This window comes from Stegodyphus dumicola, chromosome 11 (assembly GCF_044657685.1).
Source record: "Stegodyphus dumicola isolate Sdum_Otavi_A_Nest chromosome 11, ASM4465768v1".
Classification (NCBI taxonomy): Eukaryota; Metazoa; Arthropoda; class Arachnida; order Araneae; family Eresidae; genus Stegodyphus; species Stegodyphus dumicola.
This window is the reverse complement of record NC_140778.1, coordinates 46,318,499-46,462,677: the sequence shown is the minus strand read 5'-3', so window position 1 is coordinate 46,462,677 and position 144,179 is coordinate 46,318,499. Positions and strand designations below refer to the sequence as shown.

Here is a 144,179-nt window from a genome sequence, read left to right as displayed (position 1 = left end):
GACTTTGCTGACGAAGCAAATCTTGTTAATGGTCTCCTTTTATATGAAATTATAAAATACATTTCTTAAATATCAGTATACCGCTATGAATTGCATTGAATACGGATTGCTTAGCCAAACACTATTTACGCATTATAAAGTTTTATCTATTACATTAACATGATTAAACAATTTATATAAAAAGTGCCGACATTTTCTTATACTGTTAGGTTCCTTTTAATTGCAAATATTCTGTTACATTGCACAAATTCACATTAACACAGCAAAGAACCAAATCCAAAGTAGTTATAAGTTCCCCTTGACATAACTCAAACGAAACAGATAATGGAATCTTTTCAGCCTGACGTCATAAACGGCAACCAATAAGAACAGGGGTGGTGGCTGGGGCCAGGCGCTTGTATTAATCTTCGGTCTTCGGCTGAACTGAATGAGAAAGGATGTATGTTCAAGTCAAATTTATTTATCTTTTATTTTTTGTATGTTTTAAAATAACAGTAGTGGTTCCGCTGAGTTTCTGATTAGTTAATATTTTTTAATTAATCGGTTTTTGGTAAGATATTGAATATGATTTTAGTTTGATAACGTCTTTTATTCTACAGTTCGAGTTGCTAACGTATTTTGTTCTACAGTTCTATTTGCTAACGTATTTTGCTCTACAGTTGGAAAATGTTACTTTTCGATTATGATGTGCAGTGCTCTGCATTGCGAATATTTAAACACGAAATTTTTTCGGAAGTTAGAACTGGAAGAAAAGCTTGCTGTAATTGGGCAGTAGATGCCGGATCGCTGCCGAATTTTAAAAATCGCGCCACCGTATTTTTATTTGGGATTTGGAAGGAATGTGGAGTGCTGTTAAGCGTGGGATGAAGGGGACGAAAAAGGTAAGCGAAGAGTTTGACTCTTATTTGATGGAATATACGTATGTGGCGGCGCCTGAAAAATAATAAATCGTCATCCGAAAAAATGAAAAACTTCATATTTGCAATAAAAGCAATATATCCGCCACTCGAGTTTGAGGGCCATGGCTTTTGAGTTATGATATAGACCCTAAAACATATGTGACACTGAGCCATGGTATTTAATTTATTATATTTGATATGTGAATGTTTTGTATTTGTTGCGATGCATGTTGAAAATTATATTTTTATTTGTTATAAAGTCTGTTAAAAATTATTTTCAATTTCTAAATGCTTGCTTTTTTTCATGTGTCTCACCGTATGCTTAGGATTTATTAACTTATGATAATCATTTTGTTTACTTTTTTTGCCAACTAAAACTTGTGGTGACGCTTTACTTTGGGGTTGCCAAAAATTTGGCGACAAACGTAAACGCATCATTTTGGTGTTGGCGACAATTTTAAAAATCGCGCCAAGACCGCACCGTATACTAGGATTTTACCGAAGAAATGCTGATAGTTAATTTACAACTGAAACTGCTTATTCAGCACTTCATGACACGAATTATTGCTGATCACGGAGTATAAACAAAGATTTGGTATAAAGTCATTACACTTCGTGTTATAATGCAATCGGACTCGTTGCGGAAAATAGGAGGAATTTCGAGATTTTATGGGTTGCATGAAGATGTACTGTTTCGCCAGGTTATTTGACTTGTATTTCTACAGTAGATCACTAGGGTAATTGAAAACATAGGCGAAAATTTTAATAAAAAGAGAAACAGTAGCTGCTATTTTCACAGATTTCTAGAAAGCGTTCGATAAAGGGCTTTCCTTTTGTGGGCAGAAAGACTTAGTGGTTGCAAAATAAAACTTGTATGTCATGTGTTGATATTAAAGAACTTTGCATTTGTGGCATAGTTGCGTGCCTTCATATCTAGCATGTATATATCGTATATGAAATCAAATTTACGAGAAATATAATAAATGAATTATTAATGAAGTGTTCTTGGAAATCCAGGCATGCACATATGGCACATCAGATAAGTGTCGTGCAGAATATGTAATGATATTTTCGTGAAGATAATAGCATGTATTAGTGAAAGACAGCGAAAACTAGAGTTAAGAATTTAAGAACTGCTTTGCGGAAAGTTTCTGATAAACATTTTACATCCATTCAGGATATGAACATTATCGTGAGGTATGTAGGAAGTTACATAATACCAAGACTGTCAGTTATGTAATATAGTGTATGTACATAGGAGATATGTAACTAATCTTTTGGGAAAAAGAAACCAAATTTGTCTGAAGTATGTAAAAAGTCATTTGGTCTAAAGTGTAATTTAATTCTGTGTATGCTCATTCACACAGGAGAAAAACCTCATATGTGTGAAATACGTAAGAAGAAATTTTGTCAAAAGGATCATTTAAGCAGGCACAAGCTTATTCACACAGGAGAGAAACCTTATCTGTGCGAAGTATGTGAAACATCATTTAGTCAAAAGTGTAGTTTATTTACATGGGAGAGAACACCTATATGTGTGAAGTTTGTAAACTCAATCAATCTTAGCTCAATTTGTTTATTCGCACAGGATATTAACCTTATATGTGTGAAGTATATAAGATGTTACTTACTCAAAGGAAAACCTTAAATATGCATACGCTTATTCACACAGAAGAGAAACCTCATATGTGCGAAGTATGTAACACATCATTTAGTCGAAAACAAAGTTTAGACAGGCATATGCTTATTCACACAGGTGAGAAACCTTATATATGTGAAGTATGTGAAAAATCGTTTATTCATAAATTTAATTTAAAGAAGCATATTCTTATTCACAGAGAGAAACCTTATATGTGTGAAGTATGTAAAAAGTCATTTGATCTTAAGGATAGTTTAAAGGAGCATATGCTTATTCATACTAAAGAGAAACCTTATATGTGTGAAATATGTAAGAAATCATTTTATCATAAGGAAAACTTAAGAAGGCACATGCTTATTCACTCAGGAGCAAAACCTCATGTGTGCGAATTATGCAAGACATCATTTAGACAGAAGTGTATTTTAAACAGGCACATGCTTATTCACACTGGAGAGAAACTCCATACGTGTGAAGTATGTAAAAAGTCATTTAATCTTAAGAGTAATTTAAAAGAGCATATGTTAATTCACACAGGAGAGAAACCTTATGCATGTGAAGTATGCAAGAAGTTATTTAATCACAAGAAAAGCTTAAATGTGCATATGCTTATTCACACAGGAAAGAAACCTCATATGTGCGAAGTATGTAAGGCATCATTTAGTCAGAAATGTAGTTTAAACAGGCATCTGCTTATTCACACAGGTGAGAAACCTTTTGTGTGTGAAGTATGCGAAAAGTCATTTCTTCATAAATTTAATTTAAAGAAGCATAGTCTTATTCACACATGAAAGTAACCTGAGTATGTATAAAGTATGTAAGACATTTTGTTTATAAACTTAGTTTAAACAAATGTATTCATTTTCATACAGCAGAGCAAGCATGTATATGATATATTTGGAAAGTCGTTTGAATTAAACATGCATAGGAACGTAAAACAAATCTCATGAGTTACGGGTGTAAAAAAAAATCATTTGGACCGAAAAATTTAGAGAAACCTATTTGTGTACACAGAGGAGAAATTGTTTTCTTTGAGATGGTTATTATATTACAGTCAAAAGTCATTAATCCGGACTCGTCGGGACTTCGGCGATTCCGGATTATCGATTTTTACGGATTATAGATCATCAGTTTAAATCTCGTAAGATGGCATGCAGAAATTCTAAAATTAAAAATATGAAACCGTAATTTATGAAATAAAGAACAATTATGATCTAAAGGGTATCAAAATTTGCAAAAAGAAAAAGCTTAATATTTATTTGTTTACTTTATTAAACATTTCTTTCAATGTAAGTTGTTTAAGTTTTGCTTCGTTTCATGTGATAATACTTTCTCTTTAATTCTATTAAATAGACATAATTTCTTGTTCAGTTACAAAGTTCCGCTGTTCAAGTCCTATAATTGCTGTGTCGAGAACACCGACTAATTTGTCAATCGAAATTTTTTCGTTTTCAATAACCTCTGTCACTTTCTTCGCTATCGGAAGCGAATTATAATGACGAGGAACTTGTTTTAAATCATATCAAAGACGGAGCATATCGAGATGAAATACTACATTTGGTAAGGAATTATAAGCCAAATAAAATAAAAACAACTTCGCTGAAGATAAGGATAGTGCTGACAGATCAACTTCCAATTCATTACGCGCCTGCCGCGGCGTTCCCCCCGCCGAGCAGCGTGAAATTGATAAACAGATTTCGGATTTCAAAACGTAGTTCCGCTTTAGATCCTTTACATATTAACAAATACATATCGGAAATTCTATTTGATATAATTGAAAATTTAAGCTTACTTTTATAAAATTGCTCTTACGGTCTGCAAAAAATAATAAGCTGGATCCAATTCGAAAATTAAGGAACAACGCAATCATCAACATTAACTGAAATAGATAATTAGATAATTTTAGCTTATACGTCCATTATACATAAAACGCACGCGCGAAAACGTATTCTGCACTTGTGCACACTCGTATGCGCAGTCGTAAAAGGTCTTACGCGCACGCGTAAACGCCTATGCGCATGTGTCAACGCGGCGCATGCGCAGAAAGTTTTTAGTTTTGAGGTCCGGATTATAGATCATTCCGAATTATGGGTGTCCGAATTAACGACTTTTGACTGTATTCCTTACACCAGCAGTGGTTTGCTAATTTTGATGACCATTGTGATGCATCAAACTATTCTGTCATCTTAGATAATCAATAATATTTTTTTATTTCAATTTAATCATCTATTTATGTCACACCTACCATCCTCTGAAAGGTTATTGTTAGGAAAACATTAACAATATATTAACTTGTTAAAATTTTACGTCATAAAAATTGATTTATTCTCATAATTTTAGATGACAATAACCAATAATAAAAATAAAAGCATTACTTAATTATTTAAAATGCACATGCACATTTTTTCGGCCTACGGAAACAAATTATGGGTTTTCTTCCGCAAAGGATCTGTTGGCGCTTCCGCAGCGGATCCGTTGGCGCCGTTGCGTATTTATTCGCCAAGCTCACCAATGGCTAATCGGCTATGATTTTAGTGGTGTATAGTTAGTTGCGTTGCAAGATATTTAACATATGGAATCGATGATTTGAGCGGTGTACAGTCAAGTTATAAGATATATAGCATATAGAAGTAAAATAAGTAGGTTAACCATGACATTTAGTGGTATATCGTTAACCCGGGAGGACACGTGCGCTGTATTATTATGTAACACGAGAACGCGCATCGCAATTAAACGACATACAAATGTAATAATGTAAAATAATGCATTCTATATTAATTATAACATTTATTATATAAAATTGCTTAAAAATAAGGTTACTTTTAAAATTAATGACAAATAAATCAAAAGTACTTACGTTTTCTTCATATGACTAGGAACCATTGATTTCTATGAGAAATTTGTGTTTTTTATTTTTGAATGCAATTATAATCCAAATTATGCAGAATTTTTACATGGACAATGAGTTATATAATTAATTTTCAAATCAATTAGGCTCAATAAGAATTATAGATATTTTGTAGTTTGAATGAAGCTTCTATTTCACAGTGTTCTTGACATAGTATTTTTTTTTACACTTCACACATATAGTTTTTGATTTTCTGTCTTTTTCTCTTAAGCGCATGTAACATCTCCAGTAACATAGTTTTCTTTTCTTTGTTTGCGAATCTTCAAGAGAATCTTCCTTGTATTCCTTCTGTTTCTGTCATGATTTTAAATGAGGATCTAAAAGTGCAAATACGAAATCAGAAGTGCCTCCTATTCTTGAACTTCTCTGGTGGAGTTTTAGTAGATAAAAGCAAGATCTTTGAATTTATGCTGGCAATATTCAGTAACCAAAAAAAAAAAAAAAAAAATATGCCCATAGGCCATTGGTTTGATACTCTCGCCACAGAGTAAGTGCCACCCATTTCGTCCACTATATCAACTGCTCCTTTTTTCATGGGGTCCACCAGCAGCTGAGCGGTAAAGTCGCTGAACATTGGTAGTTCGGTCCGAGGTTCAAATCCCGCAAACAGTCTCGCTGCATGGGCGTTTTCGTGGTTTTCCCCATGTGTAACGTGTATACAAGCCATTTTCCCTTAGAAAGTCCTCCACGAAGACATCCCTCCCTTTAGGCAGATAGCTCTAGTGTACTTTGCCATAATCTCAATAAACCAAACCTTTTGTCATGTTATAAAACGTAATTATTTCAGATTTTTTCAAATCTCCCGTGCTTTCATAAATATGGTCATCATTGTGCATAGTTGACAAAGGTTGACACATTTGTTCTTTTTAGCCATATAAGAAAGTAGCATTATATCCTTTTGAAACCCGAAGAGGGTTGAATGCTGTTCTCTATTCTTATTCAACACAAATTCAGGTGGGATAATCTTCTCATCCCTGCATATTGTTCCAACGATAGTAATTTTATTTTCCTGTAAGAAATTGGCCAATTTATAAACTGGTATACCAACTGTCTGTGGTAACGTTTCTTCCTGAATTGTAAAATGGAGTTAGGATGCGCTTTGCCTTTTCACAAGAACTGTTGACTTTCTTGTATGGCCCATCTGGCTACTGACCTGAGTAAATTTCCATGTTGAAAGTATAGAAGGTTCTAAAATCAACCACAGTAAATATCTTTATACCATATCTTACAGGTTTCTTAGGCATATACTTAAGAAAGGAGCATCGTCCTTGAAAAGGTTCTAGCTTTTCGTCCTAAGTCATGTATTCCCCTACATGATATAATTTCTGACAAAATTTTCAAACAAATCTATTATTGGAGCTAATTTATCACTCTTTCTTCTGCCATCCCGTGTTCCGATATCATCAAATCATAAGGCACGAATGAAAAGAAAACGCTTATAGGTCATTGTTTTATGAAAAATATTCAATCCTGTTCCATCAGTCACCCATAATTCTCTAACATTTACATGGGAGGATAGATAATGGAAATGGGATTTACATAAGTCCTAAAAAAGCAAGAAACACTTCTTTCTCCATCGGTTTTGCATCTCTTTAAAATTTCCCGAAATATTTTTTACATAAATATTAGAGCATTTCACAATCATTTCAATCATTGTGTCATCAAATATTAGCTTCCATGCATCGATGGGTGAAGCCACATCTTTAGATATATGTGTATTGCCAGGCAATTTTTTGGCTAATCTTTGGAATATGGTAACAGGTAGTTTGGCGACATTTTGGTAAGGCGATAAAGGTTGCTAGCTAGGACTTTAGCAGTGTACATGGATAAAGTCAAGAGTTTGCACAATGCCATTTTTGTGCAATTCTGGGATGTTTTTTTAAGTGAAAATAGGTCGATGTGTACATGGATAATACCGTGTATGTGCAATTCTTAAAAACGCGGCAAGCACTGGGCGATTCTGCACTTTCTCCCAATTTCGCACCTAATATTCGTCATGAATAAGCACTTTTGTTCCATAAAAGTTCTAGCATAAGCGTAATTCGGCTAGCAGATTGTTGGAAAAAAAAATGTTGAGTAAAAAAAAAATGCCTTTATTTCGTGAAAACAAAATGGCGTCCAAAACAAAACAATCAGGTTGCTGTAGCAGGGTTGGTCGCCAAAAAATCGCCAAGTTACCATAATCTAAAGATTAACCAATTTTTTTATGATATTATGGAACGCCATGCATCTTTGAATTCGAAAGGGTTCTTTCTTTCATTTTGTTATTTTATCTTTTCCTCTAAAATAGTCACTTTGATCACAAGGAATGTCTTCTGAAGAGTCGCACTGTTTTTCAAATTCAGACTGATGATCACTAAATATATTTTCATCATCTAAATCTTGTAAGAAAGTCCGTTTCTGAAAAGATGTTTGGAAACTTATAAGAAATGATGTTCCACAAATTTACCTTAAAATGGACATAATTCAATGCTGTATACATTAGTGCAATTTAGAATATCCAAAGTGAGAATGGAAAAAGCAATATTCTTATTTTCATTTATGAAATAACCAATGCTGTTGACAAATTAATATGTACCCTAGGATAATTGCAGTTCTAGGATATGATTGAAATAATTTCTTCTTATAACAGATGTAGGAAAAATCAGCAGTTCCAGTATTTTAGACTTATTAAAAACCAGCAGTTCCAGTATTTTAGACTTATTAAAAACCAGCAGTTCCAGTATTTTATTCTGCATCAGGCCTAATGAAATTAAACATGACAACATCATTTTCTTCTGAATGATGCAGCCATACAGAAAAAGGTATAGATGAAACACTTCTCAAAATGTTGTATCTGAAATGAGTCGTAAATGCTTTGCGTGAAAAGTTCATGAATTGTTGCCAGACGTTGACAAACCTATTTGTGTTCTAAGAAAGATCTTTTTAAATCTCTTTTATAGTGAGAGTCTTTGGAGAGACTGCAGCTGATATATTAATTTTGACAAAGTGGGTAACATGGTCAAGTGAGATTGTTATTATGCCAAGCAGTACTAACTTTAGGGGGCATGACAGTGTGATGGCCCAAGATACTGAAGATTCAAACTACCAATATTCAGAATTGTATTGCTCAACTGCTTATGAACTTGAACAAAAGTATGAATATCTTGTTAGTTAAACCCATTATATAAGAAAATCAGGAAAATTTATAGTTTTCAAGATTAAAACATGGTCGATTTTGTTATGAATCCCATGATTCTGACATTTTTTAAATACACTCCTGCTACACTGATAGAGGCGGAATGATCATTGTCCTGCTTACAACAGATACATCATGTCAATGTAGAATCTGAAGGAAAGTTTAGGTTATTCGAATATGGCAATGAATACCGGCTATGGACCTGAAGAAAAATGCCGTTTTGAACAACTTTCTAAGGGAAACTGGCTTGTATTTGCATTACATATGAGGAAAACTAGAAAAAATCAACCATGCAGCCTGCACTTTAAACATGATATGAAACCAGATCAAACTACCAGTATTCAATATCAGTTGTAGGAAAAATCTGAAGAAAGTGCTTGCAGTATCATGTAATCAGAAATTAACTATGTGTTGCATAGTAGGATTACTTTTGCAAGTGTCGAGGTAAAGAATACTACTATTTTTATTTATTTATTTTTTTATTTCTTTTTCTTTATATAGGTATTTGGCCACGGTATTCATTACATATATTCTCTGTCATTCATACAGAATACTAATATTTTTAGTAAAAAGTGTCTTTTTCATTACGTGCTTTTGCTTGTCGATATTCTCAAAATTATGTTTAATAATTAGTGCTACTGTACATTTAATAGATTAATGGATTCATTACTAAATAATACATTTAAAACATTCATTTCACACAAGCAAGTTTTCAAAGTTGTTTTTTGAATTTACTTGCTGATAGCTTAATATTTTATTTTGAAACAACTGTCTTTTTCATTATAAATTTGACAATGCCAAGTATCTTCAATAATATTCAAATCATTTAAAGTAGCATTGTAAATAAAACTAGAATAAACATTATACATCTTGTTATCTTTCAAGATTCATTCAAACTTTGATTAATTACTCAAAGCAGTGGTTTACTAACTTTGATGACCCTGGGAATACATAAAAGTATTTTGTCATCTCAGAGAACCAATAATTTTTTTTTCATTCTAATCATCTATTGTATATAAACACCTACCATCCTCTAAAAAGTAATTTTTAAAAATGCATTAAAAATATATCAAATTTTTAAGCATGAAAAATGATTTAATTCTTATTATTTTAGGTAAAAATAACAGTAATAAAAATAAAAACTTAATTTAAATTTAACCCACGTTAATCATAATATTTTAGGAGCCCTGTGGTTTTGCGTGTTTAAAGTCTTTTAAAAATTACGTAAGAACACAGCCATACTATTCTAAAAAGTCATATTATATTCCCCCCCCCACCTCCGGCGATTTTCACCACCTAACCCGGTACTGACACACCGCTAGCCAGCGGCAAAACGAAGCCCCGAACACTCGGCAAATATTCTCTTTCTAAAAGCCAACCGGGTTGCCAATTCGCCAGATTACCAGCTTTGAACATTTATTGCCATTTTTGGCAATATTTACATTTAACGGTTCCTTTGCGGAAGTGCTTCCCAAAATATTTTAGAGGTTGGAAACGTCATGGTTCTTAGAGTTGTTAATAATTAAGAACACAACGTGAACAGCCATGTTACAAATTAGCATTCACCCCTCCCGCCGTATTTTCTTCCTTTCATCCCGAACCGAGAACTGGCCTCTATCTACGAAAATATTTTTATCTATTCGTTGTTAAAAAATTTAGAAAAAATAATAATAAATAAGAGAAGAAGGTTGATCTTTAGATTATGGTAACTTGGCGATTTTTTGGCGACCAACTCTCCTACAGCAACCCTCTATTTTTTTTTTCCCGCCACCATTTTGTCTTCACTAAGTAAAGACATGTTTCTTTTCTTTTTATCTACTGAACACTTCTTCCAACAATCTACTAGCCGAATTACACTTATGCTAGAAATTTTATCTAACAAAGCTGCTTAGTCATGACAAATATTCACTGCAAAATTGGGAAAAAGTGCTCAATACCATACTCCTTACGTGTTTTTCAAAATAACACATACGCATAAACCATGTACACGTCGACTTATTAAAAAAACATCCCAGAATTACACAAAAATGGCATTGCGCATTCTCTTCACTATATCCATGTACACTGCTTTTTTCTCATAAATTAGAAAAATTTCACGAAAATGCATAAAAATTTTGTGAATCTTTAAATTCGGTAAAAAGGATATATATGAAATTACCTGATTGCGAAAAAGTATATACCCTTTCCAAGGATGAACATTTCCACGTATAAAATAAATAAAATATCCAAAAACTTTTACCTCTAAATTATCTATTATATTATAAACGTCACCAACGAATTCATACCGCAGACATTACAAATACTTAGTGTCAATTATTTAAATTATTTCCATGCACGTTTACTTCAACTAAAACGTATACCAAATTCCTACAAACATAAAATTCACAAAATAACTATCATTTAATTAAAATATAATTAAATTCAAAAACACTACTTTAAATAAGCACATACATTAAATTAATAAAAATTAGCTTACAATCCTAATTACTTTAAACTAAATCATTGCTAATAACAATTTTCCCAATAATACGAAATTACTTTACTTCCACCTTACATTTAGAACAATGCATAAAAATAATATCCTCAAATAATTAAAAATACTAACTTACCTAATCTTCTTCAGAATCTTGATTACGTGTCCGATAAACTTTTCTTATTTCTGTTTCAGGATCTTTAAAATCATACTTATAGTTCACAGCAAGGTACCAGGTAAAATAAATAACTTAATAAAACATCTTTACTTGTATCTCGCACAACCTTGAAGAAACACTTATTACTACCCCTTTCAATCCCACTAAATACCCATTTCGAATTCACTTTAGTTAGGGCCATGGAATCCAAAAATTAACGAACACTGTTTCACACAACACAGAATAAAGCCAAATACAAAATTTCCAGATTTTTTCCCGATTTCCCCCCTTTTCCGATTAAAGAACCGTAATTCGTCCATTAATATCACATGACATATCCCATGATCTCTCATTTCCTTCACACAAAATAATGCGTAATCAGAACTGAGTACTGCTCACATTATTACCAAAGTCCCAGGTAGTAACCTTTATCGCTTCCAAAATGTCGCCAAACTACCAGTTACCATATTCTAAAGATCAGCTGAGAAGAATAATATAAATCTGCAAATGCGAACAACGACAGTGATAATTCAACAAAATGAACGCAAGAGGAATGGTTGCAAACTTCGAACAAGCAAATACGATAAGTCTGCTGGGTTACCAGGTTTGAACTATTATCGCCAAAGTTGGCAATGTTTACATTTACCGGGTTCTCTGCGGAAGTGCTTCCAAAATTGTTTAAATTTCTTCGAGATTGTTTTGATGAGCCTCATTGAAAGTGCATTAACTTATATCTATTAAATTAGGATGGCATGTAGGACATGTTTCAACATTTATAACCTAGATGTTATTAAGACTATGAAATATTATCTATTCTAATTAAAGGGAAAAGTGTGTGAAATGTTTGGATCAGAAATTCTTTTCAGTAACCTATTGATAAAAATTTTGGTAAAATCCTAGTATACAGTGCAGCCTTGGCGTGATTTTGAAAATTATTGCCAACACCAAAAATGATCCAAAGAACGTCTATATATATACTATACACTATATACTATATGTGTATATACATAGTATATACACTATATATAACCTTTGAATGACTTGTTTACTACTCATCATATGTGTCGTGTTTTTACTGCTCATCATAAAGTCGCCAAATCCTGTGTGCACCGGATACTAGGATTAAACCAAAATTTTAGAAATACTTTATTGAATAACTAGATGGCTTATCAAAATGTCTTGCATTCCATGAACCATTCACCTCCTGCTAGCAGAACTTTATCATCAACATTTGTTACGTATGCATAATTCAGATTATTATCTAGTGCTGTAACAGTTAATTGGAAATTTGTCTGTATTAAAATATTGTGATGAAATTCCAGTTGTTAGCTATTGTTGTGATTAAATTTCAGTTGTTAGCTATGTGAAATATAAACACATTAATTTCCAGGACATTTCTGAAAGGCAGACTAAATGCAGCAATTATTTTTTTTTTTTTAATTTTGAGAAACAAAAAAGGTAAGCTACTTTGCAGAATGATGCAAGATACAGAATAGTGTTTAATAAATTAAAAAACAACATAACATTTTGCTTCCACAATGAAACTGTTTGGAAATATGTATGTATATTGCATTAATATTCTGAATTTTTTTAGTTATGTTTTATTTTAATTGCATTGTAGTTTTCAGGATTTTTGAAGTGGGTTGCAGTAAGCAGCTTGTATTATCGTCTAGCAAAACTAGAACTTCTTGAGCAAATAATGCTTTCTGGTACTTTACTGTTATCAGTACCAGAATGAAAAATATATGCATGTGTGTGTATACACACATACAAATTGTACAACATATTTGCATGTGTACATGTACACAAGCATACATTTCTAAATCTGCTTATGATAACAGAAATCTACCTGTTTTCCTTTCTAGTAGTTGTATGTTAATAGTTTTTAAGATGTTTTTACATGAATTTTCACTCATAAGTGTTTGATGTTTACATCTGATAACTTTCAAAATGTGCTATGTGGATCATATGCATGCTACCACTTCAAAAAATACTTCTAAGACTGAAATTCTGAAGCATGGCTAAATGTTTCATAATCATATGCAAATTGTGATTAATGATTAGAGTATGTTCATCATGCTCATCATTAAATTATGTATTAGATCATCATCATCAATTAATGTATTTGAAACTTCCATTGACTAAATACTGAAGATCATGGCTATCAAGCATGTTTATAAAGCTCAGTACAAAGTTAACATATTTGATATTGGGAAAGAGAAATAGAGGCATTCTCAATTAACTTGTTTATGTTCCCATACTGCAAGATAACCTCATGTATGTTAAGTATCTAAGAAAGCTTCCAGAAAAAAAGGATTCACTTAAGAGACCTTCAGTTCTAAGCAGGTAAGTTCATCAGTGGCATAGCAAAGTCTAGTGGCACCTCGTGTAGAATGTTAACTTATCACCCCCATGTCAACCAAAATATAAAGTAAAATTAATTGAGGAAGTCTTTTTTTTTTATTCATTAAGTAAAGAAGGTAGAATAAATAGAAAGTTAATTAATTTGTAGACAATTTTTTTGTGAAAGAAAAAACCAAGTAAAGTGCCTTTTTATTAATAAAGCCAATTTAATGTACAAAGTAGGAAAGCCTTTGTCATAGTGACAGTACCTAGTGCATCACTTTATTACTATTAATTTAGTGAAAGCTGAACTGTTTACATGTTTCTCCAACAAACTGTATTTCAACATGATTTTTAAAATTCCTTCTTTCAAAATATTTTTCTGCAAATTTTAAAATTACATCATCAAATTTGATACCTTTTGCTACACTATTTTCGATTGACAAAAGGGCTTATCTATAGAGTCGTGCTTGGTTAACAGTAGATTTGAGGTAATTCTAAATTATTGGTAAGTTTTGAGCATTTTTTTGTAACTTTGAAACTTTATTCAGAGAAATTGGAAGGATGTATTTTATTTAAAGTGTTGTCCATCGTTAGCTATGATTTTTCCCCATCTTTCAGGTAGCATACAGATGCTGTGTTTAAAAAATTCCTTACCTATTGAGGCGATTCAAGAACCAACCCAATTTTTGGCTTCTTCATATGAAGTGAAGTTCTGCTCGGCCAAGTCATGATTCATCAATTGGCACAAGTGGAAATCAGAAGGAGCAATGTCTGGTGAATACGGCGGGTGGGGTAGGACATCCCATTGAAGCACCTCCAAAGTTTCCTTGACAACTTTTGCAACATGTGGTTTCAGCGTTGGTGTGCTGAATGATCACTTTGTCATGTCTTTTGGCATATTGGGGCATTTGAGCTTCAATGCTTGACTTAGTTGCATCATCTATTGTTTGTAACGTTCCCCAGTGATGGTTTTGTAAGGGTGGAGTAGCTCATAAAACATCACTCCGAGCTGATCTCGCCAGATGCACAGCATTAACTTCTTGCCATGAATATTCGGTTTGGCCGTTTAAGTTGAAGCATGGCTGGGCTTACTCCATGATTTTCTGCACTTTGGGCTGTCGTAGAAGATTCATTTTTTGTCCCCCATCATGATTCTATGCAAAAAACCTTTTCGAGCAGTTGTTCGCTTGTTAAAAAAACAGCATTCATTGTCTCTCGGCTTGAGTTCATATGGAAGCCAATTTCCTTGTTTTTGCACCTTACCCTTGGCCTTGAGTTGCTTTGAAATCCCTTGTTGAGTCATTCCCAAGGTTTTGGTTCAATAATCCTTCCAACTCAGCATTTTCAAACTTTACTGGCCTTATGTGTTTTTTATGATGCAGCATGTTGCCCATATGCTTCACACAGCAATTGATGTCCATCAACTGCACTTTTCTTCAAATTAAAACAAAAAGAAGTGCTTCTCACAAATTTTGTTTTGTTGGTACAAAGGTTGACATGGGTTGAGCACAAAGAAAGTTTGTTGTTTACATTTCAGTGAAATGGAACAGACCGATATTTATATAGAAATGCTGGCACTTTAGCATGAATATAGTTAGAAGATTGTCGGATAGGATTTAATACCAGTAACGCCATCTTATGTAAATCCCTCAAAACTTGTCTGCACACCCAATAGTTTAAGTTTCAGAAAACTTCTCTCACTTGATGTAAGACAAATTAAGAAAAATCTTAATGCTGAAGTGCAAAGTAAAAAGAATTATATTCAACTACAAATCCTGAAAATCTTGAGGAAGTCCAACCAAGAGACTTTTTCTTTTTTTTCCTTTGCCAGCTTTTAGAAATCATTTTAGGCATACAGTTCCTGTAAGGAACATCTGCAGAAAGCTCATTGTAATTTTCAACCAACAAATGTAAAAACTTAAGTTTAATATCCGATGTTTGGTTTTGGTCTAGGCTTTAAGTCTGTTTAAGTTTGCAAAACGATTCGATATACATTCCATGCTTTTGCAACGTCTACTGATTTCTAGTTGAAATGCACTCTAACATTCACCTTTTCAGTTCTTGGTCCATAGTCAGAGGTTTGTCTGCAGCCTTCTCTCTGGGCATAATTTGCTTCTTGACAGTTCTACTACAGGAATACTCATTTCTTTGTATGTGTCTTTTGCAAATTGCAGTGCTTCCTCAACAACAACAACAACAACAAAAAAAAAAAAAAAAAAAAAAAAAAAATTAAAGAGACATTAGGTTTTTCATCTTGATAACAGACTTCTTGAAGCTCATTCCAAGAATCTGTAAATACTTTTGAATGTGGTTGACTTCTTAGACATTATTCCATAAATATAAAACAAAACATTCAGTAGAAATCACACTTTGCAGGCAACAGGATTTGAATTACTCCTGTGGTTTCATTCATAAACACAGGATTAACATTTCGTAATGAGTACACCATCTAATATCCAAAAGTTGCTTAATTGTAATTTTAACATTTGTCAGAAGGATAATCCTTCTATTTGTAGAAGCTGAAAAAAAAATGTACAAACTTTCTAAGGTCCCCAAAATAGCCACATGTATTCAAACTGTGCTAAAAGAGTTTTCTCCACCCAGATTAAGAGAGTGGCTTGTACAGGGTTTGTATAATGCTTTTAGAACCGAGTTCACAAATCCTTGCTTGAACTTCTGAATGCACTCTAGCCATTGTAGAAGAGTTGTATCTTTGTCCTTGGCTCAATGTTATACATCTAGACCATCCCATTCAATAACCTTTAAAATGCCTTCCATTATGTAAACATCTTTTTTCCCAGTTAGATGACATTTTTGTTCTCTATGTGAACGTAACGAATGATTTTACTCATTTGATATATATGTGAGATGTTGGGTGTATTGGCAAAGACTGAAATATTTTGCAGTTTTAATATCGGTCAAAATCTTTCCCTTAACAGTTCTACCCAAGAAGTGAGATAAATTCATTTTGTGTGGTGAGAGATGAATAGCTTGTTAATATCTTGCCTAATAATTATTGAATTGACTGTTCTAGCTTGAATAAGTGCTCTCTTAGTACAGGATTATATTTTGAGGAACAGCTTGAGTATAGGACCCCATTGGCGATATGGTAACGACAAGCCATTAAAATTGAAAACACAAGTTAGAAAGCACGTTTTAACCAGAAAAAATTTTAGAATATATGTTTAAACAGCGAATTTGAAGGTACATAAGTAAGTAGGGAAACATTTTATGTAGTAATATTGAAAATACAAGTTTAGCTTTGTAAAACCAGTTAAAATTGAAAATAGATGTTAGAATGCACATTTTATTTTAATAACAAAAATTTAAATACAAATTTAGAATATATATTTAAACAGTGAAACTGAAAATAAATAAATGACGGCATATTTTTAGCAGTCGTACTGAAACTACAAATTACAAGATATAAAATTGAAAATAGGTGCTCAGAATACATGTTTAAATTAAAAATATGAAAATAGGTGTTAAGAATGCATGTTTAAATTAAAAGTAAAGAAAAGTTTGAAAATACACAAGTACATGGAGGCATATTTTAAGCAGCAATATTGAAAATGCAAGTTTTAAGTTATAAAACTGAAAACAGGAGTTCAGAATACATGTTTAAATTAAAAATAAAAGAAATGCTGGAAATTAAGTGAAGTTTACAAAACCATGGTAAATTTACAAAGAAATCCTATACTCTGCCCAATTTATGTCCCTTACAATTTCGAGAAATTTGTTGAATGCATCAATATTTTGCTCCTTCGAAGAAAATGACACTTTCCAGTTTAAAACACGCTCGAATGCGACAGGGATGCCGAAGTGGAGTATTCTAGAATTTGCTGGGTTACCAGAAAAACAACCGTCTGAAAAGTGCGCCAAGCCAAAAGTTGCCAATGGGGTCCTATACTCAAGCTGTACCTATTTTGATAAAAGTTCAGTCAGCTGTAGAAAATTTTGTTTGTTCTTCACCATCGAGGTAGGTAGTAAGAAGGGAAGGCTCTAAGTGTCTTTCCTGTATACTGCTTTGAAGCACTAGCGATCACATTGTGGTGACCAAAACATTCAGTGACTTGCCATTAAGATCAGTGGGTTTTTGACACGATCGGATGTAAATATTTTGTAATTATGTCGTAAATATACATATAAATGTATATCATTTCTTTTCCTACGATATTTCAGAGTCCTAAGTATGTGAAAAGAATACATTTTTAAACAACATTTCATTCTGAACGGAATTAAATGCTATACTTTTCACAGAATGGTTTAATTTGAATAAAATATTTTCACAAGTTTTCGTTAATTACATTTAAAAAAAAATTTAAGGTAATTTATTCGGTTAAGGATTACAAAAATTAAGATCAAAGTTTATTGTATTATTAATATTAAAATTCTGCATTATTTCTTTTCTTTTTTTAGAGTTTCTTTTTCTCAAATATAACATAATATTTTTAGCTTCTGAGGCATCTTTTAAATAGAAAAAATCTCGGTCAATTTATAATTAATGGTTCATTTCAAATTAGAGGACCTTTTTATTTAATAGTGAAATATGTTAAATATTGGTGCTCATTTCCATGTACTTAACTTTCTCTGAATATTTCTGAAAAGGAATTAAAAAAAAGATTTAAAAAAATATTATTTAAAACTCGTAATGGAGTTATTATAAAATGTAAGGGAATAATTCTTTTAATTATACTTGTCAGATTTTTTTACCCTTAATTTCAACAATACATAGTCTAAATCTCTGAGTTTAGGAATAAATAAATCCTTCATTTCAAATACATTTTGTTTTTTAATTAACTCAGATAAGTAATTAACCCAAATAAGTAAAAGTGATTAATTTTCAGTTATATAAAAATAAAACAATGAGTTTAAAATGAGCAACAATAAAGTCTCTCCTCTAAAAAATTTTAAAAAATATGTTACAATAATATGTGGATGACAAAAAAATTTATATTATTTAAAACATTTTAGCATTTGGAACATAAAATAAAAGTAGCAAATAGTCTATCAAGGGCATCAAAAAACGTAAACAATCTTAAAGGTTCGTAAGGTGTTTTTCATTTTTTAAGCATAACATTTTTGCTAAAATTTATATTTTTGTAGTTAATAGTCTAGAATTTTATAAAATGTATTCATAATCAAAATCGCTGTTGTTAGTTATAAAAAAATTACCAAGATGTGATTTTTGCGTAAATGTCACTAAACTATAAAAATTGCTATTATCCATCACACAATGAATGTTTCTGTTATACAGAGGTGTCCTGTTTTTCGATTTGTATGGAACTTGTGTCAAAATACTATCAGAGCGCTGTCAAGGGAGCTTCTGAATGTAAACAACAAATGGCCCATCTGGAGACCGAAGTCTCAGAGCAGTGCTTCACTCTTAGTGTGGGGTTGATTACGAGTGAAGTACCTTCTTCCTTTTTTTACCTCCATGTTCTTTACCAACATGACCTTTCTATGGCTGCAGGATGGGGACTTTGTTTAGCCATAAACAATGTGACATCTAGGGGTCTTTTTAAAAGATCTCTCCCATTTCCTTTTTTTCTGTTTCAACAGATAAGATTTTCTATTGGCAATTAGATTTGCTCTTAAAATTTTCAGGGTTCTAGCTGGGAAATGGGGGAAAAGTTAAGAAATTCAAAAATTGACTAAAAACTTGCACAATAAAAATTAAAACCCCCCTTTTTTTTATATAATCTATTCCACCACAAAAATGTTACATACATTTATAGTGGTATTAAATCATATGTTTGTGATAAAACATTAACTAGCATATGTCCATTTCAAAGTAATTATCAAACTTTTAAAATGGATTGGGGGGAGAACTTGCAATATTTTTGTTGTTTTCAGCAAGAGAAATACTTCATCGAAATATTAACGAGGAAAATTCCAGTGAAAGTATGTGAAGGTGTGATGATTTAAAACCTACTTTTTTTTTTTACACAGATAGTCTCAAATCGTTCTCCTATGGTTACTATGGAAAAATCAGAAATGTTGAAATTATTTATACAACTTATTTTGTTTTTAAATCTGAATTTGTAAATATATTAAAACTGAGCAAGGAAATTAAAATGAATTATTAATACAAAATATTAAAACTGAAAATTTTGCTTTTATTTTTAAGATATTAAAAATCTTTTGATCCTTTTTAAACATCCAATAGCCCCCAAATTGAATTATTCATAATTAAATTATTTTACAAAATCAGTTTCTAATTTCAGTTAATTTGTATTAAAAATTGAATAATAAAATTACCAATTTAATAATCTTTACATAAATGAATCATCTTTCTTTAAAACATGTAAGGAATTTATAGTGTTTTGATGACACTGTTGGAAAATTATTAAAAGGAATAAATTGTATTTTTAAAACTGAATCAATTCCTAGCCTCAGATTAAATAAATATGTTTTCGTAACATGAGAATGCTGCAGGCTTTTTTATATATTTAATATTTAGTTGTAAAAATTTGACATTATGTTAACAATTCTTTATATCATTCAAAAGGTAACTCAAGCTCTTCTAAAATTCTATCTTTCTGCTCACACAATTAAAAAAAAAATCTGAAAGGCCTCAGATTTTAGCAGTCACTCAAAGAGGCTAAAAGTTTATGAATGCATAGATTATCAATACAGACGGGGCAGTGGAAATAGCAAAACATTTTATAAGATACTGACAACAGAAAGTTATATATCTTCTATATATTTGAAAAATGAAGAAATATATCATGTAATTATGTAGAAATATTAAAATGTTTTCAATTAGATATATCATGAATTAAATGCATTTTAAATCAATCAGATTAAAAATTAAAAAAAGCATTGTTAAGAACTGTGTGTAATGCTTTTGAATAGCTTGGCTTGTTAGTCAATAATATATTAGATTTTAAAGGTAAATATGTTAAATTTTGCCAAATGGCAAGACTTGAATGAAAAGCGAAACAAGTTTACGACTGATGATATGAAGTCACATTTCAAAACTAATAGCCCTTTTAGATTAAAAAAAAAAGTTCTGAAAATAATTTGCAATGGTTCATTGGTATTATTTTACGCAAAATTCAGTAAAATGAAATTTACCCGTTGAAATCAGCACCAAATTAAACTTTGTAAATTCTAGCGCATGTTAAAGGTTATCTCATCCAGAATTTTATTACTAACCATTCATTTCAGAGCAAAATAAAACAGTAATTGCCATTTATATGACAATCAATATAAAAAATTTAAATCTGCATTTTACGCAACATAGAAAAACTTCAAAAGATCTACTGTTTACCATGCAATTAAGGCATTTTATTCTGCTATCAACTCTACCAATTATTAATTCCATTAAGTATATTCAGTTTCTTTCTGCTCAATATATGCAATGTAAAATTTTCCATAAATTTATTAATTCATTTTATTTTGAGGTGAGCTTTTATTCAACTCTCAATGTCAACGAGAATGTTTAGTTCATTTTTTATTCAGTCTCAAAAGAGAAATCAAAATACGTGGATTTATGTACGTGTATTTATGAATCGAAATACATGAGAAATCACAGTGAGAAAAGCACTGCTACCTTAAACTGTGATTATATATAACAAATGCAGTGAATTATAGTTAAAAAATAGTGAAAATATATTTCTGAACTATTTCATATATAACATTTTCAGTTTTGCATATGTGGCAATTTAAGAACTTTTTTACGTATACCAATTTTTTGAAATATCTGCAAATTTTTGTATCTTCAAGCAAAGCTTATTCTTTCACCTTTAGTATATAAGTAATGGTAATTTACCAGATAAAATTACTTAATGGGGAATACAGAAAAATATCTAACCACTTACCTTTGTGACTTCATCTGCAAAGAGACTAAAAAAGTAGTTCAGCTAAATCTGCTATAATAAATATTTATAATAATGCTAAATTATGCAATATCTATTAATATGACAAATTTTTGTAAAGCTATTTATTTGGATGAAAAATAAACATTCAGAAATTTATGGCACTATATTATGATTAACAGAGGAAAAACACTTTTCAAAATTCAAAATGGTTTTTATTAATCCAACTTATCACATTTTATTTGAATTCATAGAAAACAATCTTATATTCATGTATTCTTATGTATATAAGAACTTTTGATAAACTGGATCTCTGTCATTGCCTTTCACAGCACCTAAAATAAAAAAACACTCCCAATTACTATATGTGAATATAATTCATAATTAAATTTAAACAAATGACTATTAGAATGCAAATTAAAGAAAGCATTTAAAATATTTTAACATTTAGTACCTATAAACAGAGTAGCAATTATTTGATTTTTCGATTATAGTAAAATAAACATGGGGGATGCCTTCTAAAATTTTTTATGTCAGAAAATAAACTCAAACCACCAGCTGAACATATGAGCAGTTTTATCAATCAGCCACTGGTAGGTAACCTGGATACTGAATCAACATATAAAGTTGCCAAGATAAAGAGAGAAACAAAATTATGATAATCACATCTTACCTATTCATAAAACTATTTTAAATTTAATGTGTAGGCAAGTCCAAAAAGAGTGAGAATGAATTTATTTTGCAACACAAAGTAAAGTCTTGCAGGAGCAAAAAAAACCTGTCTCATGAGATTGGCAAGTAAAAAATAATTAACTGCATCTGGTAACATTTATCTGACAACACATATGTAATTGTTAGCTACGTGCAGAAAATAAAATCTGATCAGGGGCGTAGCTAGAGGGGGGCAAGGGGGTGCATCTGTCCCCGGGTGCAGAATCCAAGGGGCGCCAAACTGCTGTTAAAACATTTTAGAATTAAATGTTTTCCCATCCTTGGCAAGCAGTAGGGGGTGCGAAATCTTCAGTTGTCCCTGAGCGCTGAAAACCCTAGCTATGACTCTGAATCTGATCATGTTAATGCAATTTTAAACTTTTGAATTTAACCGCAGAAATTTACCAAAGAAGTACTTGTAACAGTAGTAAATGAAGATGTGGCTAATCTTTACTGTATGGTACACCTTGGTTTCTGTCTGAAAAAAAGTCGCAAAGTGGTATTGGTTGTTTGTGAAATGTGGACGCCCATTGCGTCAAATAAGTTTTTCGGTAACCCTAATGTTGATAATGTTGGCAAAAGTAGCCTTTGGGGGGGGGGGAACTTTTTTTTTGTCAATAAAAAATAGTTATTTCTGCAAATATTGCCAACGTGCTGTGATAAATTTAGTTTTGGGCTACTTTTTTTAATAGTAAACCTTTTGTACGGTCCCAGGTTTTTGGTTCTTACCATTCTTTTCAATTGCTGTGTTTGGTTGCACGGAAGTGGTATGGTCTTGTATTTTGAACATGCTATTTATTATTTTGGTGTGGGTACCATCGTTTGAGTATGTCTGAGGTGACTAAGAGGCGAAAAATTTAATTGAATTGCTTACCTGGAGGATGGTGGTGGGAAGCCTAAACATATGAATGTGAAAAAAAAGGTATGTTAAAAAAATGACGTTTCATTTATTTTTTTCTCTCTGTGTGTTAATTTTTGTTAGAAGATTTGTTGTTTAATGTTTTTATGTTAGGAAATATGTATTTTTGGTAACTTATTCCTCTCTGTTTGTGTATTTTTGGTTATCTATGTGTTAAGACAGTGGCGAATTTTTTCTGGTAACTATGATATTTTTAACTTTCTGATTTTCTTAAAGTGAAAATAGATCAATGTGTACATGGACAAAGTTAAGGCAGTGCACAATGCCCAGTTTGTGCAGTTCTCTGTTTTAATAGGTCGATGTGTACATGGACACAGAGTTTGTGTATGTCTTTGACTTCTTATTTTGGTTTTGTGTAGCGGCCACCTTGAAATTGGTGCCGATTCTCTCAGGTGACGATCTTGATAAAAAAAAAAAAAAGAAACGATTCACCAAGGGTTACAGTAGAGTAAATTTTTACCAAAGATGTTCTACCATAATCACCATTTCAATGGTTTAAACACTAGTGGAGCAGTATGCAGAGATGAAGATTTGAGTTTTGTTTACACAGCAACATGGTTTAGGCACTCCAGCCATTACAGTGAACAAAATTATAATAAACATAGCCACAATAATTGTCTATAAATATTGATGTATAACACTGCATTAACTAATATATTTCTTATGCTAGTATATACAGAATCCTTAATCGAAGGGAAAATCAGAAGACTGTGCATGCATTTTCCTTTAACCGAAACATGGATTTGACCATACAAATCTCAAAAAAAAAAAAAAAAAAATGCGGACATGCCACACTATGCAGATAGACAGTAAAAAGTTCTTGTGTTGTTTTTATTTGTTAGAGGTATGAAATAAATATACTTCTAGATTTTAATTTTTTCTTTTCTTGTTTTACATTTGGATTACCTATCAAAAAGTAAGGAATTTTGATATTATTACAATATCGGAGTTAAAATAACAATTATTGGACATGTTAAAGTAATGAAAATTTTAAATTAGGTTAAAAAGTAACCCTTAATGTGGCATATTTTTGAATTAAACTCTATCGACGTTAAAAACAACAAAACATCCCTCTTTATTAAGGACTTTAATTAACTAATTTTAAAAACGGAGCCATGAATGAATTTTTTCCCTTCCATGTTATAATAACTGAAACAAAGTTACTCTGATACAGTCAAAATTCCTAAATGCAAGTACATAAAATTTACTTTAGCAATTTAAAGAGATGAGACACACTGAACACATGAATAAATTTCTATCAAAGAATAATTTATTAAATTTTGCCCGTTCCATAATAAACTTTAACCATTAGATTACATTATTACACCATGTTATCAGTTTGGAAAGCAAGTCATATGCCAGATCTTGGATGTAAAAGAAATGCACAAAATAATATACAGATTATTGAAAAATGATGTATACCAATGTTTATAGATATGATTAAATGTAACAGAAAATTTACTGTCACAACCACATTTTTAAGTGAAATGTATTATTTTAACATTTTACAATATTTAAGATATGGTATTAAATGCAACATTATGTGCCTGGATATAAGTTAGTAAATTTCAAAAAAAATAATAATAATCAAAGAATGAATGTCATGAAAAATTTCAAAAACAAGCAGAATTTAATTTAGAAGACCTTTAGACACTTATGATAAATAAATTTGAGAATTCTTCACCCAAAATTAAATTATAATTAACTAAAACCAGTTTGACTGACCTACAAAATCCTTCAGCTGTAATTTTTTCTAGCTTGAAAACCAAATCCTTCTCCACGTGGTAATAACATCTTAACCAGTTGAAATTCCTGCAGAAAGTTTGATAACACAGTAATAGAATTAATAGAATAGAAAAATTAACACAAAAGTATAGAACATCATTTAAACTTAACATTATTACAAATTTTGGTGCTTTCTGACTATCTATTGAGAAATGCATATAAGCTGTGAAAATTGGCAAAATGGTTAGTTTATGGTTCATATCTACTGCTCTGTTCACAAGTAGTAATTCAAATAAGCACTTTATAAGAAACAAGAAATTTTAGGATGCACACACACACAAAAATATATACATTGGGTCAATATTCACATATTTTTCATCCAATGGAATACTATTCAGAAATAAAGATTAAATATAAAGCATGTAAATACATGTGTGTGGTATGCATATTCATAGTTTGCTATTATCATGTGCATACTCTTGCTGTTTTAGCATAAGTTGAAGCTGTGAGGGCAGATGATAAGAACGTATCAGAATTTTTCATGTATAAGAAAAGATTGCTCTGACAATAGTATCTCAATTGTTTAGCACTGACATTTACATAGCGCATTAGAAATATATAGTAATATATGTATAATAAAAAGATAATTGCATATTATTAATTCATTTTTTTAAATGCCAAACTTTAACAATTCTTTCACATATAATTAAACAGAATTCTTTCACATGAACATCTAAAATCTATTCTTAACTAAAGAATAAATAATAAAACCATGTAAATTTCTTATCAAGCCCATCATTTCCGAAATGTCTACTTCTGAAAGTTCCCAGCATTTCTCAATATATTATTAAATTACTAAACTAAGCATCAATGATCGTCATGTTCGCTAATGTGGCAATATCTTTCACACTTCTTTGTTACCACAAGTAACAAGTAGGCTTCAATAAATCTTTAACTGTTACATGCTACTTTTGTCTAAAATTTGTACAAATAATAAAATTAAATGAGCTCTTTATTATAATATGCTCAAAGAAATAATTTTGTATGTTGTATATTGGCCTGATTAATGATTCAGGAAATAATTCGGGTTTTCAAAGTGCTTCCAATAATTCAAATTTCAGCTTGTGTCAAAATAAAATCTATAACACAAAGATAAGCAAATTTCCTTATGAACAATGCATTTTAACATTATTCAATCACACAGTACTGATTGCTTCAATAAACATTACTGTAACTGTGTTATTTAAAAGACTGTAATGTTTTAATTATTTCCTTAATTAAAACATTACAGTCTTTTCCTCCTTCTAACACCAAAAGAAAGCCCAGATAATATAAAAATATCATTAAAAATAAAAATTATATTATTGAATGACACTTTACATTAATTACACTTATGCATATATTATTTTATTATAAATTATTTCAAAATCAAAGAAGAGAAAGGGGAGAAACTTTAATATTGACATTTCTAAAATGATATAAACATTAATCATTTAGTACAGTTTGTTATTTCAGGCAAAAAGAATTCACTTTTCTGGATAGCATTTATATTTCCATCTCACTTTCAATGAAACAATATGAGAAATGCATATTATTTAAACACCAGTTTATTTTATTTATCAGACAGATTATGTCAACTCGAAAAAACCTATCAGTAAAATTCGGTAGTAATAATTCTGAATGTTAGGCAACTTGCAAGATTCAACAAAAATTATCAATACTTTTATTATAATGACAATACTACAGTAACATGAACATAAAATTAAACTGCATATAACTATAAAATAAGCCAGCACATAATAATGGTGCATTGGTTTCTAAAACAATGGGCTCGATGAAAAAATACATGTATTATGGTAGCTATTCATATTCTTCAGCTTTCCTAATATTCTCATGTTCACTTTACATAACTAAAGTATCTAAAATACAATAAAAATGCAAACAATAAAAATGAGAAAATGTTAAAAGCAATCATAAGCATTTGATTGAATGACCATATTTTGTCTTCCTGCAAGTCGAATCTTAAAATGATATGCAGTTTGAAAAATGCTTAATCCTTTTATAAAATATTCAAAAAAGATTAAAAAAAGGTACTGTTCTGTTATCAGGACCGGGTTCAGAATTGTATTTATGTATGCTTGTATATTTGTATGTCTACATATACACATCTATGCACATACTTACGAACACAGGTTCATACATTTCCGATTCTGGTCCCAATAACAGAACAGTACCCCTAAAAAAACTTGAATTACAAACTAGATTAAGATAATGTTTCAACCATACATATTTTGGACAAAACAATGCAAACTCTTATTTTTATACAATTGTTCAAACTATTTAACATAAATTTATTGCTGCAATAAAATAATAAGCAATCTGATCACACATATTATTTTGAAACTGAATGCATAAACTAGACTAAAAAAAATTCAGTCATAAACATTTGGATAGCAGGGCAAATTAGATATTTGAAAAGACAGCCAGCCATTGAGATACACGTAATTCACGACAGAATGGTAACAATTCATAAAGCTGTGAAACATTTAACTGTCAAAATGACATAAATTCGAAAAGCAAAAAAAAGTAAACATACAAGTATTGCAACTGAACTTACCTTTCATGCAACAAAAAATATCCACACAAGTTAACCTCATGGCGCAGCCATTTTGGATTTCGTTTCAAATCAGACAAATGTTTACGGATTTGCGGAAGAATACGAGGAACTAGTAGTTTGCCGGATACAATGTGCAATGACGCGAAAGAATATAGTTCTGTAGAACTTCCTACATTATTCCATAATAAACAGTACTATTTCCTAATTTTTTCTTTATCTAATTAATTAATTAATAGGGAAATAGTTAAATAATGCCGAATTCATTTTTAATGAAATGTAAAATTTTGCAAGTATGGGACGACCACCTTCCATCCAATATTTCTGAGAATATAAACAAATTTTGGAATCTGAGAGTATCAGTAAATAAATATATAGAATATCGCCTCTCAAACGAGCACTTCTGAAAGTGCCCAATAGTTCTGAAATTATAAATAAATATTGATATTACGCATTATTTCTATAAGACGACCATCTCTATATAAGACCAAAGTTTCTAGAATCTTGGATAGTCATCGGAGATGTATCTTTACTGCGAAATTATCGCACGACTGTAATTCAATATCAATAACAGATCGCGCGATTGAAAAACATTTTCTGTCCTGTAATTAGAGGGAAAAAATTTTCCTTATGAGGTATTTCTCCCGCTTTCCTAGCGTGCCTTCGTGGTGTAATAGTTCTGCACGCTGGGCCGGTATTTCAGAGGTCCGTGGTTCGATTCACGGCGAAGGCGGTTGCTAATTTTTCATCTCTACGGCTTCCCAAAAAAATCCTAATGTCTCTACAGTGGCGCCCGAATTAAAAAGGTGTTGGATGAGGTATATCCACACCCAGGATTTAGTGATTGGATCCCCTTAAAAAAAAAGTCGGCCTTTAAAAAGAAAAGTAATATAAGGTATTTCTCCCGCTTTCCTAGCGTGTCTTCGGCCCACCAGCGGCCGAGCGGTAAAGTCGCTGAACCCTGGTAGTGCGATCCGAGGTTCGAATCTCGCGAACGGGCTGGCTGCATGGGTGTTTTCGTGGTTTTCCCCACGTGTAACGTGTATACGAGCCAGTTTCCCTTAGAAAGTCCTCTACGAAGACATCCCTCCCCTTAGGCAGATAGCCCTAGTGTGCTTTGCCATAATTAAATACACCACCACCACACCTAGCGTGTCTTCGTGGTGTAGTGGTTCTGCACACTGGGCAGGTATTCCAGAGGTCCGTCCTTCGATTCCCGGCGAAGGCAGTTGCTAATTTTTCATGTTTCCTGCTTCCAAAAAAAAATACCTAATGTCTCTATACCCAAATTTAAAAAAAAATTCGTTTCCGTAATTAAATATATATATATATATATATAATTTTACCTATATTTGTAGTAGGGTTTGTAATCTGTAAGTAATTATACATGGAATTTATACATTTTTTATAAAAATAATATATGTTATTTAGAATTTTGCAAATATTCTAGAAAATGCTAATCCATTGAAAAAAATCTTTTCCATGACTAAATAAATTTTTAAAAACGTCAGAAAAAATAGCAGTTAAAATTAATAACAAAATAACAAGAATAAATCATCAATCATATCAATATTTTTAATGTACAGCATTTAGAAACAACTTAGTAAAATACATATGAAAAATAAAATAATGTGCAAGTTTCAGATGTGCAATGTCAAAAAATTAAAACTGGTAAATTTGAGAACAAATATCATCAAAATGTTTGACAACGAAAGTCCTCCGGACAATGCAGAATGAATGTCCTCAGGATGTGAAATTGGTGAACTCCTCAGGACATCTGAAAATCAACATCTTCAGGACATCCTGTCATATCCCGGGACATAGCGACTTAAATAAGACATCCTCAGGATGTTAAATTACGATCTCCTCAGGACATCTGAGAATCAACATCCTTAGGACATCCTAAGTATGTCCCGGGATATTGCGACTTAAATAGGACATCCTGAGGATGTTTTGTGCTATGGGGGATATTTACTGATCTTAGAAACATTATTAATTTTCAGAGACAATCATCTTCAGGAGGTTGTTGTCCTAATGATTTTACTGTAATTATTAAAAATAAGTAAGTAGTAAAACAAAACAAAAAAAAAAAAAAAAAAAAAAAAAAAAAAAACTTCTGCACATTTAACAAACCACTGCATTTAATAATTGTTATTGACAACTTAAGTCAGCACATAGTGATAAAATAGCACGTTTACTTATATAAATAATAAAACATAAGAGTTATATTAAATGTAGTGAAATCTCTGCAAGATGACCATCTATGATTCCAGGTGATTTTTCAATTTCTGTAACTTTTAGACTGCTCAACCAAGAGAATGTTACTAATGCTAAATACTAAAGCTTATTTATGTTCTCAGAATTACTTGTCACCATGTTGCCATGACTGTTTTACCAAAGATTTTGTACAATAATAAAATTTCATACATGTTATACATTAACTGCTGTTATAATAATTATAATTAATGTAGATATTGTATTAATCATAATAAAATGACAGATTAATTTTTCAAATTGCAGATTGATATTTCTGCTTTCATTGAAAACATTAAAATAGATATATGTGTAAATTTTGAATTTGTTTGGCAAGGTGAAACCCCAATAGCATGTGAATTTGTGCCTTTATGCAAATAAAAGCAAGCTGCTATGATACCACCAGTTTTCTCCATGCTTGTGAAAAGACCTACTGTGAATTTATTTACATTAAATATAATTTTTCATTTTTTGTGAAGCGTCTATATGAATGTGTATTTTCAATGATGTATGTGAATAGACTAAGTGATGCTTTTTATGTGAGAAACGCACATTTTTTCATCTGTAGAAATGGCTATAGGGTAAAAGTTTAATCATGGATAAAAGGATATTTAAAGGCCCAAACTATTTGATGTTTCTTGGTTTGGCAGAGTATAAAAACTACATTGCTGTTATTTTGGTTGATGAATGTTTCGAAGCCGATTACTGAATGGTTAGACATACACTGTAATTGTTTGTGAAAGGAGAAAAATCCTGAGACAGTTCTAAAACCAGCAGAAAAATTTATTCAAGATATTATTCTCCCAAATATCTTACGTGTTACCATAAGATATCTGAAATGTCATTCACATAAATTATAATTCTTTATAAAATACCCGAGGGGAATGTGTGATAGAATAGCATGGCATTGCAAAACATTTACTTCTAAAATAGGACTTTGGTATATCTTGTAAAGCCTACGCATCTCGCCAAACTCTTAAAACCTTGATTATATCAAAGAAAAGTGCATATATAACTGACAAGTAGTCGAATTAGAATTTGGGTCTAAACCTATATTGATGCAAGGTAATGATGGCAGTACAAAGTCCGAGATCCGGACTCCCAATATCCGGAATGATCTAAAATCCGGACCTCAAAAAAAACTTCTGCACATTTCACAAACCACTGCATTTAATAATTGTTATTGACAACTTACGTCAGCACATAGTGATAAAATAACACGTTTACTTATATAAATAATAAAACATAAGAGTTATATTAAATGTATTGAAATCTCCGCAAGATGACCATCTATGATTCCGACTTTTTAATTTTTTTAAAATTTATTTATTTTTGTGTACGTGTTTTACGCATGCGCATTTGATTCCCCCCCCCGTGCATAATAAAACATGTTTAGAGTCTCGATTTTTTATTTCACTTTTTTCGGCACTAAATGAAATACCTCGTTATTGAAGAAACAATAATTTTAGTATAAATTTTTATGATCAATTATTTCGCTCCGTAGCTGCGTATCTGCTTGACATACTAAAGCTCAAACAGAAACATTCTACATAGAAACATTGTTATACATACATAGAAACATTGTTAATATTCGATATCCCTGACGAATCATTATTTATTACATTTTGCTATCATCCCCGCATGTTTATCAACACATGACAACTTGAGTAAAGACTCATGTGACGACGCCTAAGCAATTTTTTTTATATTAGTAATTGAATAACAAAGAGTATGTTAACCTTTTATGTTGACATTACGCTTGGTGATGATTACAGATCTAAATTAAATGCGCTAAAAAATGTAAATTGATATGAAAAATATCCTTCCATAGGCTAAAAACAGATTTTGTTAATGAGACTCGTGGGCCAAAAGATTACATCTAGGGTTATTTGAATAAAGAATAACTGATTTTTTTATTCGCATAAAACCAGAAATAGCGCCAGAGCTTGTATGGCCGCATTGAGTGGCAGAATTTAGGGAAGACAAAGGGAGGCGCTTCGTAGCAAAATTTAGGACCCCCAGAGACTGCATCAGGCGGTGAGATTTCTAGTATATCTCAATAAACCTTAAGTATATGTGTGAATTTATTTATTCAGAACTCCGATAAGCATGTTCAAGGAATAGGCGTAAGTGTAATAAACAACTAATATTTTTTTTTTTTTTTTTTTACAGGCTTAATTGTCTCAGTGCGTGATAGAAGCAAGATGTAATTTAGCGGAACAACTTGTCTTTAGTAGCCAGTCTCATGATACATAGCCAAATATGTGTAGTGAACGGAATTAGTTCTGTTTCCGCGATTCCTCTTTCCGCGTTTTTCAAAATTCTTCCTGTTCCCTCGAAATCGGAGAGTACAGTCTCCTTCCCACAGCCCCTCAGGGATGTCACGATCATGGACCTTATAAGAGATAGACTAACCCAGTGAGCGGGGCGCGCGTCACCGACATGTCCGCAAGGTAGAGTAGGGACGATCTGGTTTACTTTAATACAACCTATGGCGTTTGTATCATATAACTCTTTTTTCAATTATTAAATGTGATACGTTGTATAGTAATGAGATTGTGAAAGTCACAGTTTTTTTCAAATAGGATTTAATACATCTCATTAAAGCACTTTTTACTGCATTTCGCGCATTTTTTTCACACTTAATTCTTGTACAAACATCTTTACTTTGATAAAACAGTAAAAACTCTAAGCACAAAATTTATGAACTTAATTGTGCGTAAAAATAAAGTAAAATTAAATAAGATTGATAGTACGTGATGTTTTTAAATAAATAAGATAAAATTAAACAAGATCGGATAATTTTTTTTTTCTTTTTTAATTTAATGAACATTTTCAGGCAGTTATTTTCAAAACTATCATAACATTACAGAACGATTATTTATTTGATTATATCATCATAAAATTATTAACATTAAAGTGGATTATTTATTTTAGTAATTTATAAAATTTGAAGCATAAAATTTTCTGAGTGTAATGAAGGGGGAAAAAAAGATAAAATAAAATCTAGAAGCACTCAGGTTTTATATTACGGCCGAAAGGAACTTTTTTTTTAACGCTTTGTGTGTTACCTATATTTATTGAATATCATGTTCTTCGCCCGTAACATTTGAAAACAGCATATCTTTAGAATTTCTGCACTGGAGATAAAAATGTTATTTTTTATGCAGTGTTGCCATTGCTCGCTTTAAAATCGTTGAAATTGTTAATCAAAAATCCGTTAAAGTTTTACAAAATATGAAATAGATAATAAAACAAATTCGAAATTCGGCCGTCCAGATGCTCATGTTCGGGTGGAGGATTACATTATTCAAAATTAGAAGATACCGTCGTTTTTGCCACAGTACGAGAAACATACATGTATTCATGCAGATTCTTTATTATTTAATTTCTTTAAATATAATACAGAGCGATAATATTTGGTAACAACAATTTGCAAGGAGACACGGACATTTATAGTGAAACAGCGCAATGTCGCTTCGAGCTAATAAATTAAATTAACCGTAAATAAAAAAAATTTATACAGAACTAAAAATAAATTTAAAAAATTATCACTGTAAAATACAAGCAAAATTAATTATTACGGTTAAATGCAATTTTAATATTAGAATTAGGTGTATAAAAATTAAGGAGTCAAAAGCGTTTATCACTATGATGTATTATGAAATATAATTGAAATAAAATTCCTTTATAGAAATTGTGCTATAATACTCATCTATAATTTTAAAAAAGCAGCACAATTTAGAATTTTAAACAAAACTTTCAAAAGTTCGTTTTTAAATATTTTAGTATTTTTTACTTATTTACACCAATAAAAAGCATAAAAATTGCAAGAAAAAATTGCTTGTTTGAAATTTTTATTAGTTCAGATTAAAAACATTATTTTCTAAAAGAAGTAGTAACAAATTTCCTTACAGCATAGGAAAAGCTAAAAAAATATCCAGCCCTGAAAGCATGCAATAGCTCTATAATTATTGGGAATGCTAATTGTGCTTGATAAATATGCTAAATTTTTAAAAATCAATCTCAGTTTCAAAAATAAAAATATGGGGAAATTCTAATTTGTGAAATGAGACGCTACAACCAGCTTTTTCTTGACAAATATACACACTGCAATAGGCAACCACTGTTAAATTTCTGCAAGTCCTCCCTACTCCTCCGGATGTGATCATGGTGACAGCCGGCAACGCCTGAGACGAGGGAGAAAACCCGTTTGGGTTAGTCTATTTCTTATAAGGTCCATGGTCACGACAAGTCATTAAGAGCAGACAAAAGTGCTAAGAAGAGTTGGACAGTTTTTCTGTGAATAAATTAAGTCTTCATTTAACAAGGTTAGACATTGTCTGTTAGTTTAGGCTCCTCCAGATCACTAGTTTCATTTTGTTTATAATTCTGTGACAATATTAGCTGTATTTTCTCATCTTATCTTAATCAATAGAGATGCTTTAGACATTATTGAACCTAAATTGAAAAAACATTTAGCCCTTTATAAAGGTTATCAATATCGAATTCCGATTCGGAATTTCTGCAAAAGATTATTTTTTACTTTAGGAAACGATCTTCTATAGTTCATTGCCAAAATCATACCAAAGCTTGAACATCTCTCTCTTTCCTTTTAAATACAGTATTATCTGAGATCGTAAATATTTTTCGATTATTTCTTTTAAAAATTATTTTTTAAAAACTAAAAATGTTTTTGCTTTCCTACATTTCGGAAGAGTCCAATGTCCAGTCAGCTCCCTACTATGTAACCTTTTTAGGAAGGGGGTGATGAGGATTGAAGATTCCGCGGAACGGTTTTGACAACCGCGGAAACAGGGAGACACCAGTGAACGATAGTTAATTTTATGATGGTAGCGACAAATTTAAAGGGTTTCGGATATCACAAACCTAAGGTGAAATATTTCGAATTAACGAATTTTGTAAAGAAATGTGGAGAAGCGGTGATAAATGAAGACGAGTTTTAATCCTAGTATGCGGTACGTGTTACGGCCGTGGAGCTCGGTGTTCCATCTCAAGGCACTGACTTGTCAGGTCAACTCTTTAGAGCCAGTTTGGATACAACATCCTTACATGTCTCATTAATTTCTGTAGACGACTTATTTTCAAAGATAAAGCAGTTTTATGTATTAGAAGTATTAAGAGCATGGATATTATAACTATTTTTCTTAGCAGTGTTTTGCTTTCCGACAAAGCCGCTAATGTTAAAAGAATAATGTGGGTTGAAATAATGGAATACGATAACACTTGAAATAAACGTTTCAGATTGTAGACCACATTATTCGTTGTAGATATCTTCTTAGCGTTAAATGCTCCATTGATGTCAAAGAACACGAATACACATTTATACGGAGACTTCATTTTCCGTTTCTTAATTTTGTCATTTATTGTATTTCCTTCTGCAGGGCAAAGTTACTAATTAAGTCCTTGTCAATGTTCACGTGCTTTCTGTTTCCAGATATCTGCTAAAATAGTTTAACCCTTTGCGGCACAGTGTGTCTGGTCTGGACACACCTAAAAATTTCCTTCTGTACGCACAGAAAAATTGAATGAAAAAGGATTTATAGGTTACTCTGAACCTTATTTATAGTAGATGATACACAAACCTACATGGCTAAAATATATGGACTCAACACAAACCAGTCCATATATTTTAGCCATGTGTAGTTTTTTAAGACCCTCATTTTTCAAAGAAATCTTCCATATTTTTTTAGGGTATAAAAGGAATTGTTTGAAAAGAAATTTCTATGTTATTTTTTTTGGCTGTATGCTAATCTCCTTATTCTATATTAGTTTTAAATTTTTACCTTGAAATCTTGAATAAAATCAAACGGCGAACCCTAGGTGTGCCTGAACCGGGCTCACCGATAATCTAGGACAACTGAGAGTCTGTATTTTGGTTTCTCCGCATCTCATCGGTCAGTTCATTGACAGCAATGTTCGTTTCAGCACTCGTTTCGAAGATCTATTCAATCAGTGTGCCACTTTAGGCACACCCACAGAATTAAAACGATAAGTGCTATCTTCACAAAATTTTACTTGTGTACTCCTCTAGGCCTAATTAGACTGCCTACCTTTTTTTTTTTTTTTTTTTTTTTTTTTTTTTATCAAAACTCCGACTTTAAAAGGTAGTGTGCCGAAAAGGGTTAACCATTAAATACATGAATTTTTATTTTTATTTTTAAAGTCAAAAATACGTTAGAATTGATATCAAATAAAATAGGAAAATTACTAAAAAAATGTAAACTAAGTTTTTATTCCAATATTTGAAAAAATACTATCAATTTTTACAAAACAAATATATCCCCCCCCCCCAACGGGAGATTTTGAATAGTTAAAATTTTGTAACAAAGTCCATTAATCTATAGGAAAATTACTAAAACAAAATGCAAACTATGTTTTTATTCCAATATTTGAAAAAAAAAATAACTATCAACTTTTACAAAACAAATATATATATATATTTTCCCCAATGGCAGATTTTGAACAGTTACAGTTTTTTAACAGAGTCCATTAATCTATACTAAGTCCAGATGTGGTGGTCTCTTTATTATGGAGGCGCCTAATTATTATGGGGCCACCATTCCCTCGTATGAAGGAACGGCCAGTTACAACCACGCCTTCTCCGGGGTTCGAACTCAGACCCTTCGGTATCGCAGTCAGGCTCCCTAACCACTATACCGTCTGAGCGGCTTACAAAACAAATATAATGGGCAAACGTGAAATAACAATTTTATGTAATATTATATACCTTGTTCAAATAATTTTAAAACTTTGAATACATCAAAATAGAAGCAAACACAAAATCAAAAATTCGTAAACATAAATGATATCCACACTTTACACATCAACTCACAATAATGACCACAACACCGCTAGTGGGGCTACCACACTAAAACTTTCAAAACTGTATGCGTAAACAGCGCGTATCCAATTGCTTGCACTATGCAGTAAGCTAAAATTTACGTTTTGCTTTGATTTATATTACTAAATATTAGTATCTCGCCAAATGGCAACTACATGCATTTAAAGGTATGTAATATGCTGGTATAAAGGGTTAAAATGCAATATGCTGAGAATTTCAAATATGCATTCAAATATTTTTTATACAGATTATTAGTGAAATTGCATTTGCGTCATTATGTTTCCTAATCATAACTTTTAGTTTCTTCAGTCTTCCGATTGATTATTTTTTTTGTCGTTGATTGTTCAGTATATTACTTTTACGCTTTCATCCTGTTAAGAGGCTGCTTCAATCATCTATGTTCGCTTTTTATCGCTATAGTATCAAAATTGTTCTGGAAATAGGCACGATTGGACTGCCAAGTGAATTGTGACCACAAATATGAATTTAAATAAAAGCAAAAGGAATTTAACCCGGCTCGACTTGTTCCTCTTCAAATATGGGTCAACACTTTAAGCATTAAGTATCTACGCTATCAGCATTTCTGCGCATCTACGTCTCAGTGTTCTTACACCAGTGCTTCCACAAATGTGTTATCATTACAGACACGCACACACGCATATATGTGTGTAAGAAAAATGAAGAATATGTAAAAGATTAAATTAGCAACGTAAATTAATTTCCCTTCTCTATTCTAAAAATAGCAACATCTATTTGCACTGAGTCATTTCGAGAAAAATCTATGTCATATGACTCTTACGTGATTCTAGTGATGTAAACTGAACTAAAGCAGCCAATAATAATTTTACAGCAATATTAACTACCCAATCAAAAGGCTTTGAGAACCACAACTAATTCAGTTTGACTTAAGATTTCATCCTGAACATAACGCACTTGCTTTCAACACTTTGGCCTAGCTGGACTGCTGTCTATCTGCTGCTTCTTTCTTGCTACAAAGTTATAAAAAATGTAAGCCTTTTGGAACAGTCACATTTAGTGTGCCGACTTGTGTGTAGCCGCAGCATGTTGCTGAAAATAAAACTGAAGATTTAAACTGCCTTCGCCTCCAGTTTCATAGTCATTATGGATCAACACTTCTAAGTCATCAAAATTCCTTCTCCAGAATATATTACATATATATATGTGTTTGTGAGTGTGTAAGATAAAAAAAACATAAATGCAAACTTCTGATTTTAATTGGCTATGACCTCTTTTATTTTTCATTTAATTCTCACCCTATCTTAAAAATAGCGCTATATGTCTGAACTGCATCATTCAAATTAATCAAGCTATCCTATGTAACGCTTAATGAAAATACCTCTTGTCCAATCACTAAATAATTGTAAACCAAAACTTTTTCAACTCGAACTGAAAATTTTTGAATCCCTCCCTTCTTCCTCCGAATTGCTGCGACACTTTCGCTTACGCTTTCCTCCTGGCAAGACGCTTTTCGGCTACCTTCTTTGTTCACTGAATATGTGCTGAGCTTACAAGAGCGCATAAGACGCCCACGTATGTGAACGCATGTGCAGCAATATGGCGAATCCAGAATTGCTTTCCTCAATAATAAAATTATCTTGAGTTCGGCTACGTCTGCCTTGCCAAGTTTCTTCGCTAGGCATCTATTACGCCACCACCAAGTTCCAAATCATTCATATCATGTCATATATATATTTCCTGGATTATTGAAAAACGTACAGACAGTTATAATTCTAATAAACTGTAACCGAAACAAAAATCTGCTCTGAGATAATGAGTTTCTCTTCGACTGTAACTTACGAAAGCTTCAACCACGTTAAACAGTGGCTTCACAGGAGTTCTTTGTCTGGGCGTTGGTCGATGTATACCACAATATAATCCCAGCCCTAATTTTTCGCATAAGTTGCTAGTTTTCTTTTCCTTTCCTTTTTTTTTTTTTTTTTTTTTTTTTTTTTTTTTTTTAAGTTTATTTCAGGATTCAGTTCCTCAGTGTTCTTGAGTTGTAGACGACATATTCATCAGGTGATCGCTGCTAGGATTATTTTATTCGAAATTATAGTCACCTCATAGGACAACAACAAGACTTACAGGTTCCTGATTGCTGCAATACAAAGCGCTGAAACAGCTTCAACGACTCAGAAACCAGTCATACTAAATTATCCTTCAAACGACGAGCGGGGATCTCAAAATGAAAAACAGTTTGTATACGTATATACCGGTAAGGTTTTCTTTATATTAGCATGTCTTGTCTTCCCAGTAATGCTCAAAATTATATGATATATTATAAAACTAAACAAACTAAATCTCCTTTATCCTTTTAACTGTCATGCCCGAGATAATCTCGGGCACAGCACTGGTGTTCGAAAATGTCACGCCCGAGTATTACTCGGGGTAATTTTTTTTTTTGAGTGCATCGTATTGTTATATCCGAATATATATCGGGAGACGTTTATTTCGGCTTCTACTCTTTGTCAAACCCGACTGTATTTCGGGAAAAGTTAATGTGCGCTCAGTTCAAATCATCAAAATAACTTGACAGTTAAAGGGTTATATGCTCATTTACAAAATTATGCTAGGGTATCTATATATACCAAATTTATGTTAAATTTGTTTACTTCACATTACATTCCTAATCAGAGATTGTTTTATTTAAAAATTTTTTATATATATATTTTATTATTTTTTTATTTATTTTTTTGCGGTTTATGACGCATCCATACACACACACACACCAATGGACGCTATAACATATCATGATATCTTCTACTTCTCTTCCTTTTCCTCTCGAGGCCCATCTTTTTTTTTTTAATCCTTTCCTTTCTCCTCTAAACTACTATGGGCCATTTATTTTTAAATTTATTTTGTTCCAATTTTTCTTCCAGGCCTTTTGAACTCGTATAAAACAATACGAAGTTCTTTTTACTCTCCTCTCTGGAGACCAAAATTGCCCACTTTCTATATACTACCTTTCCTTCGCATCTAAGCTTGATTTTTCGCCCATCGGTGCAGAAAGACTTAGCGGGTGCAAAACAAGACATCTGTTTGTCTACAGTGGCTTCACCCGTGACCGCTTATTGGAAACCGTTACACAGCAAGTACTGACATTGCTACTAAAAAACCATTACATGATTAAAAAGGCATAATTGCCATATAGCATCACATCTCGTTCCTGCCATTTTCTGGATAATAAAGCTAATAGCTTCCCTTTTCAATTTCCCTGTTTCTAGGAAAAGAAAATTGCACTCCTTTAAACAGTTATTTATTTACTTATTTAAATTTCCTATGTTTCTTTTGTGAATAGTCCGTTGTGATGATAATGATCGATTATTTTTTTAATGCAGTTGCTAAGGGTTTCCAGCTTCAATCATTATAACCAAATTTATGCTAACTAAAATCAATGTGTTATACCATACTTTTGCATTTACTGTTTACTTTTAAACGAAGTCTGAAAAATCTTTGTCATTTGATTTAATTACTCGCTAATTACATCGGCACATAGACATTTCTATTATTAGTCCAAAGGAGCGTTAGACACAAAAAGGGCTATTAGTCTCAGAACGACATTTTGATTTTAACCAATTAATCGTATCCAGTTTTTAATCTAATACTTTTATGTGTGCATATTTAATTCAAATAGCCAATAGTCTAAACAAATGGCAAAATATTTTTTAGCCCAAAGGGTGTTAGTCTAGAAGGGCTGTTAATTTCGAAGCGGCATTTTGCTTTGATTCATTTTTTAAATTGTTGCCACCAAATATTATCACCATCTATTATATTTAAAGAAACTAAATAATGAAGAATCTGTATGAATGCATGGATGTTTCCCGCATTGTGAAAAAGCAATGTTACCTAGAGCAATCCAGTTTTGAATAATGTAGTCCTTCGATCGAACATGGGCATTTGGAAGCTCGAATTTTGAATTTCGAATTAGTTTTATTATCTATTTCAAATTTCGTAAAACTTTAACTAATTTTTTTATTAACCAAATACACGATTTTAAAGTAAGCTGTGGCAACAGTGGACGGTAGAAAAAAAAACATTTTTATCTCCAAAGCGCGAGAATGTGTATCGGAAATTCTGAAGATATGCTGTTTTTAAATATTTTGTGATATTGCTGTTGAATTGATTTTTTTGTGGTTTAATTGCGAAGGACATGATATTTAATAAATAAAGGTAACACACGAGTTGTTAAAAAGACGGCCTTTTATGCGTAATATAAAATCTGAAGGCCTTCAGATTTGCTTTTCTTTTATTATTATTTAATTTATTATAGTATTTAAAAACTTTATATTCTATAGCTCGTTCTTCGTTTATTTATGCATTTGTTTTGAAATTTATACATATATACACTATTGCAAAATATATATTCACTAAATACATTTTAAATTTTCCTAAATAAATATTTTTAAAAAACATACATAAACTACAAAATAATATCATAAATTGATATTTTTTTGCTTACATATTGTAATTCAAATGTATTGACAGCAAAATATTAAGAAAGCTAAGATTTTATATTATGCCCAAAAGGGAGCTCTCTCTCTCTCTCGTTTTTTTTTTTTTTTTTTTTTTTTTTTTTTTTTTTTTTTTTATGTTTTGTGTGTTACCTTTATTAAATATCACTTAAACTATAAATTCAATTCAACAGCAATATAACAAAATAACTTAAAAAGAGCATATCTTTTAAAATTTCCGATACACAGTCTCGCACGATGAAGATAAAAAATGTTCCCCCCCCCCCGTACAGTGTTGCGATTGCTCGCTTGGAAATTATTGAGTTTGTTAATCAAAAATTCGTTAGAATTTTAAAAAATATAAAAAAGATAATAAAATAAATTTCAAAATCGCCATCTACGCTTCCGGATACCTATATTTTGGATGGAGGATTACGTTATTAAAAATTTAATGTTTCTAGATACCGTTGTTTTTTCACAGTGCTAGAAATATACATTCATGCAGACTCTAATTTATTTCATTTCTTTAAATATAATGCAGGGAGATAATATTTGGTGACAACAATTTTAAAAGTGACACGCCGTTTACAGTGAACCAACGCAAAATGCTAAAACGAAATTAATAGCTCTTCTGTCCACTCGGGCTTAAATTAACGCCCATTTAGGCTGAAAAGAACGGTTTGTTACGGTTAGCTGTAAAACAACAAGCTTACCCGTCAAAATGGCGGGTATCCATACACAGGTATACATTGTACAGAACTCGGAAATTAAATGATTGAAGAGGAAATAAAGTAGGGTATGCATTCGTCCCTATTACATAGATAATTGTTAGCATAAATTAGAGGGTTAAGGTTATTCAGTTATGGCAAAGCCCACGAAGGCTATCTGCCTAAAGGGAGGGATGCCTTCATGGAGGACTTTCTAAGGGAAACTGGCTCGTATACACGTTACACATGGGGAAAATCACGAAAACGCCCATTCAGCCAGCCCGTTTGCGGGATTCGAACCTCGGACCGAACTACCAGTGTTCAGCGTCTTTACTGATCGGCCGCTGATGGGATAGCATAAGTTAGAAAAGTATAAGAATAATGGCTTTTGTAAATTTGCTCATGAAGTCCGAAATCGGTGAAAATGAAGGGTCCCGTAAATGTAGTGTTAAAATATAAGTAGTTAACCTCAACAGAAGATAAATTTGGAATATTACTTTTAAAGACAGGAACAAAACTCTTGCTGTTGTGTTTACATTCTGAGATGGAGCTTCATACCCGGTAAGTTAAAAATTAAGAACTTTGTTCAATTTCTGCGATGTCCAGCAAACAGAAGAGTAAAGCAGTCTTTTTCATACGTGATTTCAAAGGTTTGTATAGAATGCAATTAAAAGATTATCGGTTACGTTACATTTGTAAAATTAGCCTACATATTTCACAATATATATTATAAACTAAAAGAAGTTTCCAATGCCAGTAAAGTTAGACCGAGAGTAATGCATCTAACAACAGAGAGAACGATATCGATGTAATCCTTCTCTAATAACGATGCAAAAAATACGATTCATAGTCATACATATTTCAGTCTGGTGCGATATGGAACCCACATAAAAATTTAGAGAGAAAAATAAACTAATTCTCTCGCATTACCTCAGCAACAATGCCAAGCACGTTTTCGTCTTTCTACTCAAATGGTTATAAAAGTTCAAGTTCCATCCAATATTTCAACTATATTCAATTTAAGTCCATTAAATGTGGTGAAAAGTTGAGCGTAACTGATCAGACAGAAATAAGTAAAGCGAACGAACAAACCAACACACAAACAAGCATTCTTCTTTATATGTATATATATATATAGTATATATATATACTAAATATATATATTTACTTAGTGCGAAATCAAGTTATTTTACTTCTTGCGCAATAGCTGCAAAGTAAGTTGATAATAATTTATTTACTAAAGAAATATTGATTATATTATCTCCTTACATTAATTTTAGTACAATTATCTAAAAAGACTGAATCCATAGTTAGTAAGTTTAATTCCGAAAATTGTTTTAAAGTAACTTGAATGTAAATTGTTAAAAATGTTTAACGGAAGACTTGAATTAAATCACGAATAACAAAATTTTGAATTGTAAAAAGAAATTAAATTAAAAGCAAGTAATCATTGCCATTGATCGGAAATTAGTTCAATTTTCTAGGGGAACAAACCAACTCACGTTCAATGAACAATAATTAAGAAATAAATACGAAGGTGTTTCGTCCTTTACTCAAGTAATAAGGCGATGCCAAACTGGCAATTTAAGTTAGGCCAAATATTTCCGTGAATTGAAGGGACCAAGAACCAATGCAGAGCACCAAAGAACTCATTCTGATTAAGCATTTTCGCTAATTCAATTTTGAGTGAAAAGCAATTTATGCATTAAAATTGATAAATTATTTGAGTAATTGTCCCCCTACACCCTCGTGTTTATGCATTTTAATTCAAAACTATTTGTAAAAAATTAAACATTGGAAATTGGCATTATGAAAATAGAACTCAATTGAAATAAACATTAGAAAATTACGAAATATAATGCAATCTTTGCAAAAACAAATTAAAAAATAAAAATTTAAATTTAAAATATATGTAATAAGAAAAGGGAATGTACATGAAGATATAAAAGGCCAGAAAAAGCATTAATTAACTTACGTTCTTTCTAGTGGGAAGTGGGCAAAGTGTTTTCTTCGCGTCATATATATATATATATATATATAGATTTTGTAATACTTACAAATTTTTCATTAACAAACTACGATTTGAAACCGAGCAGTGGCAACACTTTTCGAAATGAAGCATTTCTAACTGCAATGCGCGAGACTGTTGCCATTTGGAAAAATGAGTGCGAAAATTAGTGTTTTCAGAGTTTTTAATTAATATCTCGGCTGATTCAAGTCGCACAAAGATGGGAACAGTCGAAATGGTTCCACACGAATTTTTGGAATCGGGAATAATATATTTAATGTTTGGAAATGATATTTTTATTTCAATGTAAAACTTAGAAATTTTTTATTAACAGACTCTAGAATTTGAAAGCGAGCAGTGGCAACACATTTTGAAATAAAGCGGATTTTTATCTCCATCGTGCTAGACTGTTGCCACTCGGAAAAGTGAGGGCGAAAATTAGCGTTTTCCGAGTTTTTAATTAATATCTCTGATTTTAGCTACTTTTTTTTGGAAAAAAGTGGTTGTCGACCTTTTCCAGGACTTAGAAAAGAACTATAGAAAGTTTGGTGACGATAGCTTTAGTAGTGACTGAGTTATTAACGGACAACCAAATACACAGACTTACTTCCTACATATATAAATTGAAGTAAATAATAATTATTATGTTATACTGATCGTGTTATTGTGTTTGAATTGAGTAACAGCTGTTGTGATGGCGTGACGTAACCATTTATCTCTAAACCTCGGACAGACAATAATTTAAAATATATAAATGTATGTAAACAGAAGCATGGGACAGTGGTTTAGATATTGTAATTTAGTTAAAAGGAGCACTTAAATCAGTAAAGCATAATTTGTGTTTTCACTCTGCGAAATTAAAATTATTCACAGGCGTGGCGCAAACAGCAACAATTACCAGTTACCTAATAGGATGAAATACAGCCACATTAATTGGAAAATATTTACAATTCCAGGAAAGATTATAATTTATTTCTAATTAAATTATATATTTCGAAAGGACGCTTAATTGGCCGTTGTCGTGCGGAAAAGTGATCTGTACGGGTCTAAAGTAAGGTTGGCAAAGGTAAATTCTCTATCAATTTAATGAGGCACAGAGATATTTGTTTCACATTTTGAACTACCAACAGTTACTATGATAATTATCCATAAGTCGTCATAGTATCTAGATGGACCGACCGAAATAGTAACTGTTCTTAATACGTAATCAAATAAGAAGATATCAAAGCAGATTTCGTTTTCAATGGACATTTAGTAGAAACGCAATCCTTGCCGTCCATCATATTTTGCGATATTTTATTGAGGGGCCATTGCAGTAAACATTTGACAGTTATTTTACTTCTTAATACTGGAGGTGCAACATTTTTGTATGTCACAGCTGCAATAGTGATCTCAAACAGCTGCAACAGTGATCTCAAACAGCTGCAACAGTGATCTCAAAAGTTAGTTAAAGGAACTGTACAAACATTTTCGGAGAGCCAAAGCGAAGACCTTAAGCAATTTTTGGAAGCAGGAAAAAGAAGTGTATCTGCGAACATCTAACCGTTACAGACGAGTACAAGATTAAAAATTATAATGAGCTGGGAAATTAAACTCAAGTATAAGGAAAATAATCTACCTTACAGAATTGTAATTATGCTATTTTATATTAGTGGAATATTTAATGCGAAGATGATTTCCAAAGATGGTAGAGTGTTTCTGCTCAAGCGTTTGTTTCAAGTGATAGCTTTTCTGTCGAACATAATTCACATTCTTGTCCTAATATCTGCTGCAGTGAAATGGGGAAAATTTCCATGGGCCTATTGTATTCATGCGTTTCAGATTATCGTAGTAATCACGAATAAAATTTCTTTATTCCTCAAAATTAACCGACTGGAAAAACTTCTGTATAACTTAACACAATTAAGTTCCAAACAGAACAGCAGAGTCGTGTATTTTATATATACCTGGATTACCTTAAATATTTTGATGCAAATTACTGAAATGATCACTACATATCGCAGATTCAAAGGTTACGATTTCTTTTTGTCGACTATATTCATGTTACCGAAAGAGAGTTTTATGGCTAAATTTCTAAAACTGGTGATAGTAATAGCAATAAATCTTTTCTCACATTGGCCGATTTATGCAGTCTCCATATACTACGGCCTAGTTTGTTATAAACTGGCTACAGCATTTCGAAACTTGGCCAGATCTATGAGACAAGAAGAGGGTGTTATTAATGAATGGATAATACGCTCTTATAATTCATTGAAAAAATCATCGGAGCGAGTTGACAATGAACTTTGTTTCAATGTTTTCTTAGTAGTGCTTTATAGCGCCTCTGCGATGTTTTTTCAAATATCACCTAAAGTGTACCAACACATAGAATGGACTATTCTATTTTCGGTGCAATTTATAGAAAGTATTTTATGTTTTCTTATAATAACCATTTCTGGATCCTATGTTTACGAAGCCTCTCTCGATGTCCGTTCTGCAGCGCAGGAACTTCTTCAAGATAGCACATGGCCTTGTGGAGCGATGCAAAAATTTCGGGCATGCATTGAATGTGATATTGCACTAACGGTGTGGAAAATAGTTCTGATTAAAAGGAGTCTCATTCTGGCTGCTATGGGAACAATGTTTACATACGCTGTGCTAATTTACAGTTTCCCATCCTAGGAGGTATAAATTTCGGCAAAAATCTTTGCTTAATAAGAGCATGAAAACTCACAAAACTTAGTCGTTACACTGAACTACCAGCACTGCTGAGACTTAGTGCTCTGCCCTGCTTTAATGTTTCCAGGAAAATATTCCACTTTCTGCACGTAGTCCTCCAATTCTTGGATTCTCGATTTGGATGTGCTTAGTGTCGGTCCATATTAGCACGACTGGTTTTGCGGAAGGGAAATAGAAATGTTTTCAGCCAAATGATTGTACTTATACACGCTGGTCCAAGATAAAACGAAATGGACATGACGGAGATGAAACCGAAAAGCGTTAGTATATTCGAAGACACGACAACACACGCCTGCTTGGATGCAAGGCACTCAATTTTCACACCTGACACGACTGTCTCGAAGAATGCGGTTACCTTCTATTGCTGCCTAATGTAGCTGGTTGTTATTTTTACTTCCATTGCAATCTGAAGGACAAGGATTATCGAAACAATCCACGGACACTTGACGCACTGGAACTGAAAATATACACTGCCATCACTATCATCCAACCAGACGAGTTACAACAAGTCACACAAAATGATATTTATCGGAACAAACTATGCCTGAGTCGTGACGATCAGAATTTGCATCAGTATCTATAGAGACACAGGAACTCAGTAAATAGGCTTTTGTCTTTTTGTATATCACCTCTTAAGGTACTTTTTCCATCCTTTCTGCTTGACACCTTCGTCGTGCAGGCTTTCTGCATACCTTCGTTTAACACGTATTCGAATTCCAGAAAGGACATTGCACATTTTTCTCGTCTCCAGAATCATAAAACCTAATGACTCTACAGTGGCGTTCGAACTAAAAAGTGATGAACGATAATGTCCCAACCACCAAGGGATGAGTGTACCCAGCCACCATGATTTCGCAATTGGGGACCCTTATCACCAGTCACCTTTTAAAGGCGGTAATATATAAGGTATTTTCCCTTCTTTTCTGCAAGCCTTCTATGTATCTGGAAGCACATTCGACGCGTATTCTGAAGGTCTGAAGTTCGAATCCCGGGGAGGGCAATGCACATTTTTCTCGTCTTCAACTTCAGGAAAAAAAAACCTAATGACTCTACATTCTTAAAACTCATGTGTATTCTTCATTTGCTTTGGGTTCTGTCTATCTTCGGCCATCCTGCAGTAGCCGTGTTACGCAGAACTCTCTTACCCTTACATTCACCACAACTACCGTGGAGTACCATTGCAATTTTTCAGTAGTTTAAGTTCATCATTAGAAGAACAATTAGAATCGGTGCTCATTCTGGCTGATATGGGAACAATGTTTGCATATGTTATGCTGTTCTACAATTTCTAATCCCAGAAGGGCATGAGAATATATTACATCCTCAATCTCCGTTACTGACAAGAGTTAAAATGTTATTTTCCTCAATAATGACATTTAGAACAAAGTTCCGTTTACTATTTAAATTTTTACCTCATTTTTAATGCAAAATTTCATACATTTATATGATAATTATGTTACTGTGAAAGACCGAAATCTGGAGAATGTCAGCATTCATCGAGTCGCTTAATGGTTTATGTCCGAAATATTTGCTAAATATAATTTTTTCTCCGTTACACCGGCAAATGTCGACATTCACCATGCATTGATTATGAATGCTGAATAAAAATATTTTTGTTATGTTTTTAAATCATGCTTTATTATTAAACATATTGCGATATATGCCAAAATAGGAAAATAAGTAACACGTAAGTAACAGCACATGTAAATAAATTGTTGAACGTAAAACGAATGAGAAAAGATAATAAATAAACTTTCTTAATTAAGTGATTGACGTGATACACTCTTACTCATTGCAACAACAACCGGTGATGGTCCGAATTTATAATAATGTAACCAAATATTCGGTCTTTCACCGACGCATTTGGAGAATGTCGACATAACTGATTTCTGTCTTTCACGGTTCTCATCATTTCATCAACTACACTACACAACATTGATCTGCGCACTTTAGTTATTATACGTCAATTTCTTAACATACGAAGATCAATTTTTCTTGACAAATTTCTTTTTACATATTACCATTTTCGGTTAACTCTATATTTCCATTGTGTGTATTATCTTCTTTATTTGAGGAAATCAATTTCCAAGTGCCAGTCATAGTGTTCACGACAAAGACTTTAGAAGAAGAAAAATGCATTCCTTTATTTTTTAGAAAACAATGAGCTAAAATCCATTAGCAACATTAAAATTTCACATAAAAATTTCTCATTATATTTCATAGAAAATGAAGCAAAATGAAACGTTTTCACAAAATAATGAATGGATGGGTATTAAAATTAAAACGTCATTCGCAAACATTGTGAATTTCATTAACATTAATGAAGATTGCGAAAAAAAAGCCATAAACGCATTTGCAAATCAAGTAAAAATATAAGAATGCAGTATAAAGAATTGATTTCCGAAACTGTCTAAGCATTTAATGAATTAAAAATTTTTTTTACCATGCGCAAACTATTGATTTTGATTGAATGCCTAGATAAAGTCAGTGTTAGAAGTCTAGATAAAGTTAGAACTAGAAGGTTTTGCAATACCAGCTGGGACGTTAAATTTATATTCATTAACAGGGTTATTAAAATTTAAAGTTTCGCAAGCGCAAATTTTGCAATGAAATATTCCTGTGAATAATTCCTGTGAATTCAGAAAGCGATTCCTGTGAATAATGACTTGTTTTCTTGTTTAGTGCACTTGGCGCATTATTTCAAGGGTATACTCTGTTTTTACGTTTGATGAACAAGGACTAAAACTGGAAACTATTTACTATTTCTCGAGGACACGAGACTCCAATGTTGAAAGAATAGTGAAATTTTATTATTAGTCCAAAGGGATTTGAATCCCGAAGGACTATTAGTTTCGTTTTGGCATTTTGCGTCGGACTCATAAATGTCGGTTCACTTTTCAAACTGTTGCCACAAAATGTTAGAGTCCTGCATTATATTTGAAGAAATTAAATAATGAAAAATCTGCATAAATTGTATGTATATTTCTCGTATTGTGATAAAACAACGGTACATAGAGTCATCGAATTTTGAATAACGTAATCCTCCAACGAATATGAGCATGTGGAAGACCAAATTTGAAATTTGAAATTTGTTTTATGATCGATTTCCTATTTTTTAAAACTTTGACGAATTTTTGATTAACAAACTCAAGGATTTCAAAGCGAGCAATGGCAACGTTGTGCAGAAAAAACATTTTTACCTCCAGCGCGTGAGTCTCTGTATCGGAAATTCTAAAGATATGCTCGTTTTAAAACTATTTTGCGATATTGCTGTTGCACTGGATCTTATGGTTTAAGTGCGAGGAACATGATATTTAATAAAGAAAGGTAACACACAAAATGTTAAAAAAACGCCCCTTTGGACGTAATTTAAAATCTGAAACATTTCAGATTTTTTTTTTTTTTTTTTTTTTTTTTTTTTTATCCAAAAGGGACAACTTCTCAGAAGAGCTATTAATTTCATTTTCGCATTTTACGTTGGTTCAATATAAACGGCATTTCACTTTTCAAATTGTTGAAAATTAATAATGTAGTTGAAAATTAATAATGCATTAAAAAAATTAAATAATGAAGAATATGCATGAAATTACATATGTTTCTCGCAGTGTGAGAAAACAACGGTGCCTAGAGACATCAAATTTTGAATAACGTAGTCCTTCACTCGAATAGGGGCATCTGGAAGCCCAGATTTGGAATTTGTTTTAGTATCTATTTCATATTTTGTAAAGCATTCACGAGTTTTTGATTAAGAAACTCAACGATTTCAAAGGGAACAATGGCAAAACTGTAAGAAAATAAAAGCATTTTTATCTCCAGCGTGAGAGAATGTGTATCGGAAATTCTAAAGATATGCTGTTTTTAAATTTTGCTGTTGAATTCAATTTTATGGTTTACGTGTTAAGAACATGATCTTTAATAAATAAAGGTAGCATAGAAAACGTTAAAAAAAAACGCCCCTTTGGGAGTAATACAAAATATATTTTTGGCTATCCAGTTGTTGCATTTTCTACTAGAGTTTATAAAAACTAGTGCTAACGTTAGCAAAAATAAATAAATAAATAAATAAAAATAAAAAAAAGTAAAACAAAATAAACCTTATTGTACGTATATATTTGCAATTTTGAAAATATCTTTCATAAACCTTACTTAATATTTCCATTAAATATCTCGAGCACTTAATATTTCCATTAAATACCTCGAGCACTTAATATTTCCATTAAATATCTCGAGCACTTAACATTTCCATTAAATATCTCGATCACTTAATATTTCCATTATATATCCCGAGCATTTAATATTTCCATTAAATATCTCGAGCACTTAATATTTCCATTAAATATCTCGAGCACTGTAAAATTTATCACATCAGTTGTATTTTGAAATTTAAGAAAAAAACGAAAATAAAAATTATGTCAGACATGAGATCTCCATACAAGGAGATATTTATGTTCTTTTATCTGAGTGGAATGATTAATATGAAAGCAAGTACCAGGGAGCAAAAAGTGGTAAGAATCTCCAGGTATACATTACATTTATTTCTGGGTCTGTTTACTTTTCTGAATATTTACTTCACAATTTGGCTTTCGATGCAATTCGGAAAAAATGCAGTTACATTATTGGACGTTATCGTTGTTTCGGGGGCTCATCTGCATAGAGCCAATATGTGTTTCAAAATCAACAACTTGCAGGAAATTGCAAGAAAGGTCTCCCAACTTAACTCTAAATCCAATACTGGCCTCAAATATATGATACGTATATTTGCTATATTCATTATCTTGATGGGTGCAGTAGGAACTGTTGCTTCATGTTTTGCTTTGAGAGATTTTCAGCAACTATTTACGTCAATGTTCAGATTTTCCATTAGTAAGACCATAATTGCCGAAATAATAAAAGCACTTTTTTTCTCAACATATGCACTATTTTGCAGGTTACCAATCGAGTTTTTCGGCTTATTCTATGTGCTAATCTGTTATCAACTGAAAACAGAAATTCGAATGGTAGCGCAATCGATAAGGAAAGCAAACACATTTGACAACGAACGGCATTTCTGCCGTTACAACCATCTCAGAAGACTAGCAGAACAGTTTGACAATCAGCTCTCATTTAATGTTTTTCTGGTTTTGCTTTATAATACAGGCTTGTTATACTACGAAATATCAGTTATGCTGTTTCCTACACGAGAATACAAACTAGCGGATTTTCTTATGTATTCAGTGCATTTTATATCCATCCTGTTACCGTTTTTCGCCATTACTATATCAGCTTCTCTCTTATTCGAAGCTTCTGTGGACGTCGGTTCCGAAATAAAGGAACTTCTCGAGAAAAGGTGGTTTTCGTGTGGAACTCAACAGACCATACGTGCTTTTGCACAAAAAGAAATTGTATTAACAGTGTGGAAAATAGTTCCAATAAAAAGAAGCTTCATTTTAACGACGATAGGTACAGTTTTTACATATGTCATTCTCATATGTAATCTTCTGTATGCAGAAAAATAAATTAATTTGTATTTAGAAAATAAAGATAACGCTAAGAGATATGTCAAGCATAGTTATCGCTGCCCTTTCATCATCGCAGAAAAAAGATATGGTACATATGCCCATGGCCGTTTGTTCATGATTGTTGAGCTAGTCCTATATTTGTATGAAAGAAAATCAGTCTGAACCTTCATATAATTTAAATTGAAATATATACTGAATTATAACTAGGTTACTTGAAATTTCAGTAATCAGACTAAATTTTAATCATTTCTAAGTATTTCGGGCTACTAATATAAATCAATGGATTTTATAGAATCAATTCAGAATAATGATGTAATAACGACTATGAAAACAGGCGCATTAATTAAATATGTGATTTTACACTCAAGTAAAAACTTAAAGTTTCAGTGACCTTAGGTTATTTAGAAGCAGCAGACATGAAAAATGAGCGATGCGAGACTCGAACCTCTCGAATACGCGCCGAGCGTGCTGACCATTACACCACGAAGGCATGCTAAGAAGCCTCGAGAAATACCATATAAAGTATGAAAAAAGGTGCTTTATTATTGGTTTTGTGCACATTTTAACTAAAGCCTCACATTTTAAGCGCGTTATATAATTTGGATCGGTCTTATGTACTCACATACATAAACTGACAACACGTTGGCTGAGTTGATTGCAGGAGTGGTGTAAATTGCCATATAGCTAATATTATTGATATGTTCTCTACTATTCAGGTAAATTTTGATTACTGCGTTCTAGAGCATCAGGGATAATGGAGATGGAAAAAGTGAAAAAATGGTTTGAAAAATAGGAGGTGAACAAAATATGCTTGACACATAACACGCTAAATAGGAAAACTTAAGCCATTCTTTCTAGGTAGCAGTTAAGACAGAGAAATTATCTCTTCACTTAGGACAGAGGTCGACGGCCCTATCAGAGGACCATTTCGTAGCTTCAGTTGGAAAGAAGCACAAGTGAATGCGAGAAAATCAGGCTTCTCTGATTGACAAGGACCCAATCAGCGACATTTTCTCTATGTATCAAGGCTGCACGAAAAACACGTAGCTTGTTTTCATCTCATTTTAAACACACGCTGCTGTTCTTTCAAGTTAAGTAATAATACGCATTTATCATTTTATTATACAGGGGTTGGACAAAAATATGGAAGCACCTTTAAAAAAACATGTTTCTTTGCTTAATATGGTGTAGGAAACCCGTTGGCATCCAAAACAGCTTGCAGTCTTCTCGGAATGGATAAATACAGTTCCTGTATGTTTGCCAAGGGAATATTATACCATTCTTCCTGCAAAACGGTGGCAAGTTCAGATAACGATGTTGGCCGTGGATAACGAGAACGCACTTTCTGTTCCAATGTAGACCACAAAGGTTCGATAATATTTAGGTCTGGTGACTGTGGTGGCCAGGGAAGATGGGACAAATCATCCTCGTGCTCAGAAAACCAGTCCTGGACAATGCGAGTTGTGTGAACAGGGGCTTTGTCCTCTTGAAAGACACCATCACCATCGGGGAACAAAGTTTGTACCATGGGATGAACTTGATCGGCCAAAATGTTCACTTAAGTCTTGGCAGTGATATGCCCTGACACAGTTATCATGGGGCTAGCAGAGAACCACGATATTGCTGCCCAAACCATAACAGAACCCCCGCCATGTTTCACTCTTGGCAACAAGCAGTCTGTATTATAGGCTTGAGATGGCGTCCTCCAGACGTAAACTCGGCCAGAAGTGGGAAACAATGGGAAAGAAGACTCGTCAGACCATATTACTCGCTTCCACTGCTCTATAGTCCAGGCTTTATGACTTAAACACCACCTTTTCCTGTTGCGGGCATTAGCATCACTGACGAGTGGCTTCTCAATTGCAGCACGGCCAGCAATTCCCTGTTTATGAAGCTCCCTTCTAATTGTTTTGGTACTCATAGGGTTCGGTACCACAACATTCATTTCAGCAGTAAGATTTGCAGCTGTGGTCTTCTTATTTTTCGTCACAATTGCCCTTAATGATCGTCTGTCTTTCTGCTTTTCAAACATGCGGAATAAATCTTTGATACAGTACCTCTTGAAACACTAAACACCTCGGCTACCTTGCTTATGGAAGCACCTATCATACGTGCTCCAACAATTTGCGCACGTTCGAAGTCTGTTAACTCTGACATAATGCAATGACAATCTCACATAACAGTACTCCGACAACAACTGAACTGTTTAGCACATTTACGAAGTTGTATAGGTGGCGTCAGTAGTCAAAAATGCCAGCGCCACCTACATATTTCATTAAAATCAATCTTTCTTTTCAAATATGCATTTCACAAGGTGTTTCCATATTTTTGTCCATCCACTGTATATATTGCTAGTTATTACCAATGTACTGTCATACATGTAAGTGCGAAAAGTTTATAAGGTATTTCTCACGCCTTCTTGGCATGCCTTCGTGGTGTAATGGTCAGCACACTGAGCGCGTATTTCGAGAGATTGGAGATTCGAGTCCCTGCAAGGGCATTGCTTATTTCTCACTTTCCTGCTTCAAAAAAACCTAATGTCTCTACAGTGGCGTCCCAATTAAAAAAAAAAAAAAAAAAATTGATTCTTCACCAACAGGATTTGGTGATTGTATCCCCTAATCCCCATTCGCCTTTTAAAAGGGGGAGTACATAAGGTATTTCTCCCTCCTTCTTAGTATGCCTTCATGGTGTAATGGTCAGGACGCTCGGCCCGTATTCGAGAGGTCCGAGGTTTGAGTCCCCGCGAAGGCATTGCTTATTTCTTCAGTTTCTGGCTGTCAAAAATTCCTAATGTCTGTAGAAATTAAGATACGATTATGATAAAGATATTTTTTTATGCATGAGAAACTTTGGTACTTTCTGATTATTTGCACTCGCAGCTTCAAATTTCACTAAATAGCAAGCCAAGCATATGCATATAACACACATGTATGTACACGTTTTATATTAAAATTTTAATGGACTATTATATTCACACATATCCAAAGAGATAAATCTAAGCGAAAAACAATTAAAATTTACTCTTCCCCACCCCCGGTGATTTTCAACAGAAACTTTAAGCAAATAAAAACCTAACCTGCTTTTGAACAAATATTTAGCCACTCAATGGACTTCAACGCGTTTTGTTTCTGATTGTGAGAATTCCTAAACAGGATCGACAGATGTTTATCAGAAGAGATACTACCTATGTCTAAACTGAAATCTAACATAACTACGCGACGTTTTGTATAACCACTCATTAGACTGTCTATACGCTCATTACACTGTCTATACGCTCGTTACACTGTCTATACGCCACTCATTACACTGTCTATAGGCATTCATGAAGAAAATAGGCATACCAAACACTGATAGAAGTGAAAAATATTTTGATTTTTTTAACTTATTTTTGTGCTTTTCAAGCACTAAAATTCCACTTTGGTTGCAAAAAAAAGCGAAACATTTTTTTCCTTCTGAAATATTTTTTCTTGTCCTGAGTAGCCTACACATGAAATTTCACAGAAGCACTTTGAGTAAAATGACTATGAACAAAGCCATTTTAAATGCAATCATTCTATGGAAAACTATGTATGTATATCAAATCATAGTTTAATTAAACTTCGCTTTTAATGTGAAATGATTATTACACTAAATACAAGTTCGCTAAAGAATATTAACACCACATAAGAAATAGAGAGCGGCGAAGTTGCTGAAATACTTCTAGACCTTGCCAATTTCGTGAAACCATCCATAAGTGGTGTCGTGAATCAGTTACTCCTTCGTATTAATAGTATTAATAGCGGTGATTGCAACAGAGGGCACGTATGAAGGTCACTGTGTAGAGACATTATAATATTTTGAAATAGGAGACATTAAAAATTAGCTATGCCCTCGCTGAGACTCGAACCTGGACCTCTGGAATACGTGCCGAGTGTGCTAACCATTACACCACGAAGACATGCCAGAATGAGGGAGAAAATACCAAATGGGTCGGGCTGCGCCCACTTCTGCTACCTTACATACTACCCCTTTTAAAGGGGGGCTGGGGATTAGAGGACCCAATCGCCAAATCCTGGTGATAAAGAATAATCATCCATTACCTTAGTTCGGGCACCAATGCATTTTTTTAAAGGATTTTTTTAAAGTGAAAATAAGCAATGGCCTTGCCGGGACTCGGACCTGGATCTCTCCAATATGCGCCGAGTGTTTGTTCCGGCGCCACTGTAGAGTCAATAGATTATTTTGAAGCAGGAGACTTGAAGAATGAGCAATGCCATCGCCGCGACTCGAACCTTGGACCTCTCGAATATGTGCCGGACGTGCTGGTCATTACACCACGAAGGCATGCTAAGAAGGCCGGAGAAATACATCACAAAGTGGGATAAACAAAGTGCTTTATTATTTTAACTAAAGTTTGACATTTTAAGCCTTTTATATAATTTGGATCCGTTCTTGTACTCACATACATTTTGAAAGTTAAACCGATCGAGTCAAAAACAAACGAGCGGTTTTAAGCGATATCTCTCTTGGCCTGCGCTCTCAGCGTACGCAAAAGAATATCCTCACCCTGTTCTAAATATGGTACACATTGCACACTCATTTTTACTTCCTTGTACGAAGTAAAAAGGAAGTATTGTAATCGCGAAAAGTTTCAGGCAGCATATTTCAACGAAAATATCCATTTTGACCGCTATCGAATGCAATTTAACGATGTTTTTTGTGATATCTGTACGCAAGGACAGAATAAAAGACTCGTTTCCTCCAAAAAAATTATAAAACTGCTTTAAAATCAATTCTGAAGAAAATTTTTCGTGGCGTCTCTACGTACGTACTATCTCGCATAACTCAAAAATGAGTAGCCTCAGAACGTTGAAATTTTGTATATAGGACTGCTATAACGTGTAGATGTGCACCTAGTATTTTGGTTGCAATCGGCCGCACCAAACGTATATAAATATATTTATATATATATATCCACTCTGTTACCCGGCTCAGTGATTTCAGTTTCTTTACTCGTATATGTTTGTAAATTGTACATTTTTTGCTTTAAAAATGATTGAATTATGTAGTTTTTATCTTCCGGTTAAGGTTTTTATGCCTTTAGTAAATCTGTATGCAATATTTTTAGAATTATCAACAATTTTAAAGTTGTTTAAGTGCCGCTAAGCCTTTTTTTTATGGCGGCCATTGATTGTTTACATTTGAAACAGCAGACTAGTGGATTTGCTGCCAATGTAGAGAATCTTCGCTTCCCAACAACAAAGGCAACGCCTTCATTTATTATTGCCAATTAAATCATGTTTAATCCTTTCTGGGATTTTTTCGAGGAAATAAGTGTTTCAGATTTAGTTCGTAATTCTTAATATAGATATTTTAAGTTTTTATGTATTTTTGCCTTCTCGCGAAGTGAGAACTGAATTAATTGAATGAGAAATACTGAATCGTCTGTGAAAAACTGTTTCTTTTTTGTTTTGTTTGCTTAATTTCTTATATATATCATTCTAGCTTTATTATAGTATTTGAATATAACATGTGGCAACGATTAGGTAATTCTATTCTTTAAATGATATAAATTTTGTGCATTATGAATTATAATATGAACGAAATATAATACTGTTAAGTGAATCTAGCGCCAGAGTGTCGCTATGGTAAACAAATACTAGAGTGAATTTTAAAGAAAGTAGATTTAATTCAATCCAATAAGTTTAAATGAAATGCAAGAAAAAATGTGCATAATTTAATATTCCGTACAAGGAAGTCATGTGGTTTACACATCAGATTTTTTCATAGATTTTCACACACTAAAATTACTTTATAACACTGCAAAGTTTGTGGCAACGAAGTTTCTTTCCGTAAGTATGTTATTTATTTTCCCTTTAGTTTTGAAACACTTTTGAATCGCCATATATATGAGTTAAATACATGGGACGTAATTCTGCATGTAACACAAAACTGTTCGTAAATTTTGAAAATGAAATGCAAAACCACTTTATTAACAAATTTTTTCAGCATAGGAGAGATTTATGTATGGTACAGAGTTTGTTTTAATTATTTCATAAATTAAATTTCGTAAAAATCTCCGTAAGAAAAATTATACACGTTCAAAGCATACTCTGATGTTCTTACAGTCCAATTCATTTTACTTTCAAAACTCGCTGTGCGGAACGGAATGTTTCTGAATAAACCTGAAATATTAAAACATTTATTAAAATCATACATCCGCATTTAATGTAGTAAATATCTTAACATGGTGAAGATGTATAAGCAGAAGAATTAGCTGTTAGCTTTGGGGAAATAAAATGAATATTATAAACATGCTAAAGTTCTAAATTTTTAATGTGATTTTTAAAGCAAAAATTACAGAAAACCCCAGAAATATTGCAAAAATATACGGGAATTATTGAAGAGCAGTTAAGGGAAAAAATAGTCGAAGAATGCCCTAATGAAATCAAACTTTCACAATTTTATATGCCGCACCCGCTCTAATTCCCGATTCTGAGACTACTATAAGCATCGAAAACTAAAATCCGTGTAGTTTCCGATGATTGTGTTCTTCGAAAACCGGAAACTTCAAATCTTTAAACGAAAGCCTAAAAACCGGTCCAAATTTGAATCCGAATGTTCTCGACGTGATCCTGAGGTTTCGTGAACCTGAAATAGCATTTTGTGGGGACATAGAAAAGGCATTTTTAATGATTAGCACTGCAGAAGAAGATAGGGATTACTTAAGATTTCTTTGGTTTGGGAATTATGAGAAATCATGTAATATTATGCGCATATGTCGGGTTCCGTTCCGAACAGCGGTTAGTCCTTTTCTATTGGCTGCCACAATAAAATATCACATTAAAGGGTATAAAGAGGGGCATCCCGAGAGTTTTAAAATGCTTAATTCTTCTATTTACATTGATGACTTATTTTATGGAGGTAAAGATGCATAACGATTATCTGTAGATGCTGTAAATATTTTTCGGGATGCGGGTATAAATTTGAAATCGAATTCAGATGAATTCAATACATTATGAATGAAGTCAAATATTAAAGAGGCAGATGATTTCAATAAAGAAACAAAATTTTGGGGCATGATTTGGAATCCTAGTAACGATGTAATAAAAATAAATACCAAACCAGTTCAGGAGTCAATTGGAAATGGTGAAGGCGACACAGAAAGACTGATATTGAAAACTATCACCAATAAACGTCACTTCCGCAGGAATCTCCACTTTATTTTCCGCCGACGGAATTTGAAGGGGTCAGACTCGCTCTCCCGTTTGCTGTAGAGTGGAAAGAGAATCCCGACTGGTTTTCCGATATCGATTTCGACAGGCCTCCAGACTAGACCCCCTATCGGATATTTGCAACCATTTATTCTAGTTCGGGTTTAGATTATATTACAAGATCTTTGTCTTCTGAGTTTAGAGTGGGATGCTGCACTTCCCACTGATATCCGGAAAAGGCGAATGTGAGGTATTTTATATTTTATGTACAACTTGCACAAAAAAAAAAAAAAAAAAAAAAAAAAAAAAGTGACAGTTCTATATCTCCTGTTCTACTGGACCGATTGTCGAAATTTAACTTGCGTTTTCCATGCCTCGAGAGCACGACTTAAGATATACACTGCTCGACATTGAAAATGCAACACCAAGAAGGAGTGGTCAGAAAGTGATGAAATTTGGAAAAAAGACAGAGACAGCAAGCAGCAATAAGTGATCTTTATTTCAAAATGATAGTCAGAAAACAAGCGAGAACTCAGTCGGTCCTACTGAGCGGCGTCGGCTCAGTAGGATGTAGGACCACCGCGGATAGAGATGCACGAAGAAACACGTCTAGGCATAAAGTCAATAAGAGTGCGAATGGTATCCTGAGGGATGGCTCTCCATTCCCTTTCAACCATTTGCCACAGTTTGTCTTCTGAACGAGGCAGGGGCAGAGTCTGCAAACGGCGTCCAATCACATCCCACACATGTTCGGTTGGTGACACTTCAGGAGAGTACGGTGGCCAGGGAAGCATCTGTATACCTTGCAGAGCATGTTGGCAGATGCATGCGAGCACTGTGCGGTCGGGCGTTATCCTGCTGAAAAATTGCATTAGGCAGCCCCTGAAGGTAGGGGATTGCCACCGGCATCAGTACATTATCCAAGTATCGTTGGGCCGTCATAGAGCCCTGAATACGAACTAGAGGTGACCTGGAATCGTAGGAAATAGCGCCCCAAACCATTATGCCACGTTGTCGCGCGGTGGGGCATTCCACATTTACTGCCGGATTAGATCTGTCTTCACTTCGACGCCACACACGTATGCGGCTACTGTCAGTGGATAAACAGAAGCGTGTCTCATCCGAGAACACGACGTTTCGCCATTCTGTCATCCATATCGCTCCAATCCGGCACCATTCTAAGCGTTGGCGTCTATGCTGTGGGGTCAATGGCAGTCTTAACGGACGCCGTGAGTGCAGGCCACGTTCAACCAATGACGGAAAATGGTTCTGGTGGACACGCAAACATCCAGGGTATCTTGCGCATGCTGCAGAATCGCTGTACAAGTGACTTGCGGGACCGCCACAGCTTGTCGGCGGATGCGTCGATCCACGCGTGCTGACGTCACACTGGCTGCACCTGCACCCCTTCTTCTTCCCACATTTCCTTGTTCAAACCATGTTCGCCATAGCCGATACACCGTGCTCGCATACACATGGGTATGAGCTGCGATTTGACGTAAGGACCAACCCGCCCTTCTCAGTCCGATCACCATACCCCTCGTAAAATCGTCTATCTGCTGGAAGTGCCTTCGTTGACAGCGGCCTGGCATTCTCTCCTATTACACGTATCCTCCGGGACAAAAACCAACTTTCTTCGATAATTCGTCTGGCAGAAGTAACGACACGAATATTCCCCATTCTGCACGTTCCTTCCTTTATATCTTACTTCACGTGCGTCGGAGAGCTGCGCATTTCACATCATTCGCATAACTGAGTGACGTGCGTCTACTCTAAAATTTGCATAAATTTCTGACCACTCCTTCTTGGTGTTGCAGTTTCACTGTCGAGCAGTGTATATATTATATTTATATATAGCGCACACTTTTAAAATAATTCTACTTTAATTAAACTTAGGAGATAATATAATCAATTAATCAATACTGTTTAGGAAATAAATTATTATTAACTAACTTTGCAGCAATTGCGCAAGTAATAATAACTTGTATTCGCACTAAATGGATTTAAGCTCATACAACATTGTTTTAACATAGGTATTTTGACACCAAAGCGGACTTTTTCTGAAATGGCACACGATTTTTATTTCATATTTCGATTTTGCGATTCAAGTTATGCCCAGGTATAAAATTTTGTAATTTTTGGTGATAAATTTGTGAAGAAATATAAAAATCTATCTTGGTTCATTTTTTTTTTTTTTTTTTTTTTTCAGTTTTGAGCCAAGAATAATTCAATCGTCGAACTTTAATTTATAGCAACCTATTTCCCTTCCCCCTTTTTTTCGTTGCACACGAACAGAAAGAAGTCATCTTTCGTACTTTCAAATAATTTTAACGAAGTGTATAAACCACATTTGGCAGTATTTTCGCTTATAACATACATGCCAAATTTCAAAACGCGCCAATATGTAAATTTATGTATATATCAGAAAATTTTGAACATAAAACATTGCAGGTGTGTCTAGAAATACATCTACTTTAAGATGGTGGTAAAAATTTTGTGTTATAAAATATTTTTCGAAAAATTTAAAAAAAATATCTAAAAATGCAAATTTAAAAAACAAATCATAAAAAACGAGCGAATTAAATTTAGATTAAGCACAAATTTCGAATTCTGGAAGAAGGAATCAAGTAATTTTAATAAAAAAGAGATATTAATAAATTTATATCAAATTCAATTAACATTGAGGAGCTAGAATTTTGCCAGCTAATTTTTTAAAAACTACTCGTGCGATTTTTACAAAACTTAACCGTTTTTCATAATTCAGTCCTATAGTCGAAACATGGAAACAGATTGGCATGTCATTTCAGAAAAAGCCCGATTTTGTGTCAAAATACCTATATTAGAACAACGCTATATATAAATCTAATACATATCCTAAGTCGCGCATTCGAGACATGAAAAACGCAATTTGAATTTCGTCAATTGTTTCAGTAGAACGGAAGACATAGAAATGTCCCATATTTTTTCTTTTTTCTTTTTTTTTTTTGCTCAGTGTAAATATACAATAATTTAGAATTCATATCAAGCGATAATGCAGTGTTTTCTATGGCTTTACTGTGTAAGCAGTACTATATAAAGTAATTACAGAGTTCGTTACTGAGCGCTGCCTGAGATAACCACAGACCTTGCTTTTGCTGTAAAAGTTTTACAGTGTTAATGGTCATCCTGGCAGGGATTATTTCTTCCGTATAAAAATATAAATATTACATGGGCATACAAGGCCTGTGTATAAGCATAAATATATTAATTACAAACATTGTCTTATACAAGTTATATGCGATAGTTACATAAAATCATGACAGTTATGTGCACATTTAAACATTATCTGAATTCATATTTACAATAGTTTAACTGAGATAATCAAATGAAACTTGTAATTCATTTACACATTGACTGGATTTTCTGTGTCATTTTTAACTGCTTTACAACATTTTTTCAACAAGTACATGCAAAATGAATAATAATAAGCTTCCATTACAATAGTTTTTGCTCTTACAGTCCTGTTACTATTCTACCAGGTGAGCTATTTTTCTAATGTTGATTTTCAGTTGTTGTAGCACTATCTAGCTTAAACTGCGCTGGGAGTTATGTGACTAAATTTTTTGGTACTTTAGCTGAATTGCTTGGAAAAGTTGCAACTGCTATTAAAGTTGTAGTATCTATCAAGGGAGTATCTTTGTTACTGTTCAATTACTTGGATATTACTGTAAGAGTCAACTACAATAATCTGCTGCTCCGGTAACTACGAGTTGTCAGCTCGATGTACTCCACTTTTGTAAGGCCTCTACCCAATACTTTGATTTGCTATTGAAAGCAAATCGAAGTTCCTTACTCAGTGAGGAACACAGCTAGAGTTCCTCACTGAGCCATAGAATGAACGACACATGAAATAGGAAGTCTTGGATTGTGAGAAGAATAGAACAGAGCTTTGCCTCTGTAGCAGCTAGAGTCGTCACGCGTCTGGCGACATCTATGTGGAGAAAATCTAGGTAGGTAGCTTTGGAAGATGAATGTTCCCAACTTGGGAGTAGCGTCAGCTTCCAGATTACAGTGTCCAACCGAGGTAATACGCGAGAAAGGAAAATATATTCTCTGACAGGCAAGGCCTTATATATAAGGCCTGGCATATTTTTTTGTGATGTCTGTAGGAACGTATATATACGTGCATCTTGAAATATGCATAAGAAATTAACCCTTTGACTACGAATTAAAAAAAATTACCCTGTTTTCTACCCGAGTGAACAAAATATGTCATAAATAAGGTAAATTAAGCATTGGTTTTTGTTTTCGGCAAACGGTTTTCAAGCCGGGACACGTATGTCCCAGACGTAGTTAATGGTGGGATACATACAGTGGATGGACAAAAATATGGAAACACCTTGTGAAATGCATGTTTGAAAAGAAAGATTGATTTTAATGAAATATGTAGTTGGCGCTGGCGTTTTTGACTACGGACGCCACCTATACAACTTCGTAAATGTGCTAAACAGTTCAGTTGTTGTCGGAGTACTGTTATGTGAGGTTGTCATTGCATTATGTCAGAGTTAACAGACTTCGAACGTGGGCAAATTGTTGGAGCACGTATGGTAGGTGCTTCCGTAAGCAAGGTAGCCGAGGTGTTTAGTGTTTCAAGAGGTACTGTATCGAAGATTTATTCCGCATATTTGAAAAGCGGAAAAACATCATCTGCTAAATCACAGCGCGGACGAAAGTGTGTCCTGAGTGATCGTGACAGACGATCATTAAGGGCAATTGTGACGAAAAATAAGAAGACTACAGCTGCAAAAGTTACTGCTGAAATGAATGTTGTGTTACCGAACCCTATGAGTACCAAAACAATTAGAAGGGAGCTTCATAAACAGGGAATTGCTGGCCGTGCTGAAATTGAGAAGCCACTCATCAGTGATGCTAATGCCCGTAACAGGAAAAGGTGGTATTTAAGTCATAAAGGCCTGCACTATAGAGCAGTGGAAGCGAGTAATATGGTCTGACGAGTGTTCTTTCACATAGTTTCCCACTTCTGGCCGAGTTTACGTCTGGAGAACGCCATCTCAAGCCTATAATACAGATTGCTTGTTGCCAAGAGTGAAACATGGTGATGGTTCTGTTATGGTTTCGGCAGCCATATCGTGGTTCTCTGCTAGCCCCATGATAACTGTGTCAGGGCCCATGACTGCCAAGACTCATGTGAACATTTTGGCCGATCAAGTTCATCCCATGGTACAAACTTTGTTCCCCGATGGTGATGGTGTCTTCCAAGACGACAAAGCCCCTGTTCACACAGCTCACATTGTCCAGGACTGGTTTTCTGAGCACCAGGATGAGTTTTCCCATCTCCCCTGGCCACCACAGTCACCAGACCTGAATATTATCGAACCTTTGTGGTCTACCTTGGAACGGAAAGTGCGTTCTCGTTATCCACCGCCAACATCGTTATCTGAACTTGCCACCGTTTTTCAGGAAGAATGGTATAATATTCCCTTGGCAAACATACAGGAACTGTATTTATCCATTCCGAGAAGACTGCAAGCTGTTTTGGATGCCAACGGGTTTCCTACACCATATTAAGCAAAGAAACATATTTTTTTAAAGGTGTTTCCATATTTTTGTCCAACCCCTGTATGTCTCACACGTAGTGATCGACTTACCATAAGCACACCTATTATTCTGGGAAACTTTATTATATGAAACAGATTTTACATGGTATGTTACAGGAAAAAGCATTCTGTGTATAATCCAACATTACGATTGTGTAACTTCTATTTATTCTTTTCTCTATGTTCATTTGCGTACAACCAGGACAGCGGCGTCTTGATTGTCCAACTATTGGAAGATGATCGCCAACATTCAGGAGATTCTAAGTACTTTTTAACTCAGCAATAATTCACTCCACCCGCAATGCACCCTTCTTCCATCACTGCACTATCGTCTCGTCCAGCATTTGTTTGCACTGTCTTCAGCACTCGTCTTGAGCACAATATGTATATATAAGTGTGTTATGTTGATCTAGTTATTTCCATCAGCCGGATTACCTGGCCGATATGCTAACTACCCAGTGGACCAGCTGCCTTGCTGTCGGTGGAAAGAAAAAGAAAAGCACTTTATGTGGGACATATATGGCCGTTAGTAGTCAAAGGGTGAAGACCTGGTCAAGCGCCGGCGAAAGTGACATCTGTTCCCTACAATCAAAACAAGGTACAGGAAGAAACATTCTGTGTATAATCCAATATTACAATTAGAGCAACTCATATTTATTCTTTTCTCTATGTTCATTTGCGTACAACGAGGACAGCGGCGTCTTGATTGTGCAACAATTGGAAGATGATCCCCAACATTCAGGAAATTCTAAGTACTTTGTAACTCAACAGTAATTCACTCAGCACTTTATGTGAGACATATGTGGGATATATGGCCGTTAGTAGTCAAAGGGTAAGACCTGGGCAAGCGCCTGCGAAAGTGACATCTGTGCCCTACAATCAAAACAAGATTTCTCAGGATAATCATCTGAGCTCCATACAACGTGAGAAATAAAAATCTGCATGCTGACCTGAAAGTGGAACTTATTTCTGATTTTCTGCACAGAATAAATACTAAATTTTATGATAAAGCTACGCAGAACACGTTCTCCGGCTTTGCAGATATTTTCGCTTGCGAAATACTTGAAGAAGACAGGAATAATAGGCCATTTGCAGCTTTTCTCTTATATAGCGCAAACACGCAGAGACAAGATCAACATGTGTAACCTTTATATTAGTTTTATAGCAAATTTCGGACTTAAAAACTTTCAGAATGCTGAGCAGGAGTCACAGGACTGCCGCCACACCTCTGATAGTACAATGCTAGTCTTCTGTCATCGCATCGTCACCCGCCAGTGAGATTTTACAGACAATGTGTCTCAATGTTTTCTTATTTTTATCGCATTTTATTTTAAGGTACACACTTTTATGGTAGACCAATGAGCTCTTATGTGAGAGGCCCTTTGTGGGATTCTCTGATAAGCTCTGGTAAAAGCGAAATTAATTCCCGCTGTAAACCAGAATATGCAACCAAAACATCAAAGCATCAAGGGGTTAACGCAATATATTGAAAGTACACAAATCCAGGTATAAAATGCCTTGAGCATTTTGGCATTAAATAAAAAATACCTCTTTCTCATTAGCAGTTTTCGGAAATTTGGACTTTCTGAGTGAAAGATCAGAGGATTAAGAATTTACATCATGAAGCGGAAAGGAAGGGTGAAACCGCATGTCACATGTCAAATCTTTCTTGCCGCTGAAGATGTCCAATATACCGCAGAATGAAAAAAAGTCCACTGAGATTACATAAATTAGAAGTGCAGCACAATTTGCAGTAGTACTGGCTGCTGCCCCTTGTTGTGGATATACATACAATAAAATCCCGCAAAGTCGACTCCCGATATCTCGACATTCTATATAACTCAAACGTTTTAGAAACTTTTTTAAGATATCTCCAAGCCAAACACATCAAAACAAAAAAAAAAAAAAAAAAAAAAAAAAAAAAAAAACACAGTATATATAATTCTTATTTATGCGTCTGCCTTTTCTGGTCTGTTTAAAGATTTCAGTATTCTTTTTCTGTAATTTTTGCCGTTTTCGCGTTATTGGATTAATTCTTGGAACTGCCTCACAAATTTCAAGATATGTTGTATTACTTGGCAACGCTGTTTGCTTCTTTCGAGGATATGAAGAAAGTCAGGCTGGTTCACATTCTGGCCGCTGGTTCACATTCCTTTCTACCCACCAGCGGCCGAGCAATAAAGACGCTGAACACTGGTAGTTTAGTCCGAGGTTCGAATCCCGCGAACGGGCTGGCTACTGCAAATTTATATTTTTTTAATAAATTGCAATAATGTTAAAACTTGAAAAATATTAGTATTTTTTTCGAAAGAAATGAAAATATAACTCTGTAACATAAAATGTCATTGAATACTGAATGAATATGTGAGTGTATCTGAAAATATCTTAAGCAGAAGAAGAATAGAAAAATATCTTAAGCAGAGGAAAGAGAGGTGAAACGTAAATACACATGACGGCCTTCTAAATATCTTCCTTTTCAAACCTGTATCAAATAAAATACTGGACCGAAAATCTTCTCTATTTCAAATCTATTACGAAATTATTAAAAACTATCTAAAAAGTCGTACAGAGAGCGATTTTTTTTTAAATTGTGTAATTCTTTTGAAAAAATATTTTTTATTTTGCGAATGTAATAAATATTTTCTAGATAATTATTCAGAAGTGTTTTTTATATCTTGCATTTTCGTTTTGTTTCTAAAACTAGCACTTTATGTAAGCATGTTAGGCGAATTTACTCAGGCAAAGATGCAGTTTTATTGTTCTAGATGCACGGTGGAACAAGCGGTATCCCACCACTTCATGAATTAACTTAAAGGTTAATTTTTTTTTTTAACATGAAATAACATTGTATTAGGGGCTAATTATCTATGTGTATTTTTTCAAAAAAAAAAAAAAAAAAAAAAAAATATGCACCGAACCTTAAAGGGTTAAACAGCTTGGACAAAGGGAAAAGTGAAAACAAAATTCCCATGGATTTAGGTGTTGGACGTCAAAGGGTTAAATATTAAGACTTCTAAAAAACCTACCCCTTATTCCGTAAAACTCGAATTTTTGGAAACTTGACAGTCTTTCAGTCCGCATTATGTCGAGTTTGCGGGACTGTATTGTTTCAGAGGGTTTTAGTATTTGTACTGTTTTTATTGTAATTGCACTTGGGATAAGATTTTAGTTTGTAGAATCCACTTGATTCAGTCCTGTGTGAAAACTGTAAGCGTAGTAACTGCATAGAAGAAGGGCTAAAAGTATCCTTTATTAACTCTTTAACATTTATAATGCGTCAACTTCACGTTAACAAACTACGCCTTTGCTTGGGCGGTAACTGAAATCAAAGAACTAACTAAAGATTTGAAGATATGTACCAGTCTACAGGATTCAGAAACCCCCGTCGAAAAGCAGTGGCAACAAGTAAATGCAAGAACTGCCACGGAAAACAGCAATAACATTGGGAGCAGATGGTTAAGCAGCAGAGGTGGCAGCAATAGCCTATATCTCTCTCTTTCTTACTAAACCTCGGTTTTTTACATCTTTCTTCAAGGTAGAATTTGCATTCCTTCACGCGCACTACCAAATTTAAATATTCTGGCATTGACAATTAAGAGAATGAAGGCTTATAGGAAAGAATAACAAATTAAATAAAATTGGTGATTTAAAATAAATATAAATCCTAGAAATTTATAAATAAATAAAATTATACATTATTTAGCATATATTTACGAAAATGAATTGATAAAATTAACATCACTTTACAAAATTGTGTAAATACACATTAATTGTGTAATAGCTACATTTGTTTATTACCTAGTGTTTGTGACTGTTCACGGCTTAAATCCACATTTATTCATCTCTTGAAGAAGAGATTCATGCCTCAAGACATAGTTGAACATTTCCGTGCTGTCGAAGGGCCCTGCCTTACCACCTAGCTCGTTGGGAAGGATTTCAGCAGGAATGAACTTGTGGAGGCCTTCAAGCTTTCTTCCATGCAGGAAAATCTAAGTGAAAAAATTTAAGACGAAAATGCTTGAATTGTATTCTTAACCATTATCATTGCATGTCTGAGGGGGAGAAAAAAATATGTTTAACAGTGTAACTTTAATTGAAGTTAATGGATTAAGATTAAACGAAAACATTAGGAACATACGTTGAAATCAAATACCACATTGACCGGGTTATAAGATGATGTATACTGCGCAAAAAAAGAGGGGACAATTATATATCTCTTCTACTGGGCTGGTTGACGAAATTCAAATTGCGGTTTTCACGTCTCAAAAGCGCGACTTAGGATATGTATTAGATTTATATATAGAGTTGTTCTAATATAGGTATTTTGACACAAAATCGGACTTTTTCTGGAACGAGATTCCAATTTTTTTTTCATATTTCGATTCTATGGCCCAAATTATGACAGACTGCTTAGTTTTGTAAAAATCGCACGAGTAGTTGTTAAAAGATTAGCTGTCAAAATTTTAGCTCCTCCATGTTAATTGAATCTTGTAGATACTTATTCTTATCTCTATTTTATTAAATTTATTTGATTCTTCCTTTTACATTCCGAAATTTAGGTTTATTCCAAATAAAATTTACCCATGTTTAATAATTTATCTTTAAATTTATACTTTTGAATAATTTTTTTTTATAATTTTTTCCAAAAACATTTTGAATTATAACCTATCAAATATTTGCCAACATCTTAAAGTCGATATATTTCTAAGCATATCTGCAAAAAAATCGAGTTTTTTATTTAAAATTTCCTAAGATATGCGTGAATTTACGTATTAGCGCATTTTGAAGTTTGGCATATTTTGTATAAGCGGATATAACGCCAAATGTGGTTTACGCACTTTGTTAAAATTATTTGAAAGTATGAACGATGACTTTTCTCCCGCTAATCTACAGTTAAGAAAAGAAAAGGAAAACAAACTGCTATAAATTAAGAAGTTCTTTAAGTTAAGAAGTTCGTTATTCTTGGCGCAAACTGAAAAAAATGGGCGAAGATAAATTTTTAGATTTCTCCATAAATTTCGTAAATGTCCAATTTTGTGTCAAAATACCTATATTAGAACAATGCTATATATAAATCTAATATATATCCTATGTCGCGCTTTCAAAACATAGAAAACGCAGTTTGAATTTGGTCAATCGGCCCGGTAGAACGGGACATATAGAAATGTTCCACTTTGTTTTTCGCGCAGTGTAGTACAGCTGCTCCGAAATGACGTTTTGGACGTTTAACAACTAAGACTATTTAAGTTGGCACTGCTGTTAGGGAAATTTGATTATGCTAGTAAACATCGATCTGGTTCAAAAATGTTACATGCGATTTTTTATCAAAAATTTAGGTTAAATAGCATTATTTACCTCATACGTTTCCCACGTTTTCTACTAATTTTAACACTACCGTCTGAAGCGCAACCCTGGTTGGCATTCTGCCAAAACACATAGACTCGTCCAAAAGGGGCGGTATTACTTGTTGCGATGTGAAAGGTCTTCTCTTCTCCGGAAAGAACTATGCTGGAAGGAAAGAAAGTCCCCATCCTTCCACCCTATTTTGAGAATAATTCGGTCCGAATGGAGCATGCGTGTTTGCGCTCATGGTCGCGGATGAAACGGTCGAACTATACCAGTGTCCCTTATCTGACAATGGTCAGCTAAAGCCCTCGATATTCATCGTGGCGAGGAGTGAAATGCGCATGTCGTTGGCAAGAGTCCTGAGCACCATATAGGTGACAGCCCGACTTTAGCTGAGTACCGCCCCAATTTTGAGAGACACCAACTTGCGAGGATGGGTCCGGTGGTCTCCTAGCCTTGTTCTCCTACCAACAACCTCTCAAGAAGACTTGATAATTTCGTGAATATTTATCAAATTATACAATACGTAATATCTTCTCGGAGCATATTCAGAAAGTGTCCGACATCCCGCCTAGATACCATACATTTACAGAATCGTTAAAATGTTTACTATGAACTGTAAACAAGTTAACTAATGCTGATTTGAATCTTAAAAAAGGTGAAAAAGCATTATATGCACAATCGGTACTCTTCTGTTTTGAGGGCTGTAAAAAATTGCAGCGAAAATGTATGCGCAAAAGCGCCAAATCTAGCAAACATGCCCATTTAACAGCGCGCCAAATCGAGCGTAAGCGCTGGTTTCAGATAGCGTAAGTTTATATATTTCTATATTTCTTAAGACGCCATTGAAATACTAGTTTTATTTTTAAATCCTTTTTTGATATCCTATGGATTTAACAATTTGGGAATTGCCCATGACGAAAACTCGGCAATAGAATTTTGGGTAAAGTGCAGAATCGCCCACTGCATGACGCGTTTTTAAGAATTGCACATACTCGGTATCCATATATTCACTTGAAAGTTATTCACCTAAAAAAAATCCTAGAATTGCACAAAAATGGCACTGCGCACACCCTTGACTTTATCTATATACACATCGACCTATTTTCACTTAAAAAGTAAAAGAAAATTGACAAAAATCCAATTGTTTTTACCCTTGTAAAAAGCGGCAAACAAATAAGTGAGCGATTCTGCACTTTACCGAGAATATTTTCAAAGAAAAGGCATCATTAATTATATAAAATTACGTTTGAATAACCAACGAGATGAAATGATGCTTTAGCGATAACTCGGTAGCAAAATAGCGATGCAGGCATCCATTCAGTTATGTTTAGCAATTTTTATATAAATTATAATAATGATCTGAAATACTTATTGACTCTTATGCTTCCATTCAGTCATGTTTAGCCTTTTTCATATAAATTATTATAATAAAAAAGTATTATATGAAATGAACCTTTCATCTTAATTAAAACATCAATCTTAGATAGTTATTTACTATTATACTTCCTTTCTTGCCGCAATTATTAGGGTTGCCGCAATTATTTTTGGCAGCATTGGCATTAGCAATAGTTTGGCGATTTTTTACGGTCGTGGAAACCGAATAGTACCGCACAATCTTTATCCAACGCGCTGCAAAATTCTTCGTGAGAAATATTTATCAGGACAAAAATGGAAAACGTTGTTACAATAGATGAATCTTGGATGTATTTAAATGACTGCAATAAAATGAGATCTATTTATTATTATCAAAGAGGAGAAAAAAGTCTTAAAACATGGCTCAAAGAATATAAAGAAAGCTTTTCAAAGGCATTTATGGATGATGCTTTTTTTTTTTTTTTTTCATATAATGGCAAACGAAAAATAAAGAGAGTGTGAAAAAAAGTTAAGATCGACTCCATATATCAGGAACATATCTGATAGCCAGCTTTCAAATATGAAATCTTTACCCACAATGCCATCAACCAGAACTGCATAAAGGAAAAGCAGGCAGCCGCGCGTCAAAATCCATTATTAATCTCCTGGAAAAAAGGGAACAAGAAATGGGTATCAAGGCCGTATACCCTTCACTATATCTCTAATAAATCTCCTGATGGCCATAGATTTTTGCGCTTGTAGTCTTTTAAAAAGCGGATTGCTCAAACGTCGATCTATAACCCTCCTTGAACTTTGGAAAGCTGTTGAAGTGGAATGGGATAAAATAATCTCTCCCGATGCAACAAAAGCTTTATTGTCTTGGAAATTGCGCTGTCGGAAAATAGTAAAGGGCTATCAAAGAGAATATTTAAAACACAAAAATGTTACGTAAAATATTTCTGTAAATACAATGAAAATCGTCTAACAGATAAGTCTAACTATAAGCCTCTGTACATGTTACTTAATCATATAAATTGGTTTCATTTTTATTACTATAATTAAATTACGAAAAAGAGACAATTTAAATAAATTACTTACCCTTTCTCTTAGCTTTTTCGGCAAAGCAACTTTTACAATTTCGAAAAATATTTGGAAGAAGTAGGGCTCATTTATTAAGTGCATTCCCTTGATTCGTAAAGGAAAACAGTTCTGAAATAAACAAATGGAAGCTGTAATTAAATATAATTTGTTTAGTTCTCTTTTACAAAGAAAAAGTGACTTAGAATACAAGCGTAACATATTGAACCGTATTTTGAGTTGTTCAGCGACATTTGGCAGAGCACATTTTAGTAAAAGCAGTTATGTCGCCTATGGAAACTTTTCATTTAATATTGTTACGAAATGCACAGCTGCGGTAAGTTTTGTCAGAAAGCGACAAAGAAAGACATGCTTGGCAGGCGCATTTGGCGACAAAATTGGCGATGTGTCATAGACAGAGCGAGAACACTCTAGAACGAATTCTTACCGGTTTTCCCGAGAATGTTCTCAAAGGCAGGTCAAAAGCTATAAATTCCCTACCTGTACGCGGAGCAGCAGAGTGTCGTGAATGAATATCTTGAATATAGAGAGTACGTTGCGTTCGGTAGCAGTGTCTTGAACGCCGAGAGCGATTGACCGAGTCGGGAGCTGTACGTTAGTGCTTTGCCGTGAAGCTGTCTTCAACGTTATGGTAGCGGAAAGTAGCGTCATATGTGTTGCTGATCGTTTCAGCGCATTTATCTTAGATTTTCGACTGCTGTAAACGTGCTTTTAGAACTCTTCTGTGGAATACTGACGAATAAAGTGTGTTTTTGATTCTTCATCAAGTGTTCTCATCAATCATTCTAAATCCGCGAACCTGTAGAAAGCGAAAAAAGTACACCAAATTCAATTTCCATTGAGGAGCTAAATTTCTGAGGGCTAAATTTTAAAAACTACTCTTGCCATTGTTACAAACTTTGGCGCTTTAGCATAATTTCAGTCGTAGGATGGAATTTGAGTATGTTCTCAAAGGAAGGTCCAAAGCTATGGAGTAAAGTACCGTATTTATGCGAATCTAATGCGCCATCGAATCTAATGCACATCCCCATTTTAAAACTTTAAATAATAAAAAAAATTGTTTGTCGGCGAATGTAATGCGCATCAATGATATAAGGAATTTATTGAATCTTATTTTATACAACAATGGATTTGTATATAAACTATCAATTAATGGTATGATAATTTTATTTAAATTTAGATACCATATTTTATACAACAATGGATTTATACATAAAGTAGCAGAACATAGAATTAACCTATTAGTGGGCTATTGTCATGTGAAACAATCATTGTTAATTAGCATTACCGTATATACGGTACCTATCGTAAAATATGAACATGAAATAAATCGTAACATTTCTATCTAGCTAACAGTTTCTACAATCAGTGATTAATAGTAAACGTCTTTATTCACTAATGTTTTTATCACAATGTTGTACGGCGTTTTAAAGATAAACCCATCCGCTTCATAAACCGATCCACCCATCCACGGCTAGCCTTAAAACTCTTGTTTCGGTATTCCAAGAACTTCAGCCTCCTCTTTTGCTTTATTTCTTATGGTGTCACTAGCCACAGGTTGTCCATTCTTCCTCCTTTCACGTACAAATTCCAAAACTTTTTCTTCAATTTTAGGCTGTCTTCCTTTGCGAGGGCCAGTTAATTTCTTTCTACTAGCTTTAGTTGCAAACAGTGCCAATTTCTGTTGCCGCCACAAGCGAACATTGCTCTCAGCTACGTTGAACTCTCTCCCTGTCTTTCTATTGCCATTTTTTTTTCAGCATAAAGAATTACTTTACGTTTGAAAGTAGCGTCATATGACATTCTTCTCTGTTTGCCCTCCATTTCGTGACTACGTACTCTGCAGTTTGTATCCTCTATGCAATAATGTATCAACGATAAATGTAACAGTAAACGTAGTCGAGAAATTTTGTTGACGTCATCGGCGAACTTTGCACTCGAATCTAATGCGCACCCCAATTTTGAATACTACATTTGGCCAAAAACGATGCGCATTAGATTCGCGTAAATACGGTATTTTGTAGTATGTAGAGTAGAGTATTGAGTAAAGTATGTAGAGTTCAGTAGTAGTGTCTTGAGTTCAGAGAATAACTCGAGAGCGATCGACCACGTTGGAAGCTGTATTTTAGTGTTTTGCCGTGAAGCTGTCTTAACCGTTATAGCCTGATAGCCTGTTTCTGATTCTTTCAGCGTTTTTATCGTAGTTTTTCGACGACTGTAAACATGTCTTTGGAATTAAGACACAATAACACGCCGAACAAATACTAATTCAGAAGTCAAACAACAATCAGCGTTATATTTTCAAATTTTCACAGGACTAGTTTCGATGATTTTACCGAACCACTATCGTCAGCTGCAAAAGCGCAAATGAACAAGATAGGATATAATGATCAGATAAGATAAGAAAGCCTGGACAGAAAATAAGCTAGTGGCGCCATCTGTTGATGAAACCAGAACTAAAATATAATTTCTTTAAAGGCCGAAGGCAAAGATGGATTGGAATTAGGATCGTTAACTAGAAAAGAAAGATTGTTGGTCCGAAAATCACACTTTCAATTTTTCTGCTGCTACAATTATCCAAAAAAACGTCTTCCATTGGAGAACTGGACTTTCTAGAGGAATTTCACATTTTAAAAAAAATCTTTCTGTTCTAGTTAACGACCCTAATTCCAATCCATCTTTGCCTTCAGCCTTCAAGGAAATTATGTTTTAGTTCTGGTTTCATCAACAGATGGCGCCACTAGCTTATTTTCTGTCCAGGCTTTATCTTATCTGGTTATTATATCCTATCTCGTTCATTTGCGCTTTTACAGCTGACGATGGTGGTTCGGTAAAACTATCGAAACTAGTCCTGTGAAAATTTGAAAATACAACACTGATTTTTGTTGTTTGACTTCTGAATGTCTTTGGAACTCTTCTGTGTAATACTGACGAATAAACTGTGTTTTTATTCTTCACCAAGTGTTCTCATAAGTCACTCCAAATCCACGAACCCATAGAACGCAACAACATTTCAAGTCCATAAAAATAGTTTCTGTATTCGAAGAGAAAAATAACTTCCAGAAGAAATAATTATTATTGTGGTGCAGAATCAATGCGCATACTATTTCATTTATCTAGTATTCAAGTTAGATAAATATTTTGGAAATTTTCTCAAATTTTCATTTAAGCAAGATATTATTGTAAGGAGAATAAATCATAAAAAGTACGCAAAAAAAATTGCAACATTTAATTTTATTATCTAGCAACATGGTAAATCTTCTTGTCGCTCATAATAACTAAGCTATCTGTTTCGGTTATTTCATACGGGCCCACCAGCGGCCGAGCGGTAAAGTCGCTGAACACTGGTAGTTCGGTCCGAGGTTCGAATCCCGCGAACGGGCTGGCTGCATGGGCGTTTTCGTGGTTTTCCCCATGTGTAACGTGTATACGAGCCAGTTTCCCTTAGAAAGTCCTCCACGAAGGCATCCCTCCTCTTAGGCAGATAGTCCTAGTGTGCTTTGCCATAATTAAATACACACACACTCGGTTATTTCATAAAATTTCATACTTGAAAGCTGCCATCGCAAATATTCTCTCTTTAAATTTATCACAATTTTCAGTTCAGCAATATTTTATTGCAAGGAGAATAAATCATAACAAGTAAGGAAAAAAATTATAGCATTTACTTTTATTTTCTAGCGAGATTGTTAATCTTTTGGCGTCTCATAATAACTAAGCTATCTGTTTCGGTTATTTCATTAAATTTCATACTTGAAAGCTGCCTTTGTTTATTCAAATGCAAATATTCTTTAAGTTTTTATGATTAAGAAATATAAACGTAGATAAATTTTCGGGTCTAGGACTGTAAGAAGACAATGTAAATGAGAAATATCAAAATATCTGAAAATTAGAAATTTTGAAGTGGTAGCTACGAAAGACGCGGTAATCTATTTAAGTGTGCACAAGGTTACCGATGAGGAACTTTTCAAAACGATTTATGAAAAAGCGATAACATCAGAGTTATCCACAAATAACTTCCGTCAAAACTGAAAATTTTATGTTTGCAATTTTACTCGAGACGCAGGAAAAGAAACATGGATTAGTAAGATTAAAAACGAGGAAAAGATTAAAAAAACAAGGATACTTATGTAACCATTCCGAAGCGAAATGTGCAATACTTCAAGAAATATTCACTTAACTTTCTAACTTGTTTATAATTACTTCCTCGTACGAACTAAAGTATTGTAATTGCCAAAAATTCCGGCTCTCATATTTCAACGAAAATTTCCATTTTGACAGCCACTGAATGTTCTTTAACGATGTTTTTGCGTGACATCTGTACGTAAGGACAGAATAAAGGACGCTTTTCCACCAAACTATAAAACTGATTTAAATGGATTCAGAAGAAATATTTTCGTGGTGTCTGTACGTACGCACATATATATGTATCTCGCATAACTCAAAAATAAGTAGCCTCAGAACGTTGAAATTCTGTATATAGGACTACTATAACATGTAGTTGTGCACTTCCCTTTTTGGTTGTAATTGGCTAAACCAAACGTATATACAAGGTGTACCGTAAATGTTGCGACAAACTTCTAGGGGAGGTAGGGCACAATATAAGGTTTAAGAATTGCATAGGAACCCATGCCCGGAAATGTCAGGGGTAAGTGGTAGCAGAGGTAGAGAATGGGAAAAGAAACAAGAGAGTGAATTATTTGAAATATTTATTGGACATAAATACAAATGGTCTAAGCCAACTTCAATGTTACAACAGATGCTCGAAGTTTGCACCATCAGACACCAAACGTGCCTGACACCGATGGACCTTTGATTGCCGGACATGTCCAAACACACCGAGAGTTTCTTTGATTGTAGCAGCTGCGCAGGCGAGTCTTGCCACGAGATTTATTTCAGACACAACAGGATCGTGATATGCGACACTTTTGATGGCTTCCCACAAAAAGAAATCAAGGCTGAATAAAATCCAGTGAGCGTGAATGCCAGGAAATCGATTCACCTCGCCCAATCCATCGATGTGGGAATGATCTGCTCAAATGGCGACAAACATTTAATCCAAAATGAGCAGGGGCTCCATCATGTTGGAAACACATGTTGCGCCTCACATTTGATGGAACATCGTTAAGAAAATTGGGAAGAACCTGCTTCAGGAAGATCAAATAATTCACGGCATTCAAATGGTCCGTCGATGTCAGGCGTGTTTGGCGTCTGATGGGACAAACTTCGAGCACCTGTTGTAACATTCAAGCTGCCGTAGACCATTCAAGCTGCCGTAGCCATATTTATGTCCAATAAATGTTTCAAATTAATCCCTCTTGCTTCTTTTCCCATCTTCTACCTCTGCTACCACTTACCCCTCACATTTCCGGGTAGCATATTTCACAAGTGCACATCAACGTAGCCACTGAGGGAGGGGTTTCGAAAATGGAGCAATGAGCTGCTATTGCTCTTGTGACGCTACATCTTCGTGCATGTGAGCGTATATTGTTTACGTTTTAATTTGCATTTGTTTCGCAGTTATGAATATATGGCGTAATAGTAGAAAATCTCGTAGTGCTTTCATTTTCTGAGTTTAATTAATCGCTGACATTTCACTTTCGCAGTTTTTATCACACATAATATTAGGATTGATGTTCACGGCATATTATGTGGACTAAGAGAATTCAAGTGTATATTTTTTTAATTGAGCTGAGAATGACTGAAAAGTGTTACAATGAAGCTAGTGTTTTCTTATTTCAGTGTTTGCATTCCTTTGATTTTTAAAGTGTAAGATTCAGAATACATATAATCTGATTATATCCATTGTTACCATTAAAATTCTGCATTGGTTATTATTATAGAACATCTGTTTCATATAGACTGCAATAAAAAAGTGCTGACTTCTATTTACATTTATAATTGGTGTAAAAATTTTTCTCATCCGCATAGTTTTATGTAAAGATTGCATTTGAGCTCAGATATTTATCACATATTTCTTTCTTCATCTTATTTACCACTTATTAAGTAATATTTCACATCGATATTTTTGCGAAGTATCCAACATGTATTAGTCAAACTTCGCAATGAAAAGTTTCATAAGTAATCGACGATACTTTAATTAATTATAGTACAGAAAATTGCGTGGCAGAATATTTTCAACCATCTTGCTTAAATCTTAAAGCACGCGAAAGGTCATGTGACATGACAGAAATATTACTGGATGCTCATTGGTTCATACTAGAAGCCACTCCCTCGGTGGCTAGACAGATGTGCACTTGTGAAATATGCTTCCGGGTATAGGTTCCCATGCAATTCTAAATCTTTAACTGTCCAGTCGCCTCATCCCTTTTAGAGACATCTGCTGTGCCATCAAGGGGAAGATCCGAAAAAATGGCAGCAAATTTGAGACGTTCAGCATTACAACAAATTGAGAAATGTAAAGCCTAGGATTGAGCATTGGGATTTTGCTGGAAATCTTAAGGAGGAAGTTCTTTTGACTCTCCTCAGAATTGGTCACAGTAGAGTGACACACAACTACCTTTTGAAAGCTGAGAATGAGCCTGTTTGTTCAAATTGTAATGTTTGCCTATCTGTCCGTCATATTTTAGTTGAGTGCCCATATTTTAATAGTCTTCGTAAGAAATATTTTAATAGCTGTAACTTACCTCTCGACCGTTTAATCGGAAGAGAGCTCAATTGTAATTTATTTTATTATTTAAAAGAGACTGGATTTTATCACCTAATGTAATTTGTTTTGAAGATTATGTCTTGGATTTTAATGTGTGCATTTAACTTGTTTTTATATGACTTCATCCTCTGCATTTGGTATATTTGTCCGCTTGTTTTTATTTATTGTATTTTAATTTTATTAATTGTAATCATCCCATCTCGTGTTTGGCGCGCTATAATCAATCATCTTTGGTTTTGCGCCATAACCTCTCACTCACTCACTCTTAATCTTTATGATGCACCCAAGTGCACTTGTGAAATATGCGTACCGTTAAGCATATTTCCCAAGTACACATCAGAGTAGCCACCTAGGGAGGGGTTTCGAAAATGGACTAATGAGCTTCTATTACTCTTGTGACGCTAACTCTTCGTGCTTGTGAGCGTTTACGTTTTAATTTGCGTTTGCTTCGCAGTTATAAATGTATGGCGTAATAACAGAAAATCCCTTAGTGCTTTCGTTTTATGATTTTAATTAATCGCTGACATTTCACTTTCGCGATTTTTATCACGCATTAATATTTGGATTAATGTTCACGGCATAATATCGCTCTTTACATCCAGGAAAAGACTCAAGCTACAGTTAGCCTTGAATATTATGCATTTACTAACAGCTGTGGATGAAGAGAATTCATGTGTATAGTTTTTTTTTTTTTTTTTTTTTTTTTTTTTTTTTTTTTTTTGAGCTGAGGAGGACTGGAAGTGTTACAATAAATTTAGTGTTTTCTTATTTCAGTGCTTGCATTCTTTTGATTTTGAAAGTGGAAGACGCAGAATACATATTCTGTATAACAGGATTACATCCATTGTTAGTATTAAATGTTATATCAGAATTAATTGAATATATTCGTTGTGAATAAGATAAATTCATTCTGTTTGATGAGCATTGCTTGTGTAAACAATACAATTAAGAATGGTTTGGTTTGGTTTATTAAATTACGGCAAAGCACTCGAGGGCTATCTGCCTTAAAGGAGGGATGCCTTCGTGGTGGACTTTTTAAGGGAAACTGGCTCGTATGAGGAAACACACACACGTTACACATGGGAAAAACCACGGAAACACCCATGCAGCCAGCCCGTTCGCGGGATTCGAACCTCGGACCGAACTATTAGTGTTCAGCGACGTTACCGCTCGGCCGCTGGTGGGCCAATTAAGAATGAGCTGTTATTAAATGTGAAATTTAACACACTAAATATATACGAATGCAAATTTGTAAATTTTACTTTGAATAAAATTCTGCGTTGGCTATTATTATCAATCAATCAATCAGACAAATTATTGCTGGGATAGCGCGCGAAGCGCGCTGTTTCCAGCTCATGAAGAGTTGCGTATAAGCACATGACTTTAAAAAATTCTGAAGTTGTAGCTGGACTACTGAAGTGATGAAAAAGAAGGCCTAAAGCATGGCAGGCGTAGAGGGAGGTGTCAGTCACGAGAAGTAGGCGTGTCTACTAACCAGAGCAGGAACGCAGAGTCCGGAGGGCGGTGCTATCCCCTGAAGCCCGAGCAAAATCGAAATTAAGCAAAGTTAACATCAAATTCATCATCAAAAGAATAATAGAAAATTTACAAGTCCATTTTTATCATCTGTTCAACCGTCCCCAGGGCAAGTAATACTTTGTCCTGCGGCGAATAAATTTTCTTACATTTTTCAACAAATTCTAGGAATTTGATTGCAATCTTCTGAAGGTTTTTATCCATCGCGAAATCCACTTCAGCTGGAGTACTAGCATCTGAGTGGGAGTCTGATGGCATACTATTTTCTTTCTGTAATGGTATTTCAGTCAACGGAGACATATTCATAGACTGCGACTTCCGCGCTGAAATCCTTTTCATCCTGTCAGAGACAACACGAATTTTTGGTTTAAATTCGCATAACTTCGAAGTAGCAATATGATCCTTTTTACAGTTCGCGCAAGTAGGATTCAGTTCTTTGGCTAATTTGCATGTGTAGGTCAGGTGTTCTATTATTATAGAACATCTTTTTCATATAGACTGCAATAAAAAGGGCTGACTTCTATTTACATAATATATAATTAGTGCAAATATTTTTCTTGTATGCACAGTTTTATGTAAAGATAGCATTTGGGCTCAGATGTTTATCACATATTTCTTTCTTCGTGTTATTTCCCACTTATTAAGTAATACTTCACATGGATATTTTTGCGAGGTGTCCAAGATTTATTTCAAATTCTTTCAACCAGGTAGTGAAATCTTCACAACTGCTTACATTTCATCGAACTTCGAAATGAAAATTTTCAAAAGAAATCGACGAAGCTTTCATTATCTTGTACAGAAAATTACGTGGCAGAATATTTTAAACCATATTAAAGCACGCGAAAGGTCATGTGACATGACAAAAATGTTACTGGATACTCATTGGTCCATCCTAGAAGCCACTCCCTCGGTGGCTACACAGATGTGCACTTGTGACGGTACACCCTCCATACATATATACCCACTCTGTTACTCAGCTCAGTCAGTTCAGTTTTTACTTCCTTGTGCGATGTAAAAAGGAAGTATCGTAATCGCGAAAAATTTCGGGTATCATATTTCAACGAAAATATCCATTTTGACCGCTATCGAATACAACTTAACGATGCTTTTGCGTGACATTGTACATAAGGAAAAAATAAAAGACTCTTTTCCCCCAAAAAAAATTATAAAACTGGTTTTAAATGAATTCTGAAGAAAATTTTTCGTCGCATCTGTGCATACGTACGTACGTAACTACATACGTATGTATGTTTCTCGCATAACTCAAAAACGAGTAGCTTCAGAACGTTGAAATTTTGTATAAAGGATTGCTATAACATGTAGATGTGCACTTCCTATTTTGTTACAATTGGACGCACCAACCGTATATGAATATATGTGTATACATATATGTGATGTACCAGCTTTTGTCCGGAATAAATAGATTTGTGAAGATGTAGTCGTAGCTTAAATTATCAGACGATAAGTTTAAAAAACAGGATCCATTTATTATTGGTCAGGAGAAATAGCAGTTACAAAATTGATATCTCCGGAGTAAATAAAAAAGAATTACTAATAACTTTTTGTATGAAGTTTACTGCATTGTTACATTAAAGAAAAGCCCCCGATATTCTTTTGCGAGTCCTTTTATAGCCTCTGGAAAGGCGGAGCTTCCAAGAAATGACGTCAGCTTCGTCAGCCAATTCAGTTCGCTTTAAATATTTCCAGAACATTCTATAACTGCACGTGTAGAAAAGGCGGGAAAAACAACTTGACTACGGGGCTGTGGATTTAATACTACGTACTTTCAAATAAGAGAACGTCGCCATTAAAAATGAAAAGAACATACAGTTAGAATTTTAAGTGTATTCTTGACTATGGAATTTTATTATTACAAATATATCCACTCTATTACTCGGCTCAGTGATCTCAGTTCCTTTACTCTTAAATGTCTGTAAACTGTGTATTTTTTGCTTTAAAAATGATTAAATTATGTTGTTCTTATCTTCCGGTTAAGGTTTTTATGGTTTTAGTAAATCTGCATACAATATTTGTAGAAATATCAACAATTTCAAAGTTGTTTAAGTGCGGCTAAGCCTAACATTATTTTTACCATAGCAGCCATATTTGTTTAGATTTGAAACTTAGCAGAATAGTGGATTTGTTGCCAATCTTGAGAAACTACAAGAAAGATAACTCCTTGTTTTATTATTGGGAATTAAATCATGCTTAATCCATTATTCGAGGAAATATGAGTTAAAGATTTACTTCGTAAATTTTAATATAGATACTTTGAGTTTTTAATGTATTTTTACCTTGTCGCGAAGTGAGAATTGAATGAATTGAATGAGAAATACTGAATCGTTTGTGAAAAACTGTTTCTTTTTCGTTTTTCTTTTCTTTTCTTTTTTTTTCTTTTTTTAATTTCTTTTATACATCGTTTTAGATTTATTATAGTATTTGAATAGAACATGTGGCAACAATTAGATAATTCTTCAGATGATATAAATTTTGCCCATTCTGAGTTATAAAATGATCGCCATCTTCTTTCCGCCCTCCTGGACTTACTGTGCTGCGCTCATTCTACTTGAAGCACCCTTCTATGGAACACGAAGTTCTGACAGGCGGAACACAGTATGAACTTTTCATGCTAATCTCGTCAGGCAGCGAAAGTTGGAGTTATAAAATGAATGAGATGTAATGCTGTGAAGTGAACCTAGCGCCAGAGTGCCGCTATGGTAAACAAATATAGTAAATTTTAAAGAGTGCATTTATTCTATTGTGGTTTATGCGCTATCGGCGAAGTATATTTAACTCAATCGAATAAGTTTAAATGAAATGCAAGAAAAAATGCGTATAATTTAATTAAGTACAAGGAAGTCATGTGGTGTGACATCAGATTTTTTTTTATCCTTATATGTTGGTAAGTTGTACATTTTTTTCTTTAAAAATAATTGAATTAAATTGTTCTTATCTTCCGGTTACGATTTTTATGTCTTATCTTCCGGTTACGATTTTTATGTCTTTAGTTAATCTGAATGCAGTAGTTGTAGAAGTATCAACAATTTAAAAGTTAAGTGCGGCTAAGCATAATTCTTTTTACCATAGCAACCGTATTTGTTTACATTTGAAACTTTTCAGAATAGTGAATTAAGTCAGTTTCTGCACCTTCAGTGTATTTTTGCCGAGTGAAACCAAAAGGAAACTTTTAGTCTTTTTGCACCGAAAAATCTGCTTTCTTGCCTGCTGACTGAAATGCTTGTTTTTGCGTAGAAACTATAATTTTATTTTATGCTATTCTGTATTCGGTGTTTTATGCTATTCTGTACCTTTCAACTTTTAATGAAGATGTTTTGAGGTTTTAGGTATCTTTGCCGCGAAGTCAGAAGTGTATTATGGAATGAGAAATCTATCGCTAATGAAATTCGAGGAAGAACGTTTAAGTGAAATGGAGCAAAACTGCGTATAATTTAATATGGTGTCCGCATCACATTTTTTCGTTAGGTCACTGTAGATAGCATATGTGAGATAACGAAATGCATTCTTATGCGAAAAATAACAGAAATTCACTACTTGTCAATGAAACAAATTTCATTGGAAATGAAAGGGTGTGAAAGGTAGAAAAATACACCTACAATTGAATACATTAATGACTTAACTTAGAGTCGATGCAGTCCTTGAATAAGTCAGAGTCAATGGAGTCCTAGAGCCCGAAGCAAATGGTAATTGAATACTACGTTTCAAAGGTTAGTTCGAAGTGAAAAGTCAGTCATCTTTAAAATTAAATTTTACATATTTTTCAAGTAATATTTATCTAATTGTATAACAACGGGAACATAACTATGTTCCTGTTATTAACCATGTTCCCGTTAACGCAGATTAAACGCGTGATAACTTTGTTAATTATTCCAGCTGAATCTAGAAGATACTCAATTTCTGTTTTCAGTGCTTACAGGGGAAAACATCCTATACGAAAGAATTACACAGAAAACAATGCAAGGAGGAAACATCGTCGGTGAAAAGAAAAGAAAGCTATAATATCGCAATTCTAAAATACCGTGTTGTAGACGTTACTTTAAGTTTAAACATGCTTTACTGTCTGGTCTCGTTTCCCATCTACTATTCCCTACCAGAATGAGTTTTTATTATCGCCCCGTATGCAAGTGAGTTAGAAGGAGTATTTAAGGACTGTTCAGCTTACTTCGAGACAGAGAGAGAGCGTACTTAGAAGTCATCAGCGGCGCGTATTCGAGAGGTCCAGGTTCGAGTCTCGGCGAGGATGTTTCTCATTTTTCATGTACTCCTGCTTCAAAAATAAGTAATGGCTCTACAGTGGCGCCCGAACTAAAAGTGATGGATGATGATTCTTCACTACCAGAATTTAGCAGTTGGGTCTACAATCACCCTTTAAAAAAGGAGGAGTATATAAGGTATTTTCTGCCTCCTTTCTTCATTCTTTCATGGTGTAACGCCAGTGCACTTGGAGCGTATTCGAGAGATCCAGGCTCGAGTCCCGGCGAGGGGATTGCTCATTTTTCATGTATCCTGCTTCAAAAGTTCTAATGATTCTACGGTGTTATAAAACGTCATCATAGGGAATAAAGCGGTTCAAAAGAAAAGCTTTAAAACATCACTGTAAAAAATACCGCAGTGAAATATAAAGAACCTATAAATCACCACGAAGGTGTGTTACAGACTTTAAAAATTTTAAGCGCATATTTACATGATTATTTGTGAGCCCAAGAAAGAATTAGGAATATTTTTACCGCTATATTTCATGTTTTTGAATTTGTTTATTAATTTCTACTGAAAATACAAGAAGGAAATTTCTACGTATAAACACTTAACAGAATTTTAAACTGATGTATTTAACAATCAAATCTCATTATTTAACTGTCATCATGCGAGGATTTATACTTGTTTCATAGAAATATTTTAATAGCTGTGACTTACCTCTCGACCGTTTAATCGGAAGAGAGGTCAATTGTAATTTATTTTATTACTTAAAAGAGACTGGCTTTTATTACTTAATGTAATCTGTTCTGCAGATTGTGTATTGTATTTTAATGTGTGCTTTTACCTGGTTTTTTACACGACTTCATCCTCCGGATTTGGTACATGTATCCTTTTTTAATTTTTTGTTAATAAGTATTTGATTTCATTAAATTGGGTCATCCCACCTTTTGTTTGGCGCATCATAATCATCTTTGGTTTTTGCGCTAAAAAACTCACTCACTCATTTATACTTGTTTTATTTTTTACCTCGACGTTTTAAAACTGCAAAATTTTCCACGACAATGTTTTTTACTATGAAGTGCTGGAAATGCAATGTTGTCTCCTTATTACTGTTTCTACGACAATATCTTATTTATACGACGATATTGTTCTCTTGCATTGGCTTCTCAGCGACGATTTCTTCCGCGATGTTTCGGATGGACGCCATTTTCAACCATTTATCAACTTCTTTAATATGCAACATATTAATTCGACTTCAATTAACTTTTAGTATTATCTTGTACTTACCTGTAAGCACCTGATGATGAAGATCAGATATTTTGGCGTTACGTATTTAAATAACATTTGCAAGGTAAAGTCCTTAAGATCGAAGACAATCACACATCCACACACAGAGGTTGCTTCTAGTCGATTAATAATGTGTGCGATTGTGAAAACTGTTGCCGTCAGATCTTCGATTGTAGCTTCCTTCCAGTTGAACTGACCTGTAAGGATAAACAGATAGATTATTTATAAAGTAGACACTGAAACACTTTATACCCGACTGTCCGCGTGCGAATTATCAGTGTTTCGTTACAGAGAAAACACCATGCCAAGTAAGATTATAACGGTCAGATTGTACTCCGACTATACAGCCCATTACAATAAATAAATAAATAAATAAATAAAATCTGAAAGTTTTCAGATTTTGCATTACGTCCAAAGGCGTTAAGAAAACGCCCAGGCGTTTTCTTAACGCCCCTTTGGGCGTAATGTGTGTGTGTGATTATGGCAAAGCCTCGAGGGCTATCTGTCAAAGGGGAGGGATGCCTTCGGGGTGGACTTCTAAGGGAAACTGGCTCGTATACACGTTACACATGGGGAAAACCATGAAAACGCCCATGCAGCCAACCCGTTCGCGGGATTCAAACCTCGGACCGAACTACCAGTGTTCAGCGACTTTACCGCTCGGCCACTGGTGGGCCCTTTGGGCGTAATAAAATCTTTAATATGCAAGTTTTATCAGAATGGATTGAAAAATAAAAAAATAATTCTTAAATTATCCTAACAAAAAAAAAAAGTGTACTCATTACTTTTAAATACTTATAATTAAAACACATATACTCTAACATATATATTTTGCAATTTAATTTCGTCTGCCCAGGATAGCTAAAGCTTAAAATTTCAATTCAACAAGGGAAGCGATTTTTCCATTGTATAACATGAATGGAAGTTAATTTACTTAAAAGGTCCTCCATGAAGGCATCCCTTCCCTGTGTGTTACCTTTATTTACTAAATATCATGTTCTTCGCACTTGAACCGTAACATTCGATTCAACAGCAATATCACAAAATATTTGAAAAGAGCATATCTTTGGAATTTCCGATACACAGTCTCGCGCGCTGCAGATAAAAATGTTTTTTTTTAGCCCTATAGGTATCAACATAGAAGGGCTCTTAATTTCGTTTGGGTATTTTGCGTTGATAGCTAGATTAGAACATTGCTATATATAAATCTAAAACATATCCTAAATCGCGCTTTCGAGACACGATAAACGCAACTTGAATTTCGTTAATCGGCCCAGTAGAACGGGAGATATAGAACTTTCTCATTTTATTTATGTTATATATAACATATTACAGTTTTTTATTAGCCGTTTAGTTACATATATTAAATCCATATGATAATGGTTTTGAATCAAGGAGGTTAGAATAGAAGGAGGGAAGGTTCAACTCAAACGGTGAAGCTTGGCGGCCATCTTCCTGTTATCACCGTGACTTGTGCAAGGAAGTCTGTCATTGCAGCATTTTTTTCTTTTCTTTTTGAAGCATGTCAGCTTGTATTGCATATGGTATGGATGCACAAATAGATTCTCGAAAAAAATTCCGGGCATTATTTTTCACACGTAAGTATTAATTTTCTTTTTTTATGTAATATGACAACTATGTCAAAAAATATCACAATGTCATGTGGTTTTCTTTCCAGATGTGAAAAAAAAGGACTTAAAATACGTTATTTAATATAACTATAATCAAAATATATTAAATACATTTTAATGTTTCTGTTTATAGCCGGTATCTTCGTTCCTTAATATACAATGCTATATGGTAGGATTTAAATTGTATAGTTTGAACGTTTTAGTTAATTCGTTTTATAACTTTCATGAAAAGTAAGAAATCAATTGTTACTATTTTTATTAATTGTAATGGTGTTAAATAAAGCAATGCTTTTCTTCATATATTAATTATTATTCATTTTTTTAAGTTAAGATAAACTGTTCTGTTGTTAAAAATGTTTTGCATAAACTTACAAATTTCTGGGCAGTATAGTGATAAAATTAAGTAAAATATTTACACAATTGAACATGTGGAAAGATGTAACCAAAAACTTATATAGGTGTATTTCTGTAATTCAACTTAATTAAAGGCAGTTTCTTTGAGATTAATAAATATGAAATGCGCATAAACTGAAATCAATGAATTCACATAAATCTGTTTTATTTTATTAAGATTTATTTTCTAACCTAAGCAAATTCGTGAAATATGCAGAAACATCATTTTTTAAAGGCTTTAATGTTATGCGCATGCATTTAGATTTCGAACTATTTCTTAATAATTTGCTGTACATAGTAAATTATGGATATCATCTTTATTACTTTAAAACAAAAATTCAACAATAGCGAGGGATTTCATTATAAATTTAACATATTTTTACTGGAAAATAAATGCACAGAACAGATTAGAAACACGTACATATCACTGCCGTAATGCAATGTTTTGAAGTCACAAACATGGACGCCGCTTGTTCGGCGGAGTTTCATTCCCCGATAGTGGAGGAAACTGCGAACCCTCCCTCCTTCTATTCTAACCTCCTTGTTTTGAATATATAGTTTCAGTTCTAAATTCAAAGAACAGAGCTTCACTAAATGCTGCAAGAATAAACTTAACAAAACGAAATAACTTACCTACTCGTACAATTACCACTGCAGAACCGTTGCAGTCCCTGGAAAGCAAAATTGTAAAACATTTCATATCCATTATTGTTTTAAACTCAGAAGGTAGAAAATTGCTAATGATTCGGGAGTGCTTTTCCTTAAAGATGTAAAAGTTCCGCAGAGCGTCGAAAGCTTTCTGGATGTCGTGTTTTTTACAACGGAGGAACATCAGTAGGAATTGGTCGTCCATGAAAGGATGGAAATTCGGTTCATCTGCAAAAGGAACCAAACGAATTGTAGGAATTAATAAATGTTTTCTTTGCTAGTAATAAAAGTGAAACAGTAGAAGTAAAACTTATTAGACAGCATTGTGATAATTAAGATACAATAACACGCCGAACAAATATTAATTTAGAAGTCAAACAACAAATGATCCTGCTGTTTCGTTCACTTTTGAACTTGAGACTTGCAATTCTCTTCCGTTTCTCGACATTCTGGTCACGCGTAACACATTCAACTTCAGTACTACCGTTTACAGTAAACCTTCATCGGCTTGCCTTCCACCACATTTCAAATCATGTCATCCGACTAAAAAGTTAGCTTCATTTTATTCCTATGTTTTCCGTGCTCTTCAAGTTTGCTTCTCCAAACTCCTTGATGAAGAACGAAATTATTTAAAAACTATTGACAGGGGCTTTTCACCCAACATTATTAATCAAGCAGTTAAAAAATTCTCATCTCAACACACCAAAAGGCACACACTTGTTTTAGGAGATTATAAAAATTCTGTTGTCATTCCCTTCTTTCCATCAATTAGCTATAAAGTTGCACGTATTTTGCAGAAATTTAACTTTCGGGTCGTTTATTCTACCATCAATAAAATTCCGAGTTCCATACTCAAGGACCCCATTCCGGATATGAATTCCTGGGGTATTTACAGGATCCCTTGCCAGTGTGGTTTAATTACATTGTAATGTAATAATTTACATTACAAACTAAGAGAGCCTTGAAATTTCGCGTTAAGGAACATGAAGCATATGTTATAAAAAAGGAAACACAGAAGTCTTCTGTTGTCCAACATTGTTGGTTCGAAAATCACACTTTCAATTTTTCTTCTGAAAAAATTATTCAAAAAACATCTTCTATTGGTGAAATGGATATTCTAGAGGCATTTTACATTAAAAAAATATTTCTTAGTTGTAAAATTAACGACTCTAATTCCAATCCATCTTTCCCTTCAGTCTTTAAAGAAATTATTTTTAGTTCTGGTTTCATCAACAGATGGCGCCAGTAGCTTACCTCCTGTCCAGACTTTCTTATCTTATCTAATCACTATATCTTATCTCGTTCATTTCAGATTTTGCAGCTTAGGATGATGGTTCGGTACAACCATCGAAACTAATCCTGTGAAAATTTGAAAATATAACGCTGATTTTTGTTGTTTGACTTCTAGACATTGTGATAGTTGTAAATTGAAGAATTAGAGCTTGTCGTTTAAATTTATGAAATGTTGTTTGGTCGTTTTGTAGAGTCTATGTCTTTTTGCGAGCATAAATTGTAGACCCTACTGCAGTAGCGAATTCTCGCTATGTCTTTGAAGAACAGATACTGTAAGGATTTTAAGTTTTATTAACGTTTATTTTGTTCTAAAACTTTACACCCCCTCTTGTTTTCCACTTCCGGCCAGAATAAACGAGGTTAGATTTTGTATGCAAATTGAGCTTCCAAACTGTTAAGTGTGGCTTTTAGCCAAGAAGGAGTTAGAGGGAGAGAGACTTCTCGCCATCTTATTTCACGCGCGTTTTTCATTCAGTTGCCTTTAAGGCCAAAATTTAGTCCTCTTGGTATTGAGGACATATTGTAGTTTTCCCGCATTCTGCGTACTGCATACGTAAAGATTAAGAGGCCAATCTTAGTGTTACTAGTCCTTGTAAAGTATTTGAGTTTGGCTCTTATTTAAATTTAGTTAGTTTGTACCTCTTAGTTTTTTTTTTTTTTTTTTTTTTTTTTTACGTTTTAGACTATAAGTACTGGTCTTTGTATCCCGAAGTGTAGGAACAACTGCAAACTGTGAAGAATCAAGGGTAGTTAAACCCTTCCTACTTGTGTTGTAATCTTCTACACTTCAAGGAAGATAGTTTTTAGTTCTCACTCAGGTTTTAGTTAATGTCCTGGTTTTACTCAGGACTCCAACATGTTTACCGAAGCCATTAGAAGAAATAGTAGCCCTGATAATACTACAAACGAAGGTTTAAATAACCTTTTTATTTGAACTAGCGTAGCAAGATGCACTCACTCGAGATACTCACAATTCACCACCACATTCGGCTAAATAAAATTGAACGGAAATCACAACAAATTGGACTGGCTACTTGTTTATCTAAACCGTTAAATCGGCTGCAAACGCAAAGCCGAGCGTAGAATATCAATATAATCTGAAGAGGGTGGCTAACACCAATTAGAGGTATATTTCAAAAACGCAGCATGAACTCGGAACCAACTCCGCTGCTACTCTTCAGGAACTCTTGAAACCGCAGCTTAAATACTGCTTCTGAATACACTTAGATTTTGCATACTACGTCAATAAAATTTACATTCCGGCAGGAAACTGAAATCATTAGGTAAAGGAAAGTAAAAATAATTGGTTAGAATAAAATGCGGCTTTTACAGTTAGAATCTTCTGTCTTCTATATCAGAAGCCTTCAACCAGGGAGAATTCCTCTCCTAGAGTGGAATTTCATAATTTCACAAGAGGACAACCATGGAGAATTCCCCTCCTAGAGTAGAATTTCATAATTTCGGGGGAGGATAACCATGGAGAATTCCCCTCCTACAGTGAAATTTCATTATTTCAGGGTAGGACAACCAGGGGGAATTCAATTCCTTGAGTGGAATTTCATAATTTCAGAGGAGGATAACCAGAGAGGATTCCACTCCTAGAGTGGGGTTTTATAATTTCAGGGGAGGAACGAGGGCAGCCTTCTATTACCTGTGAAATATTTAGTTTTATTTTATGAACATTAAGAAACGACTGTTGCGTGCGTACGTTTTCGTAATGGATTGAATGAAGCAGAACAAACGATAGCTTGATAACATTTATTTTCCCCAAAGATACACTTTACAATTCTGAAACGTTAAACAAAAGCACTCGTATGGCTCTTGTCGGTATCACAGAGCACAATCAGTAGTTACACTTCAAACCCCCATAACACAAGACATCCTCAGGATATCCTATTTAAGTCGCAATGTCCCGGGAAGCAGTTAGGATATCCTGAGGATGTTGATTCTCAAATATCCTGAGGACTACTTAAGTCAACACCCTGAGGATATCCTATTCAAATCTCAATGTCCCGGGATATATGAAGATCTCCTCAGAATGTTGATTTTCAGATATCCTGAGGACTTCGTAAATCAGCATCTTAAGGATGTCCTGTTCAAGTCGTAATATCCCGGGATATATGAAGATCTCCTGAGGATGTTGTTTCTCAGATATCTTCAGTACTTACTTTTTATGGAAGCTCATATCTGAAAATATTAAAGTAAAGTAAACTTGTACCACTCGCAGGTCATGTTATAATAATCGAAATGTTATAATAATCGAAATCTTACTCTATGGATTACCTATTCTGCATATGAAAATTTAATTGTTATGCTTACACTGGTTTTCGTCTTGTATATGTTGGCTGTAAGTGTTAAAGTAAGTAAGTGTTAAATTTTTGTTTTTGTTTCACAGTGTCTAGTGATCAGAGTACTTTCTTACAAATTATATGCAAGTGTTTTCAGCCGTTTTGAGTTTCATATTGAAAGTGTGTTTACGATTAAATTCTAATTGCTACATAATATATTTTGTAAACATTAATTTAGATACTTTTCTAATATCTTTGAACACAAATATTATTTACGTTACAGGTTAACTCAGAAAATCTTTCACGAAGACATCCTATGAACTTATCCTATGATCCTATGAACCTATGAACCTATGAATCCTATTATCCTATGAACAGATGGGCATGATGTACATCCATGCCTTATCTGGCATTCGAACTTGAGCCCTTCTGTACGGCAATCAGTCATTAATCACTTAGTCTCTGAGACACTAATCAGAAATATCAAGTTATAAAAGTATTCTATTAAATTCATCGATAGTTCTTAGCATAGAAATAACTATATTTTGAAACTGCAAAAGAAAAAAATACTTTCTGATCTGTTACAATATTATATTAGTTTTGAATGATGTTTAGTGCTGTGCAGTAATAAGTAATATTAATTTTTTTTAACAAACGAAATTTTAGTTTACAGACGCAGTTAAAAACTAGTCTGTACGAGGTTTAACTTGCTTTAATTTGAATTTATAAACAGAAGAATAATTTTATTTGGCTAAAAATTGCATTGCAGTTTCTTCGTTCATTTTCTGGTAAGTTCTTTAATAATGAGAATTAGTCTTTCAAAGCGACTGAGGTAAGAAGTAACTTATTTTTTACCTCTCTGAAATAGGAAAATGAGGTTTAAGAATGGGAAGAACTAACATTAATTTCTTACTCTCCTCAAACCTCACTTTGCTACCTCTTTAACCATACAAATATTCGGTCTTTGCTAAACAAAGCGCGAAAAAATATATCCAACGCTCTGCAGTCCTATACGTTATGCCGCTAATGCTACATGACTCCTTATAATTTAACAATAATTACTGCTTTATTAATTTATTTGTAACATCCAGAAAATGCAGTAAACACGTTCCTTCAAGATATATAACACAAAGTTAAATGTTGTTATGAAAACTCAAAATTAGATAACGGATTAAATAGATGTTCAAACTTTAAATTAAAATGATTTAATTTTTAAATTAAACGCGTTCTTTAAACTCAGCAGTTTTATTACTTTATTTTATACTATAAATAACAATTAAATGTTTGTTTCTGTCACTATCATTGTTCGTAAAACTGCTTCTCAAATTTTCTTTGCTTTTGAGAAACTGAGCTCCGCTCAGAATGTAACACCTCTGAGCACTTTTTCTGTAGCCGATGCCCCAAGAAGATTTCTCTTTTGTTAACGTGACAGATTTATGTGTCAGACCTTCCCTTCATTGTATCCCCTACAAGGGAAACATCCCTTCACAACAAAGGACGCCCCCAATGGTTTTAATTGCTCCGTAATAGTGATATCCTTAAAGAACCCCACAAAGTGGAAAGTACACGTCCATGGTACACGTACTTCTTTCTGATTTTCAGAATTCAGCTATTTTGCTAAACGTTAAAAGCCGTCGTTCCAAATTCTCTTTCAGTTACGAACTGATTTGCTGACGCTTGCAAGAGTTACACTGAGAGAGTGTGAAAAGTAAGTTTCAAAATTTTTCCTTTATTCTACAAAAATGATCAGAACTAAAAAAAAATTATCTCAGATATCTAAAAGACGGATTTACAGCAGAATAAATCAACGTATATTATCGGATTTGTCAGAAGATGAAGTAGCATTTAATTATGAAAAAAGCCTGTGCCGAATTTTCGCGCTAGAAAATATTCTTTAAGTTCCATTTCAAACTGTGATTCGGAATATGAACTTTTATGTCTCAAGAAGAACTGACTGATGATCATTACCAAAACGATTATCCCATTTTAAGGAATATTCCAAATATAGGACTAATAAATATTCTGTTAGACTTTATGCCCCTTGTGTGCTTAAGAGTAGTACAAAAAATGATTACTATTAGGATAGGCGGAGGCACCTTACAAACACGATTACCACACAAAAATGTTGAACTATTTTTTTTTAAATGACCAATTTTTAATGCCTTATGTACCAATTGAATTTGCAAGAAAACCAAGGAACCAACTCTAAGAGAATTGAAACACTGGAAAGCTACAGAATACCGTCAATTTTTACTGTACACTAGCCCACACTTTTTTTTTTTTTTTAAATTTAACAAAAAGCTATATGATCATTTTTTACTACTTCATATTTCGATTAGACTCTTATGCAAAATACAGAATCAGACGGCAATTGATGAATATGCACAGTCTCTATTAAAACTCTTCGTAGTAAATTTTGGGCTTTATTATGAAAAACAGTATATTTCTCATAATGTTCACAGCCTACTGCATATTTGCGAAGATGTAAAAATGTTTGGGCCGTTAGATAATTACAGTGCATTTAAATTTGAAAGCTGTATATCTTCTATAAAAAAATTGATTAGAAAAGAAAATCTTCCGCTCCATTACAGCAAATAGCAAGACGAACTCATGAACTGTTTAATAGTATTGTAGCCATGAATAATGATATAATCAACGTAACCGACTTAAGTTCAGAATTTCAAAATTTACACACATGTGGTCCACTACTTAAAAGTTATTAAATGCTTAATTTTATTATTGAATTTTAAATACAAATTAACTGAAGTCAGAACTGAATTTGTAGAATAATTTAATTATGAATATATCGAAGAATTCAGTTTTGGGCTATTGAATGGTTAAAAATGATCGAAAGATTTTTCATATTTTAAAGCAAAATTTTCTCTTATAATATTTTGTATCAATAATTCATTTAAAGTCTTTTGCTCTGTTTTAGATATATTTACAAATTATTAAATAAATTAAAAATCAAATTAGAAAAATAAATTGAATAAATATTCTTAACATTTCTTATTTTTCCATAGTAATCACAGATGGAGGACCTGAGACTGTCTGTGGAAAATAAGCAAGTTTCAGGTTGTCACAACACCTTCACACACTTTCACTGGAATATAAAGAAGATTTCTGGGGATATACTGGGATGTAACATTAAGCAGTTGAGAGTATGTATTTAAGAGGTTAAAGGGATATTGTAACTAGTATTTCAAATCCTGATAACATCCCATACGCTGCCGGTGGGACTTAGATAGGATGTCCTGAGGATATACTGGGATGTGACATTAAGCACTCGGGAGGATGAGTTTAGGAAGAAACTGGGATATTACGGGATGTCCTGAGAATGTAGTAAGTAGGACTTTAAATCCTAATAACTTCCCATACACTGTCCATGGGACATAGATAGGATGTTTTTAGGATATAATGGGATGTTTTTAGGAGGTTAGTTGGATATCCCGGGATGTCCTGAGGATGTAGTAAGTAGGAGTTCATATCCTAATAACATCCCGCACGCTGTTGATGGGACTTAGTTAGGATGTCCTAAGGACATTAAGCATGTGTGACATTATAATAGGACATTAAGCACTCAGGAGGAGGTGTTTAGGAGGTTCGCGGGATATTCCGGGATGTCCTGAAGATGTGCGCATATCCCGCGAGCAACATCCTCGGGATATCCCAAGGATGTTTTTGTGTTATGTGGGAACTACTGAGAACGTTAAACACAACGCAATGCAAAGAGCATCTGAAAGAGGCGAAGCTCACACGGGCTCTGTTTACTCCGCTATCAGTTCTGAACTGGCAACGCAGAACTGACGCTCCTTCCGGTCTTAATAGATTTCTTTCAGCAGCCAGGAAATCTCTAGTACCTTCCATTTCTAGAAATTACTAAAAGGCAATTACGGTTGCAGTTGCATATAAGAGCCGGATACGATTACAGTTACGTATAGAGATCAATTACAGTTATTCAATTACAGTATCAAGTACAATTGCACTGGGACAGGACAAAATATCCCCAAATGGTTTGGCAAGTTTGGCAATATTTCACGATTTTTCGCCAAATTTGGCGAGTATTTTTACACAGATAATATTTACTTTAATAGAGAATAAGTAAATGAAATATGAAGTGGAATTAGATAGTAAATGTGTATTAGTACATAAATTAAAAATTGGAATTTATGAATGATTAAACTGGAATCGTTAATAAAATGCAAAATTAAAGACTAAAACAAGAGAATTATTCCTGATTCCATAGAAAGATCCCGAGTTATCAAGGAGTATTGGAACCTCTGCATACAACCACTAACAATTCATGAGAAACACGTTTCGTTATTTCGCATTTCTGAACAAAATTCCAATTTAAAATTTCTATTCAATTTTATGAAATCCGAATTTAAAGCTTAAAAAATTTCAGTTATGTGAAATAATTCCCCTTTCTAATACAAGTTCGAATATATGAAATAATCCTATAAAATACTATATATATACATGTACGTATGGTTCGCATGTATGTATTATGCATTACATATAAGCTTTGTATAAGTATTATTTCAAAAGTGATTCGGTTTAAAAATGAGGATAAGTTATATTCGTTATATGCGCTATAACCGACAATCGACATACTTTATCTCCTGAAAAGCAAAGACTCGACAATATATTTTTTAGCACTGTAAGCTTCTAATCATTTACAAGCGTAATAAACGATATACATTATCGTTCGAAAAGCAAACTTTTGACAATATTATACTTTTGAGCTTGTAAGTGCGTTCGTATTAGAAGCATTATAAAAATAAGTTCTACATCACAAACGTGAGGACAGTTTATAAGAATAATAATTATCGACCGAAAAGTAAACATTCTACACCATGATATTTTTAGGCTGATAAACGTTTTTGGTATTTAGAAGCGTCACTGATAAAATTTAATTATTTTCAGAAATTTGTAACAATATCGATTCTAGCAATTCTATAGGTAATAATCGATAATACCGAAATACATATACATATTTATACATTATATATTACTTGAAGTATTTGAATATTGAAATATATACTATATATATATATATATTTGAATTTAACAAGTATTCTCTATTCGTAAAAAGCTAACATAAATTTAAAATTTAATTAAGAAATTTTAATTGCAAAAATAAAAATAATTAATTATTGCTGCGAACTAATTTACAGTATCATTTAAATTCTAAGAGCATATGTAAATCAAGTGCACTTATCTAAAAACCATGAAAAAGTATATAATTCCAAAAAATTAATCGCAAAAAATTTTTAAGGAATTTTTAAGACCAAATTAATTTGCATAAGTGAATAATTGTTGAGCAGGCAGGAGACAGATTTATCAAGGGAAAGTTGCCCCAAAACTTATCTTATCTACTTTAACTCTTCAATTACTCAATTCGAGTTTCGTCTTCCATATAGACAAGGGTAAAATTCAAAACCAAAAGTAAAATTAAATGTTATGAATTACTAAAAACGAAATTTAAACTAGTAGGAATTATGAGAAATTTAGCAAGTAAAATGACTAGGAATTAAAATATTAATTAAATATCAATATGATTAAGTGTAGAATATATATATATATATGTGTGATTTGATATTTGAATATATTGTAAAGATTATGTTAATTTTATTAACAAATTTTGAGTTAAACTTCTTTCCTGTCAAATTCTTAACTTCAACTTACTACTTCCGGCCAGAACGTAGTTTTAGAATCACGTCTGAATACATAATGAGGAAGAGCGGTATTTAACCGCGAAGTTCTTTGGTCTTAGGGAGAGAGTTACCAGGTATTCTGTCCGCACAAGTCCGCCTTTTTTAGGCTTCTCTCTCGTAAGCTATTATTACGCTCGGCCGTACTTAGGCCCTTGATAGCTTCGCAGTCAATTAGCGTTAAGTGTCCAACTCGGTTAGAATCTTGATAGCTTCGGCTATATCTCTTTAGTTTAGATTAGTTTTAGTTTACGTCTTAGCCTCTTAAGTTCAAGCCCAAGTGTCGGCTTTTATTGTACACTCCGAGACGGAGTTCTGTTAAATCTTATTTGAACAATAAAGGGTTATTTACCCTTATATCTTTTTGTTTCTTGTCACGCGAACTCAAGCGATCATTCGCTTATCAGTTCTTAAGATTCTTCACGTTCAACGGTAACTTAGCATTTACAAAGTGAGGAACTCTACAATATACATATCATCTGAAAAGTCGTGCACATCAAGAGTGATTTAACTCAAAAATGAGGATCGAGAGTTTCTTAGCTCGTGTGAAGCTAAGAAACCTTTTTTTTTAATTTACGTTTTGGGTGCTTAGATTTGGTATAGAGCTATCTGAGTACAGCGCAGAGTTGCTCTATTTTATAGAGTTAATTCCTTGTTAGTTTCAAATATTAGTCTCTCGTTCTTGAGGTCATAAAAGATGGGCATCTTTATAATAATGTGCTTTCAGATTAAACATACACTTTGACGTCATGAATCTTTATACCCACTGAACAGTTTTGCCCAAGTACAGTTCGGGTGCGGCAAAATGGAATTCCCCGATTTGCCCGTACATCGCTCGGGCAGTATATTTCCTACACCAGTCCACTGATTTGCCCGACTTTGTTAACTTTTTGACTTTGCAGTGTTTGTAATAAATGTCTCGTAGTCCAAGAAAAACTGGATTGTAAAACCAGTTCCAGGATAGACTGGATTCTAAAACCAGTTCAAGGGCAAGTTTTACTGCTTTTCGTTTAGGCTTTGTGTCTTGCTCGAAAAGGAAAGACAGCGGAAAGCATCTAAAAATGAAATCAGATATTTTTATGCACGTTGTGAAATTTGACTTCGCTTATCCTTGTGTTTTAAAGCATGTCCTGTCAAAGCTGAATTTTGAAAAGAAATAAAAATATAAGTCTTTAAAAAATACATGTTTTTTTTTTTCTCGTAACAATTATCACCTGTAATGTGGTTTCTCTGGTCCTTCAACTTACTAATGTCTTACTTTCGCCGAAATTAAAAAAAAAAAAAAAAAAAAAAAAAAAAAAAAAAAAATCTTAAATTAATATATGCGATACTAGAAACAGTTTTGACTGCTGATTTGAATTCATGTAATCAGTTTGAATACAAAACTGTTTGTAAAAAATTTGCTAATTTTTGGTCACAGTATGACAGAAAAATGAAACTGATAAGTAGTTAAATGTCAAATTTGTTAAAATCGCACATATTTTTGCATCAGCAATAACATTATCGTGTATCCTACTACACTTTATACTCCCTCTATCAGAGGTTATGCAGAAAGAACTTACGTGAGCAAAATACAAGGTTCTTCTAGCACATTACAAACGCCTTCTGGTGCTGAGAGATCTGTCATGCATTGTAAGGATCTTAAGTTTTACTAACGTTTATTTTATTTTAAATCTTTACTATCACTTCTTATTTTCTACTTCCGGCCAGAATTAAAAGTGTTAACTTATTTATGCAAAATTTGTCTGGCGAACGCCAAGTACTTAAGTTGTGGCTTTTTGTCAAGCGAGAGAGAGGAAGGAGTTAGTCGAAGCAGGCCGCTTGCCTTAGAAGTTTTACTCGGTTGCTGTTTGCCTTCCAGGCCAGAGGTTTAATCCTCGTGATAATTTTAAACGTATTGTAGTGTTAACAGTTCGCTGTACTACATACGGCTTCCTGTTAATATCCGGCCAATCTTACACGTGGGCCCTTGTTGATTATTCCAAATTTAAGTTAGAGTTTAGTTATATTTTATATTTTTACGTTCAGACCACAAGTAGTTGGTCTCTGTATTCCGAAGTACGGAAATTATTGTAAAGAGTGTAAAATAATGGGGTTTTGTATACCCTTCCTGTGTATCCTGTCTACTTCGCACAGTTATTGAACATAGCTTTAGTAAGCTCCCTGTTCCGAGTCAGGTCTGTGCATGTTCCCAAATAAAGTAAGACGGAACATTGAACCTGATAACATAAAGGCTTGAACGACGAATGCATAAATGCCGACGTCAGGAACATATGTATATGAAATCGACAATAAAAAAAAAAATTCCAAATTAGTGCTTCCAGATGCCCACATTTGGGTGAAGACGTACATTATTCGATGGTTCTAGGTATTATTGTTTTATCCCAATGCGAGAGACATATACACATTTATGCTGATTCTTTATTATTTAATTTTTTAAATATAATTCAGGGCTCTAATATTTGGTGGCAACAATTTAAAAAGTGATTCGCCGTTTAGAGTGAATCAACGCAAAATGCCAAAACGAAATTAATAGTCCTGTGCAAACTTCCGTTTGGACTAAAAATGTAAAAAAAAAGTCTGAAAGCTTTCAGATTTTATATTACGCCCAAACCGACATTTATTATTATTATTATTATTATTATTTTTTTTTTTTTTTTAGTCCAAAGGGATCTTTTCAGTCCCGAAGGACTATTGCTTTCGTTTTGGCATTTTGCGTCGGACTCATAAACGTCGGTTCACTTTTCAAACTGTTGCCACAAAATGTTAGAGTCCTGCATTATATTTGAATAAATTAAATAATGAAAAATCTGCATAAATGATTGTCTATTTCTCGCATTGTGATAAAACAATGGTACATAGAGCCATCGAATTTTGAATGACGAAATCCTACTGCGAATATGGGCATCTGAAATCCCAAATTTGGAATTTGTTTTATTAGAGATTTTATATTTTGTAAAACTTTAACGAATTTTTGATTTACAAACTCAATGCTTTAAAAGCGAGAAATGACAACGTTATATATAAAAAAAAATACTTTTATCTCCAGCTCGCGAGACTGTGTATATCGGAAATTCTAAAGATATGCTTAATTTAACATTATTTTGCGATATTGCTCTTGAATTGAATTTTATGAACTTTTTATCACAATACGAGGTTTAAGTGCAAAGAACATGATATTTAATAAATAAAGGTAACACTCAAAACGTTAAAAAAACGCCCCTTTGGACGTAATTTAAAATGTGAAACATTTCAGATTTTTTTTTTTTTTTTTTTTTTTTTTGTCTAACTTATTAAATATCGTGTTTTTCTCACTTAAACCATAAAATTCAGTTTAACAGCAGTATCATAAAATATTTGAAAGATCATATCTTTAGAATTCCCGATACACGCAGTCTCGCGTGCTGGAGATTTTGTTTTTCGTACAGCGATGCCATTCCTCGCTTTGAAATCCTTGAGTTTGTTAATCAAAAATTCTGTACTGTTTGACAAAATATGAAATAGGTAATAAATAAATAGTAAAAAAAAAAAAAAAAATCTGAAAGTTTTCAGATTTTAAATTACGTCCAAAGGGGCGTTTTTCTAACGTTTAGTGTGCTACCTTTATTTTTTAAATATCATGTTCTTTGCACTTAAACCATAGAATTCAGTTCAAGAGCAGTATCGCAAAATAATTTTAAATTGAGCACATTTTTAGAATTTCCGATTCAGTCTCACGCGCTGGAGATAAAAATGTTTTTTCTGTACAACGTTGACACGGCTCGCTTTGAAATTCTTGAGTTTGTTAATCAAAAATTCGTTAACGTTTTACAAAATATGAAATCGATAATAAAACAAATTCCAAATTTCAAATTTGGGCTTCCAGTTGCCCATATTTGCAGTAGGATTACGTCATTCGAAACTCGATGGCTCTATGTACCGTTGTTTTATCATAATGCGAGAAATATGCATACATTTATGCAGATTTTTCATTATTTAATTTCCTAAATGTAATGCAGGACTCTAACATTTGGTGGCAACAGTTTGAAAAGTGATTCGCCGTTTATAGTGATTCAACGCAAAATCGCAAAACGAAAACAATACAGCGAAAACTTCAGCGACAAAGCTTCTTTGGACTAAAAAAATTCCCATATTCGAGTGGAGGACTACGCTATTAAGAATTTCATATCTCTAGGTACCGTCGTTTTTGCACAGTGCAAGAAATATACATACATTCATGCAGGTTCTTCATTATTTAATTTCATTGCTGTAAGAGTTGGCGGCAACAATTTGAAAAGTGAACCGACACAAAATGCCAAAACGAAATTAATAGCCCTTCTGGGAAAACTCCCCTTTTGGGCTGAAAATTCTAAAAGTATGAATACTTACTTTCTATGAGCTCTTTAATGTTTTCCAGGGACTCCTTCTTTACGAGTGATGTCTCACAAAGTTCCCTTTCTGCTATTTTTTCCATTTCAGGCGTTAAGCCTTCCATTAAGAGCGGAGTACAATCCATGTCTTACTGTTGCTAGGAAGGCAAAGCATATGTAGCGAAGTCACGTTCCCTAAAAAATATAAAATGAATGAAAAAGAGATAAAAATCGCAAAACTCCGTATTGCCGGCAGTTCAAACGAAATTTAAGGAATAACACATTTAGATATAACATATTTATGAATTTAATAGCACACCCGTAACATGTGATTCAAGATCATCGGAAAATGAATGCGTTGAAGATGTATAACTCATTACGTGAGTGATTTAAGAATAATTTGGGGAAACCAAAATATTCCGCGTATGATGTAAATTCGCTAATTCCCTCCCACGCAACGTGATATGTTAACTACCAGGTATATAGAAAACAAAAAACACATGATATATCATTTTACTTTTTAAATGCCAAAGATACTATCAGGTATAGAGGGAAAAAAAACCACGTGATATATAATTTAACTTCTAAAATGCCAAAGGTAAATCTTCAGCACGCTTCGAATTTCCTCCCCCCCCATACACACACCAATCTTTTTCTCCCCTCTTCTTTTTCAGCTAAGACAAGGTTTTTCCAATACCGATTTTTGAACGTATTGCTTTTAAAGCAACACCTTTGTCTTATGAAAGACCATTGAAAAGATTGGAAAAGCGGCTCAAACAGGTTCGCTTTAATAGTCAATGAATGTCTGTGTTAAGGTGCACATGACTGAAAATTTAATCATTTTCAGTACACATTGGTTTAAATATTTAAATAACCTTTGGGTTTAAATAAAGTTTTAAATAAAGTGGGTTTTTTTTTTTTTATTCGTTGGTGACAAGATTATGTTGTGGTGTATTTGATTATGGGAAAGCACTCCAGGGTTATCTAACTAAGAAGAGGGATGCCTTCGTGGACGACTTTCTAAGGGAAACTGGCTAGAATTAACACGTTACACACGGGGAAAACCACAAATTCGCGAGATTCGAACCTCGGACCGAACTACCAGTGTTCAGGGACTTTATCATTCGGCCGCTGGCGGTTTTGTGTTTAATGTAAACCGTTTTTGTACCTTTCACATCAATTACATGCATTATTGTTCCCGTTTTCGCTTGTCCATCCAGTATATCACTGTTCGAAAGCCAGAGAAAAATCTTCGAATGAATGACTTCAAACAGTAGCAGCATCCCTCATGGATCTTTCATGTTTCTTCGTAAAGAAAAGGGTGCGCGTTGTAAGGCGATTATGCCTAACAATTAAAAAATGTAGTTTGAAAGTATAGGTACGTGCTATACGCCAGAATAAACGGTACATATATATATATATATATATTTTAATTTTAAATTTAAACAAATTTAAATTCTAAACAAATACGTATAAAAGTTAAAAAGTAGAAAATATGCAATCTGCATATTTTAAAATTATTTTAAATTATTTTGGCTTTTTTCCTTTTTTTTAGAATTTAAATTTGATTTTCTACTTTTTAACTTTTATACGTATTTGTTTAGAATTTAAATTTGTTTAAATTTCTTTAAATTTAAATTTCATTCCTTGCAGCAATGGCGCAAAGAATATTTAATTAAATATGTATTTAAATTTAATTTTTTAAATTAAACTCAATTTATTCTTTTGAAACAATATATATATATATATATATATATATATATATATATATATATATATATTTAATTATTTTCGCTATGTTAGAAGGTATTTCTCTCGCCTTCTTGACATGCCTTCGTGGCGTGGTGGTCAGCACGGTGGGCGCATTTTCCAGAGGTCACCGGTTCGATTCTCGGCGAAGGCGGTTGCTCATTTTTCATCTTTCCTGCTTCGAAATTACCTAATGTCTTTATAGTGGCGCTCGAACTAAAAGGATGCTGGATTATGAATCTCCACACCCAGGATGGTGATTCGGCCTCCCAAAATAATACCCCAGTGGCCTTTTAAAAGGGGGAGTATATAAGGTATTTCTACCGCCTTCTTGGCATGCCTTCGTGGTGTGGTGGTCTGCACGCTGGGCGCATATTCCAGAGGTCCTTGGTTCGATTCCCTGCTCATTTTTTATCTTTCCTGCTTCCAACTTACCTAATGTCTCTACAATGTAACCCATTACAAAAGCCTTCAGATATAAAAACTTGCATTTCATGGCCTCCTTAACTTTAACAAACATTCCTTCTTTGCAAATGCTGTCTCTCCAAGTTCCGTTTTTATTATTTTTCCAATTCAGAGTTTACATCCACTGTTCAAATCGGCTCAAAATCCATTTCATAGCTGATGATATCAAAACAAATGATACGTTATTATTTCTAATGTAATACAAGAGTTTTCTAACCCAATTATCAATTTCTGTAAAATAATGTGAAATAGCGAAAGCGGTGATAAAACTCAAAAAACTGTGCACGTCTCTAAGAAACACTTAAGAGGGAGGAAAATCTTTGAAATATTCACAGAATTACCATAATTCGATGAGAGAAAGAAGCAGATAAAACACAAATCTATTTTATCTCAGAAATTATAATTCAGTAAGGATAGAAGCATTTCATTCAAGGTTTGCGTAAAATGCTTTTCCTTGATAATAACATATATAAATATGTTATTATTATTAACACTGCCTTCTACCAGAAGAAAAATATTCTAAATTCTATAAACCCGTTTTCTTCTAGTTTTCTTCCAAATCCGAATGAAAATCTGTTGTGCGGAGCACATGACTTTTACTGTACAGCCTATTGAAACATGCACATTCTATTTGCAGTTAATTTAAACATATATTCTTAAATTTTTCTATCTTAATTTAATGATCCCTCAAAGTAAGTTGAAAATGATATCGAAAATTGCAAATTTTTAAATTAATTATCCGGTTTAATTTTTGTCGTATAGCTATCAAACTTGTTATGATGTTATTTTTTCATAGCTAGTCTAAAACTGGTATAACACCAAAATGACTGGGCTTTGAACGTTGGAAGTTTGTATATGCGACTGCTGTAACATTTAGTTGTGCACGTCCCCTTTTTTATTGCAATCGGGAGCACCAAACATATATATATAATATTTTTAAGCGCAGTCATGATAGCTGAATGGCAAGACGGGACGAAGATGTTGATACAAAACCAAGCTTAGCTAATTACCACCTTTATTTCCAGGCACATAACAATTCTTTGTGGACAATATTTTTTTAATCATAAACAATTACAACAATTTCTTATTTACACAGATTAACGGGGTGATATCATTTTAGACGCATGAGCAAAGCAGCGTGAATCTTGGCCTCGCGAAATGTAAGAGAAGAAGTTGACGCAGTTTATTTGTGAGCGGTATTAATACTAAATACATGCAGAAAGTACTCTAAGCTATAATTGGTTAATTTTAAGTTGTTATATAACATAGAAGAATCTCGAATTTAGGAGAATAGATGAATTATGGGGACAGCGCCAAATCTAGAATAGTTAATTTTGAGGTCGCCAATTATTCTTAAAGCAGCTATCGTATTTTCTTATATCTTACATATATATTTACATAACATTTTTTAAAAAGCGTAATATAATCACGCCCAGCATTTTCGCGCATTAAGCTGCTGAAAAATTATCAGTAGAGACATAAAGTAAGAAATTTAGAACCAATTTTTCACAAACACCAAAAAATTGAAATGCATAAGTAATAAATTTCGTAAAAGCCTATAAACGTAAAAAAATAATTTAATAAATGTTAAAACTAAAATATTTCAAATAAATAATACCTTAATTCTAAAAATTATGAAATTTAAAGAATAAAGAATTCAAAAGAAAAGAAATTCAATCAACTTCAATGCCACTTCGTCAGGAGGAGGAACCTTGAAATCAATTGAAATCTCTCTTTCACAAAAAAAATATTTCATTTTATGTATCCAGAATAAGCCGGTGAACCCTTCTAATGTATATTAATTATAATAGTTTACGCGAAAATTCTAGCCTCTCCCCACAGCAAGGGAAAAAACAAAGTAAATTCAAATAAAATTTTTTTACCTTTAAACAAAGAGAACTCTATCCAAAGAATTGGAAACGTAAATGAAATACTAAATTACTTTAGTGAAAAACTCAAACCAAAGTTTTACCTTTATACAAAATGAACTTCATCTAAAGGATTGAAATTTCACTTACGTTTCAAATTCTTTGGATAAAGTTCTCCTTGTTTAAAGGTAACATTTTGATTTGAATTTACTTTGTTTTTTCCTTGCTTTGGCGAGCGGCCATAATTTTCGGATGAAAGATTATAATTAAAATGCATTGGTATTTTAATTATAATCGGCTAATGCTGGATACGGAAAAGCAAGAATTTTGTGGAAGAGAGATTTCAATGTTCCTCCTCCTGACGAAGTGGCTTTGAAGTTGATTGAATTCTTCTTCTTTTGTATTCTTTATTCTTTAAATTTCGTTGTTTTTTTATTAGAGTATTACTTGTTTGAAGTACACTGGTGTACAAAAATTAAGGACGAAATTGAAGAATTAGCTTATCAGTGGCATGAAGAGGCAGAGTGGACTGAAAGAGATCGACTAGGGTCAGGTACATTAGCACATGCGCATATATGCAGCTAGATGTAATGGGAGAGTGTCGGATGGGTGTAAAGATCATTGGAGGTGCGAGCTGAGCAATTTGGGGAAGCTATTGCACGGCGTATATTAGTTTAAACGACGTCGAGTTGCTGCATCAGAGTGAAATGTCGAAAAATAAACCTATTAGACGATATCTGGATGCTTTTACCCTAGGTAGGAACAATGAAAAGACTGAGAAAGGTCGAAGTGTGACAAATGTGGCTATGGAGTTCGGGGATTACTGACAACATTGTTTAAGGACTTTGGAAAGCATTTCAAACTACAGGAACAGCTATCTGACAGTTCGGCAGTGGTCCTCCACGACCAGCAGAAGACGACCGGTATATTGTCCTAAAAATTGCATGGCGTGAGGTCAGGGGAACGAGGCGGCCATGCAACTGGAAAACTGCGACTTATGACTCTATCATCAGTAAAGTTTTGGCGCAACAGCTGCTTTACCTTATTACTAATGTGTGGCGGAGCACCATCCTCCATAAAGATTCTTTGTTGGAGACGGTTTCTTTGCTGAAGTTGTGGAATAACAAACGTTTGCAGCATTTCGCGGAACCTTTCTGCATTTATGGTGCACGTTTGGGGTCGTGTCGGAGTGGTGGTATCAAAAATGAATGTCCCAATTACGAATTCGGTTGTGAAACCACACCAAACAGTGACTTTTGGGGAATTTAATGAGATTTCGTGCACGGTGTGGAAATTCGGCTATTTTGTGTGTTTACGGACCCATTGAGATAAAAATGGCACTCATCTCTCCACAGAATGTTCCATGGGAAAGCATCATCAATTTCTACCCTGGAGAAACGATAGAGCGAATGTTACTCGCTTATCATTTATTATATTGCCAGCAAAAGAGATGAAAACATGCAGAAGAGATATCGATATTTCAACATGGAGAATTTGATTACTGGTGCGATGGAGAAGTTTATATGTGCCGTTGAAGAAACAATTCTGTTGTAACTATTGCATCAAATTTTATCACTCAGAACCACTAGGAAGAGCAAAAAGATGTGTACGAGCTTAAGAAAAGAAAGCTGATGTTCTCCATCCTTACGTTATAAAATTATATAATGAAAGAATGGGTGGACTTGCTTGACCGACTTCTTTGAGATATCGACCAAAATTTGGCAGCAAAAAAATGATACTGGAACTTATTTATCAACGCACTCAATATGGTATTGGCTACTGAGTGGATCGTACACACTGATTTACACAAAAACATCACATTAGAAATGACTCGCGTAAATTTTAGAAGAGAAATTAATTTGAATTTGCTTCGAGCGAAACCTAAAATTTACATTATACCTGGACCCCGTGCCCATCAGTCGACATCTGCAAGAAAATCAGATGCACATTATATACTAGTTACATCATCTCAAGGGTGTTGTGTAGTGTGCCAAAAAAACACTACAAACATGTATTTTAAATGCAAAAAAAAAAAAAAAAAAAAAAATGCTCAGTTCGTGCAAGCGGCTGATTTTGTAGGGGTAAAATCCAATAATGCGCCAAAAAACTCTCCATACCGTGGAATAATTAATAATTCGTGTCCAATTGTCGAGCTACACCCTTAATGAGCTACCTTAATAAACATCTGTGAAGACAAATAAAGGGGTTGGACAAAAATAAGGAAACACCTTTAAAAAAACATGTTTCTTTGCTTAATGTGGTGTAGGAAACCCGTTGGCATCCAAAACAGCTTGCAGTCTTCTCGGAATGGATAAATACAGTTCCTGTATGTTTGCCAAGCGAATATTATACCATTCTTCCTGCAAAACGCTGGCAAGTTCAGATAACGATGTTGGCGATGGATAACGAGAATGCACTTTCCGTTCCAATGTAGACCACAAAGGTTCGATAATATTCAGGTCTGGTAACTGTGGTGGCCAGGGGAGATGGGCAATTCATCCTCGTGCTCAGAAAACCAGTCCTGGACAATGTGAGCTGTGTAAACTGGGGCTTTGTCGTCTTGGAAGATACCATCACCATCGGGGAACAAAGTTTGTACCATGGGATGAACTTGATCGGCCAAAATGTTCACACAAGTCTTGGCAGTTATGTGCCCTGACACAGTTATCATGAGGCTAGCAGAGAACCACGATATGGCTGCCCAAACCATAACAGAAACCCCGCCATGTTTCACTCTTGGCAACAAGCAGTCTGTATTATAGGCTTGAGATGGAGTTCTCCAGACCTAAACTAGGCCAGAAGTGGGAAACAATGTGAAAGAAGACTCGTCAGACCATATTACTCGCTTCCACTGCTCTAGAGTCCAGGCTTTATGACTTAAACACCACCTTTTCCTGTTACGGGCATTAGCATCACTGATGAGTGGCTTTTCAATTGCAGCACCGCCAGCAGTTCCCTGTTTATGAAGCTGCCTTCTAATTGTTTTGGTACTCACAGGGTTCGGTAACACAACATTCATTTCAGCAGTAACTTTTGCAGTTGTGGTCTTCTTATTTTTCGTCACAATTGCCCTTAATGTTTGTCTGTCACGATCGCTCAGGACACACTTTCGTCCGCACTGTGATTTAGCAGATGATGTTTTTTCGCTTTTCAAATATGCGGAATAAATCTTCGATACAGTGCCTCTTGAAACACTAAACACCTCGGCTACCTTGCTTACGGAAGCACCTACCATACGTGCTCCAACAATTTGCCCACGAAGTCTGTTAACTCTGACATAATGCAATGACAACCTCACATAACAGTACTCCGACAACAACTGAACTGTTTAGCACATTTACGAAGTTGTATAGGTGGCGTCAGTAGTCAAAAACGCCAGCGCCACCTACATATTTCATTAAAATCAATCTTTCTTTCCAAACATGCATTTCACAAGGTGTTTCCATATTTTTGTCCATCCACTGTATATTAAAATGGGAATGATAAAAATTCGCTCTGAATTTTGAATGAAATGCTTCACTTGCATTAGTTGTTCTTTCCGATGAAATATCAGCGCAAGCCCAAAGTATCGGGGGAAATTTTGCATCCTCATTTAGGTAATTCTCGGTTATGTAATCAGTAAAGCGTGTGATGTTTGCATCCAGTGGTTGCTCTGACATCAGATCTTCATCGAAGCTATCCGAAACTTCAGTAGCATCCAAAAAGGGTAATCCAAATACCAGTCGAAGCCATCTCCCAATTTCTGAATTACCATTCCTATATTGTTGCTGCAATCCGCACTGTTGAAGTTTTCGCCACCAAGCTTGAGTCAAGTGGAATCTACATCCTGTAATAGAACATTCAGGCCACATTTTTCTCACAGCTTCATGGATTGCATATTCAAAATCTGCCACCACAATTTCTGGCTGAAAATTCAAATGCAAGTTAGAACAGAGTTCTTTCAGTTTTTGAAACATAGTTTCGTATATTACCGTAGACTTTCCTGGTAGCAAAAAAAAAAAAAAAAAAAAAAAAAAAAAAAAAAAAAAAATACAAGTGGGATATGATGTCCATTTTCCACTGTATGAAACGTAAACATCTGAAAGTAAAATTTTGGGCAAAATGTGAAAGTGCCATCAACAAAAAACTTTTTTTTTTTGTCAAATAAGATCCTTAAATTTGAATCTGTTGAAAAACAAACTATATTATTTCTATCGTCATTAATCTGAAGAAGATTTTCATGTCGATAAGATATCACTTGTCTTACATTTAATGCAGAATGCACATCAGAAATACATTTTGGAAGTGGAGGTAGAACTTTCCTTCTCTGTCGGTACATATTTCTCCGAATACAGTGAACATCATGGCTGCTAACAATATCTGAATGTTGAGCTGCAACACTAGTCAGTTCTTTCCTGATTAATTTCTGAGGATTTTCAAATGTATCTTCCGCTGCTTTCTGTTTAACGCCGTTTGAAACATCTTGTCTTGAAACAGTCTTGCAACGCTCATGATTGTGACACAGATAAGATTTTGATAACACGTTATTTGTCTTATCAAGATAAAGTGTTGCTTTGCATTTTTTACTTGTAGAACGCCATTTTTGGTACTCTGCTTTTCCACATTCCTTATAAAATTTATGTCCTGAAAAAAGAACGAGAATTTTCCCTCTCTGACTGCGAATAAATTCCATCATACGTAAATATGCTTAAATAACGCCAATTTTTAATTCAAGGTTGAATTTATAACAGAAGCAAATATATTTTTCACCAAGATAGTCAAAGAATCGTTCGGAACTGATTGAAAATTTAGCTATTTAAGGAATATACACTGACTTCCGGTTGTAGGGGTGAAAAAGGTCAGAGCCAATAGTTGTGCTCATGAAGAATGCCTTGTAGCCCCACATGCTGTTACAAAGATGAATTTATTGGCTGCAAGAGTATTACGAAACCTAAAAATCCTCTGAAAATTTATTTTGTGTTACAGAGCAATTAACAAAAGTAAATCTAAAGCGGTGTATAAAAGAAATTAAACAAACAAAAAAGAAACGATTTTTCACAGACAATTCAGTGTTTCTCATCAATTAATTCAGTTCTTACTTCACGACAAGGCAAAAATACATAAAAACTCAAAATATCTGTATTAAAAATTACGAAGTAAATCTTAAACACTTATTTCCTGGAATCAATTCCAGAAAGGATTAAGCATGACTTAATTCGTAATAATAATAAAAGAAGGCGTTATCTTTGTTGTTGCCGAAGCTTAGTTTCTCTAGATTGGCAACAAATCCACTATTCATTTATAAAAAATATATTTCTTTATTTTTATTTTCCTCTTGACTACAGTTGGCTTCGAAAAATAAAATTGTAACCCTGTAGGCAACGGGGAAAAGAAATTTTGATCGGGTCAAGTTGGACTATAGCAAGACGAGGGGGGGATTTTCATCAGCGCAGTTGGAGTACACCCTCTCCAGGATATGCAATGAATTTATGAGAGCAGGTAAATTTTGTATTCCTCAAAGAACTAAAAGTGACACCCTGGTCATAGACGTTCCATGCTAGTCACTTACTTCTGCAGAGCTGTAGGCTTTCTGAATGAGGTAACCAAACGGGGGGAACACTGCTGCCACTTCTGCAGAGAAGTTATATATTTATTCTCATGTTGTATTCAGGAAACGTAATCAGGGAAAATTTCTGCTTGACGGCTAGAATTATATCGACAGGGCATCGCGATCAGGTAGTCTTGAACTCTTCCCTCTTTATCTTCAAAGCTACACTTTTCAATTAAATTGCTTTCTATACCCTCATAATCTTTCTAGAATTCTCACTATTCTCCTTAGTGGAGCTTTAATCATTTTATCTTTTTTCCTTGGTGTGCTGCAAAAAAATTAGTGATACTTGTCATCCCTTGGAATAGTACATTTTATGTATAATCAGGGTTTAAACTCAAACAGAGATTATTTGAGCTGCTTCTTAGCATCTAAGTGGAATTGTCATTCCGTACAATGCCTTACATAAGACGAGGTCCGATACTTTTTTTCCTATTTAACTATTCAAAATTAATTTAATAATTTATTAAATTTCTCTTTATCTTTAAATTTTTCTTAATTTAATTAATTAAATTAGTTAATTTAATCAAATTAATTAATTTAAAATTGTTATCTAATTATTAGCTATTTTAATTATTTATTAATTTTTTTCTTTCCTTCGTCACAGTCTTCCATAGCGCTCCGGCACTTCTAATTTTAGAAATTAAGCCCTGGTATATAGCATGGAACAGTAAGTCCTCAAGAGTTAATGGGAATGGAAGAGGGGTATATGATCTTTGGATCTATCTCCTGGTCATTGTTTCAAAATGAGATAGAGCATCGTCTCCTATAATGTGTCCAAGGTTTAAACTAATGACAGGCATAACCAAGTGCACTCTTTGTCAATGATTTCGTAGATCTTTTTGATGTTACTATCAGAGGAGTCTGTGATTATATTTAGAATTTAACTAAATCAAAAGTTATTATGTGTTAATAATTGTTTCAACATTCATTTAATTTATTATTAAGTAATCAATTAGTTAAGTGATTTTTCCTTCTATCGTGTCTGAATAATTTTATATTCTGAAGCTGTCATTTCAATATACACATAGAAATTATAAATTTATTTATTATTCCATAATGTAATGGATGAATTAATATGCTTAAGCATATTAATTCTAAGCAATTGCAATCTAATGTGCTTTCAGCTGTTGCAAAAAATGCCTTCACAGCTTCTTAACTAGGGCAATTAAAATAATGCCGATATCTTAAGTAAATTTCATTGTACGAAATATGAGGTACTGAATATCACGAAAAGTAATAAAACATATTGCCCATTAGGTAGAACAATTCTACGTTCAGATACATGTTTATTAGACTGCCTTTATCGTCACCATTTTGACGGTATTTACTAACAGTGAATTCTATGGACGTATAGCAGAATAAAAATATTATATTATTAATTGTTATTTTACCGACACGAAAGTAGTTGATGAACACTTCTTTCACCGAATCAATTGGGCGCAAGCAATTCCACGCTTCAGCAACATCCCATCGATGTGTATGCCGAAATGAAACTTAAATCAAAGTGCACAGATTCGTTTTTACATCTTGTATACTTATAAATTTTTTTTAAATTCTGACATACAAAGCAGCTAAACATTCTTTATTTCTGAAACTAGCCTCTTTCTTATTTAGTCCTGCATGCTGACACACACTACTTCGTAGGAATATCGATCAAATAAGATTTTATAAAAATCATTTTCCACCTCGTTTGACATACTCACGGCCATCACAAATTTGAAACACAAACCCACAGGGTTATTTCCTTTTGCGCATGCGCTTGGTGTCACAATTTTGCCAAGACCTGATAAATCGCCAAATTTAGTCGTGGGTTGCGTTTCCTATGGAGGAAGTAAAAATACGCATCCCGGGCGCTGCTAGTACCAGCAATGGTTCCCTGCGATCCTGCGACAATTGCAGTTGCCACATCAATTATTGCATCTTCTGATACTGGTTTACGTCCTCTCCCAGCGCGAATGGTCCCATTTCCTCGAACTTCTTAATCATTTTCTTAAGACCATTTCAGCGATAAAGGCCACTTTCGTAATTTTTTTCTGGTTCGAAATTCCCGAAGAGCTGCGGATGCATTACATTGATTCATGTAATACAGCTTCACCAATAACGCACGTTCCGGTCACGTGAGAGCCATGTCCACCGGAGCTCGTTTACTTCAGCTGAGATTATTGTCGGAACTGTCTAGTGCTTGCTTTTATAGCCCCTATTACTGGCGCTGTGATCGCACAACATTTGCATTTTTCTTTGATACCTGTGTTTTATGCTAATTCTCGTTATTGTAAGCTACGGCAGCGCCACAAAATGCCCCAGCGGCGATTTTTGTAACTAAATTTTTTTCATGGAATCCTTTTTCCCATATCTTGATTAGTCTAAATACCAAGTTTGGTGTCATTTCGGCTATTAGATCGCACTACAGGGCGCTCCAAACACTGTCACTTTAAAAATGATCACCCTGTATTTAAAATTTTGTAAACCTTTAACGAATTTTTGATTAATAAAATAAACGATTTCAAAGCGAGTAGTGGCAACACTGTAAAGAATAATACATTTTTATCTCTAGCGCGCGACACTGTCTGTTGGAAATTCTAAAGATATGCTGTTTTTAAATATTTTCAACCCAAATGCTCTCGAGACGAGTATGTCTGTGTAAATGAAAAAATCGCTTTTGGAAATAATATAAAAACTTAAAGATTTCAGATTTCTCCTTCCATTAGTGCTATGGGCATTACAAAAATTATTACAGACACGTTGGTATAAAGGAAGAATTCCTGTAACAATATGCCCTTCTCACTCTTTACAATAGAGTGTGGAAGGAGCGTACTTTTCCCAGTGCATGGAGGAGAGCTGTTGTAATTCCTATTGCCAAGCCAGGGAAAGACCCAAGGAATCCCTCGAACTATCGGCCAATTGCCCTTACCAGTTGTGTTTGCAAACTGTTTGAAAAGATGGTAAACAGCCGCCTAGTCTACTTCTTGGAAAAGAATAATATTATATCGCCTTATCAAAGCGGTTTTCGAAAGGGGAGAACAACCGTAGATACCATGCTCCTCTTAGAGACATCCATTCGAAAAGCTTTTGTAAGAAGAAATCACCTTGTCTCAATTTTCTTTGATATAGAGAAAGCTTATGATAAGGCATGGAGATACGGTATACTTCGCGATCTTCGCGAGAGTGGCTTGCGCGGCAACCTACCAATTTTCATTTAGAATTTCCTGAACGCTAGAACTTTTCAAGTAAGGATTGGCTCTGTTTTTTCGGATGTTTTTCAACAGGAAGAGGGTGTGCCTCAAGGCTGTGTTCTTAGTGTAACGCTTTTCAGTTTAAAAATAAATTCTGAATTAAAAGAACTTCCTCCCACCATCTTGGGATCACTATATGTAGATGATTTACAGATTAGCTGTCGAGGAGCAGACATGAGATACATAGAGAGGCAATTGCAGATGGCTCTGAATAAGATCCAAGAATGGTCAGACAAACAGGGATTTACTTTTTCGAAACAGAAAACTGTGTGCGTGCACTTTTGTAGGAAGCGAAGTCTCCATCCTGAACCTGAGTTATATCTAAATGGTACAATTATTCCAGTTGCTCCCGAAGTAAAATTTTTAGGAGTGATGTTCGACCAGAAATTGACTTTCCTTTCTCATGTTTTAAACCTGAGAAAGAAGTGTATAAAAACACTAAATATTTTAAAAGTGTTGGCGAACACCTCCTGGGGTGCAGAGCGTTGCTCTATGCTTCGCGTTTACAGAGCGCTTGTTCGCTCCAGACTGGACTATGGCTCAGTTGTTTATGGATCCGCTCGGTTATCAGTTTTGTTAAAACTAGACCCTGTTCACCATCAAGCTCTGCGGATTTGTTCAGGAGCTTTCAGGACTTCTCCTGTGCAGAGTCTGTATGTTGACAATAACGAACCATCACTTTATCTGAGGCGTGATCAATTGTCCCTTTTGCAATATTTTCATATTCTATCCCAACCTGAACATACCAATAAGCTGTGCTTACTTGATAATGTGTGTAACACATTATTTGAAACACGTCCATCCTGTGTTCCTACCTTTCTTTCAAGAGTTCGCCCTGTCATCGAGGAACTTTCCCTCTCTGATATGCGCCCCCAAGCAGTACAGAATTTTGAAATCCCACCTTGGGAAAATGTACGGATTCAGCTTCTTAATGTTTTTAAGCATCATGCGAAGGCAAGCACTAACGAGATCATTTACAGACAACTCTTCGCTGAGCACAGGCACAAATATAGCAGTTATATTCCAGTCTATACAGATGGTTCAAAGTCAAAAGATCATGTCGGAATGGCATTTGTAATTCAAGATCACATGGAGGGCAGACACTTGAACCATGCTTTATCTGTCTTAACATCCGAACTAACTGCGATATATTATAGTCTTTTGTACATCTCAAGGCTCTGCCACAAAAAGTTTATAGTTTATACAGACTCTTGTAGTTCGCTTAAATCATTAGAAGCTTTTTCCCATACTCAAAATCCAGTCATAGAGGATATTCTGAAGTTGCATATAAACTTAACGAGTCGTGGATATGATATCCTGTAGTGCTGGGTTCCCGGCCATGTGGGAATAAAAGGGAATGAGCTGGCAGATATCACAGCGAAATGTGCTGTTGATCTGTCCAGTCGCCTCATCCCTTTTGGAGACATCTGTTGTGTAGTCAAAGAGAAGATCCGAAAAAAATGGCAACAACTTTGGGATGTTCAGCTTCAAAACAAGTTAAGACATGTAAAGCCTAGAATTGAGCACTGGGAATTAACAAAAAATCGTAAGGAGGAAGTTCTTTTGACTCGCCTCAGAATTGGTCACACTAGAGTGACACATAGCTACCTGTTAAAAGCTGAGAATGAACCTGTTTGTTCATATTGTAATGTTTGTCTATCTGTTCGTCATATTTTAATTGAGTGTCCCTGTTTTAACAGTCTTCGTCAGAAATATTTTAATAGCTGTGACTTACCTCTGGACCGTTTAATCGGAAGAGAGGTTAATTGTAATTTATTTTATTATTTAAAAGAGACTGGCTTTTATTACCAAATGTAATTTGTTTTGAAAACTGTGTCTTGATTTTTAATGTGTGCTTTTAACTTTTCTTTATATGACTTCATCCTCTGGATCTGCTACATTTGTCTACTTGTTTTATTTATTGAATTTTAATGTCATCAATTGTAATCATCCCATCTTGTGTTTGGCGCGTTATAATCATCTTTGGCTTTTGCGCCATAATCACTCACTCACTCACTCACCCCTGTAACAATATGCGTACATTAGACAAGCTACAGTATAAATAAAAGAATTAAGTCAACTTTTTCGTTATTTTTTATACAACTCTCATATTTTTAATGCCGATTTTGACGGTATTTACTAACGGTAATACTGTATAACATCCTGGAATTCTGTTCGAATACTGTATAATGTTCTCAAGCTTAAGTTTACACATTGCTATAATTGCAATTCATGTGTCAATATCTTAACATATAGTTCTCCTGAATTGCCATTATTGGAATTAAATATGTATTTTTATTTTGAAGAGAAAACCTGAAGTATATGATTTTGAACAATCGCGAGTTCACTATCCGAAACAGGATCTTGAACGCTTAATCTTTATCTTAATCTTGAAAAATCGTCATTCAGACGTCGTAGTACAAATCAACCCTATCTTTGGCTTTATTTCCTGTTTATGCATACTAATTAATCTTCAAAACGATATCTTTTTGTGAAAGTTGAAGCAATTTGCGGGAATTTTGCAAAAAAAGTTTAAGATTTTTCCCGTTCACTTAATTTATTCTGAACAGATTGTAAACTTGTAAACATTATATTTTAACAACAACGTTTTCTTTAGATAACAATTTCTGATTGCGAAAAAACTTGTAAGCAGGAAATGTTTCTCTCTTTAATTTTGTATTCACCTCAGGTAAATATAAATATTCGTATGCGACAAAGCTGAAAGTTTCGCGGCGTTTGATTGTTGTACATGAAAATCATTATCATCACAGCATTTAAAGACTCTTTAATATTTATGCGCACCTAGAAGAATGTGAAGTATAAATATTCGATAATGATTTCAGCATTTGTTTCTGAAGCAGTGGCAATTTGAAATCAAATGTGATCTTTCGGAATGCTTTTTTGCTGGTATTTTGCTATCACTTTTGCTGTTTACTTTTAACATCAACATACGTGTTTATAACGGCTAGGCATGTGCTTTTTCCATTAATTTGTGGGCCTGATGAGGGTAAAGATGAATGTACTTATGCGTTAGCGCAACCAGCTTGGCGCAATTTGGGCATATTTTATAAAAGATGGTTTGGTTGGTTTATTTGATTTTATTGTATAGTTAAGCATGCTAGAACTATATTAGGATAAAGAGAGAGAATGCGGCCCAACCGGTATAATAGCGTCGCTGACTGCGGTGTCGAAGCAAAGAAAGTCTATGTAAAGAAGGAAAAGCTCCATAGACGTAATGTAAACCAGTTTGTCTTCTACGCCGCCAGAAAGAAGAGGGACAATTCGCCAGGGGATTTGGCGAAGAAACCTGTTGGCGAGAACTTCCCCCTTTGTGATGTACCTGGCCGAGATTTTCCACCTCCTCCACGTGTACTGGAAATTAAGGAATATGGGTTAAGATGAATCGTTCTTTGACTTTTCGCGATAATTTAAACTCGAATTTTCGTGCTTTTTTGCTTTACTAGTTGAACTTGTATCATCCATATCGCAGTTTGATGTCTGATTTTATATCTGTCAATATGTAGGGGAAAAAAAAATGGAGTCACACAGCTTTAAATTCTTGATAAACGTGACCGTCGAACCTGTTCGAACTTCTACATCACTTTCGAGCTTTGGCGCTTTTTGGCGACAGATATTTCACGCATGCGCAGTTGTGTCCCTTTTCCGTTTAGAGGGAGCCACTCCTGCTGCTGCGAAACTTTCCTTCTTAACAATACATATTCTTTGGCCGAAGGGCCTGGGTTCGAATCCCCCCAATTCTATGCAATTCAATTGCGGCGGGCCGAAAGTCCACTCGAGGGGTTGGTGGTAGGGAACGAGGGGTGGGAGACCGTGGGACCCATCCCACCAGGGTGCTCTCCATAAGAATTGGGTACCGAACTGAGGTAAATCGCGATGTCACCTGTAAGGTGCTCAAGGTTGTTGCCAACGGCAGGCGTAATATTGCGCTCCTTGCTACAAGGGATTTTGTGGGCTTGGGCTGACTATAGGTCAGACAAGTAAGCATTAGTCAACAACAAGAGAGAGGATGCTAATGAGACGCATGCCTTTGTGGAGGACATTCTAAGGGAAACTGGCTTGTGCCACGTTACGCATGACGAAACCAAGAAAAGGCCTATGCAGCTAGTCCATTTGCCTGGAATCGAACCCAGAACAAAGTACTAGTGTTCAATCAAATTGACCACTCTGCCTCTTGATTGGCTTTGACGGAAGAAAAGGGATGACTCATAACTGTAAAAATTATTTATTACATGCGAAACTATTTTACGATTAAATTAGGTATATATCCTTAAAACTATTTAAGGTGGTCTACAACAATACGATTAGAATGCTAAAATCTTAAAAGCATTCATTAAGTAGTGTATTACACTTAAAAGCATTCATTAAGTAGTGTATTACACTTAAAAGCATTCATTAAGGAAATACATTGCGTGGAATTTAGCAGAAATATAAATTAATACATCAGTTTTTATTTGGGAAAGTTAGAAATCAAGTTTGGCATAAAATTTACTTAAAAAATATATTTTTAAAATCAGTTTGAAATACGTACGTAATTTGAATGCGTAGCGATAGAATTGTATTTAAAACTCATAAAATTATGTGTGATCTAAAGGAAGAAAAATAATTTATCATACAGTTTCAATGGCAACAAAAGATGGAATAATTCTGTTAACTAAATTCATGTAAAATTTTATATCACGAATAATAATAATAATAAAAACACGTACACCCAAATAACGAAATCCACTAATCAAACTGCATTGTTGCAAATACATCGCATTATCTTTTTTAATTTATTAAGGGCGCCTTACGCTTTTATTATTTGTCATACAAAATTGTAGATGGATTTTGTAAAGAGAATTATTTATCATCTTGTTCCCACAAAACTGTATGATAAATTATTTTTCTTTTTTAAGTTCATGAATTATTTTACTAATTTTAAATGAAGTATATTTTTATCAACTTCTTTCTTACCTTTTTAACCCAAAGGGCGTTAGCGCAGAAGGGCTTTGGGTTAAAATTCGTCGAATCATTTAAACATTATGTATCGCTTTTCAAATTATTGCCACCAAATATTATCGACCTGTATTATATTTAAAGAAACTAAAGACTGAACAATCTGCATGAATGTATGTATGTTTCTCGCACTGTGAAAAAACAACGGTATTTAGAGTGACCAAATTTTGAATAACATAGTCTTCCACCCTCAACACATGGGCACGCACCTGAAAGCCCAAATTTGGAATTTTTTTATTGTCTGTTTCACATTTTGTAACACTTTAACTAATTTTTCGTTGAAAAACTCAACAGTTTCAAAGCGAGCAGTAGCAACACTGTAGGCAATAAAATATTTTTATCTCCACCTCGCGAGACTGCCTGTCGGAAATTCTAAAGATATGCTGTTTTTAAATTTTAAAAGTGGCGCTAGCTCAAATGCTCTCGAAACGTGCACGTGTCCATAAACGACAAAAAAAAAAAAAAAAAAAAAAAAAACCGCCCGTTTGGGTGTAATGTAAAATCTGAAGGCTTTCAGATTTTATTTATTTAAATTTGAAAGGTTTTAAAACTGTTACAACGCTCTTTTGCATCAAAAATGACACCTCTTAAAAGTTTCAATTTGCGTAGTGTTATAGAGATATTAGGATTTTTTAGAAGCCAGACGAGATGAAAATTAGCAACCGCCTTCGTCGGGAATCGAACCGCGAACCTCTAGAATACCGGCCTAGCGTGCAGACCACTACACCAGGAAGGCTCGCCAAGAAGGTGAGAGAAATACTTTATAGTGTGATCATAATGTGCCGCCCAGACAGTATAATGGTTAGGAAAGCCTGACTGCGATACCAAAGGGCCCGGGTTCGAATCCCGGAGAAAGCATGGATGTAAAATTGCCTGTCCCTTCATTGGAAGTAACGGTAGTCGCCTATTTAGGTGCCTCCACTATGAAATGGCCACCACTTCTGGCCTTAGGAATGGTCGATGCCTTTATAGACAAGTGCCCGCCATTGAAAAGAAAAGGTCATAATGTGAGATGTAACATAATATAAAACTAGGTAATATGGAACGAAAAAAATAGATTTCTAAGGTACAGACATTTCGAATGTAAACCGTCTTTGGATGAAAAATAAAAATCTCCATTGTCTTCAAAACATTCTACCAGGAAAATCTGAAAAAACTATTCCTCTCCTTGCACCTTTAATGGATTCACGATATTCATAATTTTTTATTATTTGGCAGATTATTGATCGATAATCATTTGACACATGACTTCTTCTATGACGACAGATGTTTCTAATGTGAAAAATGATTTAGTTTTTAAATTAACTCTCCACTAGATGAAAAACAGAAACAATCTCCATTGTCTTGAAAACATTCTACGAGGAAAACTTTAAACACCTGTTGCTTTCTTTGCTTTCTTAAATGATAACTTTCATCGCATTCATTATATAAGAATTTTTTTATCATTTTGTAGATCACTGTTCAATAGTATTTTACACGTGCCTTTACATAAACGTGACTTTAAATTTTTACACGTGACTTTGATATATGACCTAAATTACATAACTTGGGCAAATTCTGGAAAGCTTGTTGCCTGATTAAACACAGATATCCTATCGAGAATCTGGGAAGCGTGTGAATTTATACACGGATGCTCTTGTGTCGGTCACAGTTTGTGATTTGCTTAATTGCTTAAATGTTATATTTCGAAACATTTTTAAAACACGTGCATCGGGCATAGCGTGAGATCAGTTTTTCCCAAGATCGAAATGATTGAATTTAATTCCGTTTGTCTCATAATAATAGAATTAAATACAATACCAATTACATCTACTTAACATAAAATAACCATTGAGATTCTATACATTTTTCGTACCAACAATGTAATCATTCATTTCACTGGGATAAAGAGGACTATTTCTGAAAACTCATAGAAAAGGTCACAAAAATAAAAGAGGAAACGCAATGCTAAGAAAATAAAGATCCACTCAGTATATAAAGGAAATATGTGCTATTATGCCATAAGCAAACAAATAAATAAAAATAATAAAAATCTCGAAACTTTCAGATGTTATATAACGTCCAAACGGGCGTATTTTTAACGTTTTGTGTGTTATCCTTATTTATTAAACATCATATTCTTCGCACTTAAATATAAAATACAATTCAACAGCAATATCAGAAAATAATTTCAAAATGAGCATATCTGTAGAATTTCCGATACATAGTCTCGCGCGGTGGAGATAGTTTTTTCTTTTCGTACAATGGCTGGCTTCGAGATCATTTAATCGTTTGAGTTTGTTAATCAAAAATTCGTTAAAGTTTTACAAAATTTGAAATAGGTAATAAAACAAATTCCAAATTAGGTCTTCCACATGCTCATATTCGGGTGGAGGATTACGTTATTCAAAATCTGATGACTCTATGTACCGTTGTTTTATCACAATGCGAGAAACATACATTCATGCAGAACCTTCATTATTTAACTTTAAATATAATACAGGGGTGTCTGCAGAAAACATCGCGGACGGAAACGCCGAGGAGAAAACAACGCAAGGCGTACAAAACATTGTGGTGGAAAAGAAAGCAAAGGGAAAACATCGTAGTTCTAAAACACCTTGCTACAAAAATGTCGTGGTCGAAAATAAAGTTCTTCAAAAACTTCGCAGTTTAAAAACATCGTCGTGGAAAATATTGTGGTAAAAAATAAAGTACCTACCCAGTCACTGCATAACGATAACATGGCACACATGCGTTTCCAGGTTTTGAAATTTTTAAGTACATGTTCGTATAATGATTTGGGAAAGCAAAAAAGAAAGAGGAATTCTTTTATTTATATATTTTATAGTTTTGAACGAACTAATAAATTTTTCCTGAAAAAATAAAATTGAAAATGAGTAGAAAATATATGTAACTTATAGAACTTAATGGAATTTTAAATATAAATAAAATTTTAAATATAGTAGTAAGTCTAGTTTAAATAATATTTTCTTTAAACTAGACTTACTACTTTTATGCATCACTACTTTTAACTACTTTTATTACTATTTACTTTTATTAACTACTTTTACTTAATACTACTTTTATGCTACTAGTTACATACTTTAACTAATTAACATACTTTAAACTATACTAGAACTATACTAGAAATTGGAAGTAAAGATACTTATTATAGGTTACAAATTCAAAATGGACATTTATATCGTTCGTGCTGAGCGTAAGCTAATAGACCCAGGGCTATAAAATTTGGTACGTAGGTGCATTTAGGAAAGAGCTAGTTCACCTCGAAGCGATTTTTTCAAAATTCGAATGAGTTTTTAGTCAAAAGGGGCTTTGTCCCTGAAGGACTATTGTTTTCGTTTTGCGATTTTGCGTTGGTTCACTGTAAATGTCAGTTTCACTTTTCAAACTGTTGCCACCAAATGTTAAGAGTCCTGCATTATATTTTAAGAAATTAATAATGAAAAATCTGCATAAATGTATGTATATTTCTCGCATTGTGATAAAACAACGGTACATAGAGTCATCGAATTTTGAATGACGTAATCCTGCTACGAATATGAGCATGTGGAAGTCCAAATTTGAAATTTGGAATTTGTTTTGTTAGCGATTTCATATTTTGTAAAATTTTAACGAATTTTGGATTAACAAACTCCAGGATTTCAAAGCGAGCGATGGCAACGTTGTACAGAAAAAACATTTTTATCTCCAGAGCGCGAGTCTCCGTATCGGAAATTCTATAGATATGCTCCTTTTAAAACTATTTTACGATAATGCTGTTGAACTGAATGGTATGAAGTGCGAAGAACGTGATATTTAATAAATAAATGTAACACACAAAATATTTTAAAAACACTCCTTTGGATGTAATTTAAAATATGTAACTTTTCAGACTTTTTTTTATTTTTTTTTATGTTATTTGATGAAATCGCATCATATCGATAATTCTCTCTCATTATATCAGCAACAATGGCGCACGGTCGTTGTTGCTGGTATCAGCACTGTTGCCACTCGGAAAAATGAGGGCGAAAATTAACGTTTTAAGAGTTTTTAATTACTATCTGTGATTTTAGCTGTTTTGGGGAGGGGAAGTGGACGTCGATCTTTTCCAGCACCCAGAAAAGAATTGTAGAATGTTTGGTGATTATAGTTGTAGTATTGACTGAGTTATTAGCCAACAAACACACTGACTTCCTTAATACCATTTGAATTCTTAAGATTTTGCAACAGGAAATTGGTAATTTATTTATTAAGGTAATTAATATTTGCATTAAGGAAAATTCCTTATTCCATTATAATTTTTTATATTATGTTTTAATTATATATAATTTTAACTATATAAAACGTTTTGCATGATTTTCTTAAGAAACAAATTTCTTAAACAAAGGGCCTCATCGATCTTGATGATGAGCACGGTCGATCATCGCAGAGCACGATCTTGACGTGTTGTTAGTCCAAGAGACTCACTTAACACCAGGGAGAAATCCAAAATTTGGGAATTATGACATGTACTCGATTCACAAAAAGGGTGTCATATGCCAGGCAAGCAAGTGATGGCACCTATACCTATGTGGAGCGTCCGGTCAAGCATTATTTGATACCTTCCACTGATTTAAATGTTTTGGAAGCGACAATTATCAAAATTTCCCTCCAAAATTCTGCACCACTAACAGTCATTTCGGCGTACTTACCTCCACAATCAGCTGCTCGTGGAAGAGGTGCTTTTCCTGTGAGTGATTTTGATAAACTTTTAGCAATATCAAATCACCTTATTTGCACGTATCCAAATGATCAGAAGGTTGCTGATGCGTACTTTTTTTTTTTTTTTTTTTTGTGACACCAGACGTGATTTGTGGAGATGAAGAATGGACGAAGAAAAGTAGTGAGTTCATGACTGTGAAAAGCCAGGATTTAACGCGAAGAAATTCGAGGTAGGCCGTTTTTCATAGAATTCTTGAATAAAAATCTTGTTAATTATTATAGTTGATAGAATCTAATGGTAAAATGGAGGCTATGAATAAGGCAAAGAAGTTGCGTACGGTGACACGTAGCTTAACTACTAAGTTGATGAGTAAAATAGAATCTGCATTGTTAGAAGAGGGTGAAACCGCGGATGAGAAATTAAAAGAATTACTCGAAATGTTACTTGAAAAATCGCAGTTGTTGAAACAATACGATTCTGAGATTGAAAAACTTATATAATTACGGAACAGGAGTTGGAAACAGAAGTAATTTCCGCGCAGGAATATCAGGAAAGAATTATAAGTTTTAAATGTAAAATTCAGGAAAAATTAAGAAAAAACGCGTGTAAAGTTGAATCTAGAAATTCTAGTGAGGAAACTATATCTATGAAGTTGAAAACTTGTGAAGTTAGTACTTTAAAATTGCCAAAATTAACGATTACAAAATATTACGGTGATCCTTGTTCTTGGCTTGAATTCTGGAATCAGTTTAGTAATTCCATTCACCAAAACGAAAGTCTCAGTTCGGTTGACAAGTTTTGTTATTTAAAATCGCTTTTGGGAGGTTTAGCTTTAAATGCTATTAGTGGATTAACATTTACTAGTGAAAACTATACGGTGGCTGTTGATATACTAAAAAACCGTTTCGGCAGAGATGATCTGCTAATTAATGCGCATATGAATAAATTGTTGAGTTTAGAACCTGTAAAATATTCCGGAAATACGGCTTCTTTGAGGAAGCTTTATGACGATATAGAAATACAAATAAGGAATTTAAATTCTTTAAATGTTACTAGTGGTTCTTATGGACATTTATTATCCCCTATTTTGTTAAAGTTAATACCCGAGAATTTAACTCTAGAATTCACTAGGAAAAGAAGTGATAAACAATATCTCCATGTTAATGAACTACTAACGTTCTTGAAAACGGAAGTGGAATGTAGGGAAACATCAATGATATTAGCGCGTTCTAAGAATTTTGATGTAAATGAAACATTAATACGAAACAAAAGTTCCCATCAAGGTTATCAAAATAAATCTTACATGCATTCTAACAGAAATGATTACAGTGCGAATAAGCAAGGTGCTTCAGTATTAACTAGTCAAAGCGAAACTCCTAAATACTTTCAAAAATCACGTCCGGATCACCAAAAAAAAAAAAAAAAAAAAAATGTACTTATCCAAATGATCAGAAGGTTGTTGATGCGTGTTCCTTGATCTATTGCACCAAGATATTTTACTGTACATTTATTTACAATTTATTTACAAGTCGTATGCCACCTGGCATGTACATGATAGACATATTCTGCCACCTGGCATGTGAATTGATGCATCATACTAGTTTTCTGCCACCTGACAGATACGATGCAATTACCTCAATTAGCGGTAATGCGCCCGACATTTTGGCGTGTCCGCTTTCCTTACGTTCTGTAACGCAACTCTTTGTGCGGTGCGCCCTCTGGCTACAAATCACCGCAATCACAGAGGAGGCCAAAACATTATTATTGCTGGTTATCTAAATTCACGTCATACCGCATGGTAATGCCCTAACAGGAACAGGTATGACATCAGTCTAAATTCATGGTGCCAGAGTAACCATGTGCAGATCCTAACTCCTACCCTGTTAGAGGGTTCCCCGCAGCACTTGATGTGGCTGCTTTTTAATAATATTAATTTTAGGCATGAAATTAAGTGATTCAGATTCTGATCACTATCCCGTTTTGATTACCTTAGATATTCAAAATCGTTACTCAGAGTAATAGGAGAAAGTCTCTATAAATTGGGGCGATTTTCGATTTATTTTGGAAGGTACTGCTACCCTCTATCAAAATTTCCAGCAATGCGGACTTTGACAGGTGTTTACAATATTTAGAGTCCATACTCAAAGAAGGGAGAGCTGCGGCCTCAAAACCAATTCGATATCCGGGTGCTAGGCTCCCACCTGACACTCAATCTAAAATTAAGCAGCGAAACGGTTTGCGGAAACTTTGGCAATGGTCCCGCGATCCCAGTATCCGAGCCCAATTTCACAAAATACAGAACGAGATAAGGACTGAAACCCGTCTTTTTAAACAGACGGAGTGGAAAAACTACATTGAGTCCTTAACAAATGAAGACGGATCGGTTTGGTGCGAAGCCGGCCGATCACGCAAACAATCTGGACAGATTCCTCACCTCGAAACGCCCGATGACGCACAGATGGCTTACACAGCACAGACACTGAAAAGGCTAAAGTTCTAGCTGACAGCTTTGCTACTCAATTCACACCGAATAACGACGCCTACTGTAGCCGCCCGGTTACGCAGGGGCAATACACTCACGGGTTGAAGAGTTTTTAATACAACTTTTCACGCCTAATCTCCGACCCGCTGATGCTAAAGAGATTATAGAACTTATCGAAAAACTGAAGCCGAACAAGGCTTCCGGCATATTCGAATTGCATGATTAAAAACTTCCCCGTAATGTTTACTGTCTGGATTACGGTCGTTATTAATTTTATGCTGAGGAGAAGCTACATTGCAGCAGTCGTCCCCATGCCAAAACCGGGGCAAAACTTTCAACTACAGACCAATTAGTCTGCTTTCTTCACCCACCAAAGTGTACAAATGGGTCTTACTTAATGGCCTGAATGAATTCTGTCGAGATCAAAATTTGATCATCCAGGAATAATTCGGCTTTCGACCTAAACGCTCCACGATACACCAGTTACTCCGTGTCCTGGAATTCATTCACGAAGGCTTTCGTAAGCGAAAGAAAATTGTTATTGTCTATCTTGACATCGCCAAAGCCTTTGGCAAGGTTTGGGATGACGGACTCATTTACAAGCTCATGCTACTTGTTTTTTCGGCTCAAATGTGATCAAAATGGACTCCAAAGACTTTCTCAAAGAAAGACAAGCTTATATAGCAAATTTAGAGACAATCTTAAAAAACAAAGCAAATGGTCTACACAGATGAGTTTGCAACTGATATAAGACATCAGCTTCAATTGATGTTTAACCTAACTGAAGAATGTGTCGAGATGGCACGACTAGAGGGACAAATCCAAAATTCTAAGGACAAAGAAAAGGACTCTTGTGCGGACGTAGTAAAACATCCTCCGAGAAAAAGATCAATCCCATGTGAAAAACCTGAAAAGCAATACGTTACGATATTATATCCCAGCAAAGTAGGGGCAACCAGGAAATATAAAAAGCTACATTAAAGTATTGACCCATTTAACTTAAAATTGGGATAAAAAAATTAAAACATGTCTCAAAAGGAGGCCATCATCTTCGGACTTCATCATATGTCAGGTCCAGTTGGGATTCTCTGAGGATATTGGCAAGAGCAGGAAGGAATTGTTCTGTTGAATGCCAGAAAAAACACCAAAGTATCAAAGGAGACCTATTGATCGAAACAAATAAAGAGCAAGATCTTGAGATTCTAGAAAAAGGACTAAATTCATCTCCAGAATCGAAGGACGACATTCAAGTCGTTCGTCCTCATAAACGACTGCCGAAGATCATAATCTATAACATCCCCAAGGATGTTACAAAAGAAGTTTTCGAGGCAATAATAACCCAAAATGATGTACTTGATGAAAATGGTCTATCAATTAAATTCCCAAGTAAACAGAAGCAAGCAAATCACTGGGTTATTCAAACCTGTCCAAAAGTTTTCAAGATAATGACTAAGAATAGAAAAGTACGCATAAATTGGGAAAGATTTAACTCAAAGGACTATCTTAGACCAACCCAATGCTTCAAATGCTCCTAATACCTGATCATTTCAAAGCAATGCCAAACAGAGGAAGCTTGTGGCCTATGTGGCAAAGTTGGTTACAAACACAAAGCATGCGAAAGCTCTCATCAAAGAAGTATTAATTACACTGAGCGAACTGCGAACAACGACCAACAATTAGATGAAAATCATTCAAGCTTCACTAAAGACTGTCCAAGTAGACAGTTTGAGTTGGAGGAGTTAAGAAAACGAATTAATTATGCCTAATAGTCAAATTAAGACCTTCTTAAAAGCAGCTCAGATTACTTTAACAAAATCGCACGTAGCTACAGCACAACTTAAGACAGGAATTTTCGATTTTAACCTGGCTTTCATACAGGAACCATACTGTTTGAACGGGCAACTTGTCACCTTCCCCACCGAATGCAAAATTATTGCATCCACGAATCAACATTCCAAGACTACTGCCGTTGTGGTAAATTCGAGAATTAATCTTTTGAATACTTTTTCCATACAAAACCTCAATGTGGTACTATTAGAGCTTCATCAAAAGACTCTAACAATATTTAATTGTTATAGCCTACCAATAACAAATACAACGGACTTAATAAACATGCTGCATACAGTTGAAAGATTCTCCTAATGAAGATATTTTAATTCTAGGCGACCTCAATACCATATGCGACCTGTGGGGCTCTCCATTTGAAAACCAAAAGAGCAAAATTCTGAAAGAATTCTTGATGTCTAATGGTTTTATGGCGGAAAATGATCCAGATAATTCCCCGACCTATAATGGCACTGGGGCCAAAAGCGGGATCGAAATTACAGTTACTCACTCTGTAAGGATCCTAAGTTTTACTAACGTTTATTTTGTTTTAAATCTTTACTATCACTTCTTATTTTCTACTTCCGGCCAGAATTAAAAGCTTTAACTTATTTATGCAAATTTGTCTTGCTAACGCCAAGTACTTAAGTTGTGGCTTTTTGCCATGCAAGAGAGAGGAAGGAGTTAGTCGAAGCAGGCCGCTTGCCTTAGAAGTTTTACTCGATTGCTGGTTGCCTTCAAGGCCAGAGGTTTAGTCCTCTTGATAATCTCAAACGTATCGTAGTTTTAGCAGCTCTCTGTACTACATACGGATTTTTTGTTAAATAACGGCCAATCTTAAAGTTAGGCACTTGTATATTAATCCAAAGTTAGTTTAGTTAGAGTTTTAGTTAATATTTTTATATTCTTACTTTCAGACCACAAGTGGTTGGTCTCTGTATTCCGAAGTTCCGGAAATCGCTGTAAAGATAGAAAAATAAAGGGTTTTGTATACCCTTCCTGTGTGTATTGTCTACTTCACAAATTATTGAACATAGCTTGAGTAGGAACCCTGTTCCGAGTCAGGACAGTTCGTGTTTCCAAAGCAAGTAAAGAGGAATACAAGTCCTGATAACTCTTCAAAAACAAATGCATATATCAACAATTGATCGGTCTTGGACATGATATCACTCCATGATAATTGTTGTATTTCATTTGACATCTCCTATATGAACTCTCCTCAAATTCAAAAGAGGAAATATGATATAGAAAATATGGCTTGGCTTCTTTTTAAAGGTTTCACGAATTACTTTTCAATAATTAACACAAACATGAAAAAGAACACTGTGGACCTGAACCAATTAATTATTAAATAGGCATAAAAGATTCAAGAACTATGCTATTTAGCAAGCAAAGCTAAAGGTACATTAGTAACTACTCGTCATAAAGGAGTCCAATGGTGTACCCAAGAACTCTCAATTATGAGAAAGAGAGTTGTAGCGGAAAGGACACGATATCAAAAATGTATCAATAACGAAGAACTCGGGGAACGATATAAATAAATCTACAAAAACGACTTAGCTAAATATAAAAGAGAACTTTTACGGACTAAAAGGAACCCATTGAAAGTTCATCTAAATTTGTTTTTTCCTAATTCCCCATTTTGAATACATTGCGACCTTGCACAAGAAATATTAAATCTCCGCTGCAACTAAAGGCATTACTGAAACTAGACAATACTAAAATGAAAAATATTGAAGAAATGATTAGTTACTTATTAGACCATCCTTTTCCTAAAGACAACCCGATGGACGACAAAGTCATCCATTCACAAATAACAAATGACATTTTAAAAGCTTACGGAGCGCAAGATGATATTCAATTTATGAAACATGAAGTAGAATATATGATGAAATACTTAAACCCGGGAAAGGCCCCCGATATTGATGAAATTCCTCGAGAAATTATTCTATGCAAACCCAACTCTGCAAACCTCCTTATTCAACGAGCTCTTCAGAAGGGACTCCATCTGGAAATGCTGGAAGATAGCAAAACTCGTTCTATTTTCGAAGGAAGGGAAAAATGGGGAACTCCCTGAGGCATATCGACCAATTTGCCTACTGAATGCATGGAGTAAAGTTTACGACAAGCTAATGACTAACAGATTGAGTTACTTCCTATACTCCAAAAATAAACTAAGTCATCATCAGTATAGATTTACAGCTGGAATCAGAAAATTCTTCTAAGTATCCCACCAGATGACAGACCTATCCTGATCTGGGTTCCAGTTCATGTGAGTATTACTGACAACGAAGCGGCGGACGTACTTGCGAAATCTGCAGCCAATGACTCCAGTAGACTGGAAAACGCAGTAAGTGTTCCGAAGTCCTACTTAAAAAAAGCCAATTACTCAATAGCCTTTTTTACAAGAAAGGGCAGAAAAGATGGGAAAGGGAAAGCACAGCACCTACAAGTTCTTTCCGAAAGTCACGTGCTCAATTAATACATACAGCGGAGCACAAACTCAATTCTACATTAGGCCATGGTCCCTTCCCACATTATCTTAAGAGATTCGGCAAGCGAGCATCAGAATTGTGTGAATGTGGTGCGGTAGGTGATGCACATCACTACCTCTTCAATTGCCCACAAAACCGACAAACTGCATTTAAAAATGCCAAGCAGTGAATACCTACGGCAACAAGCAAACTAAACTAAGACAGAGGAGGTATTCAGGCTATGCTCAGCAAGGTACTAAGAAATTCTCCCCCTCCCTTGAGAATTGTATCTTCGCAGCATAATTTTAATAGCAAATCAAAATACTACAACTGAACATCAACACTAGAAAAATACTAGCTCACGCCGTAGACTAATAACAGGACTGTAAGAGCAAAACTATTGCAATATAAACATATTACTATCCAGTTTGTATGTACTTGACAAAAATAATATTGTAAAGCAGTTTAAAATGACATTGAACATCCAGTTAATATGTAAATGAATTACAAGTTTACTTTGATTATCTCAGTAAAACTATTGTAAATATGAATTCAGATAATGTTTAAATGTGCACATAACTGTAATTATTTTATGTAACTATCGCATGTAACTTGTATAAGACCAATGTTTGTAATTAACATATCTAGGCTTATACACAGGCATTGTATGCCCATGTAATATTTATATTTTTACACGGAGGAAATATTCCCTTCTGCCAGAATGACTATTAACACTGTAAGACTTTTACAACAGTCAGGTCAGTGGTTATCTGGAATCAGTTCTTCAGATGCAATTAAAGACATAATCAATTTAATAGAATAAAACAGGTGTAATAAAAGATATACGAATATAATATATTTAGATATTAAAAGCGCTTTTAATAACATATAATGGCCTTTTCTTCTTAAGCAATTAAGAAACCTGGATGCTCCGGGAATATCTATAGAACAATAGTGAATAAGTTAAACACCAGACAAATCCAATACGAGATAAATGACTCTGTTTTTCACAGGGTTCGAGAAAAGGGATGTGTCCAGGGTTCAAACTCTGGACCACTCTTCTGGATCATAGTAATGAATACTGCATTATTAATTGACTATGGTGAAGGAAACCATATTCAGGCTTATGCCGGTGATGTACTGATCCTCGTAACGGGTAACACTTACGCTCAAATTCAAAACAGAGCTAACTACTCGAGTGGACCAATAACTGCAAACTACAATTCTCCCCGGAGAAGTCTAGTTCTATGTTAGTTACCACTAAAAAATTTATACTGCTCCAACGATTAAACTCGGAAATATGACAATCAAACGACAAAAACAAATTAAATATCTAGGCGTAATAATTCCTGAAAGTCAAACTTGGCTTCCTCACATGGACTGTTGTCCAAAATCAGCAAAATAGTCAAAAAACTCATACAAATGTCTGGATTATCCAAAACAGATCTTAAATAGCTATATAAGAGAACAAGTAGTCGTCTATGCATGTCCAGCATAATGGTACTCTCCAACAGTGAAAATGAGAGAGAAAGCAAATGCAATACAACAAATAGCTTTACTGGCATTAACCAGAAGCTACGCAACTGCTCCAACATCTTCACTGCAAGTCCTGGCAGAATTTCTTCCATTAGATAGATAACTCGATATAGAAAGTGCAATCGAAAGAACTTGAAGAGGATGGTCAAACTTTGAACTAGAGCTTTGTGTTCAAAAGGAATCAACAGACTTTAAACTAAATAAATGGAACCAGCATCCTGCCAAAGTATTCTCATGGAATTGCAGTCCTCCAAACAAGCAAGGTTTGGAGATTTACACTGATGGCTCGAATAATGAACATGATACAGGAGTTGGCTTTTGTGTCTACAAGAATGGAGAGTACAAAAAAGGCTTCTCGTATAAGCTGGACAAAAATTGTTCAGTACACCAAGTAGAAACGCAAGCAATGAAAAAGGCTCTGAACTGGATTAAGGAAAATAAAAATGCAGCAAACATATTTACGGACACTAAAGTTATCTTGAAATCTATAGAAAAATGTAATATGTATAATAAATACATAATTGATATAAAAACACCATTTATTTAGTGTGAAGTCTGTTGATTCCTTTTGAACACAAAGATCTAGTTCAAAGTTTGACCATCCTCTTCAAGTTCTTTCGATTGCACTTTCTATAGCGAGTTGTATATCTAATTAATGGAAGAAGTCCTGCCAGGACTTGCAGTGAAGATGTTGGAGCAGTTTTGTAGGGTTAATGCCAATAAAGCTATTTGTTGTATTGCATTTGCTTTCTCTCTCATTTTCACTGTTGGAGAGTACTATTATGCAGGACATATGTCAAACAAAATCACTGGATTTGAGGTCACCATATAAGGTATTTCTCCCGCCTTCCTAGCGTGTCTTTGTGGTGTAGTGGTTTGCACGCTGGGCCGGTATTCCAGAGGTCCGCATTTCGATTCCCAGGGAAAGACGCTGCTAATTTTTCATCTTGCCTGCTTCCAAAAATATACCTAATGTCTCTACAGTGGCGCTCGAACTGAAAAGGGTGTTGGGATTCTCCTCACCCAGGATTTGGCGATTGGGTCCTCTAAAAACCCCAGTCGCCTTCTAAAAGGGGGAGTATATAAGGTATTTCTCCCGCCTTCATGGTGTAGTTGTTCTGCACACTGGACCGGTATTTCAGAGGTCCGTGGTTCGATTCCCGGCGATTGCTCATTTTTCATTTGCCTGCTTCCAAAATACCTAATGTCTCTACAACCAAGGCTCAATCGGCAATGAAAAAGCTGATGAATTGGCAAAGAAAGGAATATATTCGGAAACAACCTTGGAGCATAAGCATCCACCAAATTTCCAAGAAAAAGGGTCTCAAATTATCGCAACAAAGATGGATAGAAGATGACAGAGTCTGAAGAACTTTTAAACTTCTCCCAAAAGTGTTGGAAAAGAGACATTATGCAGAGTTCTTCCTAAACCAAGTGCTCACTAATCATGGAGCCTCTTCAAATTATATCAATAGATCCAAAATGAAAGAATCTCCATGTTATTGTAAATGTGATTTATCCACAGCAGATGCTCTCAACGTGATAGTGGAATGTCCAAGTACCAAGAATTTTTTTACAACAGTTATTTCTACAGACTCAGTGGATCTATTAACCAGCCTAATTCAAATTGATAAAGGAAGAACATTATTCTCTAAAATGATGGAAATGATTTACCAAAACGAAAATGTGTTATATTCATAATGCAATGTCCTTCTAAGTCTTGTTATTACCTGCTCAAATAATAATAATTTTATATCCTTTGCATAATGTTCTTAGCATTACTGATTTACATATTGTCTATGGCAAATATTACCTCATATTGTCCTGTAACTCTTTAAATAATGTATTCAATTATCGTATCATGTTTAATGTGGATCTTCTGTAAATTTTGTATATATGTTACCGTGAAAGACCGAAATTGGAGAATGTCGACTTTCACCGGAGAATGTTAACATTCACCAAATACGTTGGTAAAAGATCGAATATTGCACTACATTCTTGTATATTCGGACCCTCACCGGTGTATGTCGACAATCACAGATATGCTCTGGTCGAAAAGAGAGGTCATAAAGTGTCATAATAGTTTAAGTTGTTGCAATAAATAAAATTTGAATCACATAATTTATTAAGTTTTTTATTACTGTTATTTTATTTTCTCATTTAGAACGTATTGTATAATTAAGTAAGTTTTTAACTTCTATTATTTTCCTTTCTCATTTTGAATGTATTGTGTGTCTCTGTTCTGAGGTGAGGATTGGATAATTCAGTTTAATGTTGTATATAATGACTGTAGTTAGAGGTGTGTTATATGAAATGAAACTATTATAGCATACTAAACTATGGCACCATTATAGCATTCTAAAATTAATTTCACAAGTATAATTTATTTTTGGTTGTTTGGTATCATATTTCCACGCAAAGATAATATGATATATTGATGATAATCTTCTAGCTCCTAATATATTTATTCTCTCTTCAACCATTTTCGGCAAACAAAAACTGATAACAATGTACGTAATATTAGCCCCAATAATGGATAAGCATGACATCAAAACACAGTAATAAATTCTCCTTGGTTTCATATAACATTGAGAAATCCTTAATAAGGACTTTTTTCTGTTGCTTATCTAACTAAAAGAATAGCATCTGTTCCTCCCAAATTTCCAAGAGTTTCAACTTATATATTTTAAATTTCTTTTATATGCTAAATCTTTAAATAGTTTCTGTTGATCATGTACCTCAAAAAGAAAGATTTGCTTCTCCATACATCTGTGAGAATAATTTTCGTAAGTCTGACAATATTTTCATCAATTTTCTTGAATGACAGGAAAATATGTAGATATCTTTTAGTTTTGAGTGAAGTTATTATAGCAATGACATCAATTCTACAAAAAATCTGAAATTTTTTTCTGTGTTTTCTTTTATTGCGCTAAATGCTATAATTTATTTAGGAAATCTAAATAATTCCTTTGTATAATGGAATTCATATCTTTCATGTTGCTAAAATTCTGTTTCAATACAAGGTCATCATGTCAGTGTGAAGTTTTTCTATGTGGAGACTTAGCTTCTATTCTTTGTGTAAAACAATAAGACAAAAAAGCTCTTACCATGAATTTTAATACGTATATTTTATTTTTGTATTAGGTTGGAATGGACTCATTGTTTTCATATAGAATGTGTAGCATTCAGAGTGTTAGTTCAGTGTTTCATATTCAAAGATGATGAAGTTCATACAATGTAATTAATTAATAGACATATACAAGTTATTCCTGAATATTCGGCCGAGATATAAAGTTAGTTAATAATTAAAAACTGCATTAGAAAAAGCAAAACAAGTTAAAAGACAACTTCAGTTATTTTTAAAGTTGATAGTTTACTTTTAAATGCTTATGTTTTGCTTGAAAATAGAAAATGCTTGCATAGGTTCAATATAATTTATGGCATATAAATTCAATATTTTTTTTTTTTTTACTTCCTTGCATGAAGTAAAAAGGAAGTATTGTAATTGCGAAAAGTATCAGGCAGCATATTTCAAAGAAAATACCCATTTTGACCGCTATCGAATGCAATTTAACGATGTCTTTGCGTGACATATGTATGTAAGGACGGAATAAAAAACTGTTTTTCTCCAAAAAAAATTATAAAACTGCTATAAAATAATTTCTAAAGAAAATTTTTCATGGCGTCTGTACGTATAAACAAAACACAAAAACGAATAACCTCAGAAAGTTGAAATTTTGTATATAGGACTGCTATAACATGTAGATGTGCACCTCCTATTTTGGTTGCAATCGGCCACACCAAAAGTATATAAATATATTTATATATATATACAGTCAAAAGTCGTTAATCCGGACTCGTCGGGACTTCGGCGATTCCGGATTATCGATTTTTCTGGATTATAGATCATCAGTTTAAATCTCGTAAGATGGCATGCAGAAATTCTAAAATTAAAAATATGAAACCGTAATTTATGAAATAAAGAACAATTATGATCTAAAGGGTATCAAAATTTACAAAAAAAAAAAAAAAAAAAAAAAAAAAAAAGCTTAATATTTATTTGTTTACTTTATTAAACATTTCTTTCAATGTAAGTTGTTTCGTTTTATGTGATAATACTTTCTCTTTAATTCTATAAACAGACATAATTTTTGGTTCACTTACAAAGTTCCGCTGTTCAAGTCCCGTTAATTGCTGTGCCGAGAAAACCGACTAACTTGTCAATCGAAATTTTTTCGTTTTCACTAACCTCTCTGTCACATTCTTCATGTCTTTATCCATTTTTTGCAGCAATTCCACTTTTTGTTTGTTGGACATCGAAACATACTTTCGTTTTGTAGATCCTTTGGAAGTTCCAGCATCGGAAATTCTATTTGACATAATCGAAAGTTCAAGTTTACTTTTATAAAATTGCTCTTACAGTCTGCAAAAAATAATAAGCGGGATCCAATTCGAAGATTAAGGAACAATGCAGTCATTAACATTAACTGAAATAGATAATTAGATAATTTTAGCTTACACCGTCCGTTATACATTAAACGCGCAGGCAAAAACGTATTCTGCAGTTGCGCCCACGCATATGCGCAGTGGTCAAGGTCTTACGCGCACGCGTAAAACGCCTGTGCGCATGTGCCAACGCGGCGCATGCGCAGAAAGTTTTTAGCTTTGAGGTCCGGATTATAGATCATTCCGGATTATGGGTGTCCGAATTAACGACTTTTGACTGTATTCACTCTGTTACCCAGCTCAGTGATCTTTACTCTTATATGTTTGTAAATTGTGCATTTTTTTGCTTTAAAAATGATTGAATTATGTTGTTCTTATCTTCCAGTTAAGGATTTTATGCCTTTAGTAAATCTGCAAGCAATATTTGTACAATTATCAATGATTTAAAAGCTGTTAAGTGCAGTAAAACCAAATTTTTAAATAACATGGCAGACATATTTGTTTACATTTGAAACAGCAGAATAGTAGATTTGTTGCCAATCTAGAGAGACTAAGTTCCACAACAACAAAGATAACTCCTTCTTTTATTATTGCGAATTAAATCATGCTTCATCCTTTCTGGAATTTTTTTGGGGAAATAAGTGTTTAGGATTTATTTCGTAATTTTTAATAAGATATTGAGTTTTTATGTACTATTTTTCCCTTGTCGTGAAGTGAGAACTGAATTAATTGAATGAGAAATACTAAATCATCTGTGAAAAACTGTTTCTTTTTTGTTTTGTTCACTTAATTTCTTTTATACATTGTTCTAGATTTATTATAGTATTTGAATACAACATGTGGCAACGATTAGATAATTTTTCAAATGATATAAATTTTGTGCATTCTGAGTTATTGTATGAAAGAAATATAACACTGTGAAGTGAACCTAGCGCTAGAGTGTCACTATCGTAAACGAATACTATAGTGAATTTTAAAGGGTGCATTCTATTGTGGTTTATGTGCTATTCATGAAGTAGATTTAATTCAATCCAATAAGTTTAAATGAAATGCAAGGAAAAAATGTGTATAATTTAATATTCCATACAAGGAAGTCAAGTGGTGTACACATCAGATTTTTATTATATGTCAATTCAATATAATTTTTATTAAAAGAAAGACACTTCTGACTGCACAGCTTTTCTGGAAATCCCAGGTTAAACACATATGAAATCATTTGTTTAGAATCAGTAAACGTTAAAATCAGGTACTTGTTGCAATAAAATAAAACAGATACAATGCTTATAAGTCAGAAGCTCCTCCTTTACTATGAACAAGAATTTTTTTTTTTTTTAAATTTTTGTTTTTCTTTTTGCAACAACGAAATGTCCTTCGATTTCATGACGTGAAGGACGCTATAAAACTTGTCCTTCAACAGGAAGCCAAAATTTGTATACTCAATTTTTCAAGTAAAATCTCGTGCATTATCAAATGGCCCGCTTTTAAAATTCTTTCTGCTTCAGTAATACAGTGAGAGTATTATTGTGAATTAAACCTCGAATAACACCTCCTTGAGCAAAATCAAATACTTGAGAACAGCTTAGTAACTCCACTTTTGGATGTACTAAGTTAGATCACAATACAATTTTTTATCTAACATGCTAATGTGTGAAAGTTCCACCTATAGGTGAACTGAATCATGTATACCTGCAGTTAAAAAAAATTTCCAAGGAAGATGACTTTTTGGTACTTTCCATTTCGCCGGCGCAAATCTCGTCAAGCAGACTTTGTTGGCGACAGCATACAGTATACACATAAAAAATGTTAACATATGTTAGTTGTAAGAATTTTTATTTTGAAGGCATAAACATTTTAATATGGTTTAAAATTTTGTAAAAAGCCAATAAATAAGTAAAAAGATATTAAGAATTTACTATGCTTTCATGGTTCAACATCCCTATTCGCCGCTTCTTATCACATGACCTTAAGTGATACCATTTCACGTAAACTACGCTACAAAAATCTAATTCTCTCAGCAATTATCTACATTAATTTCAAGTTAAATCTTAATTTGGAATGCAAGTTTAAATGCAAGAATTATTTCAATTCGTACGAATAGCTTACTCAGAAATTATGTAAAACCACAGTGCTTTACTTTCCTAGTGCATTGTCATTAGAATTGATGAATTTAACCCTTGATTTTGCCTTTTCTATATTTTCGCCTTCCGGTGAGCGATGTGATTGCATCCTAATTGACTTAATTACCGTGAATGGCCTTAGGGCATAAAACTGAACTATCTTGTAAAAATTCTATGTAATTGTATGGCAGTATTGAAAGAAACAATCAGTCTGATAAGAAATGGCTGCAACTTGTTTTGAAAATGAAGCGTAAAAGGTTACCAGCGAAGATATTCCATTTGGCAACAGTTGTACCATTATTGGCTACTTTAATCATTTGCACCGGCAAAACGGAAAAAGTACTGATTTTTTTTTTTTTTTTTTCTTTTTAATTTTTACCTGTTAATTTGAGGAGTTAATTCAGCTGCCATTTGAATGTTCTTATGTGGTGGTTATCAGTCGTGTGTTTTTGCCATTTTTTCATATATTTCTTTAGATAACCAGTCACTATGCATTTATCTGTGAGAGGTGAGTGAATGTACATCTACATTTATTACAAGTGCAAGGGAAACGTGCCGTGATTGAATGTTGTATGAAAGTTGGTTTAATTACTACCTTTTTTGTTTGTCTGAAATGTTCTGATAATATGTGTTTGTGTGAGAGAAAGGGAAGTACGAATGGGCTCGAATGGCAATGTAGAAAGCAAGGAAAAGTGAATGTGCATGATTAATATTTTTTTCGTCTTTTCAGCTCAATCCTAGAAGATGGGAAAAGTCAATGCAGTGCGCAATGCTGAGTTTCTACAATTATGTTTTTTAAGTGAAAAGAGATTGCTGTGTACATGGGCAAAGCTAAGGTTGTGCGCAATGCCGAGTTTGCGCACAACCTCTGTTTTTTTTTTTTTTTTTTTTTTTAAGTGTAAATAGATTGATGTGTACATGGACACGGAGTTTGTGCAATTCTTTGATATTTATCGAGCAAATACAGATCGCTGTGCAGAAGGGCAAAGTAAGGCTGTTTGTGATGCCGAGCAGTAATGTAACATATTTTATGTGCAATGTTTAATATATTTTTTGTGTAGTTTAAATTTGTATTGTTGTTTTAATTGTAAATTATATTTTAGATATCTTTTATTTAAATCACATATTTTAATTGTTTGGTTTTGATATGTTGATAATGCTTTCCAATTTATATTAAATATCGATAGTCCGACGATTTACTCAACAGTAGTAAAATTGTAAACTTTGACCCTGTAAGTCCTTATTTTAATAGGTAGTGTTTGCTATCATAATTACACTTGATAATATGAGTTTACTGATAATATGAGTTTACTGATATGTGTGTATGTGAAGCATTGCTTAGTGTTCCAGATTTGTAGTATTTATTTTATCTTATTTCCTTTCATCGTGAGAAATGAGATTTTTTTATTTATTAATGTGTAGAATTCTTGTATGCCTACAGAGAATATGATGTGATTTAGGAATTTAAGAAACAGTGAAAAGAAAGCTGTACATGACGTTATTATGCAATAAAAATAATTTTCTTTTTTTACTAATATAAAGTTTAAAATTTTTAGAAAATAATGAAGACTGTTCACTTACTAGTATGTAAGGGATTGTATCATTCTGTAGCAACAAGGTAATTTGTTGAACTGATAAAATTAAAATGTTCCCAAATATGAATTAAATTTTTTAAAAATCTTTTTATATTTATATAAATGCTAAAGTTTAAAAATCTTTCAAAATACTGAAGCTGTATGAAATACAAGTATAAGAGAGTGCGATGTTGTTTACCGTTTTAATAATTGGTACAATTCTCTTACTATATCACAGTAATATGAAATATAAAGAATTTATTATACTTATTTCTATATCTACAGAGAATACGTTGTGACGTCACAAGCTTAATCTCACCCATTTATGGACGTCACTTAGCTCCAAATTCGCAACTTCGTTTATGCAGCATATTCCAAGCTTTTACAAACTTGCCAAATTGGCGTTTTAGTGGGCTAAAGCCCATTGGTTAGAATAGAGAGAAGGGTTACTGTTGTATTCTTCTTTTGACATTTAAATGATAAAATGGACGAATGTGGTAAGATAAATTTGAACGTGGTTGTAAAATTTGGAAAGAAAGGAGAAAAGAGCATTACTTGACTGGTGTGTAAATGATGGTTTACTTAATAGCCATTAGTAGGTGTCCTGTTTGTAGGAAGGAAATGCGTAGGTCGAATGTCGTTACAGAGGATATTTTTTACTCTCATTTTGTGAATTTATGTGGCGATGCCAGTATACAGATTCTAGTTCAGATTATTTTAGGAAGTTTTTGGATGCTGTTAAGGAATTTTGTTTGACTGAACACGTGTTAATTCGTAAATAAGGTAAGTGGATATTTCCTTTGTGTAGTGCAAAGATGAATTTCCTTTTTTTATGTTATTTCACTGCTTGATTTAAAATGTAGTTTATTAAGATTATATATATTTTTTTGTTGGCTGCTCCTTTGATTTTTCAAGTGAATATAGTTTGATGCGTACATGGACAAAATCAAGGGAGTGCACAAAGTCTAGTTTGTGCAATTCTCTAACCTTTTTTTAAGCGAAAATAGGTCGATGTGTACATGGATACAGAATTTATGCAATTCTTTGTCTTGTTATTTTGGCTATGTGTAGCGATGATTTTTTGCGCAAAAATTGCCATTATACAAGCCAAAATAACAAGTCAAAGAATTGCACAAACTCAGTATCCATGTACCGCCAAAAATCGCCAAAGGATACCCGCAAATATACTTTTACCAGCACATTGTCACTGTTTTTATTATTTTCACTGAAGATGATGAGAAATTTATTTCAGCCACACAAGTATACCATGCTGCAAAAGAAATATACAATTTTCTTAATGTAGATATTACTTAAATTTTTTCCCCTGTTTCAATTTCTGATGCATCTAAAGAAATATCTTTCTCTGTCTTAAGAAGGGAGAGGATAATTTTTAAGAAGTATGATTCCTTTCTTATGGCTCTATTATATACTGAACAAGAATTACTAAAGTACATCTGTACTTAGAAAATAATTGATAAATTTGCTAGTAAGAAGTGAAGGGAAAATGTTATTAAACCTTTTACTTAATAGTCATCTAATTTAATAACAAATTCTTTTAATTTTAAAATATTCCATTAAATGTTTTAAGAGTTTGATGTTTTATTTCGCTTCAAAAAGAATATTTAATTTTTTTAACATATCTGATGTAGAGGAAACAATATAATATTTATAAAAATATAAACATTTTAAAATTGAAACAGAGAGGCATGTAAATACTTTATTGGGAACCTGATAAATTTTACTGCCAACAGTCATCAAACTCATTTAATCTGCCTCTGATTCTCCCAAGTTAAAAATAAAGTTCCATCAGAGGATCAAAAAAGGTACTTACCCGTTAAAGTGGCCCTTTTGTTCCTGCTGAATACTAAAGATAATAAAGCCTCTTCCTTTAATAAGTAATTACAAATCATTCTTTATATAATAACATAATTGGCACATATATATCATACAGACAATATTCCAGTCAGCTACTGTCTTCTTGGCTATATCGATTCTCACACTCAACAAATGTCAATTCACTTTGGTAACTGTTAATGAAGTAGAGTAAAGCTATAACTGTAATTTTAGAGCACTTTGACTACATTCCTTTTCACATGGATATTCACTCATTGCATAGCCATTGTTTATCCATATTCAAATAAAGTACTATATCATGGCCATTATAACAAATACTATTATTTGATATTATGGACTCATTACTCTTAAAGTACTTCACTGCTTGCTGATCTGTTGAAGTTCCAAATTTGAATTACTGTTTTCAAAATGTAAGAAAAAATGCAGCAATAATATTTAATTTATATCCTTCCACACAAAAATATCAGTGACTTATTGAGCATTCAGTAGGGTGCATAAAATGAAGTAATAATGTTATGAATGTATTTTGACATCACTCTTATCCATTAATGGCACTTAAATCATGTTGCTGGATGACGGTTTTACAATAGACAGAAAATATGTAAATGCCATAAAAACATAGAGAAGATTTTGAATAAATGGAAAGGTTTCAAGAGTTACACATTTTATCAAATGTCTTAATATATTTCACACATATGGGGTTGCTCTACAGCAGAGGCATAAACAAGATTTGACTAAAAACA

The 144,179-nt window shown here is 33.8% G+C and overlaps 2 protein-coding genes and 1 long non-coding RNA gene across 4 annotated transcripts; 1 reads left to right on the top strand and 2 right to left on the bottom strand.

Annotated features, from left to right (window-relative positions):
• The first annotated feature begins 1,615 nt into the window (after positions 1-1,615).
• LOC118203089 (uncharacterized) lies at positions 1,616-12,572 on the top strand. Its single transcript, XM_085826643.1, has one exon. It carries the CDS (start codon positions 2,502-2,504, stop codon positions 3,324-3,326), a length of 825 nt encoding a protein of 274 aa, XP_085682769.1. The 5' UTR covers positions 1,616-2,501; the 3' UTR covers positions 3,327-12,572.
• A 9,051-nt stretch (positions 12,573-21,623) lies between these two features.
• Positions 21,624-27,465, bottom strand: LOC146993931 (uncharacterized). The gene is made up of 3 exons (XR_015043927.1): positions 27,393-27,465; positions 24,776-24,862; positions 21,624-21,755 (listed from the first exon to the last, which is right to left on the bottom strand). It is a non-coding gene; the product is annotated as an uncharacterized LOC146993931 (long non-coding RNA).
• Positions 27,466-57,864: 30,399 nt separating this feature from the next.
• Positions 57,865-102,985, bottom strand: LOC118193964 (alpha-tocopherol transfer protein-like). 2 transcript variants are annotated; one of them, XM_035365133.2, is made up of 7 exons: positions 102,847-102,985; positions 102,547-102,722; positions 88,869-89,111; positions 86,212-86,408; positions 72,504-72,614; positions 68,502-68,692; positions 57,865-58,077 (listed from the first exon to the last, which is right to left on the bottom strand). In XM_035365133.2, the coding sequence occupies exons 2-6, from the start codon at positions 102,671-102,673 to the stop codon at positions 68,519-68,521; spliced, it is 852 nt and encodes a 283-aa protein (XP_035221024.1). In that variant the 5' UTR covers positions 102,674-102,722; positions 102,847-102,985; the 3' UTR covers positions 57,865-58,077; positions 68,502-68,518. The 2 variants fall into 2 exon arrangements, with proteins under 2 accessions (XP_035221024.1, XP_035221025.1); XM_035365134.2 differs by lacking the exon at positions 102,847-102,985 and having other exon boundaries at positions 102,547-102,784.
• Positions 102,986-144,179: the final 41,194 nt, after the last annotated feature.

Excerpts from the sequence above, each read along its gene's own strand:
- LOC118203089 (XM_085826643.1), top strand. The coding sequence starts at position 2,502 with ATGTGTGAAGTATATAAGATGTTACTTACTCAAAGGAAAACCTTAAAT.
- LOC118193964 (XM_035365133.2), bottom strand. The coding sequence starts at position 102,673 with ATGGATTGTACTCCGCTCTTAATGGAAGGCTTAACGCCTGAAATGGAA. Across the intron at positions 72,615-86,211 it reads TCATCATCAGGTGCTTACAG|AACTGTTTTCCTTTACGAAT; the intron begins GTAAGTACAAGA and ends TGTTTATTTCAG. Across the intron at positions 68,693-72,503 it reads CGAAAAAGCTAAGAGAAAGG|ATTTTCCTGCATGGAAGAAA; the intron begins GTAAGTAATTTA and ends TTTTTCACTTAG.